Here is a 144,179-nt window from a genome sequence, read left to right on the forward strand (position 1 = left end):
ACATATGTCACGACATATGTATAGCGTCGCAATGGCAACTCCGAACATGGCCATGTAACATGTCTAAGATCATGGAATTGTCACCCCAATGCCATTCTGGCATTGGGGAGACAATTCCATGATCCCCTGAGTCTCTAGCTCAGACCGGGGTACTGCCAAACTACCTTTCCCGGGGTTCCACTGCAGCTGCTGCTTCTGCCAACCCCTCAGACAGGTTTCTGCCCTCCTGGGGTCCAGCCAGGCTTGGCCCAGGAAGGCAGAACAAAGGACTTCCTCAGAGAGAGGGTGTTCCACCCTCTCCCTTTGGAAAAAGGTGTTAGGGCTGGGGAGGAGTAGACTCCCCCAGCCTCTGGAAATGCTTTCATGGGCACAGATGGTGCCCATTTCTGCATAAGCCAGTCTACACCGGTTCAGGGATCCCCCAGCCCTTCTCTGGCGCGAAACTGGACAAAGGAAAGGGGAGTGACCACTCCCCTGACCTGCACCTCCCCTGGGAGGTGCCCAGAACTCCTCCAGTGTGCTCCAGACCTCTGCCATCTTGGAAACAGAGGTGCTGCTGGCACACTGGACTGCTCTGAGTGGCCAGTGCCGGCGGGTGATGTCAGAGATTCCTTCTGATAGGCTCCTCCAGGTGTTGCTAGCCCATCCTCTCTCCTAAGTAGCCAAACCTCCTTTTCTGGCTATTTAGGGTCTCTGCTTTGGGGAATTCCTTAGATAACGAATGCAAGAGCTCATTAGAGTTCCTCTGCATCTCTCTCTTCACCTTCTGCCAAGGAATCGACCGCTGACTGCTCTGGAAGCCTGCAAAACTGCAACAAAGTAGCAAAGACGACTACTGCGACCTTGTAACGCTGATCCGGCCGCCTTCTCGACTGTTTTCCTGGTGGTGCATGCTGTGGGGGTAGTCTGCCTACTCTCTGCACTAGAAGCTCCGAAGAAATCTCCTGTGGGTCGACGGAATCTTCCCCCTGCAACCGCAGGCACCAAAAGACTGCATCACCGGTCCTCTGGGTCTCCTCTCAGCACAACTAGTGAGGTCCCTTGAACTCAGCAACTCTGTCCAAGTGACTCCCACAGTCCAGTGACTCTTCAGTCCAAGTTTGGTGGAGGTAAGTCCTTGCCTCCCCACGCTAGTCTGCATTGCTGGGAACCACGTGTTTTGCAGCTGCTCCGGCTCCTGTGCACTCTTCCAGGATTTCCTTTGTGCACAGCCAAGCCTGGGTCCCCGGCACTCTAACCTGCAGTGCACGACCTCCTGAGTTGTCCTCCGGCGTCGTGGGACCTTCCTTTGTGACTTCGGGTGAGCTCCAGTTCACTCCACTTTGTAGTGCCTGTTCCGGCACTTCTGCGGGTGCTGCTGGCTTCTGAGTAGACTCTTTGTCTTGCTGGACGCCCCCTCTGTTTCCTCATGCAATTGGCGACATCCTGGTCTCTCCTGGGCCACAGCAGCATCCAAAAACCATAACCACAACCCTTGCAGCTAGCAAGGCTTGTTTGTGGTCTTTCTGCACGGAAACACCTCTGCAAGTCTCTTCACGACGTGGGACATCCATCCTCCAAAGGGCAAGTTTCTAGCCCTTGTCGTTCTTGCAGAATCCACAGCTTCTACCATCCACTGGCAGCTTCTTTGCACCCACAGCTGGTATTTCCTGGGCATCTGCCCACTCCCGACTTGATCGTGACTCTTGGACTTGGTCCCCTTGTTCCACAGGTACTCTCGTCAGGAAATCCATAGTTGTTGCATTGCTGGTGTTGGTCTTCCTTGCAGAATTCCCCTATCACTACTTCTGTGCTCTTTGGGGAACTTAGGTGCACTTTGCACCCACATTTCAGGGTCTTGGGGTGGGCTATTTTTCTAACCCTCACTGTTTTCTTACAGTCCCAGCGACCCTCTACAAGGTCACATAGGTTTGGGGTCCATTCGTGGTTCACATTCCACTTCTAGAGTATATGGTTTGTGTTGCCCCTATCCCTATGTGCCCCCATTGCATTCTATTGTGACTATACACTGTTTGCACTGTTTTCTATTGCTATTACTGCATATTTTGGTATTGTGTACATATATCTTGTGTATATTTGCTATCCTCATACTGAGGGTACTCACTGAGATACTTTGGCATATTGTCATAAAAATAAAGTACCTTTATTTTTAGTATATCTGTGTATTGTGTTTTCTTATGATATTGTGCATATGACACTAGTGGTACTGTAGGAGCTTCACTCGTCTCCTAGTTCAGCCTAAGCTGCTCTGCTAAGCTACCTTTTCTATCAGCCTAAGCTGCTAGACACCCCTCTACACTAATAAGGGATACCTGGGCCTAGTGCAAAGTGTAAGTACCCCTTGGTACCCACTACAAGCCATTCCAGCCTTCTACAGTTAGAAGGAAGGGGGCAGAGTGCTGCGTGCATGTAAGACGGTGAGTGCATGTGCCACATGGCAAGGGTAGGGATGGGGGCCACTCACTTTGACGGGGCAGTTGGTAATGACTTCTCTTCTTCCCCTGTACATTTCATGTAGGTCAGAGCCCACCAGAAAAAAGATATTTGGCGTGCCATCGCCAAGGACGTCTGGACCCTGGGGGTCTACCACAGACGGAGCACCCACTGCCGGAAAAGATGGGAGAACATTCGCCGCTGGAGCAAGAAGACGGAGGAGGCTCAGCTGGGGATGGCCTCCCAACGTGGGAGGGGTGCCTGTCGAACCATGACCCCCCTGATGTTCAGGATCCTGGCGGTGGCCTACCCGGAGTTGGATGGGCGCTTGAGGGCATCACAGCAGACACAAGGGGGTGAGTACACTCTCATTCAGCTGACTTTGCGCGCAGTGGAGTTGTCTGGGTGGGGGAGGAGGGCTGTGGGTTTCCCTAGGCCAGGGCGAGTTCCATCGGCTAGGCCCCTCCATAAGGCACGGCCCTGTGGCACCCCACCCCACCCCCTGTAGAGTGCCAAGTACAGCTATTCATGCCCCTGTGTCATCTATGTGTGCAGATGTTGTCCATAGCCTTGTAGGCCATTTCCCAGGAATTGCACTGTGGAGCCCAAGAGAGCGGCGTAGTGCAGGAGGCCTCTGTGTCTGTCTTGTCCGCCAACGGTAGCAGTAATCCATGCACTCAACATGTCTTTCTTCTGTCCCCCCCTTTTTTTGGTCTTCCTGTTCTTGTGTGCATTAGCATCATCAGGCAGAGGAGCGGTGGCACCGGAGCACGAAGGAGCTGCATCCCACATGGCCATGGAGGGCGACACTCCGGAGTCTGAATTCACCAGTGGGACGGAGAGTGAGGGGAGCTCCACGGCGGGGACAGGAGCTGACACCAGTGACACAGACTCGTCCTCTGATGGAAGCTCCCTTGTGGTGGCAGCAAAATCTGTGCCCCCGCATCTACAGGTACAGCCGGCACCCCCCCTACCAGCACCGCCCTCCCAGCAGCCCCTCAGCCTTCGCCCTGTGCCCGCTCACCCAGGAGGGTGGGCATCACCTTCGCCCCAGGCACCTCAGGCCCTGCCCCAGTCACCCCTGCTGCCCCCAGTGAGGGGGCCATTGACCTCCTCAGGTCCCTCACTGTTTGGCAGTCTACCATTTTGAATGCCATCCAGGGTGTAGAAAGTCAGTTGCAACAAACTAATGCATTCCTGGAGGGCATTCATTCTGGTCAGGCGGCCCTTCACCGATCTTTTCAAACTCTGGCCTCAGCACTGATGGCAGCCATTGTCCCCGTCTCTATCCTCCCCCCTCCAACCCAACTTCCTCCACCCAGACCCAATCCCCTGTACCTCTGCCTATCCCAAGCACACCATCAGACCAGCCTGCACCAACCTCACCACACAAGGGAAGCTCAGGCAAACATAAGCACCACACATCCCACAGGCACTCACGCAAGCAACACACACATGCAGACACACCAACATCCACTGCCTCCACTGTGTCCCCTCCTCGTCGTCTCCCTCCTACCTCCCAGTCTCGTCTACACTCACACCTGCATGCACTACCTCTACAGCCACTACGTCCCTCACCAGCACACCCACCAGCACACCCCGCTCATGTGCAGTCACCCCCCACTACCATTCACACATCCCGTGTCCTCTCCCAGTGTGTCTGTGACGCCCCCTCCCAAGATAAACAAACGCAGGCACACACCCACCCAACAGCCATCCACCTCACGACAGCCTCCAGCGCATGCACCTGCACCCAAAGTCACCAAAGTACACCTCCTACAACCACCACCTCTTCCTCCACTCCCAAACCCCCTCCAGCTACCCGTCCCAGTGTGTCCCAAAAACTTTTCCTGTCCAGCCTTGACCTTTTTCCCACACCTCCCCCACCCCGTCCATCTCATAGGTCCCGAAGTAGCACCTCAGCCACAACATCTACGGGACCAGTGGTGCCTGTTGTCACAGGTATGTGGAGTGCACCGTCCACCAGGACAGCCAGTGTTGCACGGAGCCACAGCACAGCCAGTCCCCCCCCCCGTGAAGCATCAGAAGTTGGCCAGTGCCCGGCGGGAGAGGTGGAAGACTCCAGCCACCAAAGCCGCACCCAGGGGTCCCGGTGGGAGTGTGGACTCAGCTGTAACACCTCCCAAAGTGGGGAAGGGCCACAAGAAACCCGGCAAGTCAGGGAAGAGCTGCACGGCAGAGAAGACCGCCATCATCCCCGCTGCCCAGGAGGGCCCTGCCAGCCCCAGCCCAGCTGCCCAGGAGGGCCCCGCCAGCCCCAGCCCAGCTGCCCAGGAGGGCCCCGCCAGCCCCAGCCCAGCTGCCCAGGAGGGCCCCACCAGCCCCAGCCCAGCTGCCCAGGAGGCCACCACCAGCACAAGCCCTGCTGGGCCATGAAGGACCGCCAGCACAAGCCCTGCTGGGCCATGAAGGACCGCCAGCACAAGCCCCGCTGGGCCATGAAGGACCGCCAGCACAAGCCCCGCTGGGCCATGAAGGACCGCCAACACAAGCACCGCTGAACAGGGCACCGCCAAATCAAGCACCGCTGAACAGGGCACCGCCAAATCAAGCATTGCTGAACAGGGCACCGCCAACTCAAGCACTGCTGAACAGGGCACCGCCAACTCAAGCACTGCTGAACAGGGCACCGCCAACTAGAGCACCGCTGAACAGGGCACCACCAACACAAGCACCGCTGAACAGGGCACTGCCAACTCAAGAACCGCTAGCCCATGAGCGGCAGGGGCACTGACGCAACTGGGTCCGTCACGGGGAGAATGATGCACTCTGGGCACCAGTCCCCCTCCAGAACCAGTGGAGACATGCATCCACTACCTCGGTCCTTCACAGGATGAAGCACTCTGGGCACCAGTCCCCCTCCAGAACCAGTGGAGCCATGCATCCACTACCTCTGTCCTTCACAGGATGAAGCACTCTGGGCACCATCCCCCCTCCAGAACCAGTGGAGACTGTTATCCACTTGAGAGACTGTGGCTTTGCACTCCCCAGGATTGCACAGTGGGCAAGCCACCCACTGTAGAGACTTGAGAGACTGTGGCTTTGCACTCCCCAGGATTGAACAGTGGGGAAGCCACCCACTGTAGAGACTTGAGAGACTGTGGCTTTGCACTCCCCAGGATTGTACAGTGGGCAAGCCACCCACTGTAGAGACTTGAGAGACTGTGGCTTTGCACTCCCCAGGATTGTACAGTGGGCAAGCCACCCACTGTAGAGACTTGAGAGACTGTGGCTTTGCACTCCCCAGGATGGAACAGTGGGCATGTGGCCCCCTAGTGGATTTGGCGTTGTGCACTCAAGCGGCTGAGGTGCCCCCTCTTTCCCTCCCCCTGAGGTGCCTGTTTTCTTGCTGTTTGTTGCCCCTGCAGTGTTCTCTCCATCATGGTTGGGGATCTTGTGTGGGCCTCGCCCATACCGTGTGGTCCCAGTGTTCCACGGACTTTCTTTGTGCAGTACCTGGACTACCATGCCTGGTATTTATTTTGTACATTGTGTATATATATATTTCTGCCTACTTGTTTTTAATATATTCCAATGGTTACACTCATTTTCTTTGGTCTTTGCATTCTTCCGGGGGGGTTTGGGGGGTGTAACTGTGATGTATTGCTATGCATTAGTGTGTGTGTTGTGGTGGGTGAGGGTGGGGGTGTTGCGTGTCTGTGTCCCTGTTTTTTGCCTCCCCCCTCCCCTGTGTCGTAGGTGCTGTACTCACCGTGGTCTTCGCCGCTGGCGTTCGTGCTCCTGGTAGAGGAGCAGGAAGACTATCGCAGGGAGAATTTGGAGTTCCGGTTCCATGGTGTCCTCGTTCCTCGTGGAGTGTGTAGAGGTGAGCGTTTTCCCATCAAAATTCCTGTTTCCACCGTGTTTTTATCCGTGGTGAATCCGCCCCGGAAAAGGTGGCGGATTGGCCTGTCATAATAGTATGGGCGGTACATTGTCTCCCGCCTGTCTGTTGGCGGTGACTGCCGCGCTGTTTGTTTGTACCGCGGTCGGAGTGTTAAAGTGGCTGTCTTTGTTGGCGGTTTCTGCCACGGTCGTAATTGCAATTTTTTTTACCGTCGGACTGTTGGCGGTCTTACCTCCACTTTAACACCGTCCGCCAGGGTTGTAATGACCACCTTGGTCTGCCCATGTCTCCATGAGAAAAGCTATCTGAGGAGAATATTTGTCCATATTGTCCCCAAGCTCATATTCATGCTTGGTTAAAGATCAAGTGTTAATCAGTACGCAAGACATTTGTAAAGGGCATGCTGTAATTTTATGACGGGGGTGAGCTGTTAAAATTCGGTTAGGTCCACCAAGTAAGAGAAAGGTGTCCATTTTACATGAAAATTGGCAAGTATCACAATGGAAACACTCCTTGCACTTATCGAATTCAAAAGTACTGCATAAGATGTTCTTACTTGGCCTGAAAATCAGAATCAGACAAAGCTGTTCTCTCAAGTACCTCTGAGAAGAAAATTGGCTAGGGCTCAGTCCGGGCATGGACGGGTGCAGATGGACTTGCCTTAAGTACTCCTTTGGTGCATCAGTAGCGTGCCGCTGCACACATCCGCTCCGCTGATGCACTTTGCAGGCCAACGTAAGGTGTGGCCAGGTGATATGACTAAAGAACAAATATGAGTGCATGCTACCAAATTTAAAACTTAACAAAGCTGGCCAGAGTAACACAAAGCATTGATATGCACTACTTTGCCTATTGGCCATTGCTGGGCAAAATAACACGAAGTACTGCTATGCGCTACTTTGCCTACTGGCCAAAGTAACACAAAGTACTGCTATGAGCTACTTTGCCTACTGGCCAAAGTATCACTAAGTACTGCTAGACGCTACTTTACAGGGATTTGTGCAAAAACCTTAGCCCTTCTCAAGGCAGATGTAATGCAGGAGAAATGTTTGAGTTTCTTCATACTTTTCAAACTTTGCACGTGTGCTTCATTGTACAGCAAAAATACAAAGTGAGACAGTTTTTAAAGCATAATTTTTGTAACTGAAGGGTCTTCTTCCAAACCTATGTTTGACAGAATGTACACACCACTGTACTATGGAGTGTGAGCTGGAGCATGGCACCCTCAAGTGCACCACTGCTGGGGAGAAAAACCTCTCGGTAAATAAGGTGCTCTTCTTCACTCGCCCCTTGACGCAACACAGCACAGGAATGTTGGTTACTTGTCACATTGTATCTTATTTTTGTAAATCCCACCTTGATCTTTAATGAAACACAATTTTGGGAGCAATTTTCATTTTCTACTGCCAAGAGAAAAGCTTGTTTTGTACCGTACAATGGCAAGTTTACTAAGCCAGCATGGTTCATTTCGACACTCTGCTGTTATGCTTTTTTTAAATTTTCTGGAGACTATTGTTTCCTGCTCATGTTCTGAACGATTTGCAGTGAAACTTTATGAATTACAGTGGCTTCCGATTAAGAAAAGAATTCCCTTTAAGGCTTTGTTTTTTTGTACATCTGGCTAAACATGGCCTTCACTATCTGACAAATAGGATACATCAGTAACATCCATCTTGCTGTCTTTGGTCCTCGTCACGCTCCAAGTGCCACTCTTGTCTTCCAGAGACCCAGATGCGAGGCCCTATTTCTGTGCTGTTTGTAAGCAGTGGAATGTCCTGCCTCATGCCTTGAAGAACTTCTTCCATGTATTTCCTTTTAGGAAGGCTCTTTAGCAGTGGCAGCTGCTGAACTTTAAATGTGGTGGGGTGTAATCCTTGGCTTGAATTCCAAAGAGCTTTTTCTTGAAGGGTTCTCTCACACTTTCTTGCATTAGGTTTATGTACTGTCTCACTCTGACTCACTTAGTCTCACTTGGCCTCACTAATTCACGCAGTCTCACTCGTCTGACCCACTCTGTCTCATTTAGTCCCACTCACTAGCACTCACACACGTGACACTCAGTTACACTCCCTGTCATTCACCATCACTCACTCGCATTCATTCTCACACATACTCGTCCATACTGTCACTCATTCTCAATCACCCTTACTCATTGCTTCACCGACTCTCTCACTTTAACTCACATACATAGTCATACAGACATGCTCACAAAGCTGGAATATCACCAGCACTGAACATCTCTGATAGCTAGTGCAGGCCCCTTCATGCACCTGTGTCCGCAATCAAACAATGTCACTAGCTGCCTCCGTTTGTTGCTGGAGCCGAAGTGGGTCTGCATTCTATTTTTATTATATCAAGAGAGAAAGATTATTCACTCTTTGTAGGAGGCTGGCCTGGCTTATAGTGGGTACTTGATGGTACTTACACCTTGTGCCAGGTCCAGTTATCCCTTATTAGTAGATTAGTAGTGTTCTAGCAGCTTAGGCTGATAGAGGTAGCTATAGCAGAGCAGCTTAGGCTGAACTAGGAGACATGCAAAGCTCCTACTATACCACTTATATCATATAGCACTATATCATAAGAAACCCAATACTCAGAGTTACTAAAAATAAAGGTACTTTATTTTAGTGACAATATGCTAAAAGTATCTCAAAGGATATACTCAGATAGGAGGTAAGTAAAATACACAAAATATGCACACAAACCAAAATCAGGTAAGTAAAACACTTAGAAAAGTAGTGCAAACACTGTAAAACACAATAGAATGCAATAGGAGACAATAGGCCTAGGGGCAATACAAACCATAAGTGGAATGCGAACCACGAATGGACCCCAGGCCTAGTGTAGTGTGTAGAGGGTCGCTGGGAGTGTAAGAAAACACTAAGGGTGTCCAAGATACCCCACCCCAAGACCCTGAAAAGTAGGAGTAAAGTTACCCTACTACCAACAGAAAGAAAGTAGAGATAGGGGATTCTGCAAAGACAACAACTGACTGCAAAGCACTGAAGACTGATTCCTGGACCTGAGGACCTGCAAACGAAGGGGACCAAGTCCAAGAGTGACGCAAGTGTCCAGGGGGGGCAGGAGCCCACTAAACCCTGGATGAAGGTGCAAAAGGGCTGCCTCTGGGTGGAAGAAGCCAAAGATTCTGCAGCAACGGAAGGTGCCAGGAACTTCTCCTTTGGTCAGAAGATGTCCCACGGCGTGCTGAATGATGGAGAGTTGTTTCCATGCAGAAAGACCGCAAACAAGCCTTGCTAGTAGCAAGAGTCACAATTAAAGATTATGGGTGCTGCCAGGGCCCAGGAAAGACCAGGAGGTCGCACCTTAGAGGAGGAGACAGAGGGGGAGCTCAGCAACACAGAGAGCCCATGGAGAAGCAGGCAGCCCCCGCAGAAGCACCTTAACAGGCGTTCAGGAAATCTGAGCACAGCAGTTATCTCAGCACAACAAAAGAGGGTCCCATGAAGTCGGAGGTCAACTCAGCAAGTTGGGCAATGCAGGACGAAGTGCTGGGGACATGGGCTGTGCTGTGCACAAAGGAAGTCTTGCAAAAGTGCACAGAAGCCATAGCAGCTGCAGATCATGCAGTACACAGGATTACTGTCTGGCGTGGGGAGGTAAGGACTTATCTCCACCAAATTTGGACAGAAGGACCACTGCACTGTCGAGGTCACTTGGATCCAGCTCCTGTGTTCCAGGGACCACGCTCGTCAAGATGAGAGGGGACCCAGAGGACCGGTGATGCAGAAGTTTGGTGCCTGTGTTAGCAGGGGGAAGATTCTGTCAACCCACAGGAGATTTCTTCTTGGCTTCCAGTGCAGGGTGAAAGTAGACAGTCCTCACAGCATGCACCACCAGGAAACAGTTGAGAAAGTCATCAGGATTAGGCGCTACAATGTTGCTGCCAGTCTTCTTGCTACTTTGTTGCAGTTTTTGCAGGCGTCCTGGAGCAGTCAGCGGTCGATACTTGGCAGAACTCGAAGAGAGAAGTGCAGAGGAACTCTGGTGAGCTCTTGCATTGGTTATCTGAAGAGAAACCCACAGGAGAGACCATAAATAGTCCTCAGAGGAGGATTGGCTACCTAACTAGTAAGAGCCTAACAGAAGGGGTCTCTGACGTCACCTTCTGGCACTGGTCACTCAGAGGTCTCCATTGTGCCCTCACACCTCTGCATTCAAGATGACAGAGGTCTGGGACACACTGGAGGAGCTCTGGGCACCACCCCTGGGGTGGTGATGGACAGGGGAGTGGTCACTCCCCTTTCCTTTGTCCAGTTTCATGCCAGAGCAGGGGTTGGGGGATCCCTGAACCGCTGTAGACTGGTCTGTGCCCTTCAAAGCATTTCCAGAGGCCAGGAGAAGCTACTCCTCTCAGGCCCTTAACACCTATTTCCAAAGGGAGAGGGTGTAACACCCTCTCTCAGAGGAAATCCTTTGTTCTGCCTTCCTGGGACTGGGCTGCCCAGGCCCCAGGAGGGCAGAAACCTGCCTGAGGGTTGGCAGCAGCGGTAACTGCAGAGAAAATCCCAGAGAGCTAGTTTGGCAGTACCCTTGGGTCCATGCTGGAGCCCCGGGGATGCATGGGATTGGCACCCCAATACCAGATTTGGCTTGGGGGTCAATTCCAGGATCTTAGACATGTTACATGGCCATGTTCGGAGTTACCATTGTGAAGCTACACATAGGTATTGACCTATATGTAGTTTATGCGTGTAATGGTGTCCCCACACTCACAACGTCCGGGGAAATTGCCCTGAACAATGTGGGGGCACCTTGGCTAGTGCCAGGGTGCCCTCACACTTAGTAACTTTGCACCTAACCTTCACTAAGTGAGGGTTGGACATATAGGTGACATATAAGTTACTTAAATGCAGTGTAAAATGGTTGTGAAATAACATGGACGTTATTTCATTCAGGCTGCAGTGGCAGTCCTGTGTAAGAATTGTCTGAGCTCCCTATGGGTGGCAAAAGAAATGCTGCAGCACATAGGGATCTCCTGGAACCCCAATACCCTGGGTACCTAGGTACCATATACTAGGGAATTATAAGGATGTTCCAGTGTGCCAATCAGAATTGGTAAAATGTGTCACTAGCCTGCAGTGACAATTCTAAAAGCAGAGAGAGCATAAACACTGAGGTTCTGGTTAGCAGAGCCTCAGCCGCTACTCTCTCCCTCTCAGATCCCGCATTTGCAAGCAAAATTTGACCCGCAAATTCTACTCTTGACTTGTCAATGGATTATTTTTCTAGTGCACTTTAGAACTCACCAAATCTCCATTGAAGTTTTCATTCACTCACCTTGGCTCAAACTCGACTCGCCAACTTCACTATCGACCTATTAAACCGCACAAATTACAACATAAACCAAGTGTCTCATACACACTATCACTAGAACGCAGAGAGCATACTCAAACTCCCTTCAGCAAGCTCCGAGATTCCGGGAAAGTCATTCAGACTTAGGGACACATCATCCCTCCAATTTGCATCATTGAAAATTATTCAAAACCCAATTTATTCGGTACACCTTGCTTACTATCAAACCCCTTAAACTCCACCAACGTGCCCTTTCGCACTGGGGCCCCACAGGGCCAAACCCCCTCAATATCTACCAAAACTGTTAATCTTTCGTACTGGGCCCAAAGGGCCAAAGCATCACCTCTGCTACCAAAACTGTTAGCGCGTTGGAGCCTTAATAAGTAAACTTACAAGGAGACACGTTTAGGTCAACAAACCTTTGGACCAGCTTGAGGACTTCCCAGTACGAGATATTTTCTTGGCATCACCAACCAATAAATCAGTGAACAACCAATAATGACAATCAATTTTTCAATAAACAATCAATAGGAATCAATAATTGAACACCCCATGACCTTTCGGCCATGAATAACCACACCAATTTAGTTAAGTGTTAAGATATTTATTTCCCTATTAGTTACAATCTAGTACCATGTCTGTAAACTTCAATGTAAAGAAACCACATCAGAAGCACTTCTAATTTGCAATCAGAGCACAATTTAATCAAGACATAGGCCCTAATTACAACCCTGGCGGACGGGGGAGAAGTAGCGGTAATACCGCCAACAGGCCGGCGGGAAAAAAAATTTAACTATGACCATGGCAGTTACTGCCATGGTCATCCCCCACTTCTCCACTCCGACCGCTGGGCTGGAGACTTCAGTCTCCAGCCCGGCGGCTGTCACATACCGCCGGCGGTACCAGGACCCTGCATACCACCATGGATTTCGGGTGGTTTGGAACCGCCACGAAATCCATGGCGGTAGGTACTATCAGTGTCAGGGAATTCCTTCCCTGGCACTAATAGGGGTCTCCCCCACCCCGAGTCCTCCCCCCACACCCCCCGCCTCCCTGCCACCCCCCAAAGGTGGTAGGACCTCCCTCCCCAGTCCTACCCCCAACATGCATAGACACACACCCCTACACGCACACATACACTGCAACAACACATACCTGCACACATCCATAAATGCACACAGACCGACCCGCACACATTTCCCATACACACATTGCACCCCTGCATGCATACACGCACTCACACACCCCCTCTTCATACCCAGACGCACACCCCTATGCACGCACACAACACACAACACCCCAACAACCCCCTCCCCTTAAGGGAAGATCAGCTTACCTTGTCCGTTGATCCTCCGGGAGGGGACGGGATCCATGGGGGCTGCTCCGCCGCCAGCTCCCCGTCACCAGAACACTGCCACACTGAATCATGGAACGTGATTCGGTGGGCGGTGTTCAGATGACGGGCGGTGGAGGTGGAGCAGCCTCCACTTCCCCGCCGACCGCCAGTATGGCTGCTGGCGGCTCTCCGACCGAAAAAGGAGAGAGGGCTGCCAGCAGTCATAATACACCGCACGGAAAACCGCCTGCACTGGCAGTCTTCAGCACAGCAGTTCCTCAGCGGTCTTTGAAAAAGACTGCCGAGGTAGAAATATGGGCCATAGACTATATTCATTCAGTATTTAGACACAACATTTAATATGAACCAACTTAGCAGAGTCTCATTAGTACATGGTTCAACAAAGCAACAACTCAGTCATTTGTCTATTTGCACACGGTATTAGTGAATGCCTTAACTAACCTCAAATTAGCATTAGCATGTTGGGCTTCATGCAAAACGTTTAGTGAACATGAATTTAGAAAACATCTATACTGAGACCTCTATCAAAATAGCAGTTGGTACCTAGAAAGAAAAGGCAAACAGACAATCACAATTTGCATCGGATAGTTACCAATCCAACAGATCAGCAAGCAGCGTCAGTCTTCGTCCTCAGGACACCAGCCGATTTACCATTGCCAGAGATAGGGCGGACATAGTCTCGGAATAGCATTGCTAAGGAACATATTACTTTCCTCAGATAGTGGAGAAAATAATATCAAGCAAAAGGTGGGCAGGGGATGGTTTGGATGATAGGACAACTAAAGTACGGGCTCGGAGTGTCCGGAGTGGAGAGTGGAAAAATGGGTTAAGTTCTTCTGGAGTCACGCCGTTAAATCAAAACTGTCTAACTATTCCTTCATTCCTCATTGGATAAAGTTTGGTGCATCATTATCTCTGTCCAATAATTTGGGAAGCACATTACTAGAATGTTCCACCGTTCACATTTCCCATGTCACGGTTTGGTCCATGTTATTGACGTCTTCACGGTTAGAATGTCAGGTAGAAATGTTACACTTTGCGCTCCAGTCAGTGTCTTCATTGTCTTTTCCTAGTACGGTTAACCTTGCACCTGTTATGAATTACACTATTGCATCTAGCAAGAACATCGCATTGAGGAAGTCGGTTCTCATGAGAAAGAATTTACTATGGCTACACACATAGGTGGTCATTCTGACCCTGGCGGTCTTTGACCGCCAGGGCGGAGGACCGCGGGAGCACCGCCGACAGGCCGGCGGTGCTCCAATGGGGATTCCGACGGCGGCGGTAAAGCCGCGGTCGGACCGGCACCACTGGCGGGGTCCCGCCAGTGTACCGCGGCCCCATTGAATCCTCCGCGGCGGCGCAGCTTGCTGCACCGCCGCGGGGATTCCGACCCCCCCTACCGCCATCCAGATCCCGGCGGTCGGACCGCCGAGATCCGGATGGCGGTAGGGGGGGTCGCGGGGCCCCTGGGGGCCCCTGCAGTGCCCATGCCACTGGCATGGGCATTGCAGGGGCCCCCGTAAGAGGGCCCCTACATGTATTTCACTGTCTGCTGTGCAGACAGTGAAATACGCGACGGGTGCAACTGCACCCGTCGCACAGCTTCCACTCCGCCGGCTCGATTCCGAGCCGGCTTCATCGTGGAAGCCTCTTTCCCGCTGGGCTGGCTGGCGGTCTGAAGGAGACCGCCCGCCAGCCCAGCGGGAAAGTCAGAATTACCGCCGCGGTCTTTCGACCGGGGAACGGTAACCTGACGGCGGGACTTTGGCGGGCGGCCTCCGCCGCCCGCCAAGGTCAGAATGAGGGCCATAGAGCCCTGGGAAAAATACAGCTTCATGTCCTTCAGGAAAACAGCACAATACACGTTAGAAAATACAATTCAATATGAGGTCAGGCAACTAGGCCCAAACCCCCGCTTAGCTAAAGCCCTCCGTGTTAAGTAAAGCAACTCTCAGCACATAACCCTAATTATAATTATATACTGATACAAATTCAAACATTATTGCATGAAATTCAGAATTTATAAGCCTTTTCCATTAGTCTCCGTATACATTGGTAACCAACCCCCGTGGGCACATTTGAAACGTGTGCATTATTTTCTATGTTAACACATTTTCTATGCAGCTTCATCACACAATGTATTGCAAGTTTTTCATATTAATATTGCTTTTAAAAGACACACTCCAACAAGAGTGAATGAGGAACCCGCTTAAAGCATCTGCAAGCCTGCAGACAAAAGGAAACGCCACAGTATTTGCAAAGGTGCTTTATGCCTCTGGCCAACTCTGAATTGCCATGGTTATCTCAGGATCACAGCCAGCCATACCCCTTTGCATTGAAGCAGCGGGCTACTAGCATGAAATGTGGCCTATGTTTCTCCACCCCAAATTTATAATTCCCTGATCTTGCCAATGTTTTTGGACCCTCCTAAATTCTTCAACTGAGGTTGTTTACATTCAATTATGGTGTTATTTGGTACGGAAAAGTGCTCATTTTTTATTCTAGAAACATCCCAAACATTAAGGTATTTCACACACACTGGTGTTATCTTGCGCACAATACCACTCAAAGCCAAATAATTAGTAAAGCCTGCTACCTCGCCAACATGCTCATATCAAATTCATATTCATGCTTAACACTGCAGCTGCCAAATACAGACACCAACCCTGACACCATCCTGTGCAGCCCATAGCACCAAATCAATGTTACTGGAAAGATGGAAAGAACTGGGAAGTCTTACCCCGTAAAGCTGAAAAGTGCTTCCTCGTCATACTAAAGGCATATTGTGTTCTGTACAAATGCTAATTAATAATAATAATTTAATGGATTGTTAAAGAGCGATACAAACCCCCTTTGATTTTGCTGTCAGAAGATATTGAAGGTTGTACTAAAGCACATTCTACACCCAATACCTTCTAGTCAAATATGAATGATTTCTTAAATAACTTGAGGATGCGAACCTTTAAAGAGGGGTCATACCAGGGCCACACATTTAGGCAGTAACCACAAAAAAAAATCCCCAGACAAAAGATCCCTTGTCAGCCTCTTTCAGCCCGTGGGGAGCCTAGACACAGAACATAGCTGTCTCCTTCATGCTTGGTAACGTCCGTCAATGTAAAACGTCTACAACGTTCACTGGGGCAGTCACTTGGAGGTAGTCTGCCTTGGGGCAATGGTGGCGAGCGCAATCAGAACAAGCAATGGCAACGGAAAAGAGACGGCCTGGTCATGACGTCAATGACGTCATCGCGCATGACGCGTGGTGGCCATTTTAAATTGGGGAATATACATGAAATATTGGAACGGTAGCGATTTTCTCTACGCCTCGGCAACGCGTACGAAAATCGATATAAACATAGTTGTGGTTAGGATTGGCTTTGCACTGCGGCAGCAGGGGGCGGAAACAGGTGCCCTCATCAAACAGCCTCTAACATTTGTACTCGGTCTTTGAATGCACAGCACATGTTACCAGACAAGATCATGATTTAGAGCCCTGTTAACAAACAAACTGGAGCCACTAAAAACATCCAGTGCTCAGGTCAAATGCTATTAGTCTTTGAAAGAAGGAGTCCCTAAGCACATGTTACATTGTCACAAGTGTAAGGGTACAAGTACTGGGGCCATGCTCCAGGGGAGTTTACAACTGTGGAAAAGGTTGGACAAAGAGCAAGGATTGACCACTAGTAAGCAAGGATTTTTTAAGGACACTGAAACAAATCAGTGAACAAGCAGAGAGCCAACAAAGAAGTATAGAAGTGTATACTAAAGTATATACAAGAGGTCTTGAATGCTCGACCTAAAAACGGGTGGGTGCTGTATCCATACTGCTTCATGCTCACTGGGTGGAGCTGAGTACGAGAGGCGATATAACTACATACATCTCCTGTAGAAAGAAAATACAGGTGGCCATCTTACTAGTGCATCAGCACTACCAAAGGGAGTTCTTGCACATATTTTTAGAATACGTATGCCACAGTGAAACTTGCACTGCATGCAGCACTTTTCGTTGCGTTTCAGGGTTCGAAGTGAGTGTACATTATTAATTGGTGACACGCTCAACTTAAAGAATAGTTTAACAAAGCGTGCCACAGAGTGTCAACAGTGATACGCTCACCTACAGCTTACTCAGAGACACATTCACGTTTCAGAGTATTACTGAAGTGTACCCACAGTGATACACCCGCATTGTTTTACATTTCCACAGCAAAATTTTCTATTTGGTAACAACTACAACTGGATTTAGTATGGAAATGGATGCAAATTTGCATTAGTTACCTTCTTGCATTATTTTGATTTTTTATTTAAGGTTATCAAGATTTGCATAATGACAATCATCATCCCATAAAGCTTACCTTATTTGTTTACATATTTTTCAGATACCTTAGTATGTCTAGCATTGCTTCGCCGCCTTTATTTTTGCAATGCAAGGAAGATCCTCCGTTAGAATGGGAATTATAGTTCACTATGGGCCTCATTAAAACAAAAGTTGTAACCGCCGTGCCCATTCTGACATCCCCGCTGGGCCGGCCGGCGGAAACAGAGTTTCTGCCCGCTGTCCCAGCGGGGATGTGGGCTGCAACATGGGAGCCAGCTCCAAATGGAGCCGGCGGTGTTGCGGCTGTGCGACGGGTGCTGCTGCACCAGTTGCGCTTTTCTGAAAAGCAGTGAGGGGCTGTGCCAAGTGCATGGGCAGTGCAGGGGCCCGCGACTCCCCTTCCTTCCCACCTGCCTTTCCATGGACAGATTACAACCGCTGGGACCACAGTGGCAGAAAACCACCGGTCCCGGCGGTGCGACTGTGGCACTTCCGTTGCAGTCGAAATAGGCAAGATTGCACCACCAGCCTGTTGGCGGTGCAATCGCCGAAACAGCCCTGGCGGTCTTTGACCACCAGGGTTGTAATGAGGGCCTATGTTTTTAGCTTATGTTGCTTTTTTAGAAAGGGAGAGATGCTCTCCTCAAATAAAACTAGCTTTGTTAAAACATATGTTAGGTGGAATGGGTCTTAAAGAATATAAAACACTACTATCTATAGAAGATCTTAGTGATTTAAATGTTTTTGATTATGCTGTTAAGCAATTATGAAATAGATATGGAAAGAAAATTAATACTGTAATGGAAAGGTTTAAGTTTTATTCAAGGGCACAAAAAGATGCTGAAACTATTGAGGAGTATATATCAACACTTAGAGCGTTAGCAGCGCCCTGTGAGTTCGAAACTATAATACATGACCAAGTTTTAATAGAGCAGGTCATGATGAAAACTAAGAGCAAAAAGGTGCAAGAAAGGCTCAGGGTGGGAACTGACATGTCATTGAATGACACCATTAGTATTGCTAGAGGCATTGAACGGTCTAAAAAATGTCTTCAAGAAATTAGAGGAGGTAACAACAATGGTAATGGAGATGGAACTAAATTAGAAATTAGTACAATGGTTACTGCTATCAAAGGTGAGAAAGAAAGAAAATGGGTGACTACAATTTTTTTTTATCTACGACCTATTACAGATGTGGCTGTAGCTTTCTCCTTGGTAATTTTAAAAACTGTCCAGCAGTTGGAAAATCCTGTAACCGTTGTAAAACAAAAAGAACACTTCGGAAGGGTGTGCAAAAGTAAGCCGGTAACAAATGCCAACTATTTGGCGAATGAGGACAAAGAGCAAGATTTTAATCCCAATTCTAGACTGTGTATTTGGGATTCTAATTAAAATAGTTTTCTGAAATGCATAGTTAATATAAATGGCAAGGATGTAAAGGTCATGGTGGATTCTTGTGCATGGTATAGCATCATTGGAAAGGTCTTATGGGAGTCAAATTGGAAACATAAAAAAATTGTTGGAGCCGGATGTTTGTACTGGCAGTTATAATAGTCACAGGATTGATTTGCTCTGTTATTTCTGGGCCAACATATGTTTTAATAACAGAAAGCCTCAAAGCCTCAAGAAAAAAACTACATAGCTGCCAAGGGTGACCCCATTTTGGGATGGCCTCATCAGTAAGAATTAAATATGAGGTTTGATCCTAATGTGGTGCCATCAGTTTATGTTGTGGAGGATGTAAAGAATGATCTGTCTATGGCTGATTTAAAGTTTGAATTTCCAGATGTTTTCTGTGATAAATTGGGAACGTTTCTAGGATTCAAATACAAAATAGTTTTGTTGGATAATGCTGTACCAGTAAGAAATAAGGTGTGCAATGTTCCTATTACTTACAGATTGAAATTAAAAGAAATGTTGCAAGATTTGTGTAAAAAAGGTGTATTTCAATGTGTATAGAATCTTCTCCTTGGGTGTCTCCTGTAGTTATTGTATGAAAACATTCTGATGACCTCAAACTATGCATGCACCTCAGAAGTCTCAACAACAAAATATGGGTTGACAGACATTCTCTACCAAACCTGCATGAATTAGTATCTATGCTAGCTAGGCCAATAGTTTTTTCAACTTTGGATCTAGCTAGCTCTTACCACCAAATAGATTTACAGGATGAATCATGTCATTTGACTGCATTTAGTGACCAAGAAGAATATTTCAGTTCTGCAGAATGCCTTTTGGTTTAGCAAGGTCAGCATCTGTGTTTCAATGATTAATGAAGGAAACATTTCAAGGTGCCCAAGGGGCTATAGCATTCCAAGATTACTTTTGGTGTATGGTAACAATGAGGAAGAGCATTTATCAAATCTAGGAAGAGTTCTTCAGCAGTTGCTTGAGAAGGGACTGATATTAAAAGAATCCAAATGAAAACTGAAATGTGACGAGGTAGAATATCTGGGTCATTGTATTTCTAAAAGGGGTATCAAACCTAAGAAAGATCATATTAAGGCAATAGAGGATGCCCCAGTTCCTAAAACAAAGGAAAAATAATATAATTTGTAGGTCTCACAAGATATTTATTCCAGGTTTATTGACAACTATGATGTATGGAGTGTCGAGCAAGAAAGAGCATTTGTGAATCTTAAAAAAGAGCTAGTCAATGCTCCCTTCCTTAGATCTTTTGAAATCTGAAGAGAATGCATTGCCTTAGTGGATGCCAGCAATTGTAGCTTGGGAGCCACGCTTATGCAGAGAGTGAAATCTAATGAGTATGTTGTGTCAAATGCATCCAGAGCTTTAAGAGAGTCTGAAAGAAACTATTCAGTAATAGAAAAAGAGCGATTACCATGCACATGGGCAGCAGATAATTACAGGTAAGTTCTGTGGGAGCACGCCTTGGATTAAGGGCAGATCACAAACTATTAGTAAATGTTCTCTCCCCAGGAGGAGGCAGAAATTTAACGGCCAGGCTGGCGCAGTTAGCTCCTAAATTACAATCATACCAATTTAAAATTGAGTATGTGCCAGGAAGCTTGAATGTTCATGCTGATTTTCTGTCACGATTACCACTAGATGTTAAGGCAGATGAGAAAGACACAAAAGGAGATTATGAAGTGGCATATACCTTAGAGGACATCCTTGGTTGTGATGAATCAAGTATTGAGATTGATATGATTTCAAAGGATACCTGGGAGGATCAAGTAAGAAAGGACATGACATGACTGTGGTATTTGAATACTTGAAAAAGGTTTGGCCTGAAGAGTGAAAGTTGAGTGGGGAAACAGTAATATTTTAATGTGTGGAATGCATGATGGATTCTGTGTATTTAATGAAGATACGATTATCCCACCATTTCAGGATGCACATGAAGGTCATATAGGTATGTCTGCTACTAAAAGATGAAACAAAGAATTCTATTGGTGGTCGGCAATTGATAGCATAATGGAGAAATGGTGAGAGAATACAGTTTGCGAGCCAATAGTGACAAAACGGTGAAACCATGTAATGCAGAATCTGTCCTTGTAGAACTAACCCCAGGACCTTAGAGGAAGTTGGGAGTAGACATATTAGGTACTTTTGTACTTTTTCTAGAAAGAAGCATTTGCCATAGTACTAATAGATTATTTCTTGAAATGGTCAGAGGTTAAAATGACTGAAAGGTTAACTTCATAATTTACATTTTTAGAAGATGCATTCTGTAGGGAAGGTCTACCAGAGGAGTTGGTCTTGGACAATGGACCTCAATTTGTCAGTAAAGTTTTTGAGGACTACTTGATAAGGTGTTTTGTGAAACACACAAAAAACAGCTCATTAGTATCTCCAATCTAATGGCCAGACTGAAAGATTCAACCGGGACACTAGGGAATCTATTCAGTTAGCATGGGAGGGAGGATTGCCATGAGAAAAGCTGTGCAGGCGACTTTATCACCATATCACACTATGCCGAATTCTGTTACAGGATGTTCTCAATTTGAATTACTGCATGACAGTAAACCAGGATCTAAGATTGTTCCATGGTGGTTAAAAAATGATTGTGGTGAATTGGATGTATGCATTGATTATAGTAAAATCAGGGAGGCTGTAAGAGGTTATCAAGAGAAGATGAAGAAAGTCATGTTGTCACGTTCTGCCCCTCTCTTACCGTCCTTGTCAGATGAAACAAAAGTGCGACTTCAGATCTTAATCTTTTTTGTCTAGATGAGGTAGGGGCGACCCTTTCTGGTAGCCATGGTGCTGCAGACAAGGTAGACGTCAAAGCAGATTGTGCCTTCCAGAAGGAGTCCCAGAGGAAAACCCCAAAGGGAAAAAACCTCTTGCTCAGGAACTCCTGAAGTACAGGGTAGTAACAGAGCTTCAGAATTCCAGGACTTCAAAGAATGGAACTGCTGAGGAACAACAGGAGTAATCAACAGGAATTACCCCACAGGAACAGCAAACAGGAGCGAGGATTCACCACCAAACAAGGAGTGTTACAACACAAGGAAAAAAGAACCCAGGCTTCTTTTATACTAATGAACAAGAAGTGACAAACAGGAGAAAGAAAAGATGCCATTTTGGATTGGGAATATATACTAAATATGATAGAGAGGGACACAAATTATGGGAACAAGGAGAAGAAAAAACATGGCCCCAGAACCCAGGAAGAAAAGAACAAACAAGACTAGGCCCCTTCAGGACCCCATAAAATGAAGGTAAGGCAGGGTAATTTGAAGCACCTGAGATGCCACACTGTGCTGCACTAGACTGCGGCGAGGCCAGCGAGCCGATTCCTGGCCACCCAACGCCATTGTAGGTCAGAAAAGAGACACCACAGTATAACAGACGGCCTGCCGCGGGTCCGATGGCCCAGAAAACTGGACCACAGACCCCGCAGCGGGTTGGAAAAGGGACACCACAGGTTTTGTGAACTGCCCATGGTGCAACACATATATAAAGTCAAAGCAAGACAATCTAGTGTCAGGATATCTATAGGTGATTGGGTTTGCATCAGGAAACCAGGAATGAGTGGTTGGATCCCATTTAGGTAAAACAAGTGTATGACAAGGCGGTGAAAAGTACAAGGATGAAAAATCTGGAATATGAGTTGAGTATCTCTACACAGAAGTGCAGTTTCTGATTAAATAAAGGATGAGGAGAAATGTTCTGAAAGAGTGGATGATGGTAATGTCTTCGTGGATGTGCAAATTGATGAAGGTGCGATTACGTCAAGTGAGAAAGAAACTATTTGCAACCTCATGATTACAATGAGGCCAGGAATGAATTGTACACCACTGGCACCCCCTGTCTTTGATATGTAAATTAGTGGAGGGTGAGCCCCTCTGGAGCTAATAGTGGCCCCACTGACCCATATTCAGGGGCCCATAACATAATAGGAGTAGGGGAGCATGTGACCTCCCTCCACCAGCCATACTATGGTCTCGGGACCCCATTCCTTGAGGCCAGCTTTATAATGGTATCTCAGGGACCCCAGTGTTCCTTCCCTGCCAGTGAGAGAATGGGAAGGGAAGTGTTATGTGGTCCCACCTAGGAGGACCATTTTTCTGCTAGGGCTGGATGGGAGCACTGAAATTTCCCTGCTCGCTTTCCTGTGTGCAGGGAAACTGCGAAATGCTCCTGCCCAGGAAGAGAAAAAAAAAACCTGCTTCTGTAGGGTGGAAGCAATGTCTACTCCCACTGCACGGGATTTATTAATATTGATTACTGTAAAATATTTTGCTGCATGGGATTTATTAATATTGATTACTGCAAAATGTTTTATAACCTTTTAATGCTAAACATACTTTAATGCTCAGAGACATAGGCCCTCATTATGACATTGGCGGGTGCAGACAGGGGAGCTGACGGGCTTGAAGTGGCCTTGCCCTCCTCCCCACAGTCCCCATTCTTAAATATGCTGTGAGGTATTCTGAGTGGGGACCACTGAAAAATTAAAATAAAGATGCCGAATCATGCAGTAGCATGGCTCTGGGATGCTGGCTTTAATATGTTTTGACTTATTGACATTTTAAAAAGGTGCCAAGATGGCCTTATTTTTGTAAGCAATTGTTTATTGATATGTAAGTTCAGATACAAGTATAAACCATGGCGGTTGCCATCTTCAGCCCAGAAGAACATCATTCATCGCCCACCATATTATGACATAGCAGACCACCAGGATTTCCGGGGCGGGACCACCGCCATGAAAAGCCTGGTGGAAACGACCCAAATAAAAGGAGACGCTCACCTCCTGGGACACAGAGGAGTCTACTGCCGACAGGGAACCTGAACTGGAAGTCCTGCTGATGCTGTACCACGCGATGGGAGTCCAGGAGCCGCAACTCCAACGAAGTGGATGACGGTGCGTACAGCTGCCTAGCACACAAGGGAGGGAGGGGAGAGTGACACACCCACACTTACAACACACACCATACACACATACCACACATGGAGAACAATCCACTGAAAAGTAAAACAACAATAGCAGCCAGGAGTAAAAAATGCCAGGACAAATACCCGTGATTCATCCACTGTATTCCGGTGGGAATAGCACCCACTACAAATGATGCAATTGTATACAAAGGGTCATTGGCCAGGTCAAAGTTATAAATTAACCCACAGGGCAATGGATAAGGCCCAACTTGACTCCTAACAGCCAAAGTGACTCCACTGGGCAGGGAGATCAATGATGGAGGCAGGCATCTGAGGGTGCCGAGGGTGGTGATGGGGGCTTCTCCTTTTGGAAGGAGGGTCCTTGGACTTGGGTTTGGGAGAGGGTGGGCTCTTGGGCCTCTGTTTAGGGGGCAGGGGAGTGGGTCTGGAGCAGGGGCTGGGACTGGCTGCCTTGTGTTCTGGTGTGGAAGCCTTCTTAGCGGGGTGGGACATTGTAAACACCAGGGGGGCCATGGGAGGACTGGGAGCTGGAGGTACTGGGCTGGGGGAGCGGGACCTTCCATTTTCGGACAACACAAGGTGAGGCAGGAGTAGGGAAGACGTCAAGGCTGGCAAGGAAAGGTTTTTCAGGTACAATGGGGCAGAGTGTTGGAGGAGGTTTGGGAGTAGAGCTAGAGGGAGAGGTTGTAGGAGGAGTAGGTGTGCTGGACTGGGTTGCAGGTGCATGTACAGTGTGTGTGTGTGAGGTGGATGTGTATGTGTTTTGGGAGGGGGTGGTCAGACAGGGTGGGAGAGGACAAACAGGTTGTGTGCATGTATGTTGTAGTAGTGTCTGCAAGTGAGGTGGGTGTGCTGCATTTGATTATGATGGTGGTGGCAGTGATAGCGCATGTGGTGAATGGGGTGCTAGTCTGCGTGTCTGCTTTTGCAGTGAATGTGTGCCCCTGCTCCTTCGCCAGATGATGCTAATGCACACAAGGACAGGAGAAAAAAAGGAGAGAGGTTGAGGGAGAAAGAAAGGGAGCACAGGGTCAATAACAGCAACAACAGCACATATGGCATACACATCACAAAGCCTCACTTGAACTAACACTGTGCAGTAACAACCACAAAACCAACCCATTGCCTGGGTACAACAGCAGAAATGAACTCAGACACTGCCATCTGCACACCTACTGGGACTCACTAAGCAATGAATGCCTGTTGACAAAGGCACAGCTATACAATTCTGACAAAGTAACTGCACAACGTGCAATTGCCAGGTCACACCACCTAGTCAGTGGACATCAGTGCATCACAACAACAGCAGTGAGTCAGGATGTAGGACTCAAATGAAGATGGAATACCAGCTAATTGCCAATACAAAATGTAACTACCACTCATCATTGCCAAGCAGGACTCTTCAAGATTAGCTACACGGGCAAATTGGGCCATACACTGACTAGTACCTTGCACACAAACACCCTGGCATGCATCTGGAACAAATTACACACAGTGTGTACTCATCCCCTTGTGGCTGCTGTGCTGCCCTTAAGCGCCCATCCAACTCCTGATTGGCCACCGCCAGTATGTGGGCCATTAGGGGGGGTCAAAGCCCGACGGGCACCCCTCACTCATTGGGGGGACGTCCCCAGCTGAGTCTCTGCGGTCTTCTGGGCCCAGTGTCGCAGGTTCTCCCACCTCTTTCTGCAGTGGGTGCTCCGCCGGGTATGTACCCCCAGAGTACGCACGTCCTTGGCGATGGCACCCCATAACCTTTTCTTCTGATGGGCGCTGACCTGCATAGAAAACACTGACAGATGGACACCAGTATTTACACACTAAATTCTGTTGCAGTAATGGCTCACAAACTGCATAGCTCCATATCAACCTCACACATTACTCGTACCTCTGCGTACACATTGCATGCAGCAAACATTTACTCCCCAAATGTCAAAGCCCAGCTCACCTGAGTTCTTGTTCAGTTCTGATGGAGGTTGAAGACAATCCGACCCCACCCTGAAACTGCTTGTTCCAGCACACTAGTTTTTAAAACAGTGCACTAAGAACAGAAGCTCAAGGGAAGGGGGGAAGTGGATAAAATAAAAAAGAGAGACAACACCGTTCTTGCGTTTCCACTGTTGAAGTGCTGCACAAATCTGCGGCCCTTTCTGACTTCTGTAGAAACTGGTGCCTAATGAAACATAAACAAAGAACAGATAAGTGCAACCTATTCCTAAATGGGTTCCTGACTATCCCTTTATTTATTAGAAATTCTCTTCTAAAAGTACCTCTTGGATCCTGGTCTCTAGTTTCCAGGTTTGGAATGTGTTACTGCTCTGGGATGTGTTTTCTATTACTGTAAAGCTTCTAAAACATTAAACAAATACCGTTATCAGAATTACCAATATCAAACTTTCATCATAATATAACTAAAGCCTAAATTCCCAATAGCAGACTCACTTTTCCCATATTTCCAGAATCTTTTATAAAACAAATACTGTACTTTTACATCAAAATACAGCATGTAATTTGTGCAAGTCCTTGATTTACTGTTTGCCTTGCTGTTAATGGTTTCCACTGTTCGATTCTTAAAAGTTCCATGAGAAAAAACAATGTTTGCTTCACAAAGTTCTGCAAAATATTCTTGTAACAAAGAGTTTGAATCACAATGTTCGTGGAAGGTATTTCGTTTCAAATTGTCTATACACGAATCCAGAAATTGTTGTCAAAGTTCTTTCAGGTAATAAAAGGTTTTGCACTTACTTGTTGCTGGCAAGAGATACTGATCAGTCTAACCTTGTCTTCTTTCTCTTTTGCAGGTTACTCATAGGAGAGAGGCTGAAGCAAGGAGGAACCGGAAACCGGAAGAAGGAAGAGCCAGAAGCTGCGCCCATTGAAGTCAATGAAAGTCTGTAAAGAGCAGGAGTGCCAGCGCCGAGGGATCTGTTCTCAGGTAAGCGGGAGGTAGACGAGCACTGGGTGAGGCTCGGGGGATGCCTTTTATAGACAGGGCTGGGTGTGGTTTGAAGGGCTGGGTGTGGTCCTCACATGCTGCACATGTTCTTGGAAGGTGTGCAGAGCTGGGTGTGGTTTGAAGAGCTGGGTGTGGTCCTCACATGCTGCACATGTTCTTGAAAGGTGTGCAGAGTTTCAGTTATTATACAAATGAGTTGGATTAACACATGGCCTAGGGAGGAGTATTTTAAAGAAGCCTTGGTAAAAGCAAGGCCCAATGTGTAAACAAAACAGCACATTAAACAAGATACACAGAAGCCTAGGGGGGGGGGGAAGGTGAGATACCAAGAAAGGCTTTCAATAGTAAGTTTAAAAGGGAGCTATTACAGAACCCACTAGTGCAGTGAGAGGGGACGTGCTCTTTGCTGTGTACAAACCCTAACAGTTGCCCCCCTCAAAGGCCCTCCTACAGGACGGGGTTTTCCTGGATTTTTTAAATAAAACCGTCTAATCAGCTGTGGGGCATGTACATATGATGCTGGTTCCCATGAATTCTCAGATTCATCATATCCTTTCCATTCTACTAAATAAAACAGACGTCCACTAATTCTTTTTGAGTCTTTTATGCTTTTCACTTCATATTCCAGATTTCCCTTAATTGGTATGGGTGGAGGTGGTGGTTCAGGTCGGGTTTTTGAGTTGTATGGCTTAAGCAAGGACACATGGAATGTAGTATGTACTGGATATTCTTTTGGTAAATCTAATTTTACTGTTACCGGGTTTACTATGGCGGTTATACTAAAGGGTCCAATGAAACGTGGTTGCAGCTTTCGGGATCCCTCTATGTTTAGGTTCTTTGTGGAGAGCCATACCTTGTCACCAATTTTATACATTGGGGCCTCAGACCTGTGTTTGTCTGCTTGTCTTTTCATGCTTTCCTTGTACTTTAATAAATGTTTCCTGGCTTTGTCTTGTATGTCACCTAACCTCGTTAGTCTATCCGTTACTGTAGGCAACAGGGAATCTTCTAACAAAATGGGTATAGCTCTTGGATGATACCCCTGCAAGAAATAGAATGGTGAGCAAAGTAGAGCTGAATGCTCAGTATTATTATAAACAAACTCTGCTACAGGGAGAGCTTCCAACCATTCACTAGAATAATCAGCCAATAAACAACGTAGCGTTTGAAGTAAGGTTTGGTTCAGTCGTTCAGTCTGTCCATCTGTCTCTGGGTGGAAAGCAGTGGATAAGGCCACATCTATTTTCAGTTTTTCACATAATTTTTTCCAAAATCTGGAGTTGAACTGGCTCCCTCGGTCTGACACCACTTTGCTTGGCAAACCATGTAAACGCACAATTTCCCTTATAAAAATATCGGCAAATTCTGCCGCCGTGGGTAATTTCCGTAATGGTACAAAATGTGCCATTTTAGATAAAAAATCCACTATAACCAACACTGTTGTGAAGGATTTTACAGGTGGTAAACCTACAATAAAGTCTACGCTCACAGTGTGCCAAGGTTGTTTGGGTGTTGGCATTGGTATTAACAAGCCGTCAGGAGCCTTATGAGAAGATTTATGTCTTGCACAAATTGGACAGGTAGTGACAAATTGCTTAATGTCCTTTCTTATAGTGTCCCACCAAAAGTGTTTTTGCACATTTTCCAGGGTTTTTACCCAACCAGGATGACCTGCCAACGGTGAGGCGTGATGCCAAATTATCACCTGTGTTTGTAATTCAGAGGTGGGCACTAACAGCATGTTGTCGTGATACAATAAACCTCGTTGTATTGTGTTATGGGAATCCTTTAACCAATACTGAGGTGCTATTTGCATGTGTGCATTATATAGATCTGTGATGAAATCCTTCTGTTGTACTGGTGCCAACAACTTTTGTGGAGGAATAATGGGTTCTCCTATTTTATCTTGTTTCATGTCTGAGGTATGTCCGTATCTAGATAACACATCAGATTGAATTTGTTGTGCACCTGGTCTATAGGTTATAACAAAGTCAAATGTGCTAAAAAAAATTAACCAGCGCATCTGACGTGGTGTTAGTGCTTTAAGTGATCCAAAAAACTGTAGGTTCTTATGGTCAGAAAAGATTGTAACTGGGTACTTGGCTCCCATTAAATGGTGCCTCCATTCTGAAAAGGCTACTTTGATAGCTAGTAGTTCCCTTTCAGCCACAGTGTAATTTTGTTCAGCTGGCAATAACTTTTTAGAATAGAAGGCTATAGGATGTAACTGGCCATCTACTGCATCTCGTTGAGAGAGAACTCCTCCTAAAGCTACTTGTGAAGCATCCGCTTCAACAAAAAAGGGCAAGTCAGGATCAGGATGTTTCAGAATTGGGGCTGAAGTGAACTTTTGTTTTAGGAGTTGAAAGGTGTGTGCCGCCTCATCAGTCCAAAGAAATCGTTGCCCTTTCCGCAACAAGGTAGTTATTGGGGCCGCAATGTCTGCAAAATGTGCAATAAACCTCCTATAAAAATTGGCGAAACCCAGAAATTTCTGAATATCTTTTACAGAGGATGGTTCTGGCCAATCAGCAATAGCACTGATTTTCTTTACATCCATATTTATTCCTTGAGGTGACAGGCAGTATCCTAAAAAGTCCACCTTGTTGACATTAAAAGTACACTTTTCTAACTTAGCAAAAAGATGATTTTCTTTTAACTTTGATAATACTGCACAAACATGTTGGGTATGTTCTTCTGAGTTCTTAGAGTAAATGAGGATGTCGTCTATGTATACTATGACACAAACGTCCAGGAATTTGTGTAGGACCTCATTTATAAAGAACTGAAAGGCCGCAGGGGCATTACATAACACAAAGGGCATTACTGTGTACTCAAATAAACCAAACTTTGTCTTGAAAGCTGTCTTCCACTCATCCCCCTCTTTTACTCGGACCAGGTGGTAAGCTCCCCGCAGATCTAGTTTAGTGTATACAGTAGAATGTCTTAATTGATCCAACAACACAGGTATTAGAGGAAGAGGATATTTATTCTTTATTGTAGCCTTATTTAGTCCTCTATAATCGATACACGCGCGCAGGGATTTATCCGGCTTCGGGATAAAAAAGAGTGGAGATGACACCGGAGATGTGGAATGACGGATGAACCCAGACTGTAGTAGGTCATCTAGGTAGGTTCTTAAGTATTTGGTTTCTTCGTCAGTCAAAGCATATACTCTGTTATTAGGTAAAGGGGCCCCTGGGATAAGATCTATACGGCAGTCATAAGACCGATGTGGGGGCAGCACACTAGCCTTTACTGGATCAAAGACGTCTTTAAAGTCAGAATATTCAGGAGGGAGACTTGGTTCATCTTGTGTAACACTAGCACAGTGTAATACTGTGCTCTGTTCTGTACCTGCTTCTTGATAGCAATTGGTTCTACAGAAAGAGGAATCCAAAGTAACAGTTCTATTCACCCAATCAATTTTTGGGTTATGAGTTGTTAACCAGGGTACCCCGAGAATCAAACCAAAATTAGGAGTATCTATCAGATCAAAGCTAATCACCTCTGTGTGCCCGTTCTGACAGACCATAACAAGTGGACTTGTTTGTTTTGTGATTAATCCAGAGGTCAATTCTGACCCATCCACTGCACATACTGCTTCTGGACAAGGCTTTAGGCACATAGGAAGTCCTAAGATTTCAGCTAACTTATTATCCACAAAATTTCCTGTCGCGCCTGAGTCCAGTAGGACAGGGAGAGAATGCCTCACTTGGGTAGTAACAATTAAAACGACCTGAATTATGAAATGTCTAGGTATGTGCGGTACCCTGAAGGCTGCAGCATTAGAGGTTTGATTAAGATGTTTTCCCAAACAAGTATCCTCTCCCCTTGTCGAGCTTAATCGTTTCCCGATTCAGTTGAGGAGGTGGAGGAAACAGCACCCTTTCGTGGAGTTTTAGGCTTTACTGGACATTCTCTGGCAAAGTGACCTGCCCTGCCACAATATAAACATAATTGAAATTTTATCCTTCTTTCTTTTTCCTCTGATGTGAGTGGACCTCTGAGTGTCCCTATTTGCATAGGCTCTGGTTCAGGGAGTTTATTATCTGTGTCTTTCTTCTCGTGTCTAATAAAAGTTAACCGTAATTCCAGTTTGTATTTATCTCCCTTTCTTTCTCCTAGTCTATGTTCTAATTTCACAACTAAATCTACAAAGTCCGAATAGTCTTTTGGCAAATCAACGATATGAGCCAGCGCGTCTTTTAACTCGTCTCTCAAACCTTTATAAAAAAGGGAGACACGCTTTTCTTCTGGCCACTGTGTCTCGGTGAGTAAACGATTAAAACTAGTGAGATAGGTCAATAAATCCTTGTTGCCTTGTTTAAGATTTAAAAGCTCATTATCACTTGCCTGCATGAAAGTGTGTTTTGCAAAAAGGCTGGTCATGGTACGTTTAAATTGATTCCAATTATGGAGGATGGGATCATCTCTATCCACGAAAGGAATTGACCAATTGGCTGCTGTGCCACCCAAATAAGACAAGACGAATGCCACTTTCGTATCATCAGTAGGGAACTGTTGTGGCTTACAAATGAAGTGTAATTGACATTGATTGATAAAAACATGGAATTTGTTACTATCTCCATGAAAACGTTCAGGTGCTGCTAAGGGCACAACATTAGGAACATTAACAGTAACCTCAACTGGGGAAGGCAAAGTTGTATGTTTTGATGGCGCCCCTGTCTCTGAGGAGGTTTTAAACAAAGGCGTAGAAGCTGTGTTCCACTGAGATCCCCTAAATTTATACCTGCTTAAATCCTGTTTTAAAGAGGTATTCTCCATCTTTAATCTCTCTATTTCCTCTTGCATATGTTGCAAGATGCCAGACACTGATTCATTATGAGCCAAGTCCTCATTTAGGGCCTGCGCCATATCCGTGACGTCAATGCCCTCTATTTCTTCCCCGGTATTCATCGTCCACCAGAACTGAAATTTTTTAAGGCTTGTGCTTCTGTCAAAGCCCAGCTCACCTGAGTTCTTGTTCAGTTCTGATGGAGGTTGAAGACAATCCGACCCCACCCTGAAACTGCTTGTTCCAGCACACTAGTTTTTAAAACAGTGCACTAAGAACAGAAGCTCAAGGGAAGGGGGGAAGTGGATAAAATAAAAAAGAGAGACAACACCGTTCTTGCGTTTCCACTGTTGAAGTGCTGCACAAATCTGCGGCCCTTTCTGACTTCTGTAGAAACTGGTGCCTAATGAAACATAAACAAAGAACAGATAAGTGCAACCTATTCCTAAATGGGTTCCTGACTATCCCTTTATGTATTAGAAATTCTCTTCTAAAAGTACCTCTTGGATCCTGGTCTCTAGTTTCCAGGTTTGGAATGTATTACTGCTCTGGGATGTGTTTTCTATTACTGTAAAGCTTCTAAAACATTAAGCAAATACCGTTATCAGAATTACCAATATCAAACATTCATCATAATATAACTAAAGCCTAAATTCCCAATAGCAGACTCACTTTTCCCATATTTCCAGAATCTTTTATAAAACAAATACTGTACTTTTACATCAAAATACAGCATGTAATTTGTGCAAGTCCTTGATTTACTGTTTGCCTTGCTGTTAATGGTTTCCACTGTTCGATTCTTAAAAGTTCCATGAGAAAAAACAATGTTTGCTTCACAAAGTTCTGCAAAATATTCTTGTAACAAAGAGTTTGAATCACAATGTTCGTGGAAGGTATTTCGTTTCAAATTGTCTATACACGAATCCAGAAATTGTTGTCAAAGTTCTTTCAGGTAATAAAAGGTTTTGCACTTACTTGTTGCTGGCAAGAGATACTGATCAGTCTAACCTTGTCTTCTTTCTCTTTTGCAGGTTACTCATAGGAGAGAGGCTGAAGCAAGGAGGAACCGGAAACCGGAAGAAGGAAGAGCCAGAAGCTGCGCCCATTGAAGTCAATGAAAGTCTGTAAAGAGCAGGAGTGCCAGCGCCGAGGGATCTGTTCTCAGGTAAGCGGGAGGTAGACGAGCACTGGGTGAGGCTCGGGGGATGCCTTTTATAGACAGGGCTGGGTGTGGTTTGAAGGGCTGGGTGTGGTCCTCACATGCTGCACATGTTCTTGGAAGGTGTGCAGAGCTGGGTGTGGTTTGAAGAGCTGGGTGTGGTCCTCACATGCTGCACATGTTCTTGAAAGGTGTGCATAGTTTCAGTTATTATACAAATGAGTTGGATTAACACATGGCCTAGGGAGGAGTATTTTAAAGAAGCCTTGGTAAAAGCAAGGCCCAATGTGTAAACAAAACAGCACATTAAACAAGATACACAGAAGCCTAGGGGGGGGGGAAGGTGAGATCACAAGAAAGGCTTTCAATAGTAAGTTTAAAAGGGAGCTATTACAGAACCCACTAGTGCAGTGAGAGGGGACATGCTCTTTGCTGTGTACAAACCCTAACACCAAATGACTGCCTTCACACACATACATCTACATACAGCCATGTCGCATCTAAAGAACCCAAAAGGTGCTCACCTGTTGATCTGGAGGCCCATACAACTGCCCATACAAGGGTAGGGCCCCATCCACAAGCTTCTCAGGTTCTTCAGATGTGAAGGCTGGGGCCGTATCCCCTGTAGCATTGTGGGTACCAGACACAGGACACAGCAGCACACGCAGTGGAAGTCTTGATTTGGTGAGATTCAGGAATCAAGTGAAGAAAATGGCGGTCACGTCCTCGCCGGTGAACACCATTACTGCCGGCGGCGATCATCATTGGCCCCTGTGCTCCATAGACTTCCATGTTAACCAATGAGGAGTTGCACAGCGGTGCAGACCGCCCTCCGCCATGACGCCAAACGCTAGCAGAGTGAGGTCAATTCCACCTACCCCTGCATGCAGGATAAGCGGTTGCCATTTCCTGATGTTGGTGTTCATGGCCGGTCAATTCAATGTGCGTCATAGGTACCGATGGTACACTCCAAGGCAATTCCAATCTGCTACATACTTTCGGTTTGGTTGTAGACTCTGGCACTCAAATTGGATTCTATACCAGTGCATTGCTTGCAGATGAGTAGTTGGCAGAATATGTAAAATGGGATGCTACAAATCACGACACACAACTCCGACTACATCTGTGAGACACAATGGCAAATGAACAATATGTATTGTCGAAAAAGTCCGTTTGCATGTAGAGGACACCAGTTCGACTTACAATCATTGGTTGTGAGACTTGGATGAGACTGCTCTGTGTACTGTAATGTTGTGTGTCCATTCTTCCTGTTGTCACACACTTCTGATGTTTGGTTTATTTAGATAGCAAGTACTGTGGAGGAGGAGGAGGCATGCACCTGTGTACAGACCCCTAGTAGACTTTGCTGCACTGGAGGAATGCCACATTATAATCACCTATCGTCTGGACAGGGCCACAATAACTGAACTGTGTCAACAAGTGGAGTCAGATCTCATTCCTGCTATTCGTAGTGCCACAGCAATACCCACTGCAGTACAGGTGCTGTCAGTGCTCCACCTCCTGGCCAGTGGTTCTTTCCAGGGCTTGGCTGAAGGTATGACACAGCCAATGTTTTCTATTGTGCTGAGTAGAGTATTGGCTGCCTTGCTGAAACACATGAGCAGCTACATCTAATTCCCCCACAGTGATGATTTACACACTGTGAAGGCTGTGTTCTACACAATGGGACACATTCCATATGTGACTGGGGCCATTGATAAGACCTATATTGCCTTGGTCCGTCCCTGAACAAATGAGCTGGTGTACAGAAATAAGAAGAATTACCATTCAATAAATGTGCACATGGTGTGCCTTGCTGATCAGTACATCTCCCATGTTACTGCCATGTTTCCTAGAGCTGTGCATGATGCCTATGTATTGAGGAACAGCAGCACCCCACAGATGATGGCACAACTACAGAGGGAGAGAGTGTGGCTCATAGGTGAGCTTAATGTTTCACACAATGTATGTCACTGTATGCTACATGGAGTTGTCCTCTGTGCTATTATACATGAGTAATGTGAGTCTCTCACTACTTCCAAGTGTCTCTGGCTACCCAAACCTATCCTGGCCGTTGACACCAGTGATGACTCCGAGGACAGGGGCAGAGAATTGTTACAATGAAGCATATGGTCAGACTAGAAGAATAATCAAACAGACTTTTGGGTTACTGAAAGCCAGATTCAGGTGCCTCCATATTTCTGGTGGATCACTAGTCTAAGCCCATGGGAAGGTGTGCCAGATAGTGGGGGCCTGCTGCATGCTGCATGCTGCACAATGTAGCCATCAGACTGCATGTGCCATTCCTGCAGGAGGAGGAGGGAGACAATGCACCTGTGGCAGCAGGGGACCCTGAAGTCAGTGATGAGGATAGGGAAGAGGAAGATATGGACAACAGGACCCATCTGATACACCAGTACTTCCAATGACTCCCAGGTAAGACTGTACTTCTGGTCATCCCTCCATTACCATTAAGTGGTGTGTGGCTGCTGTGTTATGCCAAAAACAAATGTGTGCATTATGTCACCTGACACTGTTCCATCTGTATTCAGTCATGCCAGTGTTATGGTGCTAGAGATCAAGCATGTTCTGCCCATGCAAAGTATCAGTAGATTAGCATTTTCAAATACATACCCACTGCAAACTGTGTCCTCTTTCCATACAGTACTTAGCATTTGTTGCTGGGAATGTTATGTGAGTTACATTGTGCTTCCACCACTGCTCTGTGACTTCAATTTCCCTGACAGTGTGGCCCAGACTAAGTGGTCCAGAGGAGGGATTGGCATACTGACAACATGGCATAGCTAATACTGTGCTAACTTGTGTGAGAGCCTGTAATACGTTGTTTCACCTCACTTATGGTGTTTGTAGTCGATTGCTGTGCAAATTTCTGAGTTGAAGTGACCAGCTGTTTGTAGGCTATGTTACAGGGGCTCATGTTACTCTACTTCCTTTCCTTCTCATTTGAATGTCACTAATGGTTTCCCTTTTTGCAGATGTTGGTGTGGCCACTACAGTGAACTTATGTTTTTCCTACAGATTGCTTTCACACAGTTTGGTGGATGGTGACTTGTGGCATGCTCTTACACTGGTAGTGTGTACCCCAAGCTGAGTGTACATTGGATGGATCCACACTTTCCATTACATTTGCACTGGATAATAAAGGTCACATCATTGCATGTTGATGACATAACAGCACAAATCCTCAGTAGTGTTTAAGTGTGTTTATTGAACTGACAAAAATGAAGGGATGGTGCAATAGAGTGGGGTGATGGTGGATGAAATCCTCAGTGTAGTGGCCCAGTTAGTTTGCATCACAGGTCCAGTATCGATGGGGCCATAGGAAAAGGAGCAGTGGCAGTCCAAAGTAAACAAGGTATCACAGTGGCACACAAGGGAGACATTTAGGAGGTGCTTACTTCCTGGCAGTGGTTTTGGTCTTGGCTAGAGAATCTGGTGGCTGTCTGGGTCGCAGGGAACGTTTGTGAGGCAGTTTTTCTGCTGCAGAGGGAGGGGTGCTGGCGGCCTGTGAGTCCAGTGGCAGGTCCTCCTGCCCACTTGTTGCAGCAGATGTGGAGGGATGGTCAGTACACTGGCTAGTGGAAAGGGTCCTCTTGTGTGTTGTGTACTAAGGCATTATGTTAGCCATGTCACTCAGCACCCCTGCAATGAAGGCCATGTTGACATTTAAGACCTGCAACTGTTGCATGACCTCCTGGTGGTGTTCCCCTTGCAGCCTCTGGTTCTCCTGTAAGATGGTAAGTACCTGGCCCATCCTGTCCTGGCATTTCTGGTACGCTGCCAGGACATGTGGGAGTGCCTCCTGGGCCATCAGTTCCCTGGTTTGGCCCACCCCTTGGCGCATAGCTATCCGCCCACTGGCCCTGGCCCCTGTGCCTGTGTCCGCTGAACTGTGTGCCCACTCCTACTGACACCAGGGCCTTCATCGTATTGCTTGTGTGGTGTCGACTCGGGTACCTGTAGAGGTGGGCACACTGTTGATTGACGTGTCCTGGGGAGAGAGGTTTGGGGATGTTGGGTGGCTGCTGTGGTATTGGTGTCCAATGTGGGGTGCCCTGTGGTGGACTGGGTGTTGCTGTGGTGTTCGACTAACCAGCGGTCCCAGATGGGCCAGGGAGATCATCCAGATCCTCCAGACATACAGAGTTGCTGTCATCACTGGAGCCTTCTTCTGGTGGAGGACTGGGTTGACGTGGCACATGCCGGCCACTGACATTGGCTGGGGTACCTGTGGATATATATGAGATTTGTTACAGTCATTGTGAGTTACATATTCAGCATTTCTGGGTTTCCCTATGGGATGGGTGTTGTTCTTCCTCCTTTGGTTTGTGTATGGTGATGGATTGTGGGACTGGTAGTGCTACATGCTGTCCATGCACTGCTGTTATGTGTGCATGTTGAGCTTGAAGGGGTGTGCTTGCAGTGGGCAGGGCATGCAGGGGTACACAGTAGAGGGTGGGTATGGGGGTAGTTTTCTGTTTGGGATGGAGTGAGGTGAAGGGAGCCAGGGTGACGGGGTGACATGCCATGCGGTTATCGGTAGTGGTGGGGTAGTAATGGTGACTTACTAGTGCCCAGCCCTCCAGTGATTCCAGTGAGACCCTCGGGATGCAGGATAGCCAAGACTTTCTCCTCCCATGTTGTCAACTGTTGGGGAGGAGGTGGGTGTCCACCTCCAGTCTTCATGACAGCAGTGTGGTGCTTGGATACTATTGTACTTAACTTCTCCAGTAGGTCGTTCCACCTCTTTCTTATGTCGTATCTTGTGTGTGGATGGGTTCCCCCAGAGTTCACCTTGTCCATGATCCTCCGCCATAGCGCCATCTTTCTGGCAATGTATATCTGCCAGACCTGTGCATCGAACAGCTGTGGCTCTACCCTTGCAATTTCATCTACCATGACCCACAACTTCTCATCAATGAACCGGGGGCTGTTCTGTGGGGACATGCCTATTGTGTATTGGGTGTAGTGTGTGTGTTGTGCAGAGGGAAGAATGTTTTGTCACGGTGCAGGGTGTCTGTGTATGTGGGATGCTGTAGACTGGTGATTGTGTCCAGTGTTCTTGTGTGTTTGGTGTTGAGGTATGGTGTGTGTTGTGTGATGCAAGATGGGTGTATAAGTGGTTGTGGTTTGTGTGTGCAAGTAAATGCTTGGCCTGGCAATGTCTACCTTGTTTTTTGTGTTTGCAAAGACTTGTGGGTGTGTGTGGGTGTTTTGTTTTGCTGTTGGTGGGTGTGTGCGGTGTGTGTATATCTGTCACGTGTGGGTTTTTCAACCTGGCCAATGTAGCCTTCTGTTGGTGTGGAGTGGCCAAATCGACCGTGGCGGTCCACACCGCCAATGGGTGAATGCCATTGAATGACTACTGTGGTGATTCGTGGGTCATTACTTGGAAGGTGGGGAGGGTGGTGGGACCGACTGTTTTTCTCTATCATTAGGTCTGGAGGGATTGTGGTTTTGGCTGCTTTCTGGCAGTTTTGTGTTTATGAATCAATATCTGGTGGGCTGATTGCCGCCTCCGCGGCGGTCTGTTGGCGGACGTTACCATGGCGGTCTTCTGAAGATACTGCCAATGTCATAATGAGGGACATAGTGTATTTTTAAAGAAAAAATCAAACCAATGTGCCCCCTTCTTGTTTTTCCACTAAATCTACACAAAAAAACTTATGTTTTTTGCAGTCACTGTTGTGATGTGTCTTGAAGGGTCTGGCAACCGGGTAGCCTGTGTCATCCTTTGTAATGGCTCTTCTATGTTTAAAGATTATTTCGTTCATGGGGAATATCTTACTCCTCAGTACCACTTTCCACATGGACATTCAAGAACATATACTGTGTAAGGTGTATTACAGTTAATGTGTTCTTTAGCTTAACAGACTTTAGGTTTTTGTTATTCTTGCATGCCTTACAATTTATTATCCAGAAATAATCTGGTTGTTTTGTTGTTCAACCATGTGTTCTCACTCTATGGTCACATAGGAGACTGTTTAACAACACATTATTTAAGGATTTAGCCTTTCTGTAAGTGATTGATAGGGTACATACTTGTACTGTTCACAGCTGAATGTGGTGATACATTTTATTGCATTGGGATAACTACAATAGGCTGGGAGGTATTCTCCCAGGCCACCTGGTAGGTTTGCGATGCTTTTATGGACTTTTGGAAGACAGTAAGTAATTGGTATTGTAGGATTTATGTTCGTGAGGAAATGTAATTTTTCTGGTTCAGTTAACCCTATGATTTCCATTCATCCCACACCACAGAATATTTGCAAACCATGAAATGATACAAACCTATGTCAACTTTTTTGTAGATTTATTTACTTTCAGACCTCATCTATAAACATCTATTTGCCCAAAATGACAATGTTTCTTCATTTATCGGACAACTTTTTTGTTATTCATTTGCCAATTATTGTACTGGTTCTTTATCCTGAATCTTCATACTGTTCCTACTATTCTCATTGAGATATCTCTTCTATAACTTTTTCAAATCTTTCATTATTTCATTCTCTAATGTGTCTATTGTACTCCCATGGGTAATGGGTGTGAAAGTGGATCTCATACAAAAAACACTTTCTGATTGAGAGTTCTAGCTGCAGATTCCTCGTGTATTGAATACTCCGTAGGTGTCAGACTGGATCTGGAACGTCTTCAGCAGTACCCCGATTGATGGATGGTGGCACAGGACGACCCTGCATTGACTCAGTTCCGCTTCAGACGCTATAAGCGGAGCCTATAAAGGCACTACTGTCGCACGCTAATGTCAAACACTTTTTTCCACGCCTCCAGATGCAGATCTAGAGCTCTCTTGGTGATTCTCTGAGAGTTTTTTTCAGTGTGCAAGGGATGTCATCCCCAAAACTATGTAGGGATTGTTGCAAACAAATGTTTGTGAAGGATCACCATCACATGTGCCTGTGGTGCCTTGGGTCAAGCACTGACAAGACCAAGTCCAATCACCTGATTCCAGGGTCCACGGGAGCAAAGAGCATAAAACCGTCATCCCTAAAGACTATTTTCTCGTATCTGAACTGAACAGGGAATGAGCGAATAGCCTTTGGGGGAAAGGGATAGGGAACAGGGATTTGAGAAGGGAAGAGAAACATAAACACTGGTTCACAAAGGAGTGTCACTGTTGTTCTAAGAAAGTTGCCTCAGGGTTTGGTGCAGGAATTTCTAAGACCAAAAACAAATCAAAAACAACAGAACTACAAATATCACAGAGTCTTTCAGCAACATAACAATAATTATTATAATTCGATTGAGCAATCACCAAGCCTTTTAGGAAAATCACAATAATTATTAGCACTTGAATGCTCAACTATTAAACACGCTTAAGACTTCTCATAACGAAATCATTATAAAATCAAACTTATAAATGTGTCTTTTGTTATTCGTTTTTACACAATAGACTTGCTCCAAAAATAATATGAATAAACATCTAATTTTGCATAGATATCGAGCAATGCTTTCACTTACACTTAACTCGAAAAGGTTGAAAACAGGAGAACGAGAGGGGGATCACTCATGAACCAACTTCTCCTGGAATGTTTTCGATTATTTGAAGAAGATGGAATACTGTTTGTAAATTCTCCAGCCGCTGCAAATGTAATCAGCTGTAGAGAGGGAAGCTCTGATGAAGCTCCGCACTGAAATGACAACTCCAGAAAGAATCACGTAAACTCCATCTGAACCAGGACAACCAGCGAGCGAAGGAAGACTCGAAGCTGAGCACAGGAAACACCTTGGCAGTTCTATTTATAGACTGGTGATAAGTCATCAGACACATGCCTGTGATGAATCATCAACCACTCCTTATGATTCATATGAAAGAATTCTGGTGATGCGTCGTCAGACACATGCTGGTGATGAGTCATCAAACACTTCTGATGATTCATATGAAGGAATTCAATGTCTCCATAAACCACTTGGCATGCAGTTAACAAATGGAACAACACTTGCTTTTATCAATGTAAACAAACATGCAATGTAGTATTCCTCACAAGTGACAGGGAAGTGCTGTGCTGTAAACACATTTATGACATGTTTCATTGTTCTTCATACATGCTGATTTATTTTGAGGGTGAAGGAAGAAGCGTGCGTGTGGGAGTGCGAGTCCTAAGAGTACCTCTACCCAAAGGCCTTTTCACTGGCCGTGGTTTGGACGGGTATTGTGCATGAAAGGAACGTACCAACTGTGGGGCGTGGGCATGGGCGGCTGGTTCCCACGATTATTCTTCAGGTGAGCAACCTTTCCAGTCTATTAGATAAAAGAGACATCGTTGTCATCTACAAGAATCAACAATGCGATGGACTTCAAATTCTTCACGATTATCTCCAAGTATTGAAGGTGGTGGGGGCGTAGGTTGCATGGTGGGGAGAAATGGTTTGAGCAACGAGACATGAAATACTGAATGCATTTTATGTTCACTGGGAAGGTTCAGTTTCATAGCTGCAGGGTTGATAACTTTGGCGATGGTGAAGGGACCTATGAACTGAGGCTGTAGTTCACGAACCCCTGGTATGGATAAATAACGGGTGTATAGCCATACTTGAAGTCCGATTGGGAGCACACTGCCTAACATTCCAGTGGAGTTCGCTCCTTGCATCCTGGTACATGCAGTTTGAACAATTAACGCTTGCTTGAAAAAATCTGTAGTATTTCACTAAAGTTAGTGCAGAGAGTACTGTTCATCTCTAGACATGTGTTTCTGGGTTAGTTAATCAATCAATCAATAGATTTATAAAGCACGCTATGTACCCGTTAGGGTTTCGAGGCGCTGGGGGGGGGGGGCTGCTATCGTTCGGAGAGCCATGTCTTGAGGAGTCTCCTGAAGGTGAGGAGGTCCTGGGTCTGGCGTAGTGAGGTGGGGAGAGAGTTCCAGGTCTTGGCGGCGAGGTAGGAGAAGGATCTGCCGCCAGAGGTCTTGCGCTGGATTCGGGGGACGATGGCGAGGGCAAGGTTGGCAGAGCGTAGTTGACGTGAGGGAGCGTAGAAGTTGAGTCTGGTGTTCAGGTAGGTGGGTCCGGTGTTGTGTAGTGCCTTGTGTGCGTGGGTGAGGAGTTTAAAGGTGATCCTCTTGTCCACGGGGAGCCAGTGGAGGTCCTTCAGGTGGGGGGAGATGTGACATCGGCGGGGTATGTCGAGGATAAGGCGGGCGGATGCGTTCTGGATGCGTTGGAGTCGTTTGATGTCTTTTGTTGGGATGCCTGTGTAGAGTGCGTTGCCGTAGTCGAGTCTGCTACTGACGAGGGCTTGGGTCACCGTCTTTCTGGTTCCTGTTGGAATCCACTTGAAGATCCTGCGGAGCATGCGGAGGGTGTTGAAACAGGAAGAGGAGACAGCGTTGACCTGTTTGGACATGGTGAGATCGGAGTCGAGGATGAAGCCGAGGTTCCGTGCGTGGCTGGCTGGGGTGGGTGGGGGGCCGAGGGTGGTGGGCCACCAAGAGTCGTTCCAGGCCGAGGGGGTGCGCCCGAGGATGAGGACTTCCTTCTTGTCGGAGTTAAGTTTCAGGCGGCTGTTGCTCATCCACTCGGCGATGGATTTCAGTCCCTCTTGGAGGTTGGTTTTGGCGGTGAGAGGATCTTTGGTCAGGGAGAGGACGAGCTGGGTGTCGTCGGCGTAGGAGATGATGCTGATGTTGTGTTGGCGGGCCAGTTGTGCGAGGGGGGCCATGTAGACGTTGAACAACATTGGGCTAAGTGAAGAGCCTTGGGGGACGCCACAGATGAGGTTGGTGGCTTTGGAGCGGAAGGGTGAGAGTCGGACTCTCTGGGTTCTGCCGGAGAGAAAGGATGAGATCCAGTTGAGGGCTTTGTCTTGGATGCCGGCTTCGTGGAGACGGGTTAGTAGGGTGCGGTGGCAGACTGTATCGAAAGCGGCTGATAGGTCCAAGAGGATCAGGGCTGAGGTTTTGCCGTTGTCCATTTGTTGTCTGATGTCATCTGTGGCGGCGAGGAGTGCGGTCTCAGTGCTGTGGTTTCGTCTGAAACCAGATTGAGAGGGGTCTAGGATGGAGTTGTCTTCTAGGAAGTGGGCGAGCTGTGCGTTGACGATCTTCTCGATGACTTTCGCTGGGAAAGGGAGGAGGGAGATTGGTCGGAAGTTTTTGAGATCGATGAGGTCAGCCTTAGGTTTCTTGAGGAGGGGTTGGATTTCTGCGTGCTTCCAGCTGTCCGGGAAGGTAGCGGTGTTGAAGGAGAGGTTGATGATCTTGCGGAGTTTGGGGGCGATGGTGGCGTCGGCTTTGTTGAATACGTGATGTGGGCAGGGGTCAGCGGGAGATCCTGAGTGAATGGAGTTCACTTTCGGGTTTCGGCGTCGTCTACTTGAGTCCAGGTGGTGGTGCGGTAGGCGTGGGAGGAGTTGTTGGGGGTGGGGTCTGGCGGAGGTGAGGAGTTGAAGCTGTCGTGGATGGCTGCGATTTTCTGGTAAAAGAAGGTGGAGAGATCGTCGCAGAGTTCCTGAGAAGGAGGGACGTCGTTGACGTTGGCGTTGGGGTTGGAGAGTTCCTTCACGATGCAGAAGAGTTCTTTGCAGTCGTGAGCGTTGTTGTTGAGGCATTCTGTGAAGTGGGAGCGCTTGGCGAGTCGGATCAGTTGGTGGTTTTCGCGGTTGGCTTCCTTGAGGGTAGCAAGGTTGTCGGGTGTGCGCTCGAGGATTAATTTTTTCTTGAGTTTCTGGCAGGTGCGTTTGGAGGTGGTCAGTTCGTCTGTGAACCAGGCTGGTTTTTTCTTTTCTTGGTTGGCGGTGGGTCTCTTGAGAGGAGCTAGGATGTTGGTGCAGTTGAGGATCCATTGATGGAGGTTGATGGCGGCGGAGTCCGGGTCGGTGGGGTCGGGTGGTGGGTTTTTGGCGAGGGTGCTGGCTAGTTGATCTTCGGTGACTTTTCCCCAGCGGCGGTGAGGCGGTAGAGGGGTGCGGTGGTGTTCGGTGTTTTTCTTGAAGGTGAAATGGACGCAGTGATGGTCGGTCCAGTGGAGTTCGGAGGTGTGGCTGAAAGAGATGTGGTTGCTTGAAGTGAAGAGTGGGTCAAGGGTGTGTCCGGCGATGTGGGTGGGAGTGTTGACCAGTTGACGGAGTCCGAGGTTGGAGAGGTTGGTGGTCAGCGATACGGTGTTGGCGTCATTGTTGTTCTCTAGGTGGAAGTTTAGATCTCCCAGGAGGATGTACTCTGGAGAGGCGAGGGTGTGGGTGCTTGCGAGGTCGGAGACGGTGTCGCTGAAGGGGGCTCTTGGTCCTGGAGGGCGTTACATGAGGGTTCCTCTGAGGGTAGTGTTGGGGTCCGTGTGAATCTGGAAGTGGAGGTGTTCGGCTGTCTTGAGGGTGTCGTCCGTGTGGGTGTGGATCTTGAGGGTAGATTTGTGGGCGATGACTATTCCTCCGCCGATTCCGTTGGTGCGATCTCTTCTGGTGATCTTGTATCCGTCAGGGATGGCGATGTCAGGGGCCGAGGAGTCGTTCCACCAGGTTTCGGTCAGGAAGGCCACGTCTGGGGAGGTGGTGTCGAGCAGGTCCCAGAGCTCGATGGCGTGTTTTCGTGCGGAGCGTGTGTTGAGGAGGATGCAGTGCAGGTGGTTTGTGTTGGTTGTTGCTGGCTTCGTTGTTCTGTTGCAGGTGAAGTTGCAGGTGCGGCAGGAAAAAGGTCCTTTGGTGTGCTTCGGGGTGGCCAGGAAGCACTCTGTGGAGGGGCCAGGGTTGAGGGCGAGGAGATCGCTGGCCAAGTAACGAAGGCATGGGGTGCGTGAGGACCGGGGGGGGGTGGCGCTGGGCGCGGTCCAGGCGCGGACGGGCGCAGACGGGCTTGCCTCTGGCGTGCCTCCGGCACGCCAGCGGCACCCCCGCTGCGCGGACAAGCAGCGCCAGCCATTAAGAAGGGAGGGGGGAGGGAGGAGCAGCTGGGAGGCGGGAGGCGGGAGGGAGCGGTGAATGGGGGCGCGAGGGGGGCGGGGCCGCAGGGAGGCAGCGGCAGGGAGAGGACTGCAAGGGGGAGTGCACAAGGGGCGAAAACAAGAAAAACAAGGCACAAAAAAATCGGGCACAATTTGAAAAACAGTCACAAAAATACACTAATGGCACAAAATACAATCGGGGTACAGCAATCAGAGGGGCACAACGGGGGCAGATGCGCAGGAGGCAAGGCGCGTGAAAAACAATAGAAAAGCACTTACAGGACGGCGAAAAGTGGCACAATCAGAATCGGCACGACGGGGGCAGAAGTGCAAGGAGGCAAGGCGCTGAAAATATAGAAAACACTTACAGGACGGCGGAAAGCGGCACACGGGTCAAGTAAAGCTTACTAGAGCCCACTAGACACCAGGGATGAGGCGCAGGAGGATGCCTGCGGGTGGAGGAGGGCCTCCAACACGCTAGCAGCAGCATGGGCGGGGGTCAGAGGCAGGAGACAGCAGGTTGGTGCTGCGGACATGGGGGGCGAGCTCTGGACCAAAAGCAGGTCAGAGGTCGCTCACTCGCGACGCGCAGCGCCAGCTATTAAGAAGGGAGGGGGGAGGGAGGAGCAGCTGGGAGGCGGGAGGCGGGAGGCGGGAGGGAGCGGCGAATGGGGGCGCGAGGGGGGCGGGGGCGCAGGGAGGCAGCGGCAGGGAGAGGACTGCAAAGGGGAGCGCACAAGGGGCGAAAACAAGAAAAACAAGGCACAAAAAAGTCGGGCATAATTTGAAAAACAGTCACAAAAATACACTAATGGCACAAAATACAATCGGGGTACAGCAATCAGAGGGGCACAACGGGGGCAGATGCGCAGGAGGCAAGGCGCTTGAAAAACAATAGAAAAGAACTTACAGGACGGCGAAAAGTGGCACAATCAGAAGGGGCACGACGGGGGCAGAAGCGCAAGGAGGCAAGGCGCTGAAAATATAGAAAACACTTACAGGACGGCGGAAAGCGGCACACGGGTCAAGTGAAGCTTACTAGAGCCCACTAGACACCAGGGATGAGGCGCAGGAGGATGCCTGCGGGTGGAGGAGGGCCTCGAACACGCTAGCAGCAGCGTGGGCGGGGGTCAGAGGCAGGAGACAGCAGGTTGGTGCTGCGGACGTGGAGGGCGAGCTCTGGACCAAAAACAGGTGAGAGGTCGCTCACTCGCGACGCGCAGCGCCAGCCATTAAGAAGGGAGGGGAGAGGGAGAAGCAGCTGGGAGGCGGGAGGCGGGAGGGAGCGGCGAATGGGGGCGCAAGGGGGGCGGGCCGCAGGGAGGCAGCGGCAGGGAGAGGACTGCAAGGGGGAGCGCACAAGGGGCGAAAACAAGAAAAGCAAGGCACAAAAAAGTCGGGCACAATTTGAAAAACAGTCACAAAAATACACTAATGGCACAAAATACAATTGAGGTACAGCAATCAGAGGAGCACAACGGGGGCAGATGCGCAGGAGGCAAGGCGCTTGAAAAACAATAGAAAAGCACTTACAGGACGGCGAAAAGTGGCACAATCAGAAGGGGCACAACGGGGCAGAAGCGCAAGGAGGCAAGGCGCTGAAAATATAGAAAACACTTACAGGACGGCGGAAAGCGGCACACGGGTCAAGTGAAGCTTACTAGAGCCCACTAGACACCAGGGATGAGGCGCGGGAGGATGCCTGCGGGTGGAGGAGGGCCTCGAACACGCTAGCAGCAGCGTGGGCGGGGGTCAGAGGCAGGAGACAGCAGGTTGGTGCTGCGGACGTGGGGGGCGAGCTCTGGACCAAAAGCAGGTCAGAGGTCGCTCACTCGTGACGCGCAGCACCAGCCATTAAGAAGGGAGGGGTTAGGGAGGAGCAGCTGGGAGGCGGTAGGGAGCGGCGAATGGGGGCGCGAGGGGGGCGGGGCCGCAGGGAGGCAGCGGCAGGGAGAGGACTGCAAGAGGGAGCGCACAAGGGGCGAAAACAAGAAAAACAAGGCACAAAAAAGTCGGGCACAATTTGAAAAACAGTCACAAAAATACACTAATGGCACAAAATACAATCGGGGTACAGCAATCAGAGGGGCACAACGGGGGCAGATGCGCAGGAGGCAAGGCGCTTGAAAAACAATAGAAAAGCACTTACAGGACGGCGAAAAGTGGCACAATCAGGAGGGGCACGACGGGGGCAGAAGTGCAAGGAGGCAAGGCGCTGAAAATATAGAAAACACTTACAGGACGGCGGAAAGCGGCACACGGGTCAAGTGAAGCTTACTAGAGCCCATTAGACACCAGGGATGAGGCGCAGGAGGATGCCTGCGGGTGGAGGAGGGCCTCGAACACGCTAGCAGCAGCGTGGGCGGGGGTCAGAGGCAGGAGACAGCAGGTTGGTGCTGCGGACGTGGGGGGCGAGCTCTGGACCAAAAACAGGTCAGAGGTCGCTCACTCGCGACGCGCAGCGCCAGCCATTAAGAAGGGAGGGGGGAGGGAGGAGCAGCTGGGAGGCGGGAGGCGGGAGGGAGCGGCAAATGGGGGCTTGAAGGGGCGGGGCCGCAGGGAGGCAGCGGCAGGGAGAGGACTGCAAGGGGGAGCGCACAAGGGGCGAAAACAGGAAAAGCAAGGCACAAAAAAGTCGGGCACAATTTGAAAAACAGTCACAAAAATACACTAATGGCACAAAATACAATCGGGGTACAGCAATCAGAGGGGCACAACGGGGGCAGATGCGCAGGAGGCAAGGCGCTTGAAAAACAATAGAAAAGCACTTACAGGACGGCGAAAAGTGGCACAATCAGAATCGGCACGACGGGGGCAGAAGTGCAAGGAGGCAAGGCGCTGAAAATATAGAAAACACTTATAGAACGGCGGAAAGCGGCACACGGGTCAAGTGAAGCTTACTAGAGCCCACTAGACACCAGGGATGAGGCGCAGGAGGATGCCTGCGGGTGGAGGAGGGCCTCGAACACGCTAGCAGCAGCGTGGGCGGGGTCAGAGGCAGGAGACAGCAGGTTGGTGCTGCGGACGTGGGGGGCGAGCTCTGGACCAAAAACAGGTCAGAGGTCGCTCACTCGCGACGCGCAGCGCCAGCCATTAAGAAGGGAGGGGGGAGGGAGGAGCAGCTGGGAGGCGGGAGGGAGCGGCGAATGGGGCGCGAGGGGGGCAGGGCCGCAGGGAGGCAGCGGCAGGGAGAGGACTGCAAGGGGGAGCGCAAAAGGGGCGAAAACAAGAAAAACAAGGCACAAAAAAGTCAGGCACAAAAATACACTAATGGCACAAAATACAATTGGGGTACAGCAATCAGAGGGGCACAACGGGGGCAGATGCGCAGGAGGCAAGGCGCTTGAAAAACAATAGAAAAGCACTTACAGGACGGCGAAAAGTGGCACAATCAGAAGGGGCACGACGGGGGCAGAAGCGCAAGGAGCAAGGCGCTGAAAATATAGAAAACACTTACAGGACGGCGGAAAGCGGCACACGGGTCAAGTGAAGCTTACTAGAGCCCACTAGACACCAGGGATGAGGCGCAGGAGGATGCCTGCGGGTGGAGGAGGGCCTCGAACACGCTAGCAGCAGCGTGGGCGGGGGTCAGAGGCAGGAGACAGCAGGTTGGTGCTGCGGACGTGGAGGGCGAGCTCTGGACCAAAAACAGGTCAGAGGTCGCTCACTCGCGACGCGCAACGCCAGCCATTAAGAAGGGAGGGGAGAGGGAGAAGCAGCTGGGAGGCGGGAGGCGGGAGGCGGGAGGCGGGAGGGAGCGGCAAATGGGGGCTTGAGGGGGGCGGGCCGCAGGGAGGCAGCGGCAGGGAGAGGACTGCAAGGGGGAGCGCACAAGGGGCGAAAACAAGAAAAGCAAGGCACAAAAAAGTCGGGCACAATTTGAAAAACAGTCACAAAAATACACTAATGGCACAAAATACAATCGGGGTACAGCAATCAGAGGGGCACAACGGGGGCAGATGCGCAGGAGGCAAGGCGCTTGAAAAACAATAGAAAAGCACTTACAGGACGGCGAAAAGTGGCACAATCAGAATCGGCACGACGGGGGCAGAAGTGCAAGGAGGCAAGGCGCTGAAAATATAGAAAACACTTATAGGACGGCGGAAAGCGGCACACGGGTCAAGTGAAGCTTACTAGAGCCCACTAGACACCAGGGATGAGGCGCAGGAGGATGCCTGCGGGTGGAGGAGGGCCTCGAACACGCTAGCAGCAGCGTGGGCGGGGGTCAGAGGCAGGAGACAGCAGGTTGGTGCTGCGGACGTGGGGGGCGAGCTCTGGACCAAAAACAGGTCAGAGGTCGCTCACTCGCGACGCGCAGCGCCAGCCATTAAGAAGGGAGGGGGGAGGGAGGAGCAGCTGGGAGGCGGGAGGGAGCGGCGAATGGGGCGCGAGGGGGGCAGGGCCGCAGGGAGGCAGCGGCAGGGAGAGGACTGCAAGGGGGAGCGCAAAAGGGGCGAAAACAAGAAAAACAAGGCACAAAAAAGTCAGGCACAAAAATACACTAATGGCACAAAATACAATCGGGGTACAGCAATCAGAGGGGCACAACGGGGGCAGATGCGCAGGAGGCAAGGCGCTTGAAAAACAATAGAAAAGAACTTACAGGACGGCGAAAAGTGGCACAATCAGAAGGGGCACGACGGGGGCAGAAGCGCAAGGAGGCAAGGCGCTGAAAATATAGAAAACACTTATAGAACGGCGGAAAGCGGCACACGGGTCAAGTGAAGCTTACTAGAGCCCACTAGACACCAGGGATGAGGCGCAGGAGGATGCCTGCGGGTGGAGGAGGGCCTCGAACACGCTAGCAGCAGCGTGGGCGGGGTCAGAGGCAGGAGACAGCAGGTTGGTGCTGCGGACGTGGGGGGCGAGCTCTGGACCAAAAACAGGTCAGAGGTCGCTCACTCGCGACGCGCAGCGCCAGCCATTAAGAAGGGAGGGGGAGGGAGGAGCAGCTGGGAGGCGGGAGGGAGCGGCGAATGGGGCGCAAGGGGGGCAGGGCCACAGGGAGGCAGCGGCAGGGAGAGGACTGCAAGGGGGAGCGCAAAAGGGGCGAAAACAAGAAAAACAAGGCACAAAAAAGTCAGGCACAAAAATACACTAATGGCACAAAATACAATTGGGGTACAGCAATCAGAGGGGCACAACGGGGGCAGATGCGCAGGAGGCAAGGCGCTTGAAAAACAATAGAAAAGCACTTACAGGACGGCGAAAAGTGGCACAATCAGAAGGGGCACGACGGGGGCAGAAGCGCAAGGAGGCAAGGCGCTGAAAATATAGAAAACACTTACAGGACGGCGGAAAGCGGCACACGGGTCAAGTGAAGCTTACTAGAGCCCACTAGACACCAGGGATGAGGCGCAGGAGGATGCCTGCGGGTGGAGGAGGGCCTCGAACACGCTAGCAGCAGCGTGGGCGGGGGTCAGAGGCAGGAGACAGCAGGTTGGTGCTGCGGACGTGGAGGGCGAGCTCTGGACCAAAAACAGGTCAGAGGTCGCTCACTCGCGACGCGCAACGCCAGCCATTAAGAAGGGAGGGGAGAGGGAGAAGCAGCTGGGAGGCGGGAGGCGGGAGGCGGGAGGGAGCGGCAAATGGGGGCTTGAGGGGGGCGGGGCCGCAGGGAGGCAGCGGCAGGGAGAGGACTGCAAGGGGGAGCGCACAAGGGGCGAAAACAAGAAAAGCAAGGCACAAAAAAGTCGGGCACAATTTGAAAAACAGTCACAAAAATACACTAATGGCACAAAATACAATCGGGGTACAGCAATCAAAGGGGCACAACGGGGGCAGATGCGCAGGAGGCAAGGCGCTTGAAAAACAATATAAAAGCACTTACAGGACGGCGAAAAGTGGCACAATCAGAATCGGCACGACAGGGGCAGAAGTGCAAGGAGGCAAGGCGCTGAAAATATAGAAAACACTTATAGGACGGCGGAAAGCGGCACACGGGTCAAGTGAAGCTTACTAGAGCCCACTAGACACCAGGGATGAGGCGCAGGAGGATGCCTGCGGGTGGAGGAGGGCCTCGAACACGCTAGCAGCAGCGTGGGCGGGGGTCAGAGGCAGGAGACAGCAGGTTGGTGCTGCGGACGTGGGGGGCGAGCTCTGGACCAAAAACAGGTCAGAGGTCGCTCACTCGCGACGCGCAGCGCCAGCCATTAAGAAGGGAGGGGGAGGGAGGAGCAGCTGGGAGGCGGGAGGGAGCGGCGAATGGGGCGCGAGGGGGGCAGGGCCGCAGGGAGGCAGCGGCAGGGAGAGGACTGCAAGGGGGAGCGCAAAAGGGGCGAAAACAAGAAAAACAAGGCACAAAAAAGTCAGGCACAAAAATACACTAATGGCACAAAATACAATTGGGGTACAGCAATCAGAGGGGCACAACGGGGGCAGATGCACAGGAGGCAAGGCGCTTGAAAAACAATAGAAAAGCACTTACAGGACGGCGAAAAGAGGCACAATCAGAAGGGGCACGACGGGGGCAGAAGCGCAAGGAGGCAAGGCGCTGAAAATATAGAAAACACTTACAGGACGGCGGAAAGCGGCACACGGGTCAAGTGAAGCTTACTAGAGCCCACTAGACACCAGGGATGAGGCGCAGGAGGATGCCTGCGGGTGGAGGAGGGCCTCGAACACGCTAGCAGCAGCGTGGGCGGGGGTCAGAGGCAGGAGACAGCAGGTTGGTGCTGCGGACGTGGAGGGCGAGCTCTGGACCAAAAACAGGTCAGAGGTCGCTCACTCGCGACGCGCAGCGCCAGCCATTAAGAAGGGAGGGGAGAGGGAGAAGCAGCTGGGAGGCGGGAGGCGGGAGGGAGCGGCGAATGGGGGCGCAAGGGGGGCGGGCCGCAGGGAGGCAGCGGCAGGGAGAGGACTGCAAGGGGGAGCGCACAAGGGGCGAAAACAAGAAAAGCAAGGCACAAAAAAGTCGGGCACAATTTGAAAAACAGTCACAAAAATACACTAATGGCACAAAATACAATTGAGGTACAGCAATCAGAGGGGCACAACGGGGGCAGATGCGCAGGAGGCAAGGCGCTTGAAAAACAATAGAAAAGCACTTACAGGACGGCGAAAAGTGGCACAATCAGAAGGGGCACGACGGGGCAGAAGCGCAAGGAGGCAAGGCGCTGAAAATATAGAAAACACTTACAGGACGGCGGAAAGCGGCACACGGGTCAAGTGAAGCTTACTAGAGCCCACTAGACACCAGGGATGAGGCGCAGGAGGATGCCTGCGGGTGGAGGAGGGCCTCGAACGCGCTAGCAGCAGCGTGGGCGGGGGTCAGAGGCAGGAGACAGCAGGTTGGTGCTGCGGACGTGGGGGGCGAGCTCTGGACCAAAAGCAGGTCAGAGGTCGCTCACTCGCGACGCGCAGCACCAGCCATTAAGAAGGGAGGGGGGAGGGAGGAGCAGCTGGGAGGCGGGAGGGAGCGGCGAATGGGGGCGCGAGGGGGGCGGGGCCACAGGGAGGCAGCGGCAGGGAGAGGACTGCAAGGGGGAGCGCACAAGGGGCGAAAACAAGAAAAACAAGGCACAAAAAAGTCGGGCACAATTTGAAAAACAGTCACAAAAATACACTAATGGCACAAAATACAATCGGGGTACAGCAATCAGAGGGGCACAACGGGGGCAGATGCGCAGGAGGCAAGGCGCTTGAAAAACAATAGAAAAGCACTTACAGGACGGCGAAAAGTGGCACAATCAGGAGGGGCACGACGGGGGCAGAAGTGCAAGGAGGCAAGGCGCTGAAAATATAGAAAACACTTACAGGACGGCGGAAAGCGGCACACGGGTCAAGTGAAGCTTACTAGAGCCCACTAGACACCAGGGATGAGGCGCAGGAGGATGCCTGCGGGTGGAGGAGGGCCTCGAACACGCTAGCAGCAGTGTGGGCGGGGGTCAGAGGCAGGAGACAGCAGGCTGGTGCTGCGGACGTGGGGGGCGAGCTCTGGACCAAAAACAGGTCAGAGGTCGCTCACTCGCGACGCGCAGCGCCAGCCATTAAGAAGGGAGGGGGGAGGGAGGAGCAGCTGGCAGGCGGGAGGGAGCGGCGAATGGGGATGCGAGGGGGGCGGAGCCGCAGGGAGGCAGCCGCAGGGAGAGGACCGCAAGGGGGAGCACACAAGGGGCGAAAACAAGAAAAACAAGGCACAAAAAAGTCGGGCACAATTTGAAAAACAGTCATAAAAATACACTAATGGCACAAAATACAATCGGGGTACAGCAATCAGAGGGGCACAACGGGGGCAGATGCGGAGGAGGCAAGGAGCTTGAAAAACAATAGAAAAGCACTTACAGGACGGCGAAAAGTGGCACAATCAGAAGGGGCACGACGGGGGCAGAAGCGCAAGGAGGCAAGGCGCTGAAAATATAGAAAACACTTACAGGACGGCGGAAAGCGGCACACGGGTCAAGTGAAGCTTACTAGAGCCCACTAGACACCAGGGATGAGGCGCAGGAGGATGCCTGCGGGTGGAGGAGGGCCTCGAACACGCTAGCAGCAGCGTGGGCGGGGGTCAGAGGCAGGAGACAGCAGGTTGGTGCTGCGGACGTGGGGGGTGAGCTCTGGACCAAAAACAGGTCAGAGGTCGCTCACTCGCGATGCGCAGCGCCAGCCATTAAGAAGGGAGGGGGGAGGGAGGAGCAGCTGGGAGGCGGGAGGCGGGAGGGAGCGGCAAATGGGGGCTTGAGGGGGGCGGGGCCGTAGGGAGGCAGCGGCAGGGAGAGGACTGCAAGGGGGAGCGCACAAGGGGCGAAAACAAGAAAAGCAAGGCACAAAAAAGTCGGGCACAATTTGAAAAACAGTCACAAAAATACACTAATGGCACAAAATACAATCGGGGTACAGCAATCAGAGGGGCACAACGGGGGCAGATGCGCAGGAGGCAAGGCGCTTGAAAAACAATAGAAAAGCACTTACAGGACGGCGAAAAGTGGCACAATCAGAATCGGCACGACGGGGGCAGAAGTGCAAGGAGGCAAGGCGCTGAAAATATAGAAAACACTTATAGGACGGCGGAAAGCGGCACACGGGTCAAGTGAAGCTTACTAGAGCCCACTAGACACCAGGGATGAGGCGCAGGAGGATGCCTGCGGGTGGAGGAGGGCCTCGAACACGCTAGCAGCAGCGTGGGCGGGGGTCAGAGGCAGGAGACAGCAGGTTGGTGCTGCGGACGTGGGGGGCGAGCTCTGGACCAAAAACAGGTCAGAGGTCGCTCACTCGCGACGCGCAGCGCCAGCCATTAAGAAGGGAGGGGGGAGGGAGGAGCAGCTGGGAGGCGGGAGGGAGTGGCGAATGGGGCGCGAGGGGGGCAGGGCCGCAGGGAGGCAGCGGCAGGGAGAGGACTGCAAGGGGGAGCGCAAAAGGGGCGAAAACAAGAAAAACAAGGCACAAAAAAGTCAGGCACAAAAATACACTAATGGCACAAAATACAATTGGGGTACAGCAATCAGAGGGGCACAACGGGGGCAGATGCGCAGGAGGCAAGGCGCTTGAAAAACAATAGAAAAGCACTTACAGGACGGCGAAAAGTGGCACAATCAGAAGGGGCACGACGGGGGCAGAAGCGCAAGGAGGCAAGGCGCTGAAAATATAGAAAACACTTACAGGACGGCGGAAAGCGGCACACGGGTCAAGTGAAGCTTACTAGAGCCCACTAGACACCAGGGATGAGCCGCAGGAGGATGCCTGCGGGTGGAGGAGGGCCTCGAACACGCTAGCAGCAGCGTGGGCGGGGGTCAGAGGCAGGAGACAGCAGGTTGGTGCTGCGGACGTGGGGGGCGAGCTCTGGACCAAAAACAGGTCAGGGGTCGCTCACTCGCGACGCGCAGCGCCAGCCATTAAGAAGGGAGGGGGGAGGGAGGAGCAGCTGGGAGGCGGGAGGTGGGAGGGAGCGGCGAATGGGGGCGCGAGGGGGGCGGGCCGCATTGTGGCAGCGGCAGGGAGAGGACTGCAAGGGGGAGCGCACAAGGGGCAAAAACAAGAAAAACAAGGCATAAAAAAGTCGGGCACAATTTGAAAAACAGTCACAAAAATACACTAATGGCACAAAATACAATCGGGGTACAGCAATCAGAGGGGCACAACGGGGGCAGATGCGCAGGAGGCAAGGCGCTTGAAAAACTATAGAAAAGCACTTACAGGACGGCGAAAAGTGGCACAATCAGAAGGGGCACGACGGGGGCAGAAGTGCAAGGAGGCAAGGCGCTGAAAATATAGAAAACACTTACAGGACGGCGGAAAGCGGCACACTGGTCAAGTTAAGCTTACTAGAGCGCACTAGACACCAGGGATGAGGCGCAGGAGGATGCCTGCGGGTGGAGGAGGGCCTCGAACACGCTAGCAGCAGCGTGGGCGGGGGTCAGAGGCAGGAGACAGCAGGTTGGTGCTGCGGACGTGGGGGGAGAACTCTGGACCAAAAACAGTGTGCTTCATCAGTAGAGACCAAAAAACAACAAAATTATCTGGGTTGCTGGAAATGCCACCGATATCGTCTCAGGTTTAGTACCACTCCCCGGCTCACAGGTGCATCTACAGAGCTCGTCAGCTCAATGGCTCGAGGGAGCCTTTTAAACATGAAGTCAGATTGCGAGCACACTACCTAACATTCCAGTCGAGTTCGCCCCTTGCATCCTGGTACATGCAGATTTAACAATTAACACTTGCTTGAAAAAATCTGTAGTATTTTACTAAAGTTAGTGCAGACAGTACTGTTCATCTCTAGACACATGTTTCTGGGTTAGTGCCCCTTCATCAGTAGAGACCAAAAAACGAAAAAAATATCTGGGGTTGCTGGAAATGCTGCCGATATCGTCTATAGCCATACTTGATCACCTTCTGCATATGTTGGTGCAGATGTACGGTGTTTTTCTGCTTGTTCGTTCATCTTTTCCTTGGTGTTAATTAGGGTTTTTTGGGTCTTATTCCACATGTTTTGTAATTCAGATAAATGTGCATGTACTGCAGGTACCTTTTGGGATGGCAGGAACGGTATGCACCTGGGATGATAGCCTAGATTACAATAAAAAGGTGGCATGTTGTAAGCCGAATGAATGCTGTTGGTATATGCAAATTCAGCTAAGGGAAGTGCTTGCAATCAACTGCTAGTTAAGGTGGTAATTAAACAACGTAGGAAATGTTCAATGGTTTGGTTAGTTCTCTCTGTTTGACCATCAGTTTGTGGATGATGTGCAGAGGATAACCGATAGTCAATACGAAAAGAAGAACATAGTTCCTGCCAAAATCTAGACACAAATTCTGTTCCTTGATCAGAGATAATTACAGTTGGCGGGCCAGGAATCAGGATAATATGCATTACAAAAGTTCAACTAGTTCTTTAGCAATTGGGATTTTAGTGAGAGGAATGAAATGGGACATTTTTTAGAACAAATCCACTACCACTAGTATACATGTAGTCCCCTTATCCTTTGGTAAATCGGTTACAAAATCCATATAATAGTATGCCATGGAGCTGGCGGCACTGGTAGAGAAATGAGATTTCCTATGAGGGTGGTGTGGGAGGATTTGTTACAAGCACATACGGGACATATTTGTATAAACTCATTTCCATCTGCATCTAGGGAATCCCACCAGAACCGTTGTATGCACAAGTCCTTAGTCCTACGCTCCCCTGGATGTCCACTCAAGGAGGACAAATGACACCTTCTCAGATTCTTAGGGATAAACAGATCTTGATCATGATAAAACAGATTTCAGAAATTGATTGGATTGGATGTGCTAACCATTGTTCCATATTTTCCTTCTGCAATTCTTGTTTTCATTTGTCCAGAAATGGGAGCTCGTCTGAACAAATACCTATCATTTTTTCTGGGTGAATCATTGGAATCAGTGTTGTTTATCTTGTATCTGATTTGTTGTGGAGTTTTGGAGATGCGACAGGGCATTAGCCTTAAATTGTTGTGTACCGGATCTATAAGTAAGAAAGAAACCCATCTCATTTGTCGTGGGATAAGAGCTTTTGCAGATCTAAAAAAACGTAAGTTCACATGAAATGAATAAATAGTGATGGGAAAACATGCTCCCCACAAATGATGTCTCCATTTTCGAAAGGCCAATTTAATTGCTAGAAGTTGTAACGATTTCAGGCGGGTCTGATTAGGACTCTGGTTGTGGCACCCCTTGAGGTCACAGAATATCCCAAAGAGGTAGTGCACTGGGGCAGAAGAGCAGCTAAAGGCATACACGATAAATGACAGCTATGGACAGGCACAGGAAACAGGAAAGTAAAAGCAGAGCAACCTCAGTGTGAACAAACAGGAAACTGATTGCTAATGGACAAACACACTGAATAGAATGGAGGCAGCAGGAATGATTCTGTTTCTGGACGCTTAGAGCACAAACAAGGATTGTACTTACATACACAAAACACGCCCTTGTGGGTCCAGCTGGAAACACAGTGGCAATTCATGGAAAAACAGCAATAGCACACTGTCACTGTTAGGCACAAAAGACTACATATAACACTAGACAAAGGATGGGGGCTGTAATTGCCTCCTGGAAAGCGGGAGCCAACCCCAGTACAAAGGAAAACACTTATGCACAGGTGAAGACTGATGGTGCACTTACCAGACACAAATACCCAAGAGGAAACAGAAACAGAAGGAATAAACTAGGAGGCAGAGACAGGAACTGGAAACAGGCTCTGGCTAAAGTAAAAGCAAGAATAGGACTGGAAAACTGAGCACAAGCTCTAGCTGGGACAAGCAGAAACAGGAATGGGAAACAGAGAGCAGGCTCTGGCTGGAACAAGTAAGAACAGGACTAGAATACAGGGAGTAGGAACAAGCAGCAATCAGGACTGGGGAACTGAGAGCAGGTTCAGGCTGAAACAAGGCAGGAACAGGACTGAAAAATAGGGAGCAGGCTCTGGAAGAAACAAACAGGAACAAGGCTAAGAGACAGGGAGCAGACTCTGGCTGGAAAAAGCAGGAACACGGTAGGGAACCGGAAAGCAGGTTCAAGCTGAAACAAAACAGGAACAAGACCGGAACACCATCTGATAAAGGGTCTGGAACACAAAGGAATCATACTCCAATGCAGGACGAGGATCCTGAGGAAATGGTTGCTTATAAGAAGTTCCAGGCTGCAGCAGAAAACCCAAGGTGAAGTCACATGACTGGGCTGCACAGGAGAGGTCTCAGATGTGTGTAGTTTCAGACACTCACAAGTCCTGGAGGAGAGAATCCAGGAAAAAGGAGCAACTGGACTTCTCCGATAGAAAACAATGTTAGCAGAATCCAGGCTTTCCTGACTACCAGGCTGTGCATTATGGGATTTGCAGTCCCAAGAAGCAAATGTAATTCGACAAAAGTATACCATAGTGAAAAGGGAAATAAAGGGGAGTCAGAAAAGGACTCTAGATAAGTGTTCAAGGTGATTCCCCGGCTACAGACAGTCCCTTTACAGTGCCCCCTAGAGATGGGACGACAGAGTTGTAACAGCATACCCCCCATAAGTCTGCTCAAGAAGAGAAGGCAATCCTTTGGCTGAAGAAAGTCGTTGAGGAAAAGCACAGCAAGAAAATCCAACACCAACCTTGGTTGATAAGTTTACAGTCCTGCCACAGGTGAATCATCCAATGAGCAAAGCATGTATTAATACCCACATCGGCTCCAATGTCTTTCCTCTTTATTGTTCAATTGATATGGCAGGAGTGCATGGAGTTGGTTTCAGGTGAAGTGGATTCAGGAGCAAGTAGATCTGGAATGTTATTATTGGCGGTCCTCTTTAGATCATCAGTTTCCTGTTCAGTACTTTCTTCTTTGGAAGAGATAATAGGCATATTAGTAACCGCCAGGTCTGTAACACCTTCCGACAAGCAGGATATGTCTGTTTCTGCAGCAGTATTTGCATTGATTGTGGTCTGAGGCTTGCAAAGCATAGAGACTTTTGGGAGACATGGGTAACTGGTGTTCTCAAGGTAAACATGAACAATTCAGTATTTTCTTTAGTTTTGGATGACTTCGGAGTATTAATTACAGGATCAACAAGAGTTTTTAAGTTTTTTGAATCTAGATTAACAACTGAAAATGTAGAAGTCCCACAAGCTAACTCTTTAGGGTGATCTTCAGACAAGACTGAGATTTCTGCATGGCAACTACTCTGTGGTATATTTGTGGTATTAGAAATGGTTTCTTTGCAAAGCATTTCTACCACAGGTAGTTGATCTTCAACTCTGTTAACACTGAAAGGTTGTTCTTTGGAAACACATAGAACTGGAGTCTCTTCAGAAATCGCCTTTACATTGTTAACTACATTTTGAGCTCTAGCCTTTGAACTGATGATGGTTTCTTGTTATAAAACACTAAGGGCCAGATGTAGCAAAGTCCCAAATTGCGACTTGCAATTTGCGAGTCCCTGCGACTCTCAAATTGCAAGTCACAATTTGGGATGCAGAAAGGTGTCTCAGACACCTTCTGCGAGTCTCTATGGGGTCGCAAAGACCCACCTCATTAATATTAATGAGGTGGGTCGCAATTTGCGACCCCATAGCGATTCAGGGCACTCACGGGGATGGAGGCCTGCTGGGAACAGCAGACCTCCATGTCCGTGACTGCTTTTAAATAAAGCAGTTTTTTTTTTTCAAAGTGCAACCCATTTTCCTTAAAGGAAAACGAGCTGCACTTTGAAAAATAAACCGAAACCTTTTGTTTCGGTATTTTTCAGGGCAGGTAGGGTCCATTGGACCACTGCCTGCTCTGCAAAATTATTTTTTAGGCCAGACACAAAGGGGAAGGGGTCCCATGGGGACCCCTTCCCGTTTGCGACTGGGTTACCATCCACTTCAAGTGGATGGTAACTGCGAGTCCATTTGCGACCGCTTTCGCGGTCGCAAATGGAATTGCATACCAGTGCGACTCGCAAATAGGAAGGGAACACCCCTTCCTATTTGCGACTCGGAAATGCATTTGGCGAGTCGGTTCCGACTCGCAAAATGCATTTCTACATACCAGATGGGTTTTAGCGACTCACAAACTGTGTTTTTCTCCGTTTGCGAGTCGCTAAAGCTTTCCTACATCTGGCCCTGAGTACAGTACGTATCATCAGATCTTCGAATACAAGATTCAAGTTCATGTCTTTAATTTTGGTGGGAGACATTACTTTCTTCAATACTTCTGTTTCAGAGTGCTGGTTTTCAGGAATCTTTAATTTCAGAGACACAGCAAGTGGCATTGGTGTGGCTGGTTTTACATCAAGATCAGATACTGGTAGATTAAAGATCTGTTCTTTACTAACCTTTGAGCTGGTAACAGGAAACACAGTGGCAGGGAACAGCAAGTCAGGATCAGTGGGTGAGGCTGCAACTGTGCCCAGTTCTAAGCGAAGGCTATCATTCCTATGACATGCTGTTCAGTTTCAGATTGCTGGCTTTTTTCCTTGTCTGAAATCTCCACAGTTTGCTTTGACACAGAAGAGATTTTTAGACTTTCTAAGAAGTCCATTACATTTTTAGGAACTGCAGGTATTTCTTCACGGTCCGAAAAATCCATTGATTCACTGGAAACAGGAACTGTCTCTTCATTATCTGAAAATTCTATGATATCGTTTGAAAGGGCAGGAGTATCCCCACAATCTGAAAATTCTGGTGTGTGCGTCATTTGAACAGCACTATCTGCAGGTTTGTTCACCACAGGGCAGAAACCACTGTAATCACTAGATTCAGATTCTTCAACACTGTTGCACAACTTGCCCTTAATTTTCAGTAAAGTCATATCTTGGTTCCTTATGGTGCAGCTATTGGAGTCTGCATCAGAACTCTCTTCTTCCTTTGGCTTTGTTCCGATAGAGGGGCTGAGACATTTCATTCTGAAGACTCTGATTCATCCTTTGAATCAAAAGGTGTCAAATCTCTCAGAGATGTCAGAGATTCAGTCAACTGTACAGGGATATTCTCTGGAGATCTACAAGCTAAGAGCGAGTCTGCAGAAGAGGCTGATATATTTATCACTGGAGCTGTCTTTTGACTGCCATTAATAGAAGGGACAATCTGTTCTATAGTAGTCTGTGGAGAGGCACATGAAGTAGCATACTGTTCTTTGAGCCTAATCTGGTTATCATTTTCTTTTTTCAGGTTTTCAAATTGCCTTGCAGCAGTTTCCATCAGCTGCTCTTTTACTTCTTCTACCTTACAGATAAACAGAATGTCTGACTCTGGCAACAGTGAAATATGAATCGATGAAAAGAGCCCACGTGCAAGATTTCTAGTGTATGTTACAACATATTCATCATAGAAGTCCAATATCTGCCTTTTAATCTGCCAGATCTGCTCTTTTAGTCTGTATGTCCATGTCGTTATTAAACCCACTCAGAATAGAAAAGGGATTAGCAGAGCTTTTAGGGATTGAGATGGGTGTAGTATCAACTACTTTGGGAAGAGCATAAGCCTTTTGAGTGGATCTAAGGAATCCCACAGTCTTTACTGATCCCTTAGATACAGGGTCTAGCATGCTGATTTGAAAGCTCTGAATGACTGGTAGGTCTTTATAAGAGTCAGCACTGCACTTTGAATTCCGAGAAACTGACCTAGATGCGCTAAAGCACGCATCAGAAAACAATGGGACCCCTGGGGTGGCTTCTTGGACAGTGTCAGAGTTCTTTGTTATAGCAGAGTCCTGGAAATGAACTTGGGATGCACTAACATGAGGCAAGGAATTAACCAGTTTTTCTTGAGAGTAAGGGGGTCATTCCAACCCTGGCGGTCGGTGATAAAGCAGCGGCCAACCCGCCAACAGGCAGGCGGTAAAAAAAATGGAATTCTGACCCTGGCGGGGACCGCCAACCCAGACCGCCACCTTAACACTCCGACCGCCACGGCGGGACAAACAAACAGCGCGGCCGTCACCGCCAACAGGCAGGCGGCAAACAATGTACCGCCCACCCTATCACAACTCACCAATCCGCCACCTTTTCCGGGGCGGGAGCCCCGCCGATAAAAACACGGCGGAAATAGACTACAAACGGGAAAACGCTCACCTCTATACACTCCACGAGGACGGAGGACAGCATGGAACCCGAATTGAACATCCTACCTGCACTCGTCTACCTGCTCATCTACCACGAGTACGAACTCCGGCGCAGACGACAACGGTGAGTACCGCACCTACGACACAGGGGAGGGGGGAGGAGGAAGGGTTACGGGCACACACATACGCAATACACCCACCCCCCAACTATCTACACACCAATGCAGAGCACCAAGTCAAAGTGACACCACCCAAACCCCCCGGAATAATGAAAAGATATCATTAAAGTGAGAAACTAAATTTATGTATAAAATAGGTTCATTGAAGTCATGGTAAAATAGGAAAATGAATTAAAAAATATCAAGTTAAAACATTGCGTAACCGATAAATAGAGGCAATAAGTCCTGCACAGTCACTGAAATTTCAACTGTCCGTGGGCCAAAGTGTAGCAACAGATGGGCAAAGCCCACACAGGAGACCTGAGTCCGTTGGAGAGAACACTGCAGGGGCATCAGATGATAAAACTACAGGCACCTCAGGGGGAAGGGAAGGGAGGGCACCACAGCCACATGAGTCCACGACGCCAGATCCACGAAGGGGCCACCATGCCCGCTGTGCCATCCTGGGGAGTGCAAAGCCACAGTCTCTTAAGTCTCTACAGTGGGTGGCTTGCCCACTGCCATATCCTGGGCAGTGCAAAGCCACAGTCTCTCAAGTCTCTACAGTGGGTGGCTTGCCCAATGTTCAATCCTGGGGAGTGCAAAGCCACAGTCTATCAAGTGGATAACAGTCTCCACAGGCAATGGAGGAGGCAGGGTGGCCCGAGTGCAGCGTGAACAGTAGCTCGACACAGAACCGGCACTGTCATTCGACCAGCGGTGCTTGAGACGGCGGGGCCCAACGGAGCGGTGCTTGAGACGGCGGGGCCCAGCGGAGCGGTGCTTGAGATGAAGGGCCCAGCGGAGCGATGCGTGAGACGGCGGGGCCCAGCGGAGCGGTGCTTGACAGGAAGGGCCCAGCGGAGCGGTGCTTGAGACGGCGGGGCCCAGCGGAGTGGTGCTTGAGATGAAGGGCCCAGCGGAGCGGTGCTTGACAGGAAGGGCCCAGCGGAGCGGTGCTTGAGACGGCGGGGCCCAGCGGAGCGGTGCTTGAGATGAAGGGCCCAGCGGAGCGGTGCTTGAGACGGCGGGGCCCAGCGGAGCGGTGCTTGAGATGAAGGGCCCAGCGGAGTGGTGCTTGACAGGAAGGGCCCAGCGGAGCGGTGCTTGACAGGAAGGGCCCAGCGGAGCGGTGCTTGAGACGGCGGGGCCCAGCGGAGCGGTGCTTGAGATGAAGGGCCCAGCGGAGCGGTGCTTGACAGGAAGGGCCCAGCGGAGCGGTGCTTGACAGGAAGGGGCCAGCGGAGCGGTGCTTGAGACGGCGGGGCCCAGCGGAGCGGTGCATGAGATGAAGGGCCCAGCGGAGCGGTGCTTGACAGGAAGGGCCCGGCGGAGCGGTGCCTGTCTTGGCGGGGCCCTGTTCAGCGGTGCCTTTCTGGACGGCGGGGCCCTGTTCAGCGGTGCCTTTCTGCACGGCGGGGCCCTGTTCAGCGGTGCCTTTCTGCACGGCGGGGCCCTGTTCAGCGGTGCCTTTCTGCACGGCGGGGCCCTGTTCAGCGGTGCCTTTCTGCACGGCGGGGCCCTGTTCAGCGGTGCCTTTCTGCACGGCGGGGCCCTGTTCAGCGGTGCCTTTCTGGATGGCGGGGCCCTGTTCAGCGGTGCCTTTCTGGACGGCGGGGCCCTGTTCAGCGGTGCCTTTCTGGACGGCGGGGCCCTGTTCAGTGGTGCCTTTCTGCACGGCGGGGCCCTCTTCAGCGGTGCTTGTTCTGTAAGTCAAGGGAGTCAGACCTGGCCAGGACTCCCTGCTCAGTCGTCCTCCGACCGTGCAGTTGCTGGACCCTTCGGTGACGGTGTCCTGGGCCCTTGGGTGTCCTCCCTCACACCCGGGATGGGGCTTGTGGGGCCCTCCTGGTCCGCGCTCCTGCTGGCTGGCTTCTCCACCCTGCTGCCCTTGCCCTCCTTCGATGTGGCTCTCTGGGCCTTGCCTCCCCTGGATGTTGTGGCAGGTGAAGTGGCAGAACTTTGGTCCTTGGGGGCAGCCGTGTCAGGCTTCTCGCGGCGGCCCCTTACTTTACGGGTCCTCTTTCCAGGGGGGGGGGCTGGCTGTCCCCTTGCTGCTGACCGATGTATCACTGCTGGCAAAGGGGGGACTCCAAAATCCATGCACTACGGTGACCCTTGAAGCCGGGCTGGTGGTGGCTGAGGCGCTCTTGGGACTCTTAGCAGATGGAGGGGGTGGGTCAGGTGAGGGAAAGAGGTCAAGAGTGGAGAGGTAAACTTTTTTAGGACCAAGGTAAAGGGTAGGTGTAGTGGTTATGGAGTGGAGGAAGAGGAGGTGGTTGTAGGAGAGTCAGGTGTGCTGTCCTTGGGTGAAGGTGCATGGGCTGGAGGCTGTGGTGAGGTGGTTGGCTGTTGGGTGGGTGGCTGCCTGCGTTTGTGTGTCTTGGAAGAGGGGGTGACAGACACAGTGGGAGAGGACACAGGGGATGTGTAAATGGCAGTGGGGGTGGTGACTGCACCTGTGCGGACTGTACTGGAGGGTGTGCTGGTGATGGAAGTACTGGCTGTTGGTGGTGTGCATGCAGGTGTGAGTGGAGACGTCACAGGGAGGGAGGAGGAGGAGGACACAGAGGTGGTAGTGGCTGTTGGCATGTCTGCATCTGGGTGTTGCTTGGGTGAATGTTTGTGTGATCTGTGGTGCTTATGTCTGGATGAGCTGCCCTTGGGTGTTGAGGTGTGTGCAGGCTGGTCTGATGGTGTGGATGGGATAGGCTGAGGAACAGGAGACAGAGACAGGGTGGAGGCAGTTAGAAGAGGGAGGCTGGAAACAGGGACAATGGCTGCCGTCAGTGCTGAGGCCAGAGAATTGAACGATCGTTGATGGGCAGCCTGACCCGAATGAATGCCCTCCAGGTATGCATTGCTACGATGCACCTCCCTCTCTACCCCCTGGATGGCATTCAAAAGGGTTGACTGCCCAACAATGATGGTCTGTAGGAGGTCAATGACCTCCTCACTGAGGGCAGCAGGGGTAACAGGGGCAGGGCCTGAGGTGCCTGGGGCGAAGGAGATGCCCGCCTTCTTGGGCGAGTGGGCACGGAGCGAAGGCTGAGTGGCTGCTGGGAGGGCGGAGCTGGTGCGCTGGGTGGCGGCTGTACCTGTAGAGGCGGGGGGCACGGATTTTGCCGCCACCGCTAGGGAGCTCCCATCCGAGGACGTGTCGGTGTCGCTGGTGTCACCACGGGTCCCCGTTGTGAAGCTCCCCTCGCCCTCCGTATCACTGGTGGCCTCGGTGTCTGTGCCATGGCCCACCGGGGCCTTGTGAGTTGCAGCTCCCTCATGCTCCGGTGCCAATTCTCCTCCGCCTGATGATGCTAATGCACACATGCACAAGAAGATAAAGAAAAAGGGTGGGGGGAGAAATAAAAACAGGTTGAGTGCATGCATTGTCAACACCGTTGGCGGAGAGGACAGACACAGGAGCCTCATGCACTAAGCCGCGCAATCGGGGTACACTACTCAGTACTTGTGACTAGGCCAACAGGTCTAGGGACAACAAACGCGCACATGGGTGATGCAGGACCATGGATAGCTGTACTTGTCACCCTACAGAGGTGGGGGGCGGGGGCACAGGGACATGGCTAAAGGAGAGGACTACACTACAGGAAGCGCCCTGGCCTAATGTCACCCACAGCCCTCCTCCCCCACCCAGGCACCTCCACTGCACGTAAAGATAGCTGAATGTGCTGGTACTCACCCCCTTGTGTCTGCTGTGATGTCCTCACGCGCCCATCCAAATCGGGGTAGGCCACCGCCAGGATCCGGGACATCAGGGGGGTCAGGGTACGACTGGCACCCCTCCTAGGTTGGGAGGCCATCCCCAGCAGTGACTCGGCGGTCTTCCTGGTCCCGCGGCGGATGTCCTCCCACCTCTTGTGGCAGTGGGTACCCCGTCTGTTGTGGACCCCCAGAGTCCGGACTTCCTTGGCGATGGCACGCCAAATGTCGACTTTCTGATGGGCGCTGACCTATTTGACATGTACAGGGTGGAAAAGTAAATATCATTAATTCTCTGCATGTTAGATGTGATTCCCCCCCCTCCCCAACCTTGCCATGTGGCACATGCTCTCATCTGTCGTGCCTTGCACTCGTCATTCTCTCCCCACCCCACCATCTTATATCCACCCCACTCAACACAGGCATAGCCCATTCAACGTGCACCCAGTGTACTTACCTGTTGGTCTGGAGGACCGTAGAGTAGCGCATACTGGGGCAGGACCCCATTCACAAGTTTCTCCAACTCTTCTGTAGTGAAAGCAGGGGCCCTTTCCCCAGTCGCAGCAGCCATTGTCTCTTCCAGACCGAGTTCACAGCAGCACTTGCAGTATAGGTCCTCTCCTGTGGATGATCAGGTCTCGAGTGATTGATCAGATAGAAAATGGTGGTCACGCCCGCGGCGGTGCGTACCGCCGCGGTGCGTACCGCGACCGCCGGCGCACCTAGTCATTGGCTCGTGAAACCCATAGGGTTCAATGTTAACCAATGCGGCTTGGCGCCGCGGTCTTCGACCGCCTACCGCCACGGTGTGTCACGCCAGCTCATTGACCTCACATCCCACTGTCACACTTCTCATGTCAGGCAGCCGCCATTTCAAGGGCCCACATGGCTTAATTTCTACTGCGTCACACAGGCCTAGGCCTTGCATTGCCACTCATACAAGCCATTCAATGCATAGCGATTTGTGTACTGTGCAAGCTGTAGTTACGTACCTGTGGGTTGCTTGACTCTGTACTCCATGTTCTCCTTCCTAGGCACCGTCCGCTGGGACTTGCGAGGAGAAGGAGGAATCCTCCCGTGTACCGACCGCTGGTGGACCTGTCGACAATGGAGGAACGTCATATAATACTTCGATACCGACTTGACCGAGCCACTATACATGAACTGTGTGCCCAGCTGGAGCCAGCACTGATGTCCCCCATCCGCCAACCACAGGAATTCCCCCTCTGGTGCAGGTTCTGTCAGTCCTCCATTTTTTGGCAAGTGGGTCTTTTCAGACAACAGTGGCCATGTCATCAGGGATGTCTCAGCCTATGTTTTCTAAGATTTTGTCCAGAGTGTTGTCTGCCCTGACGAAATACATGCGGAGCTACATTGTTTTCCCTGAGGAGGGTGATTTGGCCACTGTGAAGGGTGACTTCTATGCCCTTGGACATATCCCAAACATCATTGGTGCCATTGATGGGACCCATGTGGCCTTAGTACCCCCAAAAGACGATGAGCAGGTGTACAGAAACAGTAAAAATTACCATTCTATGAATGTGCAGGTGGTCTGTTTGGCTGACCAGTACATCTCCCATGTAAATGCCAAGTTCCCTGGGTCAGTGCATGACGCGTATGTTATGCGAAATAGCAGCATCCCCTATGTGATGGAACAGCTACAGAGACAACGTGTGTGGCTAATAGGTGACTCTGGTTACCCCAACCTGCCGTGGCTACTGACCCCAGTGAGGAATCCCCGGACCAGGGCAGAGGAACGGTACAATGAGGCCCATGGGCGATCTAGGAGGATCATAGAAAGGACCTTCGGGGTCCTGAAGGCCAGGTTTAGGTGCCTGCATATGACAGGTGGATCCCTAATGTACTCACCAAAGAAGGTGTGCCAGATCATCGTGGCCTGCTGTATGCTTCACAATCTTGCATTGCGACGCCAGGTGCCTTTCCTGCAGGAGGATGGTCCAGATGGTGGTGTTGTAGCAGCTGTGGAGCCTGTGGAGAGTGAAGAGGAGGAAGACGACGGGGACGACACGGACAACAGGGACACAGTTATACAACAGTATTTTCAGTAGCACACAGGTAAGAATCCCCCACGCCATTTTACATTTACTTCAGGCCTCCTGCATCTCTACTTTCTGTGTTTCCCCCCAGTTCCTTTCAACTGAATTGTGACTTTCTCTTCCCTTTTCAGAGCTGTATGACCCACTGCGTGACTTCTGCTTTGTTTGCCCATGGAGTAAAGCACATTGACATTGGTATGTTGTCATCATAATGTAACTGAACATTTTTGAACCGTTATGTGTAATACATTTGTTAAGAATACAAGCAGACTCCTGATTTTTTAAGTGCAATTAGTGATTTATTTTAAGTGCTACATATAGGTCCATGATAGTAAAACGGTGATGGGTGGGGTGGAGTAATGTCCATGGCAGAGTCCAGTTCGCAGTCGCACAGGTGCATTGTCCATATGCCTGTGGAAGGATGGAGCAGGGGCAGTTCAAGGTTGGACAGGGTGACAATGTGGGACAGTGGAATTACATCAGGGGGTATCTTATGCTGGCGGGGGTCTTGGCATCCTACTCTGTCTTCCTGTGGGATCTCAAGTTCCTCTTGCGGGGTGGTTGATCTTCAGCAGAAGGTGGGGTTCTGGTGGCCTGTCGTTGTGTGGGGGCCTCCTGTCCACTAGCGCCGGCGGAGGTGGTAGGCTGTTCCTGGTCCAGGCTGGTGACAGGGGCCCTTTGGGGTGCCACATGGTCCCGCAATGTGGTAACTATTTGGTTGAGGGCCAGGACGATGTTCCTGAGCTCCTCTCTGTACCCCATGTACCGTTCCTCCTGCTGTGCCTGGATCTCCTGGAACCTGGCCAGTACCGTCGCCATCGTCTCCTGGGAGTGGTGATATGCTCCCTTGATGGTGGTGAGGGCCTCTTGGAGAGTCGGTTCCCTGGGCCTGTCCTCCTCCCCCTGTCGTACTGCAGCCCTCCCAGTTGCCCTGTTTCCCCGGGCCTCTGTCCCCTGGACGGTGTGCCCACTACCACTGCCCCCAGGTCCCTGTTGTTGTTGGGGTGTTGGGTCAGCCTGGGTGCCCTGTAGTGGCGGACACACCACTGATTGACCTGTCCTGGAGACAGAGGCATGGGCCCGCTGGGTGGGAGCTGTGCTGATATTCCCAGAGGGGGTTAGGTCTGCTGTGGCCTGTGTCTGTGTGTGGGGAACCGACTGTCCAGAGGTCCCCGATGGTCCGGGCTGGTCATCAGGTTCTAGGTCGACAGAGCTGCTGTCCTCACTGGGGGCCTGTTCTGGGGGTGGGATGGACAACTCTGGACCCTCCTGGCCGGTGTGTTGGCGTTCGGGCCCTGCAGGGGTAAAAGAGTATGGTTATTGCTTCTGTGTGTTCCATGGCGTGCGATTTGAGGGTGCCCTTGTCCCCCAGTGCTGGCATTCCCTTGTGGGAGGAGTTGTGAGGGTGGTGTGTGGGGGGGGATGGGTATGTGCAGTGGTCATGCATAGGTGAGGGGTGTCCATGGTTTGTGTTGCCATTCAGGGTTTGGTTTTGGGTTGGGTGGGTTGTGCTGGTGAGACATTGGCAGGGAGGATGTGTGCTGGGGGGTTGGGGGTGAGGGTGGGGGTGTGGGTTGGCATGCTGGTGGTTGGGGGGGGGAGTAGTTGAGATGAGACTTACCAGAGTCCATTCCTCCGCCTACTCCAGCGAGGCCCGCAGGATGCAGGATGTTCAAGACCTCTTGCTCCCATGCAGTGAATTCGGGAGGAGTGGGTGGTGGTCCGCCGCCAGTCTTCTGCACAGCGATGTTGTGTCTTGAGACCATCGACCGTACCTTCCCCCGTAGGTCGTTCCAGCGCTTTCGGATGTCTTCCCGGTTTCTGGGATGCTGTCCCACAGCGTTGACCCTGTCGACGATCCTTTGCCATAGCTCCGCCTTCCTGGCTATTGTGGTGTGTTGCCCCTGTGTGCCGAAGAGCTGGGGCTCTACCCTTATTATTTCCTCCACCATGACCCTGAGTTCTTGGTCCGAAAACCTGGGGTGTCTTTGGGGTGCCATGGGGTGGTGTGGATGAGGTGTGGGGTGGTGTTTGTGGTGATGTGAGTGGTGGTGTGTGGTGATGTGTGCGTAGATGTGGTGTGGTTGATGATGTTGGGTTCCTGTGTGTGTTGGGTTTTTCAATAGCTGTGCTCTCTCTCTCTCTCTCTCTCGCCTTCTCTCCGAATTTCTAGTAGTGGGGGTTTGTGGGTGATGTGGGTGTGTGTTTTATAGTTGCTTGGATGTGTGGGAGTGGTGCATGTATGTGTATCAGGTGTGTGTATTTCAAAATGTCCAATGTGGCTGTGTTTTGGAGCTGGGTGTGTATTTTGACCGCTGCGGTGTGTACCGCCAATGGAATACCGTGGTTGAATGACCGCCACGTGGATTCGTGGGTCGTAATGGCATGGGCGTGTTTGTGTTGGCGTGGCGGTGGAGGTTTGGTCATCTCCAGTTTTCCGCTGCCCGCTGAGGAGGCGGCCTTCCGTGGATGTCGGGTTTTCGGCAGTTTGGCAGTTGGAGGTCAGAATGACCGTGGCGGTTTACCGCGGCCGCAGCGGTATGATGGCGGACTTCTGACCGGCGGTAAGGGCCTTTTACCGCCGAGGTCAGAATGACCCCCTAAGTGTCTTGTACAGAGGTAGAAAAACATTTTCATTATTAGGAACATTCTCCCCTGTTTGAGGTAATAGAATCTCCAAAAACTCATTATTTCTTTGTAATTCTTCTACAGACAGGGATTGGTGGTCATACTCACATATATGATAATAGTTGAACATGGATGTATCAGCAAGCCACGCAATGTAGTACTGAATTTGAAATCTTTGATTTTCTTTAATAAGTCTATCCTTTAAACTAAGGCCTTTTTTAGAGGTCTTCAGAGAATGTATAGGTTTAGAAAAGGGTGTCTTAACATGATAGTTAAACATTATAGGTCTGTGTGTGCCTTTACTGCCTAGGGAGCATGACTTTTTTGGTTTGTGCATTCTGTCACGGTTTAGGGTGGGTCTGATCTGGACTCTGGTTGGGGCACCCCTTGATGGCACAGAATATCCCAAAGAGATAGTGTACTGGGGCAGAAGAGCAGCTAAAGGCATACACGGGAAAGGACAGCTATGGACAGGCACAGGAAACAGGAAAGTAAAAGCAGAACAACCTTAGTGTGAACAAACAGGAAACGGATTTCTAATGGACAAAAATACTGGGGTTACCACTAAGGTTGTACACAGGGTAGGGCTCAGAACTTCCCACAGCAACAGGGAAAGTCAATGCCTCTGTGCAGATTGCTCTTACAGATAGTCACCCCGCAAGCCCCTTAGAAAGGAGGCAGCAAAAGTGAATCTGTTTCTGGACCCTTAGAGCACAAACAAGGATTATACATACACAAGACACGCCCTTGTAGGTCCAGCTGGAAACACAGTGGCAATGCCTGGAAAAACAGCAATAGCACACTGTCACTGTTAGGCACAAAAGACTACATATAACATTAGACAAAGGATGGGGGCTGTAATTGCCTCCTGGAAATCAAGAGCCAACCCCAGTACAAAGGAAAACACTTATACACAGGTGAAGACTGATAGTACACTTACCAGACACAAATATCCAAGAGGAAACGGAAACAGAAGGAACAAACTAGGAGGCAGAGGCAGGAACTGGGAACAGGCTCAGGCTGAAGTAAAGGCAGGAATAGGACTGGAAAACAGAGCACAAGCTCTGGCTGGAACAAGCTGAAACAGGAATGTGAAACAGAGAGCAGGCTCAGGCTGGAACAAGTAAGAACAGGACTAGAATATAGGGAGTAGGAACAAGCAGGAATCAGGACTGGGGAACTAAGAGAAGGTTCAGGTTGAAACAAGGCAGGAACAGGACTAAAAACAGGGAGCAGGCTCTGGAAGAAAGAAACAAGAACAAGGCTATGAGACAGGGAGCAGACTCTGGCTTGAACAAGCAGGAACAAGGCAGGGAAACAGAAAGCAGGTTCCAGCTGAAACAGAATAGGAACAAGACTGGAACACCATCTGATAAAGTGTCTGGAACACAAAGGAATCGAACTCCAATGCAGGACGAGGATCCTGAGGAAATGGCTGCTTATAAGAAGTTCCAAGCTGCAGCAGAGAACCCAAGGTGAAGTCTGCACAGGAAAGGTCTCAGGTGTGTGTAGTTTCAGACACTCACAAGTCCTGGAGGAGAGAATCCAGGAAAAAGGAGCAACTGGACTTCTCCCATAGAAAACAATGTACAGCAGAATCCAGGCTTTCCTGAATACCAGGATGTGCATTATGGGATTTGCAGTCCCAAGAAGCAAACGTAATTCCACAAAAGCATACCAAAACAAAAAGGGAAACAAACGGGAGTCAGACAGGGACTCTTGATGAGTGTTCAAGGTAATTCTCAGGCTACAGGCAGTCCCTTTACAGCACCCCCTAGAGATGGGACGACAAAGTCGTAACAGAAGGTCTCTTTCAGCTACTGTATAGTTTTGTTCTACCGGTAAAAGTTTTTTAGAGAAGAAGGGTATTGGATGTATATTCCCAGTTTCAGAATCTTGCCGAAAAAGGATTCCACCTACTGCCGCTTGTGAAGCATCTGCTTCTACATAGTAAGGTGGAGAGGGGTCAGGATGCCTTAATATGGGTGCACTAGTAAAACTCCCTTTCAATTAGTCAAAAACTTGTTGCGCTTCAAGAGTCCACTTAAAAGATACTACTTTTCGTAACAATTGAGTAAGTGGGGCCACAGTGTTTGAAATGTGGGAGATAAACCTTCGATCGAAGTTAACAAAGCCAAGTATAATCTGGATTTATTTTACGTTTGTGGGTTGTGGACATTGTAAAATAGCATCAATCTTTTTTTAATCCATTTGGACCCTTTGTTTTGATTAAAAAAAAACTAGAAATTCCACTTGAGGAACATGAAATTGACATTTTTCTAACTTGGCATACAAATTATGTTCATGTAATTTGCGTAACACAACCAAAATATGATTCTCATGTTCTTTTTCTTTGTGTGAGTAGATTAAAATATCGTCTCTAAAGACTATGACAAAGCGATCCTAGAATTCACTAAGAACATTGTTTATAAAGAATTGAAATGCAGCGGGGCGCTACACAAACCAAATTGTCATCACACAATACTCAAAAAGACCATATTTTGTGCGACTGTGGCTTTGTGAAGTTGGTTAAGAAGGATCAGAATCAAGGGAAGCGGGTACTTGTTTTTTATGGTCACCTTATTAAGGGCTCTATAATCAATACAGACACTAAGATCCCATTTTTCTTTTGAACAAAAAACAAAGAAGATAAAACAGGGGAAGTAGAATGGTGAATGAAGCCAATTGCCAAGAGTTCGTCTAGATAGTCTTTTAGATACTTTGTTTTTGGCTCCGATAGAGCGTATATCCTACCACAAGGTAATGTGGCACCTGGAACCAAATCAATTTTACAATCAAAACTACAATGAGCTGGTAAACTGGTTGCTTGAACCTTATCGAACACATCTGCAAACTCCTGATATTGTTCTGGAAGTGAACTGTCACTAGTGGATGATGAGACGGAACATAACAAGGGAGAATCCCAGCTTGTTGCCTCTTGGTAACAATTCTGAAGACACAATGGAGAATTTAGTGTTACAGTTCAAATATCCCAATCTATCCTTGGGTTATGTCTTTGAAGCCAGGGTACTCCTAAGATAACTCAAAAAGTAGGAGTGTCAATTAAATCAAAGCTAATAGATTCAGAGTCACCATTGTTACAGACTATTGTTATAGGTTCAGAATAATAAGTTAGTAATCCTGAGGATAATTCTGAACCATCGACGGCCTGAACGGCCTTAGGTTCTTGTTTGAGGAGAAAAGTGATCCCTAATCTTTTGGCTAGTGAAAATATCCAAGAATTTACCGGTTGCCCCAGAATCAAGAAAAATAGATTGGACTTTTTTTAATTGGGTTTGGAAAATCTTGTTCACTGTTATTAGGAAATGACGGGGAGGTCTAAGAAGAGTATATCTGAAACCCTTTGAGGGCTTTTGTCTTTCGCCCAAAGGATAGACCTCACTTTTCCTTGGGTTATCTAGTTTTTCAAAATTTTCACTAGAAAGGTTTACTGAAGCTACTGTCTCTTTGGGTATTGGTGCCTTGATCTTGGGTCTCACAGGACATTCTCCTGCAAAGTGACGTGCTCTGCCACAATGGAGACATAATTTCAAAGAACGTCTACCATCTTTTTCTTCTTTGGATAACAGAGAACTACTTTCCTGGTTCTTAGTCTCTTCTTTTTTCTCAGCACAAACAACAATAAGAAGTGTATTATCTCCTCTACCTTTTTGCCTTTGTGTTAATTTAATCGATGATCAATTTTTACAATGAATTGATAAATTCATCAAATCGCCGGGCGGTTCTACTATCTGCAACAAAACGTCTTTCAACTCATCTCAGAGTCCCTGATAAAATAATGAGGTTCTTTTACTAGATGGCCAGTGGGTTTCTGATACTAATCTATTAAAAGTGGTTATGTATGTTAAGAGGTCTTTATTCCCTTGTTTCAAATTCACTAACTCAGTATCGCTGGATTGCATAAAGGTGTGTTGAGAAAAAAGTTTCTTCATTAGGGCTTGAAACTCTGGGAAATTATACAAAAGAGGGTTATTTTTTGCGACTAAGTGGATAGATCAATTAGCAGCATTCCCTGCAAGGTACGAAAGGACAAAAGCAACTTTTGCGGCATCATCCGAAAAAGCTGTGGGCCTGCACAAAAACTGCAAGTGACATTGATTCATGAATATATCAAATTCACTACCAACGCCAGTTAATCTTTCTGGAAGATCCAATGGAACTGGTGAAGGGGTCACTACAGTGTTGCTTCTTCAGGTCTAGTAGGTTTATTAGGAACAAAGGTTGATGGTTTGAGAATTGGTTTGTCTGTTCTAGGAATTGCACCTAACCATGGTTCCCCTCTAATCTTGCATCTCTCAAGTTGTTCTCTAAGGGAATAATTTTCCTCCCTCAATTGCACTACCTCAGCCTGAACCTGCGTAAGAGCCCACGCAAGATCCTCCATGTTGACCTCTGTCTGAGACATCTTTGCTCAGGCGGACTTAATTTTCGTGGGCTTGGCTTTCTGACAAGACCATGTCCACTCACCTGAATTCCAGGTTCCGCAGGAGCGAAGAGAATAAAACCCTCACCCCTAAACACTATTCTCTCATATCTGAACTGAACAGGGAGTGAGCGAATAATCTCTGGGGGAAAGGGATACGGAACAGGGATTTGGGAAGGGAAGAGAAACAAAAACACTGGTTCACAAAGGAGCGTCACTGTTGTTCTAAGAAAGTTGCCACAGGGTTTGGGGTAGGAATTTCTAAGACCAAAAAAAATCAAAAGCAACAGAACTACAAATATCACAGAGTCTTTTAGCAAAATAACAATAATTATTATCATTCAATTGAGCAATCACCCAGCCTTTCAGGAAAATCATAATAATTATTAGCACTTGAATGCTCAACTATTAAACACGCTTTTATAACTCACAACAAAATCGTTATAAAATCAAACTTATGAATTTGTCTTTTGTTATTCGATTTCACACAATAGACTCGCTCCGAAAATAATCAGAATAAATGTCAAATTTTGCATAGATATCGAGTGATGCTTTCACAAGTTCACAACACTTAACTTGAGAATGCTGAAAACAGGGGAACAAGAGGGGGATTACTCACGAACCAATCTCTCCTGGAATGTTTTCAATTATTTGAGGGATATGGAATACTGTTCGTGAATTCTCCAGCCGCTGCAAATGTAATCCACTCAGAGAAGGAAGATCCGATGAAGCCTCACACTGAAATTACGACTCCTGAAAGAATCATGGAAACTCCACCGGAACCAGGAATACCAGCGAGTGAAGGAAGACTTGAAGTCAAGCACAGGAAACACCTTGGCAGTTCTATTTATAGACTGGTGATGAGTCATCAGACACATGCTGGTGATGAGTCATCAACCACTTCTGATGATTCATATGAAGGAATTCTGGTGATGAGTCATCAAACACATGCTGGTGATGAGTCATCAAACACTTCTGATGATTCATATGAAGGAATTCAATGTCTCCATAAACCACTTGGCAGACAGTTCACAAATGGAACAACACTTTCTTTTATCAATATAAACAAACATGCAATGTAGTGTTCCTCATAACTTATAGGGAAGTGCTGTGCTGTAAACACATTCATGACATGTTTCATTGTTCTTCATGCATGCTGATTTATTTTGTGAGGGTGCAGCAAGAAGCGTGCGTGTGTGAGTGCGAGTCCTAACAGGCACGGCACCAAGGCCTGAAGTCAAGAAATCCAAAAGTCACCAGGGACAACCAGGCAAAGTTTTATGTCGTCAAGCTTAAAATACTTCCAACTGGGGCTGTGCCAAGTCATACTTCACGTCCTAGGTTCAATCTCAGCCCCGCTCCCAGAGTCGACAGACAAGCTCCAGAGGCCAGACTTCATCATGCTCTAAATCATCAGGTAAGAGTAAGAAACACAAGAAGATGAGGCACGATTGTGCTCCCTTGCGTCACTCACATTTGTCTGAGCAGGTGTGGGGACGGCATCAAACTACTCAATCTTGCTCCTGAAGTTGTATGTCTTCGAAGGTGATCTCACAGCACCTGAGTTTCCGGGGCCTTCATCCATGCCACATCAAATCGAAGAGTTCCATGCAGCCATGCTCCGCTTTTTTAGATCCCTCCCAACTTTCTCTGGTGCGCCTCCAGGCACCAAGGAGAAGAGAGGCCTTCCAACTGGCATACATCCCAAGGGTTCGCCTTCAGCACCAATTGAACTCTCTAAGCCTGTTTTGACTCTAGGTTCCTTTTCCAACCTCTCTGCAAGCACCACAACCTATGCTGGCCCTGGGCACATTGGTCATAATCTACACTCCATTGATGCCTGAAGAGGTGGTTCCGATAGTTCCCCCACTTGATTTGCCAGCTCCACAGGAAAGACAAGGGGCCACATGTAGCAAAGTTCAGATTTGCGACTCGCAAATTGCGAGTCAGAGCGTCTCGCAATTTGCGAGCTGCAAATCCAAAAGTAGGGCAGTGTCCTTGACACTAATTGCGATTCGCAATGGGGTCACAAATGCCCACCTCATGAATATTCATGAGGTAGGTCGCAATTTGCGATCCCCTTGGGAATGGCGGCCCTCACAGGGATTGGTGCCTGCTGGAGACAGCAGAACACCATGTCTGTGACTGCTTTTCAATAAAGTAGTTTCCGTAAAGGAAAACGAGATGCATTACAAAAACAAAAAATGAAACGTTTTTGTTTCAATTTTTCAGAGCAGGCAGTGGTCCTTAAGACCACTGCCTGCTCTGAATTTTTTTTTCGGTGACATTCACAAAAGGGAAGGGGTCCTAGGGGATCCCTTCCCATTTGCGAACGTGTTACCACCAGTGTGACAATGGTGGTAACTTTGATTGCTTTGCGACCGTGTTTGCAGTCACAAAGCAATCCTACATCGCACTGCGAGTCGCAATTAGGAAGGGAACACCCCTTTCCTAATTGTGAGTCGCAACCCCTTTTTGCGATTTGGTAACAATGTTACAGAATCGCAAAACTGGGTTTGTGCATCGGGAAGTGCTTTTTGCACGTCGCAAATAGCCACATTCGCTGTTTGCAAGGTGCAAAAATCTACCTACATGGGGCCCAAGGTTCTTTAAATTCCCTTTTTGGATCTGATTCAGATGATAAGTGGTGAGTTCTCTCAGCCCTGTCAAAATGATGACTGGTACAAGGACTTGCAAGAGGGTAGCATCCTTCAACCTCCCCAGAACCAGGTCTCCTCTCACCCCCACTAGTTCAGCCAAAGAGACATTTTCTTCCTGTGCCATGGTGATGTGTAGGGTGGACGAAATGCATAACCTTGAGCTCCCCACCTTGGTTGGAGATTTAGTCAGACGTTTTGATGGAGGTCCTTCAACTGGGACAGAGATCTTTGGAGCCCCTCATTCCATTTAACAGAGCATTGACAGATACCTTATTGGGGGTTTGGCAGCCCACTGGTCAATTGTTAGGCGCCATCAACCTGCTCCAGGAGGCCCTGCTTTTCATTCAGAGCACCCCTCACCCGAAAGCCTTGTGGTACATGCCTCCACTAGCCGATCAAATCCCCACACATTTCCTACCACTTCCACTGACTGGGAATCTAAGCAGGTATACACTTTCAACTAGCATTTTGTTTACTCTACCAGCTTGGTCTTCCGCTCTGTTAAGACCAGCTGTTTGTTGGGATGCTACTCCCTCACATTTTTTGGGGTTCCGTGGCACACGACTTTCCTGGTGTGCCTGAAGACCTTCACCTTGTGTCCTCTCAGGCAATTCAAGATGATTGAGATGTGGCTACCTTCATGATTTGTGGTGACTCGGACGCCACCACTTCCATTGGGTGTGCTATAGGCACCAGTGTTGCCATTCGCCACCTTGCGAGGCTGTGTTCGTCTGCGTTCTCCAACGACGTCCAGTCCTCCCTGATGGACATGCCCTTCAATGGGACTTGCCTATTTAAGGACAAGGTTTTTAGTGAGCAGAGCTACCGCTCGCCTACTGGGTCTCTTTGCTCGAGCTTGCAAATCTCAACAGTTCCACTGTTCCTTTTGCTTTTTTAGCTTAGGCTTTACCGTCAGCCTGTCAAGCCTCCATATGGGACCCAGAAATTTTCTGGTTGAGGCTGAAGTGCCCACCACCCCACAGCCAAGAACAATGTGCAGCCCAATCTAGCGCTTGTCTGTGGCCCCCCACCTGTAAAACACCTTTAGCATGCCTTTACAGGTACACACCCACCTGGTGGGATCCAGAATCCACCAATTCTTTCTGCGTTGCAGGCAATAACATCAGATAGGTGAGTCCTACAGATCATCTGCAAGAGTTGCGCCTTACCCTTTTTTTGTTCTTCCCCGCACCTTCCACCATCACCACAGCGACTGATGGAGGGCAATTCTTCCATTGTGCATCAGGAAGTGCAAGCCCTTTTGGCGAAAGGGGATATCAAGAGAGCGCCAGGGCCAGAAGCTGGACATGGTTATTATTACAACAACATCCAGAAGGACGGAAACCTTTGGCCCATTCTAGACCTGAACACTGTCAATTAAGGAGAAATTCAGGATGCTCACTCTCTCCCAGGTCTTGTTTGTCCTAGACCCTGGAGCAGTGGTTGCTGGTGAATTTTGAAAGTGGTGGGGCGCAAATTCTTTCCTTAATATGGAACAAGTAAGCTAGAGGAGTAAGTGAGCCTGATGCCCTTGTAGAATGCTTGGAAGTGAGCGTAGTTCTTACCTGATGTTTTCTATAAAAGTAGGTTACAGCAATGTTCATTCCAGGCAGTAAAGAAAAACAGTGTAAGGAAAGTCACCCTGGCCTATCAATTTTCAAAAGGATCTTTCTTCATTACATTTTCCCATCCAATCCCTTTGAAGCAGGTTATATTATGGCGGAGATTCTACTCCTCCTGTCACTTCCACTCCTGCCCTCTATCTCAGTCATTCTCATTTCTGTCTTTCCCAGTTTTCCTTGGAAGCGGGTAGGGTGACCAAGTCAAAAGTAATTCAAATCTCATGATGAAAGTACACAGGTAAATCAGCTACACAAAGGAATTCCATGATCAGACAGCAAAACTATTACATAACTCTTACAGGCTCGTGACTCAGATAGTGCTGCTGATAAAATTAAAAAAAAAAACTTTATCAATAAAGATAGTAAAATGCTTCTACCCAAAATGTCATGAATAGGCCACAAAGGTGAGTCCACTTACCAGTGATCAAATACATACATACAAGTGCACATACAATAACACCTAGGAATTTCAAACTGAGATTCACATCCACTCAAGTTTGAGCAGCATTATCATAAGGCTGATCAATAAAATTACCTGGGTCCAGGATGAAACAGAGGTTTCTATTACTCTACTCAGTGATAGACAGTCACCTCAGAAAGATGAAAAGGTTGAGTAGTCTGCTGGCATTCTAAGCTATGGACTGCACATAGTTCTGTGTAGCAAACACATTATTCCATTGAGCTACCTTTTTGTTATCAGGTCCATGGACTAATTTCACTGCTTTGGTTTAGGTTGGCTGCACCTACAATGGAATTGTTATAGGGTTAAAATATCACACTCAAATTGTTTATCAAGCAGCTAGCCATAAACTAAGCTCTAATTCAGGAGAAATCTGAAATCCGCCAAAGCTATTTCATGTGGAGATGCAAATCTGAAGTCTGGAGTGAGTCTGTTAGGAATGTCATTGTAACTTTAAGCTGTGTGCTTCCACGCTTTGCACTCTCACACTTTAACTTTTTCATATGAAGCACACACATTATGAAGAGTTAGGAATGTATACATATTGGAACAGTAACATGTATTTATAAAGGCCAAATGTAATTCTTAAACCTTTTTGCAACACAGTGTGCTTATTCTTCTCAAACACAGTGACAGACAATGTAGGCAATTGGGTATTTATGCGACCACAATACAGTGAGCTCAACAATAGCTGTCTAAGGCCACTATCAGCAAGTGCAATATTTCATCTATGCCTTCAGTCACAAAAGACATTAGGTTTACTGCTTGAAAAGGAGGGAGAGAGAGAGAAAGAGAGAGAGAGGGAGAGAGAGAGATAGGGTGTGTGTGTGTATTTTTTGACGATGCAGGCCACAGAAAATCCCTTTAAAACGTTCTCATTCACAACTTTCAGATCTGAGGAGAGATGGTGACTGCCCCTTCAGTTAATTTTAATTAATTAAAAATCTAGTTTTGCTGCTATTATTTAAAGGCATGCAATTCTGAAACTAAATAGCGACATAGGAGCAAGCACCAAGAGCTAAACAAGCATTTACAATGCAACGGGTCTCGCGTTTGCTCATGTTAGAGCTGATAGCATTGTAAACTCCTAACCCGACTTTTCACCTATTGGCAAAAGTGCATTTATGTACGTGACCCAAAAAAGTGCAATTAACTATGTAAAGCGCTCGACTTCTGCCAAGCGAAATCGTGCTAGTAAATTAGAGAAAAAGTAGTCCACGAGCAGGACAGAAAACAGCGAGCCTTGCATGTTTTCTGTACTTGGTCTATGCGCTCGAGGAGGGCTAGCCACCGAAAAAGGCATGACGTATGCATGCCTTCAACTAATGAAAGCAAGCAGATTTTATTAGGCAAGCCCACGAACCAATAAAAAACACTGACGTGACGTCGACAGGGCTCTGAGCCCTCTTCTAAACCCTAACGCGTCTCGCTGCGATACGCATGCGCGAGCGCATGCAACGCAGGCTCGACCCTAAAAAAGCACTATTTAATTGCAGTGGCTTTGGCTCTTTGGAAACCAGATCTATTTCGTTCAGGCGCTGTATCTTGCAATACATCACTTCCTGCCGCCAAAAGTCTTACCTGGAACAGCTCTGTTGGTGTACCTTCTGTCATCAAGGTAGATTTGTCCGAAGTGGCACATTTAAGTACACAGTCACACTCATCGGGCTCTGTTGTTCTGAGCTAGGCCTTTCTGGTGCAGAGCAATAAAAAACAATCACGGTGGCAGGCAGTTTGTTTCATAAAAAAAACAATGAAGGCAGATTGCCGTGAAGGAAGACTGCCGTAAACAATGGGGGGCCAATGTGACATTCTGGTCTAGCCAGTGGAGTGACTGCCCATGCATGAAATGATTTATAGCGCGCATGGCTTCAGATTGCAGCGCCCGCTCATTCTTACGTTTTGTCGGCACTGAAGAATAGGAAAGATCCAGGTCTCCTCATGGGAAGCACGGGCTGTCAAGAGGTCAGCCCTGTGTCATGATGTCACTCAGGAAACGAGATTTGAAGCATGCACAAATGTACGACTGACATGCCATTGGCTGGTGGTCTCACCATGAACCTCGACCCATCCAGCTTGGTAGTAACATATGTAATTCAAAAGCAAATGTTTAAGAAAGATGAATATTCAGTTTCAAGCAACAAACATTCTTGCACTTTAGAGGGGCTGCGCTCTGGTGCCCTGAGGTAGAAGCCGCTACAGCCCTGGAGCTGGATGGTGACATTAGACCTGCAAGACACCCATTTCCATATACCCGTCCTAATGGCTCATCTGCATTACTTGTGGTTGGTGGTGGGACAGGGGCATTTTTTAGCACGCTGTGCTCCCCTTGGTCTCACCAGCAGCCCTTGGGCATTCATGGACATAATGGTCTGATGGCAGCACACCGTAGGAGATCAGGAGTACCAGTCTTCTCCTACCTTGACAACTGGCTGATGAAGTCAGGAAGGCCCCATACAGTAGTCAACCACCTCCAGACTACGGTGTACCTCCTGTCTTCGTTGGGGTTCACTATCAACTTCCTGAAGTCACATCTGACTCCTTCTGAGGCGTTCCCTTTCATTGGAGAAAATCTGGACATGATTTGATTTTGTGCCTTTCGCCCATTAAAAGAAAGTCCAGGACACTCAGACTTTGATCCAGATCTTTCAGCCTCGGTCCTGGACTTCAGTGAGGTCAAATCTGAGGCTGCTGGGGCTGATGACCTCCTGCATCCTGCTGGTTGAGCATGCCTGGTGGCATATGCAGGCTCTACAGTGGGGTCTGTAGTCCCAGTTGACCCATCATCGAGGGGATTTCTCCGACCACGTTCAGATTTCAGAGAAGGCTGCTAAAGATCTGTAGTGGTGGTTGCTGGACCGCAATTTGGTGAGCTGCAGAATCCTCTCCCTTCCCCACCCTCACAGTGGTGACTGATGCATCATGTTTAGCCTGGCCTTCTCTGCAACGTTACTCCCAAACATTTTGCCTGTTTCCCTTCATTTTTTTGCTAAATGTGTTTTTGTTGGCCTTAGGAGTCTGAGCACTTTACTAGTGCAAACCACTGCTAAAGTGCTTGTGCTCACTTATCTAAACATGGTTAAATTAGTATACACCTGATTGGCATTTTTTAGTTATTTATATGTCACTTGTAGAGTGGTACAACATATGCCCAGGGTTTGTAAACTAAATGCTACTAGTGGGCTTGCAGCACTGATTGTGACACCCACACGAGTAGCATCTTATAAGATGTCCCAGGCTTGCCACTACAGCCTGGAATGCAGTTTTAAACTGCCATGTCAACTTGGCATTTAAGCCCCCCTGCAAAGGTCTAAACCTCCCTTTTATTACATAACCATCACCCCTAAGGTAGGCCCTAGGTGGCCCATAGGGTAGGGTGCTGTGTAATTAAAAGGATAGACATGTACGTTTAAGTTTTACATGTCCTTGTAGAGAAAACTGTCATGATCTAGCTAGTTCAGGACAAACTGTCAGGGAGACTAGCTGATTTCAGGACAAGGTAACACAACTGTGCTCATGCTCTACACAGAGACAAAAGGTTTCTAGAAAAAGAGTTAAGCAGAAACGATAGAGTACCTGAAGAATTGGAGAGAAACAGGACAGAAGAAGGTTGGAACAGGCAGTGAACTGAAAATCGGCAGGGTAAACTGGTAAGATGATACAAGTACAAACAATAGGATGGAAAAAGCAGAGAAATGATAGACAAACCATCAGAAATAATAGTCTGGCTGCTCTTTGGAAGATATCTCTCTGAGGCGAAAAAGATCTTACAAGGCGAGAGTACATGAGACACCCAGAAGCTCCTATGGAGAAGAAATACTAGGTTGTTCTCTGTGCCAAAAGCAGAAGCCTTGATGTATAACTGGCACCCTTGGAATCACTGAAAATCAGAATATAATATAAATACACAATATGAGAAAGGTGAACAGAGGAAGGTACACAGAAACAGGAACTGGGCTCTGGGACAATCTGGACTGGAATAATGATCTGGAACAGCATTGAAATGCCACAAACTAGATATACTTGAAATCTTCACATTATCTAGGACAGGAATATGTAGTCATACACGAACCAAGGAATAAAAGACAAGGATTCTGCAAATACATGACAAGTCCGGGTGTGTGCCGTCAAGACTAGGGTCAAGTCAAACAGGAAACCAAAGAAGCAGAATAAACCAGAGCCATACAACAGAGACCAAATAAGTAATCAGAACAGGAACAGAGAATCAACAAGGAAAACTGAAGTCAAAGGAACTATCGCTGCAGGATCCAAAAGAGAGCAAGGAGACACAGCAGCAAGGTCAGTTGTGATCCACTGCACTCTGCACTCACAAAGCTGAAATAGCTGGAGGCTGAAGGGAGGGGCACATGTACAGGGAGAGAGCCAGGTGCAACCATTCAACTAGGTGCTAGGAATCAGGGAACCACCAATGAAGGGATGGAAGAACTGAGACTTGGAAAGGGGAATACCAGGGAAACCAGCAGGTACAGTATATGCTACAGGAAAGCCAGGAACAGAGCACAGGTAAGAACGTGGGGCCAGATGTAGCAAACGTTTGCGACTCGCAAACGGGCAGAATCGCAATTTGCGACAGTGCAAATTCGGAAATGGGATGCAAAAAGCCCATTTCCGACTCGCAAAAAGCGATGGGACCCGTTTGCGAGTCGCATCTGTTGCGACCCCATTGTGCGACCCGCAAATTGCGAGTCGCAATTTGCGAGTCGCAACCCATATGCAATTGCAACTCGCAAATTGCGACTAGTCGCAAAAAGCCCAGTTTGCATGTCCCATTTACCACTAACTCAGAGCAGGTGGTAACCATTACCAAAGTATAAAAGGAGACCCAGAAGCCATCTGGGTTACTCAAGATGGCGGAGATATACCTGATAGCAGTGAGGAGGAGAGTCTACGCAGCCCAGCAGAGGAGGAGGAGGGGCCACAGACAGGAGAAGATATATAGAACAAGGCAGACCCTTTTCCAGCAAACTGAAGAGGAGATCTATGATAAATACCGCCTTAGCAGCGCAGCCATTCTAGAATTAATAGATTTACTAAAGCCACAGCTAGAACACAAGACCCTGCGTGGCTGCGCCATCCCTACGCATGTGCAAGTACTATGCGCACTGCACCTCTTGGCCTCAGGGAGCTATCAGGGGGTCATTGCCGTGGCAGGTGGGGTATCCCAAAGTGCAGTGTCAAGGTTCCTCAGGGCATACCTAGATGCCTTAGTCACGCACAGGTCTCACTTCATATACTTACCAAGGAATGAGGCAGAAATTAACAGCACCAAGCTGGACTTTTACCGCATTGCCCACTTTCCCCATGTCATTGGATGTGTAGATGGGACACACATTCAAATATGCCCCCCTGCTAATCTGGAACACATTTTCCGCAACAGAAAGTTGTGATGCCCATTACGTCATCACGGACATCGTAGCTAAGTTTCCAGGCAGTACCCATGACTCATACATTTTTAGGCATAGTGGGATACATCAACGCCTGGAACGTGGGGAATTTGGAGACGGATACCTCCTAGGTAGAGCCACAGACACTTGCAGACATACACACAGGTCACTGTGCACGACTATCTGGACTTCCTAACAGTGTACTTTTGTGCCCAACAGGTGACAGTGCATATGCTCTAAGGCCATGGATCATGACTCAGTTTTTAACACCAAGAAATGAATCTGAGAGGCAATACAACAGTGCGCATAAGAGGACCAGGAACCTGATCGAGCGCACCTTCGGACTCCTGAAGGCAAGATTCAGATGCCTCCACCGCAGTGGAGGCGCCCTCCAATACACCCCCCTTACCGCATTCAAAATTGTGGTCGCATGCGCCATCCTCCACAACATAGCCACCCGACGGGGGCTACCTCTCACCCCTGCAGACCCAGATCCTGATGATGAAGAGCAAGAACAACCACATCGCCATCATGGGGATAGGAGTCTAGCTAATCAAGGCAGACTGAGACGGGACCACAGTGCAACGCAATATTTTGGACGGTACGTGTAAACTCCCACCATACTCACCCATTAACCAAACACTCCTTTTGTTAAGTGGAAGTAAAATAACTGTTTTAATAATGTAATGAATGAACTATATACAAGATGAAATTGTCCATGGGCAGGGAAATGCCAACCAGTCATGTGGCACATTAACGGCATGTGCCACATTTATTTCTCCTGGCTGTTCTCTAAGATCTCCTGCCCCTCCTGCCAGCCTGGCTGGTCCCTGCTGCGCCCATGGTGCTCTGCCTACCACTCCTTAGCACCCTACTGTCAGTGGCAGATACACTGCTCACTGTGGAGCCCTCTTCACTGTCTTGGGGTGTTTCCCCGGTGGCCCTCGACATCTCCCGTGTCTCCATTAGTTCTATTATGTGTGTGAGACGTCCCAGGCCCCTGGCAACATCCCCAGCAAAATGGCCCATCTCTATTTGCAGGCCAACTGTCCTCCTCGACAGGCCTGTTGTGTTGATGGCTAGCCTGCCGATCGATGTGGCCATCCTGTCCAGTCTTAGCATTATCTGGCGATCTCTGCGCCGCCCAGCCTCTGCCTGGCCCAGCAGTCCGCCCGCCAGTTCCCTGATGGCAAAGGCAATGTCCCCAGTGTTCTGGCACATCAGGTCCATGCGTCTGTTGAGGTGCTGCATGCGTGCATGGTTGTGTCTTACAAAGCGGTGCAGCACCCCACTAATCCTGCCCAATATTCTGTTCTGCAGGCGCTGACCCCGCAGCAGATGTGCCTCACTGCTGGTTGGAGGAAGTATCCGGGATCCAGATGCTCTTGCCCTGCGACGCCTGCGCAGTGGTGGCTGCCCTGTGCTCCCACCTGTATCCTCCCTGGCTGTTGCTGGGGCAGCTCCTGGCGTTGTTGTTGCAGCAGGCGTTACCACTGCAGGAATGCTGCTGACTGTGCAGGTGGGGGTGCTGGAGGGTCCTGGGGTGTCCTCCTGGGCCTGGGTGCTTGGGGTGTTGGGGGTGTCTTGCTGGAGACCTGTGGGACATGGGGAACACACTGTCAGTGTCTAGTATCTATTGCACAATTCCTAATAAACATTTGCCTATGAACTGCCTATTTGACTACATTTCCCATAATGCATCATTCTGGCTTTTTCTACCCTGAAATGGAGCTAATTTGGTTGTGCATGCACCTGTGTACATGGTGGGTGGGGTATGACATTGATAGGGGTACAGGCTTATCACATGGTACTCACCGGTTGATGTGCTGGGCTCTGAGGTGTCCAGGTCCCCAAATCCACACACTGCCTCCGGCTCAAATGTTTCCTCAATCCTTTCTTCAAGGGGTGTGGGTGGTGGCACAGATGATGGTCCCCCTCCAGTGCCTCTCATCTCCCGGAGCCTTTCTGCCACCCTCTCCTTGGTCCGGGAGCGGAGGTCATACCACCTCTTCCTTATGTCCTCAATTGTCCTGTGGCTCACACCCAGGGAATTAATTTTTTCTTGCATTTCCTGCCAGATTTTCTTTTTGGTGGCCTCAGGAACAGTGAGGGCTGCTCTCCCAAAGAGCTCATCATGGTGCTGACAACATTCCTCGGTCAGCACCTCAAGCTCCCTCTCAGAAAATTAGATTTTCCTTTTTCGTGGGGTTCCCTCCATGGCTGCTGCTGCTTGTTCAGTGTGAAGACTGGCAGTTATAAAAGGGTGTGGTCCAGCCTCCTCCCAGGTGTATTAGTAAACTTCCTGGCTGTGATGTCATCATCATGTGCCAGGAAGTGTTTCCAGAGTGTTCTGGTGTGCTTTCTGGAGTGTTCTGCTGCACCTGCAAGCAATTTTGAAGGTACTCGCAATTTGCGACACCCACTCGCTAATTGCAAGTTCGTTTTTTGCACACTCGCAAACAGCGACCTCGCAATCTGCAGACTCGCACACAGCGTTGCGAGTCCGGCTGCGAGTCGCTAAATCGGACCGGTTTATTTCCTGGCATACCAAATTGCGACTCGCATTTCGCGACTCGCATCGACTCGCAAAATGCGAGTCGCAATTTTTATTTTTGCTACATCTGGCCCTAAGAAAATGTAAAGGTTAGAATGTAGATATAAAGAGGCCAGAAAGGCTGTGGGATCCAGGAATCATGATATGGAATAGACTACCACCACCAGGTCATGATCGGGGCAGGGTTTGGAGATAGGAAAGACTACAGGGACAGTAATGCATTAGGACAGTAGTGTTCAAACCTGGACTGGAACAGAGGTTTATAATATCATATTGAGGGATAAAAGCAGGACTCCAGAGGGCCTTCATGAGTGCCGCCTAGTGGCAAGATGGCAGAATCCTAACACGAACTCCTAAATAATTTTTTCATTACTATGAGCCCTTTCTGTCCCACAGGACAACATTTAGTTGCCTTATTGCATTCAATAAGTGCTAACGTTTGATTCAGGTCAGATAAGTACTTAGGCCCTCATTATGACATTGGTGGTAAATCCCACTTACCATTGCGGTGACGGCCGCCAGCATACCGTTGCGGAGGTGAACATCTGTTCGCCATATTATGACACACACACACCAAACCGACAGAATACTGCCACAAACACAAATCCACCAGACCAAAGGTCAGTGTTGAACTGTCGGTACGGACACCGATACCGTTGCGCCAACAAAACAACGCCCTCCACAAATCACCACAGTAGACATTCAACGGCGGTAAACCATTGGCAGTACACACCGGCGCAGTCAGAATAGCCACCCAAATACAAAACAACACAACATATGCCAATACCAAAAACACACACCTGACACTAATACACAAACCACACACACCACCCAACAGCACTATAAAACACACACCCACATTACCCACAACCCTTTGCTAACACGAAAAGACCCCAATAGCCAGCACGCATAACACAGAAACATCTACACACACACCACAAACATCCATACATCCGTCATGCACCCCACACCCCACCACATTACTCAACACCTTCTGCACAACACACACCACACAACACCCATGTCCCCACAAAGGCACCCCCGTTTCACTGATGTGGAGTTGCGGGTCATGGTGGAAGAAATAGTCAGGGTAGAGCCACAGCTGTTTGGAGCACAGGTACAGCAAATCTCCAATGCCAGGAAGATGGAGCTATGGCAGAGAATTGTGGACCGGGTGAACGCCATGGGACAGCATCCACAAATAAGGGACGACATCAGGAAGAGGTGGAAAGACCTACGGGGGAAGGTACGTTCCACAGCAGGAAGGCACCAGCTCGCTATCCAGAGGACTGGTGGTGGACCCCCACCTCCTCCCCCACAGCTGACAGCATGGGAGGAGCAAGTCTTGGCAATACTGCATCCTGAGGGACTCACTGGAGTTGCAGGAGGACTGGACCCTGGTGAGTCAATATTTACTACCTATCCCCCCATACCCGCATGCCACCACCACCTCTCACCCTGACACCCATCACTCCACTCCATCCCACACAGTGCACCACCACAATTAACTAACCTGAATGCCAAGCCCTGCATGCCAAACCACTGCATGCACATCCCTCCCAGCCCTGCATCTACACCCACCACCAATGCATGCACAGCATTGAGAACTAACAATCCCACAATAAATCACCATACACAAACAAAGGTGGCAGGGAAACAGCAACAATATAGGGGAAACTAGGGATGCAGAATATGTCATGGACATGTAGCATAATACACCACTTACATCCCCACAGGTTCCCAGACAATCTCAGTGGAGAGGAGGTGCCATGGCTACCCAGTCCCCCACCAGAAGATGCACCCAGTGATGACAGCAACTCTGGACTTCTGGATCTGGATGAACTCCCTGTCCCATCAGGGACCACTGGTCAGTCGGATACCCCAGCCCACACCCACTCCACCACAGAGCCTCTCCCCTCAGTATCCAACACCACAGCAGCCACCCAACGTCCCCAGACCTCTGTCCCCAGGATACATCAATCATCAGTGTGCCCACCTCTACAGGGACCCCAGTCCACACCTCACAGGCAAGACAATCAGGGTCCTGGGGTCAGTGGCAGTGGGCACACCGTTCAGGGGACACAAGCACAGTGTGCCAGGGACACACAGAGGACAGCTGTGCGCCAGGGGGAGGGCAGGCCCAGGGAACCGACTGTCCAGGAGGCACTCACTAATGTCCAGGGGGCTTACCATCATGGGTTAGGTGATAGACATCATGCAGGAGAACCAGCGGTTGCAGGAGGAACACCACTAGGAGATCAGGAAAGAATTGCAGGCCCTCAACACCAACATGGTCTCCATAGCAGGGGTGCTGGGTAATATGGCCAACATCATGAGTTGCTATACATCACACCAGGAGGGCCCCTTCCACCAGCCACTAAACTGACCATCCCTCCACATCTGCTGCAGGTCATAGACAGGAGGCCCTGTCACAGGACCCACAGGCCAAGAGCACTCCGCCCCATGCAGAAGATGAACCACCCTGCAAATGTTCCCTGTGACCCAGACAGACACCAGAGACACTTGCCAAGACCAAGACCACCGCCAGGAAATGAGACCCTCCTGAATGTCCCCCTTGTGTTCCACTGTCTCACCTTGTCCACTTTGAACTGCCATTGCTCCACTTCCTATTGCCCCTTGGACACTGGACCTGTGCTACAAACAGACTGGACCACTATACCTGACTTTCCTCTACCATCACCCCATACAATTGCATTATTCCTTCTTCATTTTCACTTCAATGAACACCCTTGGACACAACTGGAGTAATAGTGTTTTATCTGACAGAAATGTGCAATGTATTGAACTGTATCATCTTGTGCAATTGTTCAGAACTTTGTGATTTCATCCAAAAAATGGCCTGTAGTAGTTTCTAGTCATCACATCAGTACACAGTTGTAACCACACCAACATCTGCAAAATGAGAAGGCATAGGTGACAGTCAGTTGGGATGATAAAGAGGTGACTGCCATCATGCTACAGCCACACAGTAAAATAATTAATTAGAGGAATGGTCAGTTCTACTGTCTTAACTGTGTGTCATTGGAAGTACTGCTGTATAACTGATGTCCTGTTGTCCACATCCTTATCCTCTTCCTCCTCATCCTTATTGTCCTGGAGGGTCCACTGCTGCCACAAGAGCATTTTCACCCTCCTTCTGCAGATAGGGCACATGTTGTTTGATGGCCAAGTTGTGCAACATGCAGCATACAACAAGTATGTGGCAGACTTTCTCGGGGGAGTAGCAGAGGGATCCACCTGTCAGATGGAGGCACCTGAACCTGGCTTTCAGGAGATCGAAGGACCTTTCAATAATCCTCCTGGTCCGCCCATGAGCATCATTATACCTATTCTCAGCCCCTGTCCTCGGATTTCTTACAGTGGTCAAGAGCCAGGCCAGGTTTGGGTAGCCAGAGTCACATGCAAGAAGTGAGGGACAAACATCAGCCTTGCAACAATGGCATGGGGGATGACTCCTGAAGGCATACACTGACATACATCGGGTGGGGACTCAGGCTCACCTATAAGCCACACTCTTTGCCTCTGTAGTTGTGCCATCACTTGTGGGACGCTGCTATTCCTCAGGATGAAGGTGTCATGCACCGACCGAGGATACTTGGCAGTGACGTGGGAGATGTACTGGTCAGCAAGGCACACCATCTAGACACTGAGTGAGTAGAAACTCTTACTATTCCTGTACACCTGTTCATTGGCCCGGGGGGGGCAAATGCTATATGTGTTCCGTCAATGGCTCCAATAACATTTGGAATATGTCCCATTGCATAGAATCCAGCCTTCACACTGGCCAAATCTTCTACTTGGAGGAAGGCGATGTAACTGCACATGTGTTTAAGCAAGGCAGGCAAAACCCTTGCCAGTACTATTGAGAACATTGGCTGTGACATCCCTCCAGCCAAGCCCACTGTCATCTGGAAAGAGCCTGTTGCCAGGAAATGGAGTACTGATAGGACCTGCACAAGAGGGGGGATCCCAGTGGAATGACGGATATCAGATATCAGATCAGGTTCCAATTGAGCACACAGCTCTGTGATTCTGGCCCTGTCCAGTCTATAGGTGAGTATTATGTGCCTGTCCTCCAGTGTAGCCAAGTCCACAAGGGGTCTGTACACAGGCCTTGCCTCCTATACCTCTGCAGTGGTAGGTACCTAAGGGCTAGAAGAGTGAGAAGGGAGTGACAACATGAAAAATGGATCCACCACTTCAGTGTTTATAGAGAATGTATGTAACTGGACACTGTAAATGGCATTGTATGTACAATCAACACAAGTGATGTAGTTTTAATTCTAAAATTAAGTACCAGAACTATAACATGGTGACCACCTGTCCTGTATGTAGGGACAGGTGGAAGTGATGTCATTCCGCCTGCGTTGGGTGTCATGGCAGAAGGCGGTCTGCACCGCAGTGCAATTCCTCATTGGCTAAAATGGGGCTCTATGGAGTACAGTATCCAATGAGGATCACCGGTGGCAGTGACAGTGTACACCGCCGCAAACGTGACCGCCATTTTTCTGACTATAACCTCACTTGATTCCTGACTTTCCACAGGACACCTTCACTACATGTGCTGCTGTGACCTGTGTCTGGAACCTGCCATGGCCCGTGCAACAGAGGAAAGGGCCCCTGCCTTCACTTCGAAGGAGTTACCAGACCTCCCTGGTGATGGCATGCCACAAGCCCTTCTTCTAATGGGCGCTGACCTGCAGGGATCCCCCTCCACCACCTGAGGGCAAGGATCCCCCTCCACAACCTGAGGGCAAGGATCCCCATCCTCCACCTGAGTACAAGGATCCCCTTCCACCACCAGAGGCCATGTATCCCACCCTGCTGGGACTGTGGCCTTAAACTCCCCTCTAGGGACAGTGGGCAAGGAGCCCTCTCCAGAACCAGTGGGTAAGGAGCCCCCTCCAGGGACAGTGGGTAAGGAGCCCCCTCCAGAACCAGTGGGCAAGTTATCCACTCCAGAGACTGTGGCCTAAGACTCCCCTCCAGGGACAGTGGGCAAAAAGCCCCCTCCAGAACCAGTGGGCATGATACCCACTCTACCTGAGGTTCCCACACCCCACCACCTTCCCCCTGAGGTGCCCGCTAATTTCCAACATGAGGCCCCTGAACAGTGGAGTCCGGGTGATGTCAGGAGTCAAGTTGGGGCCAGGGCGATGCCCTGTGGCCATGTGGCCCTTTTATACTTTGGACTTGTCATTGGCCGATCTGTACATTGACGTGTACACTGTTATTTCTTTATTCATAATGGTGGCTGTTGGCAGCAAATTACAGTGTTTGTACTACAGGTATGTGTCCTTGCATTCTTTGCTCCTGGGTCCTGTTACAGTTGATTTATTCTGCAGCTGGTTATGTGAGTGTGGTGTGTGTGTGGTGTGTGTTGTGTGTGTGTGTGTCACTCTCCTTTTCCTCCCTCCTTCCCTTGTGTGCTAGGCAGCTGTACTCACCATTGACATCTTCATTGGCGTTGGTGCTCCAGGATGGCCATGGCATGGTACAGCATCAGGAAGACTTGGAGTTCAGGTTCCCTGGCAGCTGCGGAGTCCTCTGTGTCCCTGAAGGTGAGTCTTTCCTTTTCTGTGATGTGTTTCCGCCAGGCTTTTGATGGTGTTGCTACCGCCCTGGGAATCCTGGAAAGTTGCTTTGTCATAATATGGTGGGTGGTACCTTGACTTCCGCCTGGCTGTAGGTGGCTACCGCTGTGGTCAGTGATGTTAATGCCCTGGCGGTTGGTGTGGTACATAGGCTGTCTATGGGAGGTCTCACCGCCATGGTCATAATTTGGTGGTAATTACTGCGAGCTCGTTGGCGGTATTACCACTGCCATTGTCATAATGACCACCAATATGTTTGGGATCTAGGAAACTGTCATTAAAAATTCTCTTTAATAGTGAAGTTGTATTTTAAATTACAATTTTCGAAATGCTACTTTTAGAAAGTTGGCATTTATCTGCCCTTATACATTTGGAGCCTGCAGCTTCCCCTGATTCACAGGAATAGGTGTAACTGACAGTAACACTCTGTGAATTCCACCCAGACAGTCACACAGTGGACTGGAATTAAGTGTGCTTCAATGGGCCATCTGCTGGCAGGATGGGGGGTACAGCCCCACTTGCAAACTGAAGAGGCTGTGCTCTGCCTTCACACAAAGGGCTTGCCACCTCCACATTGTCTCTGCAGCCAGCTTGAAGCCAGGGGAGGAGAACCAGTAAATTTCAAGCACTTCAAAGAGAAACCTCTAGAAATGTCTCCCATCTTCAAAGAAGGCACCGGATATAAAGACAGGACCCTCAGACACACTCTTCAGATCAATTTCTGGACCTGAGGAAGGACTCTCAGAGGACTGCCTGCTGCTCTGGCCTGATATGTACTCCAATAGGCTGCTTTTCTGCACCTGGAAGGACTGTTTTGCTGCCTGGAGCCTGGCTTAAACCCTTAGAGTTCAGACCTGCTGTTTGAGTCCTACATCTTTACCTGAACTCAGGACTACGTAAATGACTCCAAGAGCTAGTTTGCTGGCGCCTGTTCAGAGCTACAGGGACATAAAAGGTTCTTGAACCTGCACGTGGACCCACCCTGAGTGAGTCCTGAACCCCACCAGTCATGGATCCTTGGTTGTGATGTTAAAGGTGCCCAGATAGCTAAAATCCAAAACTTGGGATTTAAAAAAGAATTGGCTAAAAACTGCTTTGGGAACACAGGGAAGACCGGGACCAACCTGCATGTCGATCTGCTCAAGGTGCATTGCCGGTCGACCTGACTTTGCAGCTGCTCCAGCTATTTATTTCTCTGCAGCAGCAAATCCTGTTCATCGGTCCTTCACCAAAGGGATATCTGATCTCATGGAAATGTCTTTGGCTACAGCCACCTGCCTCATCCCGCTGGAGATTTTTGACTTCAATAAAAAGTGACTAAGGCCCTCACTATGACATTGGTGGTAAATGCTGCTTATGTGATGGCTGCCAACATACCGCCACGGTGGCGAATATCCCTTTGCCATATTATGACACACACACAACAATCCGACAGAATACAGCCACATACACAAATCCGCCAGCTCAAAGGTCAGTGCTAAAGTGGCGGTCCTAACACCCATACCGTTACATCAAAAAAACAGTGCCCATCACATTATGACCCACAAATCACCACGGCGGACATTCAATGGCAGTAAACCATTGGTGTACATACCGCCACACTCAGAATGGACACCAACATACAAAGCAACACTACATTGGCCAATATGAAAAATACACACCTCACACTCATACACATACCACACCCACAGCACTATAAAACACACACCCTATTACCCACAACCCTTTACGACTACAAATTATTGCCACCAGACTGACACCAAGACCACTGCGACAGCTAGACATCCACCACTTGCACCCATACATCCCTCACTCACCCCACATCACACACCCCACCACATTACTCAAAACACTCTCACCAACACACAACACCCAGGTCCCCACAAAGGTCCACCTTTTTCACAGATGAGAAGTTAAGGGTCATGGTGGAGGATATTGTCAGGGTAGAGCCACAGCTGTTTGGAGCACAGGTACAGCAGATATCCATTGCAAGGAAGATGGAGATATGGCGGAGAATCGTGGACCGGGTGAACGTTGTGGGACAGCACCCAAGAACAAGGGGCAACATCAGGAAGAGGTAGAACGACCTACGAGAAGGTACGTTCCATTGCAGCAAGGCACCAGCTCACCATACAGAGGACTGGCGTTGGACCCCTACCTCCTCCCCCACAGCTCACAGCATGGGAGGAGCAAGTCTTGGTAATCCTGCATCCTGAGGGACTCACTGAAGTAGCCGGAGGACTGGATACTGGTAAGTCAATATTTACTACTTATCACCCCCCATACCTCACACCCTCACCTTCAATCACATTACTCCACCCCATCCCACATACTGCACCTACACATATGACTAACCCCAATGCATGGCTAGCCCTCCCAGCCCTGCATGAACACCCATCACAAAAGCATGCACAGCATAGGGAGCTAACAATCCCACAATACATCGCCATACACAAGCAAAAGGTGGCAGGGCAACACCAACGATAGAGGGGAAGCCAGGGATGTACAATATGTCACACACATGAAACATAATACTTCACTTACATCAGCCAATGTCAGTGGAGAGGAGGCGCCACAACTAGCCAACCCCACCAGATGATGCCCCCAGTGAAGACAGTAACTCTGGACTTCTGGATCTGGATGACCTACGTGGCCCATCCGGGACCACTGGACAGCAGGTCACCCAAGCCCACTCACAGGCCACTACAGAGCCTTCCCTTTCAGTATCCAACACCACAGCACCCACCAAGCGTACCCACACCTCTGTTTCCAGGACACGTCAATCAGCAGTGTGCCCACCTGTAAAGGGACCCCAGGCCTCACCTCGCCCCCAAGATAATCAGGGACCTGGGGTCAGTGGGCACACTGTTCAGGGGACAGAGGCACAGGTCAACAGGAACACTGGGAGGACTGCTGTGCACCAGGGGTAGGACAGGACCAGGGAACCGACTCTCCAAGAGGCACTCTCCAAGATCCTTGATCCTTGGAGCATACAAACATTCCCAGGACACAATGGGCCAGATCCTTGACAACGTGCAGGAGAACAGGCAGCTGCAGGAGGGACAGTATCAGGGGATCAGGGAGGACTTGCTGGTCATTGACACCACCCTAATGTCCATAGCAGGGGTGCAGGCAGACATGGCCAACATCATGAGGGAGGCAACAGCACACCAGCGGGCACCTACCACTAGCCAGTCCATTGGCCAGCCCTCCACTTTCGCTGCCGCCAGTGGGCAGGAGGCCATGCCACAGAGCCCACAGGCCACCAGCATCCCTCCCCCTGCAGAAGGTGAACCACCCCGCAAACGTTCCCTGTGACCCAGACAGAAGCCTGAGACACTTGCCAAGACCCCGCCAGGAAATTAGACTCTCCTTATTGTCCCCCTTGTATCCCACTCAGTCACCTTGTCCACTTTGAACTGCCATAAAATGACAAACCATAGGTGACAGTAAGTTGAGATAAAAGGAAGTTAATGCCATCATGCTACAGCCACACAGAATACACCAATAGTCATAGAAATGTTCAGTTGCGCTGTTTCACCTGTGTGTCATTGGAAGTACTGACTGATAACTGATGTTCTGTTGTCGTCATCCTCAGCCTCTTCATCCTCACTGTCCTCAGGGTCTACTGCTGCCACAGAGGCATCTCCAGTGTACTCCTCCCGTAGAAAAGGTACATGGCATCTGAGGGCCAGGTTGTGCAACATGCAGCATGCCACTACTGTTCTCGGGTGAGTAGCACAGGGATCCACCTGTCAGGTGGAGGCACCTGAACCTGGCCTTCAGGAGTCTGAAGATCCTTTCGATGGTCCGTCTGGTTCGCCCATGTACCTCATTATAACGTTCCTCAGCACCTGTCCTGGCATTCCTCACTGGGGTTAGCAGCCACAATAGGTTTGGATAGCCAGAGTCTCCTGCAAGTATTGAGGGAGCACATTTAGCCTCACACAATCCTATGGGGTTAACACCAGAAGGCATACACTACCATAGAGTGGGTGGGGACCAAGGCTCACCTATTAGCCACACCCTGTGCCTCTGTAGTTGGGCCATCACATTTGGGATGCTGCTATTCCTCAGAATAAAGGCATCATCCACCGACCCAGGATACTTAGCATTGACATGGGAGATGTGCTGGTCCGCAAGGCACACCATCTGCACATTCAGAGAGTGGAAACTCTAACGATTCCTGAACACCTGTTCATTCTGGCTAGGGGGACAAACGAAATATGTGTCCCGTCAATCACCACAGTAATATTGGGGATATGTCCCATTGCATAGAATCCAATCTTCACTGTGACCAAATCTTCCACCTGGGGGAAAGGAATGTAGCTGCACATGTGTTTTACCAGGGCAGACAAGAGTCTTTCCAGCACGATTGAGAACATTGTCTGTGACATTCCTGATTCCACGCCTACTGTTACTTGGAAGAAACCAATTGCCAAGAAATGGAGCACTGATAGCACTTGCACAAGAGGGGGGATCCCAGTTGGATGACGGATAGATGAGATCAGGTCTGGCTCCAAGTGGGCATACACCTCTGTGTTTGTGGCCCTGTCCAGTCTACAGGTGAGGATAATGTGCCTGTCCTCCAGTGTAGCTAAGTCCACCAGGGTTCTGTACACGGGGGTATGTCTCCACCTCCTATTCATCCGCAGCAGTAGGAATCCAAGGGACACAAGAGTGAGTAGGTTGTCACATTTGGAACAATAAAACCACAACTGCAGTCTACAAGGCGCACTTATGTAATGGGACTGTGTTAATGGCGAGGTATGTGGCAATCTAATCTGTGATGCAGTTATTGTCAATATTACTGCCCACCCCTGAAATGGCATCTGCCTGTCCTGCATGTAGGGACAGATGAAACTGGGTAATTCTGCCGACATTCGGCATCGTGGCGGAAGACGGTCTTGCACCGCCATGCAATTCCTCATTGGCTAATATGGGGCTCTACACCACCGCGGACGTGACTGACATTTTCTATCTGATTTCTCACTTGTTTCCTGACCTTCAACAGGAGAACACCTACACTGCATGTGCTCCTGTGTCTGGAACCTACCATGTCCAGTGTGACCGTGGAAAGGGCCCCTGCATTCACTTCGGAGCGACTGGTGGATGAGATCCTACCCCAGTACGGACAGCTGTATGGGCCTCCAGACCAACAGGTGAGTACATTTTGGGCACGATGCATGTGTGAAGGATGCATGGAGATGTGTGTGCGAGTAATGTGTAAGGGGGGAGAAGGGAGAATGTGTTGTGGCGTTTTACATGGTGTGTGCTGGGCGATGTGTCTGTCAATGGTAATGGAAACGGGTATGGTGGGCCATTTGTGTGACAGGCTGGACTGTTTGTTTAATGATGTTCTCCTGTCTGTATTGCCTCTGCAGGTCAGCACCCTTCAAAAGAAGGGACTATGGGGTGCCATCGCAAAGGACGTGCGGACCCTGGGGGTCTATGGCAGGCGGAGCACCCATTGTCAGAAACGGTGGGAGGAACTGATACGCTGGGCACGGAAGACCGCCGAGGTCCAGCTCGGGATGACCTCCCAACGAGGAAGGGGTGCCTGACGGACCCTGACCCCCCTGATGGCCTGCATACTGGCGGTGGCCTACCCTTAGCTGGATGGGTGCTTGAGGGAATCACACACGCCACAACGGGGTGAGTACTGTGGGTATCATTATTTTTTTGGGAAGGTGGGGTGGAATGCGGGTGGTGGATGTGTGTTAGTGGGTGCCCCTAAGGCCGTGCATGGCAAATACAGGTAACCTAGCTTGTTAGCAGTCCATTTCAGGCAGGGCATAGTGGGTCCCAGGAGTGCTGCAGTTGGTGGTGTGTAGCCCTCATCTTACCTTATTAACTAGCCATATCACTGGTAGTGCAAGTATAGTGCTTAAGCCTGTTCCCTGTGTGTGACGGTGATGTGTATGCCAATAGAGGTGATGGTGCAGTCATTGACCCAGTGTATTCTTTGTCTCTCTCCCCCCTTTCTTGATTTGTCATCCTGTCCTGGTGTGCATTAGCATCATCTGGAGAAAGAGCAGGGGCATTGGCGACAGAGGGAGCAGCATCCCACAGGAACCAGGAGGCAGAGTGCACCGACGCCGAGGGAACCAGTGGGACGGAGGGTGAGGGGAGCACCACGGCGGAGACTGGGGGTGACAACACAGACTCAGATACCTCCTCCGATGGGAGCTCCCTAATGGTGGTGGACACCTCTGTGACCACTACAGCTGCAGGTCCAGCTGCCACCCCCTGTACCAGCACCACCCTCCTAGTAGCCCCTCAGTGAGTTGCCCGTGCCTGCTCACCCAGGAGTGTGGGCATCTCCTTCGGCCCTGGCACCTCAGGCCCTGCCCCAGGGAGCCCTGCTGCCCTGAGTGAGGAGGCTATTGACCTCCTGAGATCCATCCCTGTAGGGCAATCAACCATTGTGAATGCCATCCAGGGGCTGGCATCTCAGATGCAGCAATGCATTTCTGGAGGGCATTCACAGTGGATTGGTGGCCCAACAGAGATCGATTCAGGCTCTGGCCTCCTCTCTGATGGCAGCCATTGTCCCTGTTTCTACCGTCCCCCCTCCAACTACCACTTCCCAGTCCCATTCTCCTCAAACCCAACCCATCCCAGGCACACATACAGACGAGCATGCACACAAGACAACACACATGAGTGGCACAGCAAACACAAGCACCACACTTCATCACACAAGCACTCACGCAAACACCATACAGTTGCACTGTCTCCCCCTCCTCCTCCTCCTCCACCTCCCTCCCAGTCATGTCCACACTCACACCTGCATGCACTGCATCAACATCCACCACCAGTATCACCACACCAAGCAGCACACACACCTCACTAGCAGACACATCCACAACAGCCATGCACATGTCCCCTCTGTCCTCTCCCACCCTGTCAGAACTCCCCCTCCTAAAGGACACAAACGCAAGCACTTACACACCCAACAGCCATCCACCTCACATCAGCATACAGCCCATGCACCTTCACCCAAATCCAGCAGACATACACCTCCTACAACCACTCCTTCAACCTCCAATCCCATCACTCCTCCCTCCTCTCGCCCCACTGTCCCTAAAAAACCTTTCCTTGCCCAACTTGACCTCTTCCCTCCCCCCCACCTGTCCTGCCCATCAGAGCAGGGTACCAAAGACCCAGCCCAGCACTTCAGCCAGTCCACGGGGATAGTTGTGGCATCACCTACTCCAGGCATGAAGGGGAAGGAACCTGCACCTCCAGGCAAGAAGGAAGGAGCTTTCACCTCCATCCAAGAAGGGGAAAGAGCCTGCACCTCTATCCAAGAAGGGGAAAGAGCCATCCACCCCTGCCAGAAAGGGTAAGGAATTCACGTCCCATGTAATGGAGGAGACAAAGCCCTCTACTCCAGTGGAGGCTGTCAGGGTGACACCTCCACCACCACCAGTGGTCACGGGGCCCCCACTGCCAGTTGAGGAAGTGCAGCCATCCCCACCTGCAGAGGCTGCCCAGGAGGCACCTCCATCCAATACCACACTGCAGCCATCACCACCTACAGAGGCTGCCCAGGAGGCACCTCCATCCACCACTACACTGCAGCCATCACCACAAGTGGATGCCATGTAGGCCACCCTCCAGGGGCTGCTGTATGAGGGGCCCCCTCCAGAACCAGTGGGGAAGGCACCCACCTGAGAGACTGTGGCCTTGCACTCCCCAGGACAGAGTAATGGGCATGTTGCCCCCTCCAGAACCAGTGGGCAAATCACCCACCTGAGAGATTGTGGCCTTGCACTCCCCAGGGCAGAACAATGGGCATGTTGCCCCCTCCAGAACCAGTAGGCAAGTCACCCACCTGAGAGACTGTGGCCTTGCACTCCCCAGGACAGAGCAATGGGCATGGAGCCCCCTCCAGAACCAGTAAACTTGTTCCTGCATCCGGCGGAGGTCACCCCCTCCCCCCATGAGGTGCCTGCCCACTTGCAAACTGATGCCCCTAAAGACTTCTATCTGAATGAAGTCAGGATTCGAGTTGGGCCTTAGACTGTGCCCTGTGGCCATATGGACCCTTTGAACATTGGACTGGGCAGTGTCCCTTTGTGTACATGTGTACATATCTGTTTCATTGAAAAATCTATAATTTTTTAGATGTTGATTTGAATACAATCACTTTCGTGCATTCCTGTTGTCCTTGCATTATTCTGCCATGTGTCAGGTGCAAATTGTTTTTCGTGCACAGCTGGTTGTGTGTATGGTGTGTGTGTGTCGGGTGTGTGTCGTGCCTCTGTGTGCCAATCTGGTTTTCCTCCCTCCCTCCCTTGTGTGCTAGGCGGCTGTACTCACCGTCGTCGTCTCCGTTGGCGTTGGTGTTCCAGGTGGAGCATAACGTAGAAGATGATCGGGAAAACTTGCAGTTCAGGTTCCATGGCAGCATTCTTCTTCCTTGTGTCTCAGATGGTGAGTCTTTTCTCTTCAGTGATGTGTTGTCAACCCCAGGACAGTGTGCGCTCTACGGGCAGCTTAATGCAGAATGACAAACCTTATGCAATGTAATAATTCATGCATTGTGTGCTGATACTGCATACTAACATTTTGCTTTACAGGTATTAATCTTGAAATGTCTTTATCTTGAAATGCCTTTAATATTGTTTTCAATGTATTGTTCATGTTCAAGCCTTTCCTGCAGCCTGGCTGGGTGTGGCTGGGTGTGGCAGGTGGGCAGGGCTTGGGTCTATTTAAGGAACCCAGCCCAGCTCCACGTACTGACTTTTCAGAGGTCCCGGTGCCGAGCAGCAGCATTTTCCAGAGCTCCTGTTCCAGAGGCCTACTTAGACATTTCCCGGCCCTGTCCTCATTATCTTGCTGATATTCAAACAGGGTGGTAAGGCGGAGTTCGGAATAGACCTTGACTCCGTTTTCTAGAAACATTTGAGTTTTTGGCTTTGTGATTTTACTGTGTGTGCGGTTTACTCTTGGCACTTAACCCTTGCAGTTCAGATCGGCAGAGTGCGCGATCATTTTTAGGCATTTGAATCTTGATGGTTGAATAAGCAACCGTGTGCGCAATTCATTCTTGGCAATTAACCCTTGCAGTTCAGATCGGCAGAGTGCGCAATCATTTCCAGGCATTTGAATCTTGATGGTTGAATCGGCAACAGTGCGCGCAATTCATTCTTGGCAATTAACCCTTGCAGTTCAGATCAGCAGAGTGCGCGATCATTTCCAGGCATTTGAATCTAGATGGTTGAATCGGCAACAGTGTGCGCGATTCATTCTTGGCAATTAACCCTTGCAGTTCAGATCGGCAGAGTGCGCGATCATTTCCAGACATTTGAATCTTGATTGTTGAATCGGCATCAGTGTACGCGATTCATTCTTGGCAATTAACCCTTGCAGTTCAGATCAGCAGAGTGCGCGATCATTTCCAGGCATTTGAATCTTGATGGTTGAATCAACAACAGTGTGCACTATTCATTCTTGGCAATTAACACTTGCAGTTCAGATCGGCAGAGCGCGCAATCATTCCAGGTACTTAAGTCTTGATGAGCAGTCTGGCAATAAGGTGCGCAGTTACTTCTGGGCAATTTAATCTTGTAATGTAGATTAAACAAAGTGTGATCTTTCTAGACAGAACAAGTTGAGTCAGTTTGCCAATGCAACAGTATCATTCATGAATCATATAGCAGTTAATTCTTTGGGAACGAATGTACTCATTGACTCTTGTTGTGATGTAATTGCTATTTTAAGGATTACCTTGAGAAAGTTCAATGTTCAAAGTATATTATTGTAAAAAGGTCAGGGTATTGAAAAGTTCTTGATCTCTCATGTTATTGGAGCATAAAGAGTTAAACTAAAGTTCATGAAGATCAATGTGAATGACATTGCTATTGTGTTCTTAACTCTTGCTTCCACAGGTCTCCTTCCCCGCTGTTCCCAACCTAAACCCCATCCCCCACTTGGCCATTCTTTAACTCTGTGCTATAACGGCTAGCAGAGTTTGGAGCTGCCAAGAGGTGGACATATTGGGAACAGGCGCAAACCCCGAGGATCCGGTCTCACTGGCATGTGTTTCCGCCAGGCTTTTGATGGCATTGGTACCACCCCGGAAAAGGTGGCAGTTTGCAGTGTCTTTATATGATGGGCGGTTCTTTGTCTCCCGCCTGGCTGTTGGCGGCTACTCCCGTGGTGAGTGTTTCCGCCCTGGCGGTTGGTGTGGTAAATTGGCAGTCTATGGGAGTTATCACCGCCATGGTCATAATTTGGCGGTAATTACTGACAGCCTGTTGGCGGTATTACAGCCACTTTATCACTCACCGCCAGGGTCATAATGAGGGCCTAAGTCTGAACGTACAAACCTACACCACAACCACATCAAGCGGCTCCTCAATGATGATATCATTCCTTGAACAACACTGGCAGCCTTGCCCTGCAGAACCCAGCTGAAATGTGCCTTCTTAGAATATTTTTTCTTGACAATTCTTCTTAGTCGGAACTTAAGCACTGACTGTGCCCAATCCACTTCTTTATATGACCCACGCTCCATAGCGGTCGGACATATTTTTTTTAATTTGACCCGGTCTAGCACGACTAGATGTCTGCTATTGAAGCATTGATTATTTAGCCACTAGTGTTTACTAAAAACTCTACTGACTGAAGTATTGTAGTTTAGGGTCAAATAATTCATTAAAACTTAATCTATTTTTCTAAATTGGTTTGGTTTTTTTTTGTGTTTTGTTTTCATTTTATTACTGTTTTTGTGCTGCATAAATACTTAACACAGTGCATCTAAGTTAAGGGTGACTGCTTTTCGTGCCAAGCTACCCAGGGTTAAGCACAGAGTAATTTATTGACTTTTTGTGATTCACCCTGCCAGGGACTGTGACTGTTGCTTGACCAGGACTAACACCCCAGGCAATCTACAACCAAATTTCTCACATATCGCTTCTGATTTGGGGTGCCTATCTGGGAAAGGAGGAGACCAGAGGCCTCCATATCAACCTTCTAGAACTGAAGGCCATCTGCAGGATGTTGAAAACCTTCCTTATGTCCATCAAGGGGAGGCTGGTACAGGTGCTCACAGACAAAGCCACTGCCATGTGGTAATGCAATAAGTAGGGTGGGGTGGGGTAATGGACCCTGTGTCAGGAGGCCTTGGGCCCCTGGACACGGCTGGACCACCAAAGATTTTTCCTGGTGGTGAACCAGCTGGTAGGATCATTGAATGTGAGTTTGAACAAGCTCAGCTGCCAGCGCCTATTGGATCACGAATGGCAGGTACACTAGTAGGTAGTAGAAGGTCCCTTCCGTAAATGGGTAGAACCTTGGCTCGACCTATTTGCCAGTTTTGTAAACACAAAATATCTGCACTTCTGTGCTCTGGAGTGTCCAAGGCGTCTTGCTCGGAGACATATTCTGCCTCAAGAGGACTCGGGACTCCTCTATACATTTCTGCCAATACCACTTTTGCCCCAAGTTCTCAAGAAGATCATGACCGACCAGGCCCAAGTGATCCTAGTGGCTCTAGATTGGGAACAGAGCATATGGTATCCAGAGCTCCTGGGCTAGCGCATATGTTGCAGCAACAGGGCAGGGTTCTGCACCCAAGCCTTCACAATCTCTCCCTTTATACTTTGAGATTGTGCAGCAACAGCTGAACACATTTGACCTTCCACCGAAGATGGTTGATGTCACCTGGAAAGACAGGCATCCCTCAACGAAAACTGTATATACCTGCTGTTGGGACTAGTTTGTAGTTTGGTGCAGCACACCAGATTGAGTCCCTCCAGCCCAAGTTGTCTGATGTCCCATTGTTTGTTATTAATCTTGCCCAGCGAGGTTTTGCTCTGGGCACAGTTAAGGGTTATCTTTTGGCCTTCTTAGGGTTTTTAGATCAGCCCTCCTTGTTTAAGTCACAAGCTGTGATTTGATTTTTGAAAGGGCTACAACACCTGTTTCCCCCTTCCCCTTTTGTAATGCACCAATGTGAACTTAATCTGGCCCTTACTTATCTGATGTGCTGCTTCACAGCTGTTTCTTTTTTCTCCTTACTATTAAGACTGTGTTCCTCATCGCCATCACCTCTGCACAGCTGTGAATGAGTTTAAAACTCTTTGTGTCAATCCACAGTACACTACTTTCTTCCCAGACAAACTGAATCTGTGGACTCAGGCATCTTTCCTGCCGAAAGTTGTGATGCCGTTCCTTGTGGGTCAAATAATCACCCTGGCATATTCTATGTTTCACCTCATGCTTCTAACGACGAGGAGAGAATCCCTCGCATGGACCCCAAGAAAGTGCCTGAGCTTCTACATAGATCATACCAAAGATCTCTGGGTGGATAATCAGCTCTTTGTGGGGTTCTCTGAAGAGATAAAAGGCAAGGCAGTGCAATAGAGAACCATCTCCTGCTGGTTCGGTTCTGCATTAAGATCTTCTATGCATTGGGCAAAAAGCAGCCTCCAGAGGGACTGCATGCTCATTGTACCAGGGCCAAAGATGCAACCACTGCATCAGCATGTGGGATCTCTGTCCTAGTCACCGTCTGGGAGAAATACACAAAGCCCAACAGCACAGCCATTCACAGTCATGTGACTAGGGCACTGGCAAAAGGTACAAATGGTTAGGACAAGAAGATGCCAACTTCCTAACTTTCTAGCCTGGCTGATGAGGGGTGATACCCTGAAACCAGTCCTTGGATGCTTGCTTCCTGTCCAGGGAGGACCTGGCCTGACAGTTTTGGCTGGACTGTTCCCATGGGATGCAGGGTCAGGACTGATTTGCATATGGCTGGGTCCACATAGGAATGGCACGGCTGGCTAAAACAATAGATTTAACCAAGATCTGTGCCTCAGGGTAATTGTTTGATTCGCTCATCATTCCATCTAACAACAGTTCATTTTGCATTTGTCGCTCTAAGTGGGAAGGATATGCCCAGACGTGGTCCTGTGCTTGCTTTGCCACTGGATTGAAGCAAGCCTACCTGATCGGGGTAATACCGGGGGACCCTCCCAGGATGTTTGTTCCCGGTCCAGGGAGAATCTGGCCTGTCAGTTCAAGCTGGATCGTTCCCATGGGGAGCAGGGTTAGGACGGATTTGCTTATAGCTTAGTCCAAACTGGAATGGCACGGCTGGCAAAAAAATGATGGATTTAACCCTGATCTGTGACTGGGGGAGAATGTTCGATTTGCTTAGCATTCCGTCCATCATCTGTTCTTTTTGCACTTTCTAAAAGTGGCATTTGTGGAATTGTGACTTTTAAAATTAGACGTACTGGTAAAGTCAGATTTAAAGTCACAATTCATTTGAGTCCAAACAGCATATTTCTACCTCCTCCGAATCCAAAGAAAGCACTTATTAAATGTAGTAAGGTAACCTAGTGATAGTCTATGGGTAGATAGTCCTTATTGCACTGAAAAATTAAATTAGGAGTTTTTCACTACCAGGGTGTGTAGAATCTAAACCCATATGTCCTACTTTTTAATTAAGATGCACCTTGTCCTCTGAACTTTTAGGTCCTACCATTTAGTGACTTATAAGTACTAGAAAGGAAGGATTAGGTTTATTTTGCCAGGTCGAAATGACAGTTTACAACTGCACTACATGCTGCACTGGCAGGACTGAGACATTTTTAATGTAGTTTTAAGGCTATCTTAGTGAGTGGCGCATTGAGTGCTGCAGACACTAGTAACATTTAGGCCCTCATTACAACCCTGTCGGTAAATGCCGCCTACTGCTGTGCTGACGGCCGTCAAAATACCGTGACCGCGGTGGTAATCCACCACAGGTATTATGACCCACACATAGAATACCGCCACAATACAGACACCCACACAAGTCAGCCAGACCAAAGGTCAGTGATAAACTGGCGATAGCAAAACCCACACCGTTACGCCAACAGGAATACACCCACAGTATCACGACCCACAAATCAACGCGGTAAACCATTGGCGGTACACACTGCTGCGCTCAAAATACACACACAGATACAAAACTACACCCCATTGGACAACTCAAACACACTTGACACACATCACACCCACATACCCACACCACTATAAAACACCCACCCACAATACCCACAAACCCTTACAGCAAAAAAAAAGATAGCAAGCAGAGAGAGACGAGCCAGGAGCACCCACTCAATCAGAGGCACAATACATCATCACCCATACACCATCCATGCACCCCACAACACAACACCCCACACATCATCCTACACATCCTCACACATACCACTCACACCACATCCATGGCACCCCAAAGACACCCCAGGTTTTCAGAGGAGGAGCTAGGGGCCATGGTGGAGGAAATCATCCGGATAGAGCCACAGCTATTCAGGTCACAGGTGCAGCACACGTCCATTGCAAGGAAGATGGAGCTATGGCAGAGGATCGTGGGCAGGGTCAACGCAGTGGGACAGCACCCCCGAACTAGGGATGACATCAGGAAGAGGTGGAACGATCTAAGGGGGAAGGTACATTCTGTGGTTGCAAGACACCAGGTAACCGTACAGAGGACTGGCATTGGACCCCCACCTTCTCCCCCACAACTAACAACATGGGAGGAGCAAGTCTTGGCAATAATGCATCCTGAGGGCCTCGCAGGAGTAACAGGAGGACTGGATTCTGGTAAATCACATTTTTACTACTTTAGGCCCCCCACCCTACCTGCATGCCATCACAAACTCCTACGCCTACCCTCACCCCCATCACTCCACCACCTCACACATACCCCACTATCACAACCCACCCATCCCAATACCAAGCCCTGCATTTAACACCAATGCATGGACACCCATCACAAACCTGCATGGACACCCATCACCCCAACATGCCCAGTAGAGAGACTCACACAGCCCACAAAATCACCACGCACATAAGGCAAAGCTGACAGGGAAATCACAATCATACAGGGAAACACACCCATGCACAAGATGGCACACGCAGATACACTAACACTGCATTTGCATCCCCACAGGATCCCTACTCAACGTCACCGGAGAGGAGGTGCCAGCTACATCCAGTACCCCCCCCAGAAGAGGCCCACAGTGACAACAGCAGCTCCGCACACCTGGATCAGGATGACCAACCTGGCCCATCAGGGACCCCTGGACAGTCAGTTACACTGCCATAGTCCCAACCCAGCACAGAGCCTCCCCCTCGGAAAACACCACCACAGCACCCACCCAGCGGGCCCATCCCTCTGTCCCCAGGATGCATCAATCAGAAGTGTGTCCACCACTACAGGGACCCCAGGCAACCCCACAAACCCAGGACGATTAGGGACCTGGGGTCCGTGGCAGTGGGCACAAGGTTCAGGGGACAGAGGCACAGGACAACAGGGAAGCTGGGAGGACTGCTGTGTGACGGGGGAGGACAGGCCCAGGGAACTCACTCTCCAGGAGGCACTCACCAACATCCTGGGAGCATACCACCATTCCCAGGAGACCATGGGCCAGATACTGGCCAAGCTGCAGGAGACCCAGTGGCTGCAGGAGGGACAGTACCTGGGGATCAGGGAGGACCTTAAACACATCTACACCATATGGGTCACCATTGCAGGGGTGCTGGGTGACATGGCCAACACCATGAGGGAGGCAGTGGCACACCAAAGGGTCCCTGACACTAGCCACACCGAAGAAAAGCCCTCCAGCTCTGCCGGCACTAGTGGACAGAAGGCCCCACCATAGGAACAGCAGGCCACCAGCACCCCAACCCCTGCAGAAGGATAACCACCCTGCAAAAGGTCCCTGCAATTCAGGTAGAAGCCAGAGAACATTGCCAAGACCCCGCCAGGAAATAAGACTCTCCTGATTGTCACCCTTCTGTCCCACTCTGTCACCCTGTCCACCTTGAACTGCCTTTACTCCCCTTTCTATGCCCCATTGAACAATGCACCTGTGATACCAAGAGACTGGACTCTACCCTGGACTTTCCTCCACCATCACCCCAGCCCATTGCACATCCCCCTCTACTTATGAGCACTTTAAATAAAAACCCTTGGAACAAATACAAACCTGGAATCTGTCAAATGATTGAAATATGTATTAGTTCAACATTGTCAAAGCATTGCAAGTCATATGTACAGTTAAATATACTTTGGAATTACCTTTGGTGGGCAGCAGTACACATAGCAGGAGCCAGAGTGGGACACAGAGATCCGAAAATAGAGATGCCAAAGGGTACAGTAAGTGGCCATAGACATAGGGTAATCAGGCTGCCATGTACAATGTCCAACAGAAAACTAAAAAGTTAAGTGAAGTTACAGTGTCTTACCTGTGTGTCACTGGAAGTAGTGCTGTATTATATTAGTCACCGGCAAATATTGAGGGACAACTGTTAGCCACACACTAACCATTAGGGACAACCCCATACCCAGACACCTACTTATACTGTGTGGGGACCTTGGGCTCACCTACTAGCCACACCCGGTGTCTCTGGAGTTGGCCCATCACATATGGGATGCTGCTATTCCTCAAGATAAAGGCATCATGAACAGAGCCAGGATACTTGGGCCCGTATTTATACTTTTTTTGCGCCGCATTTGCGTCGTTTTTTGATGCAAAAACGGTGCAAACTTGCAAAATACCTTTGTATTTTGTAGGTTTGCACCGTTTTGCGTCAAAAAGCGGCGCAAATGCGGCGCTAAAAAAAGTATAAATACGGGGCCTTGGCATTCACATGGGAGATGTACTGGTCTTCCAAACACACCATCTGCACATTGATAAAGTGATAGCTTTTTCTATTACTTGAAACTTGTTCATTTCTCGGGGGAGACAAATGCCACATGTGTACCATCAATGGCACCAATGATGTTGGGGATATCTCCCAGGGCATAAAAGTCAGCTTTCACTGTGGCCAAATCCTCCACCTGGGGGAATACGATGTAGCTGCGCATGTGTTTCAGCAGGGCTGACAACACTCTGGTCAACACGTTGGAGAACATAGGCTGAGACATCTCTGATGCCATGGCCACTGTTGTTTGGAAGGAATACTTGTCAGGAAATGGAGCACTGACAGGACCTGCACTAGAGGGGGGATACCTGTGGGCTGGCGGATAGCTGACATCACGTCTGGCTCCAATTGGGCACACAGTTCTTGGATTGTGGCCCGATCAAGTCTGTAGGTTAGGATAATGTGTCTGTCCTCCATTGTCGCAAGGTCCACCAGGGGTCTGTACACCGGAGGATGCCGCCATCTCATATTCAGTCTCAGCGGTTGAAGCCTATGGAAGAAAACGGTGAGCAGAGGGTCATATTCACACATCTATTGCACTAATGAAGATTTTTTTCCTTTACAGAACCAGTATGTGAATACAACAGTCAGTTTCTGTGCTAGTGTCTGCTGTGACGCAGTTAGGTGCCATGCTTTGTGACCCCATGAAATGGCAGCTGCCTGACCTGTGAGTAGGGACAAATGGAAATGAGGTAATTCCCGCTGCGTTGTGTGCTGTCGCGGTAGGCAGTCGAACACCGCCGCGCAACTTCGCATCTGTTATCATTGGGCCCTATGGGTTCCAGGAGCCAATGGCGATGTACGCCGGTGGTGACGGTACGCACCACCATGGATATTACTGTCATTTTCTATCTGTTCACTCACTTGCTACCTGACCTTCAACAGGAGAGGACCTACACTGCAAGTGCTGCTGTGACCTGTGTCTGGAAGCGACAGTGGCTCATGTGTCTGGGTAAAGGGCTCCTGCCTTCCCTGCGGAGGGGTTGGAGAAACTGGTGGATGGGGTCCTACCCCAGTACATGTTACTCTACGCTCCTCCAGACAAACAGGTGAGTACACTGTGAGTATGATGCGTGGGCCATGAATGTATGGAGTGCTGTGTATAAGCCACACGTGGGGGGGGGGGCAGATGGGTCCTATGGGCAGAGTGCTGCATGTATGGTGGTCAATGTATGTGCGTAAGGGGATGGGAAGGTTATGGTGGGCCATGAGTATGACAGTCCGGACGGTATGACTAATCCTTTTTCTGCTGTCTTTTCCCTGCAGGTCAGCGCCCACCAGAAAAAGGGTATTTGGCGTGCCAAGGAGGTGCGGACCCTGGGGGTCTTTGACAGACGGAGCACCCACTGCCGCAAAAGGTGGGAGGACTTGCGCCGCTGGGCAAATCAGACGGTGGATGCCCAGCTGGGGCTGGCCTCCCAACGAGGAAGAGGTGCCCATCGCACCATGACCCCCCCTGATGTTCCACATCCTGGCGGTGGCCTATCCAGAGTTGGATGGGCGCTTGAAGGCATCACAGCAGCCACAAGGGGTTGAGTGCTGATTCTGAATCCTGACTTTGCACGCTTAAAGAGTTACCTGCATGGGGGATGTGGGCTATGGGTGCCCCTAGGCCAAGGCGAAGATGGCAGGGTAGGTCCCTTGTTTGACAGGCTCAGTAGCATTCCTACCCAAATAGTGTTAGTGGGCATCTACTACTGGACAGGGTCCTGTGGGTTTCAGGTGTGCAGCTAATGGCGGTAGGCATTGTACCCCATGGGCTGGTGACTATCTTAGTAACTGGTAGTGCATGGCCTAATGCATACGGCTGCTCCCTGTCTGTTGTGTACGCCAACGGTAGTGGTGCTTCTGGCATTGACCACGTTTATCCTCTATCTCTCCCCCACTTTTTGTTTTGTCATCCTGTCCTTGTGTGCATTAGCATCATCTGGCGGAGGAGCAGAGGCACCGGCGACGGAGGGAGCTGCATCCCACATGGGCCTGGAGGCCCAATCCACCGAGAGTGAGGGCACCAGTGGGACGGAGGGCGAGGGGAGCACCATGACGGGGACAGGAGGAGAGACCACAGACAGTGACTCCTCCTCCGATGGAAGCTCCCTGGCGGTGGCGGACACGTCTGTGCCCACCCCAACAACAGGTACATCCACCACCCCCCATACCAGCACCGCCCTCCCAGCAGCCCCTCAGCGTGTTTCCCGTGCCCGCTCACCCAGAAGGGTGGGTATCTCTTTCGCCCCAGGCACCTCAGGCCCTGCCCCGGTCAGTCCTGCTGCCCTCAGTGAAGAGGCTATTGACCTCCTGAGATCCCTCATTTTTGTGCAGTCAACTATACTGAATGCCATCCAGGGTGTTGAGAGACATCAGCAACAAACTAATGCATACCTGGAGGGCATTCACTCTGGCGTGGCGGCCCAACAGAGAGCATTTCAGGCTCTGGCCTCAGCACTGCTGACAGCCCTTGTACCTGTCTCTAGCCTCCCATCTCCAACTTCCTCTACCCAGACCCAATCCACTCAACCCCAGCCAATCCCAAGCACACCTTCAGACCAGCATTCAACAAAATCAACACCCAGAAGTAGCTCAGGCAAACACAAGCACCACACTTCATCTCACAGGCACTCACACAAGCACCATCCCCATGCAGACAGACCAACATCCACTTCCTTCACTGTGTCCCCCTCCTCCTCATCATCCACCTCCCTCCCAGTAGCATCTCCACTCACACATGCATGCACTACATCCTCATCCACTACCTCCATCACCAGCACGCCCATTACAACACACCCCTCACGGGCAGTCACGACCCCCACATCCATGCACACGTCCCCTGTGTCCTCTCCCAGTGTGTCTGTGACCCCTCCTCCCAAAGTACACAAACGCAAGCACCCACCCACCCAACAGCCATCCACCTCACAAGAGCATCCAGCCCATGCACCTGCACCCAAACATAGCAGACAGACACCTCCTACAACCACTCCCTCTTCCTCCACTCCCAAGCCCTCTCCCTCTTCCTGCCCCAGTGCCTGTAAGAAGCTCTACCTGGCAAACATTGACCTCTTCCCTACCCCTCCCCCCATCCTTCCCCTCGGGCCAGGGTGTCCAGAACCCAGGCCAGCACCTCAGCCACCGAGTCGACATCCGCTGTGGTACCTGCAACTCACAGAGGCTCTAAGGGGGCACCCGTCAGCCCAGCCAGTGTGCCACCAACCCCTGCAAAGGACAAAACCATTCCACCACCTGCCAAGGTGAAGATGGTGACAGCATGCAGCAAGGGCAAGGAGCATGAACCACCTAGCAAGGCCTCCTCAAAAACTCCAGCTGCCAGAGCCAAGGTCACACCACCATCTGCCAAGGTGAGGAAGGGGCAGAAAACACCAGGCAAGGCACTTCAGCCGTCGGAAGCTGCAGGTGAAGGCCTGGTGGCTACCAGCACAATCGCCAGCCCTCCACCTGTACCGCGGCCAGCACCGCCAGCAGCCCCACTGCTAGGACCGCCACCTGTACCACCACCGCCGCTAGTACCTCTACTGTCAGCAGCAGCAGCCCCAGTGGGCAGCCATCAAAGGCTGCAGGAGAAGGTCTGGAGCCTCCCTCCACTACTGGCAGCACCGGCACCTGCACCACGGCCAGCACCGCCACCTGCACCACCGCTAGCACTGCCACAGGCCCGCCGCAAGCACGGCCACCTGCACCGCTGACAGTAGGGCCACTACCAGCAGAAGCAGCCCCACTGGGCAGCCGTCCGAGGCTGCAGGAGAAGGGCTGGAGCCTCCCACCACCACTTGCAGAACCCCACCAGCACCGGCACTACCACCAGTTTACAGCCTTAGCCTCCGCAGGATGGAGTCTAGCCCTGCCTCCATGAACTATCATGCAACCTGTTCTCTGCAAATCTCGTGCCTCAGACACCCAGGTGAGGGACTGTGAACTGCCACACCCCAAATGTTGCATCACTGGGCACAAGGCCCCCTCCAGAACCAGTGGAGATATGCATCCACTCACCCTATCCTTGGCAGGATGAAGCACACTGGGTACAAGGCCCCCTCCAGAACCAGTGGAGAAAGGCATCCACTTGAGAGACTGTGGCTTTGCACTCCCCAGGACCAAGCGGTTGGCAAACCACCCACTTGAGAGACTTGTGAGACTGTGGCTTTGCACGCCCCAGAACCAAGAAGTGTGCAAACCACCTACTTGAGAGACTGTGGCCTTGCACTCCCCAGGACCAAGCAGTGGGCAAACCACCCACTTGAGAGACTGTGGCCTTGCACTCCCCAGGACCAAGCAGTGGGCATGGAGCCCCCTCGAGGAGCAGTGGCGTTCTTCCTTCTTCTGGCTGAGGTGCCCCTCAATCCCCATCCCCCTGAGGTGCCTTTGTGTTTTCGACCTGATGCCCCTGCAGTGTTCTTTCCATATTGAGGCAGGAGTCAAGTGTGAGCTTGGCCCATGATTTTTGGCCCAGTGGCCTACGGACATTTTGTGTGGACAATGTTCCGCCTTATGTACATATTGTATATTTCTGAAAATACTGTTTTTAAAATTCTTACATATATCTATTTCTAAAATATCACTGAATTAACTCAATTCCTTTTGTCCTTGCGTTCTTCCAGGGGGTTACGGGATGTAAATGTAATGTTGATGCATGTGTTTGTGTGTATGGTGTTGTGGGTGAGGGTGGGGGTGGGGGTGTTGCGTGTTGCGTGTGTGTGTCAATCTCTTTATCCTCCCCCCATCCCCTTTGTACTAGGTGCAGTACTCACTGTGGACGTCGCCGCCGCCTTTCGTATTCCTGGTAGATGAGGAGGTAGACCAGCATGGGCAGAACCTGCAGCTTGGGCTCCATGGCGTCCTGGTTCTTCGTTGAGTGTCGAGAGGTGAGTGGTTTCCCTTCCAAGTCCTGTTTCCGCCGTGCTTTTGATGGTGTTGGTACCACCCTGGATTGGTGAGCTGGTGGATTGGCGGGTTGTGATGGGGTGGGCCGTACATTGTCTTCCGCCTGTCTGTTGGCGGTTACCGCCACAGTGTTTGTTGCTACCGCCATGGCGGTCGGAGTGTTAAAGTATTACCGCCGCTTTAACACCGACTACCAGGGTTGTAATGAGGGCCATAGTTTTGTTGTGTAGCCATTTTAGTTATAGCTCCATACATGTTATTTTAGCACACTAGGCCTGCCGCTGTGCACTTTAACGTAGATAGATTTTATTCAGCTTAGTTTATTATTTTAACATTATCCACATTTGCGGTCTTTTTTTATCTTTCTCTATCTAGCTGTTCCTTGCCTAGATCAGCACTGCATTCTTAAACAAGACATTTCTTTCACTTTGTGCTTTTCTCAAGGCTGCAGTAAGATAGGTTGCCAGCAAACATGGTAACGCTTTGTCTCTAGTGTTCATAGAAACATACACATCCTTACGTAGGGACATTTTCTCTTAACATCAGCTGTTTTATTATAAAAACACTTCTCTGTCCCATACACGTTAGAGGGAGATTACAGCCAGATGACCACGACTGTATGCTGATTGCTGAGTGCTTCACTAAAGCTGTTTATGTAGACTACAGGCCTCTTGCTCGGGTATGAGGGAAGATGTCTTCTCAGGAGAACCTGAAAGGTAGACCTAGAGGTTAATATGCTGTGCTCTAACATAGTTTAGGTAGGAATTATTGTAATGATCCTAGTTACAATATGGTAGCATTGTTTCTATGCTTTACTCTCCTCATCACAATTTTAATCCTGTCATGCTTTATCGTCCTGGTTATTGCAGTACATGCTTTATTATCTAAGATGCAGTTGCTTCATTAAAATCTTATTGAAATATATACTGCCTCTGATTGTCCTTGTATATGTGAGACTAATGTAAGTGAGAGAAACGGATGTGATCTGAGTGACCACGATTTCTCTGAGGAGTCAATGGTGTCATGCGTTCGGCTGCCCAATCATCCCTGCTCTTGGGTAGAGATGAGGCACTGCTAATTAGCAAGAGCAAAACCCGGATTGGGCCGACAGTTGTCTCCTGTAGTGGGTTAAGAATCAGTCTACCCACACCACAGGTGATTCTGCCACTCAAATCCAGTAGTCTCATTAGAATAATGGGAGCCTATGCAACAGTTTTGGGGCATGAATTGTCAGTAGTCAGCGTGGCTGTAATTGCTGTTGAAATTTGTAGATAGGCAGTGGAGTTTAAAACAATCAGTCCTTGCAATAGACGGTGTTTTGCAAGTGTTTGAAGCCTAGTTATGACATTTGTCAGGGTTTGGTTCTAAGAAAAAAAACTTGATCTTAAAAAAATAATTAGCCTTATTATAAAACTCAACAGAATGTGCTTTAAAGCAAAAAAAAAAGATCTTAACAGAAAACAAATACTTCTTGTTGCACAGCTGCACATGATTTGCTCTAAAGAAATTAAAAAGATTGGATGATGGAAAAGGCAAATATTATTACACAAGATTTCCTGAAAATGTTTCAAACATTAAGATTCTTGAAAAACCACTTCTACTAAAAAAAGTTTGTATACGTATGCAGAGATCTCTGCAGTTGGGACAGACATGTTCTCATAGAAAAGAAGAAGCTAAAAAAGCAGCGGAGGCGGAGACCTCCCCACATAGGTTTGTGAATGGCATTTTCCTATATGTGAGTAGAACTATAGTAGTACTTCTAAATGTACTACAAAGGGCAATTCACGAATAGGCCCCTATGTGTGTCTGTCCTAAAAGTAATTAAGCAAAGATGCCATGGGTCCTAATACAAGCACAGAAAATGGGCCCCTATTCCCATGCTGATTAGTAAAAACACCCACATTTGAGGTGCTGAGAGCCCCCCTCAAATACCTTGAGCCCTAATGCCACTGAACCTGCTTCTCCATTGATATGTACGCCCCTGAATCCTGTTATTTGCTGAGGTATGCTTTAACACATATTCCCCTTCTTTGGAGGCTCTTTTGCATAGAAAAATACCATCATTAAGTCTGAGGTAATATTAGCTAACAGTCTGACAAGCTCAAGACTATGGGCCTGATTTAGAGTTTGGCAGATGGAGTTACTCCATCACAAACGCGACGGATATCATGTCTGCTGTATTATGATTCCATTATATCTAATGGAAATCATAATACGGAGGACCGGATGTCCAGCACGTTTGTGACAGAGTAACCCATTCGCCAGACTCTAAATCAGGCCCTATGTCTGCACCCACACCACCGGAGGATCCAGCATCACATATAGCAGATTGGCATGCAATGAACTGGGAAAAATAACTTGAGAATATCTGTGTTAAGTCCTTTATTCTTTGACACTGTCTATCTCCTTTTTTTCAGAACAGGCGGTAGAAAAGACCTTTTGTTCTTACTATAAATGTATTTATATATATTTATATATAAATCACCAAAAGTATTCACTGCACTCCATCATCTCTGGGTGTGTTTGAAAATATATCTAAATATGTTGACCGTTACATTGCTCCATTAGTCTCTTCTCTCAGTTCGTATATCAAAGATACGTGGAGACTTCTTACGAACAATAGACAACATTCAATGGCAATCAGGATATAAGTTAGTGACAGTGGATGCAGTGTCATTATATACATCAATCAGACATGAAGTTGGATTAAATGCATTAAAATTCTTTTTACGACAAAGAAAAGTCGAAGAAAAAAGTCACTCGGAGATGTTAGTGGAGATGGTGGAGCTATGTTTAAACAACAATATTTTTTTATTTAATAAAAACATCTATAAACAAGTGCGCGGAACTGCCATTGGTATTTTTCTCTCTCCAAGGTATGCCAACCTAACCTTGGGGTGGTGGGAGAGGGAAATAGCATGGTAGGATGGATACTCCGAACATCTGGATAAAGTAGTATTATGGCTACGCTATATAGACGATCCATTTCTGATTTGGAATGGTACTAAGGAGGAGTTTGCAATGTATTTTAAAATCTTGAATGAAAACGAATATGGTTTGAGCTTCACTTATGACATCAATGAAAAACAAATTGACTTTTTGGATATCAGAGTATACGTAGACAATGATCAAATCAACACAACTGTATTCAGGAAAGCAACTTCTACTAACAGTGTCCTACATGGAAGTAGCTTTCATCCAAACCCTTTGATAAAGAGCATCCCATTTGGTGAATTCCTAAGAATGAGACAGAACTGTTCTAATGACAAAGAAATGGTGAATCAATTGAATGTGGTACGAAAACGCTTCTTGCGCCGTGGATATTCAAGAACAAACACTGAACTGAGTGACAAGAGGGCTAAGAGGATGCCTCGACAGGAAACACTGATAGACAAGGGTGCAAAGAGAGGAAGTGATAAGGAGGAAATATGTCCTCCCCTAATTCTCACTTTCAGCAAAGAAAGTAAGGAAATAGAATCAATATTTAGAAAACATTGGAAGATATTGAGGAGTGATCGAGATCTGGCAAAAAGAATAGGTGGAATTCCACAAATATCATATAGGAAATCACGCTCATTAAAGGACATATTGGCGAAAAGCCATTATGAAGCACCAACTATAAGGAACTGGCTGAAGAAGGAAACAACTGGCTTTTATAACTGCAATAAATGCAAAGTGTGTCAAATTGCAAGAAATACAAAAACTTATATGGATTACAATGGTAAGGCTATACGTAGCTTACAAAGAATCACTTGCGACAGCCAATATGTAGTTTACATGCTTGAATGTGAGTGTGGGTTGAGATATATTGGTGGCACAATCTGTCCATTGAAGAAAAGGATTTTGGAACACACTAGAGCTATTACCAACAAAGATATGAGCTACACAATGGCAAAACACTTTGCCAACTCGCATACTAATGATTGGAGATCATTACGATTCATAGGTATAGCAGAAATGAAAAGAAGCGAGAGAGGAGGAGATAGAACTCGGAAGCTAAGACAAATGGAGAGTAAATGTATTATTCAGCTCTGCACGAAGATGCCTTATGGATTGAATATGGACGAAGAATTACATGTACATTTGTGATTCCGTAAAATGGTCAAATATATGATAATAATGGCATCTATGCGGGGAGGCCACTGATAAAATACTATGAAAAAAATATAGAACATCCTAGTCGAACAATGATAGGTATCACATTGGAGAGAACTGACATGTGTTTACCTAGGATCGAGGGAGTAGAATTTAACAAGTAAAAAAGAAAAAGATAATGATCATAATAATGAATTAATTTATCAAATCTTTCAAGGTCATTAATGACATAGGAATGTTTTAGTTAGAAATGCTGGAATACTAGAGTGATACTATCTCTTAAAACATATATGAAAAATGGAATAGATGTTATAGGGTAAAATTGGGTCACATGTGTACAGCATTTTTGATAATTATAATGCAGCAATTAATCAGTGGCCAATGTAAATAGTATGAAGTTATGAATTAAAAATTGAATGAAATGGCACAATATAGGAGAGCACACGTAACAAGTACTATATCATGAGAAAGGTTTCTTTATAAGCACTATTTTATTTAATTTTAATTTTATTTTTTTTGTTAGTATTTGTATTTACATTTAGAAAAATATATAAATGTTCTTTAATTGGAAACTACACTATCCAGAATGCATTGTAAATAATGAAGCACTATGGGGTATATATAGCAAAAGGGAAAAGGGACTCATTCTCTGTGAACAAGACTCCTTGGGGAGTTGAAACACGTTGGTGGTTGTTACTTTGGAATAAATATGTACTATTGAAGCTTCATGGAGTGCAGTGAATACTTTCGGTGATTTGTATTCTTCGAGATTGATCCTCTCCGTCACTGGCACCGGCAGTGGAGTGCACCACCCAGCAACCTTTCAACCATCTTTGTTTGAAGATATATATATATATATATATATATATGTATATATATATATATATATATCAAACCAAGGCCCTTTCAGGGTTAAAGTGACGCATAAATTATGCAAAAAACAAAGGAGAACTCTGGGAAGTTCCCAATTTTAGGTGGAGAGCTGCTCTAGTAAGGAGCACCCTGCAACACCAGCGACACTCTAAATTTGCTCACCTCAAATGTCTGCTTATCTAGCAAAGTATTTAAGCATAGGATTAGCACAGTGCTATCCTCGCCGAGGTAGATAGTGACAAAGTCTTTTGCCATTTGTACAGCAAAATCTTTAAGCATAGGATTGACATAGTGTCATCCTCGCCGAGCTGTAAAATGACAAAAGCCATTTACCACTCCAGGCACAGTATTACAGCTTTGGACCGGTCAAATACCGTCCAAGCCAACCTGGAATGAGTAAAGCAACCCCTGACACGTGTTTCGCTCTCATTAGAGCTCTTCAGAGGGGTATAGCTTTGTCCAGACACAAGGGAGCACCCAGTATCAGTCAAACCAAGGCCCTTTCAGGGTTAGAGTGATGCATAAATTATGCAAAAAACAAAGGAGAACTCTGGGAAGTTCCCAATTTTAGGTGGACAGCTGCTCTAGTAAGGAGCACCCTGCAACACCAGCGACACTCTAAATTTTCTCACCTCAAATGTCTGCTTATCTAGCAAAGTATTTAAGTATAGGATTAGCACAGTGCTATCCTAGTCGAGCTAGATAGTGACAAAGGGGGTCATTCTGACCTCGGCGGTAAAAGGCGCTTACCGCCGGTCAGAAGACCGCCATAACACCGCCGCGGTAAACCGCCATGGTCATTCTGACACGCAACTGGCAAACCGCCAAAAACCCGACATCCACAAAATTCCGCCACACCAACGGGCAGCGAAAAACTGGCGATGACCAAACCTCCACCGTCACGCCAACAGAAATACGCCCATGCCATTCTGACCCACGAATCCACGCAGCGGTCTTTCAACCGCGGTATTCCATTGGCGGTACACACCGCCGCAGTCAAAATACACACACCTTTACAAAACACAACCACATTGGACAATTCAAAATACACACACCTGATACACATACACACAACACTCCCACACACCCAATACAATATAAAACACACACCCACATCACCCACAAACCCCTACGACCAAAAAATCCGACAGAAGGCCAGAGAGAGACAGCACAGAATAGAGAACACCATCACACAGAGGCACACTACACCATCACCCACACAATATCCACACACAAAACACCACACACCACCACAGTCACCACACTCATCAACACATACACCACCCCACACCTCATCCACACCACCCCATGGCACCCCAAAGACACCCCAGGTTTTCAGACGCTGAACGCAGGGTCATTGTGGAGGAAATAGTTCGGGTAGAGCCCCAGCTCTTCGGGACACAGGTGCAGCACACCAGCATTGCCAGGAAGATGGAGCTATGGCAAAGAATAGTGGACAGGGTCAACGCTGTGGGACAGCATCCATGAAATCGGGATGACATCAGGAAGCGGTGGAACGATCTACGGGGGAAGGTGCGTTCCATGGTATAAAGGCACAACATCGCGGTGCAGAAGACTGGCGGCGGACCCCCACCTACTCCCCCAGAATTTACAGCATGGGAGGAGCAAGTCTTGAACATCCTGCATCCTGAGGGCCTCGCAGGAGTAGCTGGAGGAATGGACTCTGGTAAGTCTCATCTTCACTACATCCCCCCCACCCCACCTGCATGCCAAATCATACCCCCACCCTCACCCCCACCCCCATCACACCAACTCCTTGCAAATAGCTCACCATCACAACCCACCCATCCCAACACCAAGCCCTGCATGCGTCCACAAAGCATGGACACCCATCACCTAAGCATGCCCACTGCACATACCCATCTCCCCCACAAGCCACCGTCACAACAGCCCCCACAAGGGAATGCCAGCACTGGGGTACACGGGCACCCACCCACTGCACGATATGGCACACACAGAAGCAATAACCATACTCTTATACCCCTGCAGGACCCGAACGCCACCACACCACCCAGGAGGGTCCAGAAATGTCCATCCCACCCCCAGAAGAGGCCCCCAGTGATGACAGCAGCTCTGTCTCCCTGGACCCAGATGACCAGCCCGGCCCATCGGGGACCTCAGGACAGTCGGTTCCCCTCACACAGCCACAGGCCACAGCAGACCTAACCCCCTCTGGGAACACCAGCACAGCTCCCACCCAGCGGGCCCATGCCTCTGTCTCCAGGACATGTCAATCAGCGGTGTGTCCACCACTACAGGGCACCCAGGTTAACCCACCACCCCAACAACAACAGGGAACTGGGGGCAGTGGTAGTGGGCACACGGTCCAGGGGACGGAGGCACAGGAACACAGGGGAACTGGGAGGGCTGCTGTGCGACAGGTGGGGGACAGGCCTAGGGAACCCACTCTCCACGAGGCCCTCTCCTCCATCACGGGAGCATACCACCACTCCCAGGAAACGATGGCTACGGTACTGGCCAGGTTCCAGGAGATCCAGGTACTACAGGAGGAACAGTTTATGGGGTTCAGGGAAGAACTCTGAAGCATTAGTTCCGCAATGGGGACCATCGTCGTGGCTCTCAACCAGATTGTCACCACATTGCGGGACCATGTGGCACCACAAAGGGCCCCTGTCACTAGCATGGACCAAGAACAGGCTACCACCTCTGCCGGCGCTAGTGGACAGGAGGCCCCGACACAACAACAGGCCACCAGAACCCCACCCCCTGCAGAAGGAGAACCAACCCGCAAGCGAACCCTGAGATCTAGGAAGAAGACAGAGTAGGATGCCAAGACCCTCACCAGCAAAGGATACCCCCTGATGTCATCCCACTGTCCCACATTGTCACCCTGTCCAACCTTAAACTGCCCCTGCTCCATCCTTCCACAGGCATATGGACAATGCACCTGTGAGACTGAAAATCTGGACTCTGCCATGGACATTCCTCCACCATCACCCATCACCGATTTTCAACCATTTCCCTAAATTGAGCACTTTAATAAAATCACTTATTGCACAAAAATAATCTGGAGTCTGCCTGTATTTTGAACAAATGTATTAGACATAACCGTGCCAAAATGTCCTGTTACATTGTGATGACAACATACCACTGTCACACAGCTGTAGTCCATGGGGAAACAAAGCAGAGGTCACGCAGTGGGGCCCACATCTCTGAAACTGGAAGGGAAAGTCACAACTCAGTTAACATACACTGGGGGGAAACTCAGACAGTAGAGAGGCAGGAGACTGTAAGTAAATGTAAAATGCCGGTGTTGATTCTTACCTGTGTGTTATTGAAAATACTGTTGTATCACTGTGTCCCTGTTGTCTGTGTCGTCCTCGTCGTCTTCCTCCTCTTCACTCTCCACAGGCTCCACATCTGCCACAACACCACCATCTGGACCATCCTTCTGCAGGAAAGTCACCTGGTGTCGCAAAGCCAGGTTGTGAAGCATACAGCAGGCCACGATGATCTGGCACACCTTCTTTGGTGAGTACATTAGGGACCCACCTGTCATATGCAGGCACCTAAACCTAGCCTTCAGGAGGCCGAAGGTCCGCTCGATCACCCTCCTAGTACGCCCATGGGCCTCATTGTAGCGTTCCTCTGCCCTGGTCCTGGGATTCCTCACTGGGGTCAGTAGCCATGACAGGTTGGGGTCACCAGAGTCACCAATTAGCCACACACGGTGTCTCTGTAGTTGTTCCATCACATAAGGGATGCTGCTATTTCGCATGATGTACGCGTCATGCACTGACCCAGGGAACTTGGCATTTACATGGGAGATGTACTGGTCAGCCAAACAGACCACCTGGACATTCATCGAATTATAACTTTTTCTGTTCCTGTACACCTGTTCACTTTCTCTGGGGGGTACCAAAGCCACATGGGTCCCATCAATGGCACCAATGATGTTGGGAATATGTCCAAGGGCATAGAAATCACCCTTCACTGTAGCCAAATCCCCCACCTCAGGGAAAACAATGTAGCTCCGCATGTATTTCATCAGGACAGACAACACTCTGGACAACACTTTTGAAAACATAGGCTGAGACATCCCTGATGACATGGCCACTGTTGATTGAAATGACCCACTTGCCAAAAAATGGAGTACTGACAGAACCTGCACTAGATGGGGAATCCCTGTGGGTTGGCGGATGGGTGACATCAGGTCTGGCTCCAGCTGGGCACACAGTTCCTGTATAGTGGCTCGGTCAAGCCTGTATGTCAATATGACATGTCTTTCTTCCATTGTCGACAGGTCCACCAGCGGTCTGTACACGGGAACATTCCTCCATCTCCTCGCAAGTCCCAGCGGACGGTGCCTAGGAAGGACAACAGCGAGCACAGAGTCAATGATTACAATCAACCCACAGGTACGTTCCCACAGCTTGCACAGTACACGATTTGCTATGCATTGAATGGCTTGTATGAGTGGCGACGCAAGGCCTAGGCATTTGTGACGCAGTAGAATTTAAGCCATGTGGGCCCTTGAAATGGCGGCTGCCTGACCTGTGAAGTGCGACAATGGGATGTGAGGTCAATGCGCTGGCGTGGCACACCGTGGCGGTAGGCGGTCGAAGACCGCGGTGCAAAGCCGCATTGGTTAACATTGAACCCTATGGGTTTCAGGAGCCAATGACGAAGTGCGCCAGCGGTCGCTGTACGCACCGCCGCGGGCTTGACCGCCATTTTCTATCAGCGTAATCACTCGAGACCTGATCATCCACAGGAGAGGACCTATACTGCAAGTGCTGCTGTGACCTCGGTCTGGAAGAGACAATGGCTGCTGCGACTGGAGAAAGGGCCCCTGCCTTCACTTCTGAAGAATTGGAGAAACTCGTGGATGAGGTCCTCCCCCAGTATGCGCTACTCTACGGTCCTCCAGACCAACAGGTAAGTACACTGGGACCATGCTTTATGGCCAATGCCTGGGTTGAGTGGGGTGAATGAACGATGGTGGGGAGGGGAGAGATTGAGGCATGCATCAAACGACAGATGAGAGCATGTGCCACATGGCAAGGGTGGGGATGGGGGGCCACTCACATCGAGCATGCAGAAGGTGATGATATTTTATTTTCTCCCCCTGTACATGTCACATAGGTCAGCGCCCATCAGAAAATCGACATTTGGCGTGCCATCGCCAAGGACGTCCGGACCCTGGGGGTCCACAACAGATGGGGCACCCACTGCCGCAAGAGGTGGGAGGACATCCGCCGCGGGAGCAGGAAGACCGCGGAGGCTCTGCTGGGGATGGCCTCCCAACGTAGGAGGGGTGCCACTCGTCAATTGACCCCCCTGATGTCTCGGATCCTGGCGGTGGCCTACCCAGATTTGGATGGGCGCGTGAGGACATCACAGCAGACACAAGGGGGTGAGTACCAGCACATTCTGCTATCTTAGCGTGCAGTGGAGGTGTCTGGGTGGGGGAGAAGGGCTGTGGGTATCCCTAGGCCAGGGTGATTTCTGTAGGCTAGGCCCCTCCGTAAGGCATGGCCCTGTGCCCCCACCCCCCACCTCTTTAGGGTGGCAAGTACAGCTATCCATGGCCCTGTGTCACCTATGTGTGCAGTTGTCGTCCATAGGCTTGTAGGCCAAGTCCCAAGGATTGAGTAGTGTACCCCAAGTGCGCAGCGTAGTGCAGGGGGCTTCTGTGTCTGTCCTCTCCGCCAACTGTGTTGCCAATGCATGCACTCAACATGTCTTTATTTCCCCACCCCCTTTTTTGCTGCTCTTCCTGTTCATGTGTGCATTAGCATCATCAGGCGGAGGAGAAGTGGCATCGGAGCACTCGGAGTTCACCAGTGAGACGGAGGCCGAGGGGAGCTCCACAACGGGGACACGTGGAGACATCAGCGACACAGACACGTCCTCGGAAGGGAGCTCCCTTGTGGTGGCGGCAACATTCGTGCCCAACGCAACAACAGGTACAGCCGCCACCCAGCGCACCAGCTCCGCCCTCCAAGCAGCCCCTCAGCGTTCGCCCCGTGCCCGCTCGCACACGAAGGCGGGCATCTCCTTCGCCCCAGGCACCTCAGGCCCTGCCCCAGTTACCCCTGCTGCCCTCAGTGAGGAGGTCATTGACCTCCTCAGGACCCTCATTGTTGGGCAGTCTACCCTTTTGAATGCCATCCAGGGGGTGGAAAGGGAGGTGCACCGGAGCAATGCATACCTGGAGGGCATTCATTCGGGTCAGGCTGCCCATCAGCGATCGTTCAACGCTCCGGCCTCAGCACTGACGGCAGCCATTGTCCCTGTCTCCTGCCTCCCTCCTCCAACTTCCTCCACCCAGTCCCACTCCCCTGTTCCTCTGCCTATCCCAGACACACCTACAGACCAGCCTGCACACACCTCAACACCCAAGGGCAGCTCATCCAGACATAAGCACCACACATCACACAAGCATTTACACAAGCAACAGCCACATGCAGACATACCAACAGCCACTGCCTCCTCTGTGTCCCCCTCCTCCTCGTCTCCCTCCTCCCTCCCTGTGATGTCTCCACTCACACTTGCATGCACAACATCATCAGCCACTACGTCCATCACCAGCACACCCACCAGAACACTCCGCACACGTGCAGTCACCACCCCCACTGCCATTTACACGTCCCCTGTGTCCTCTCCCAGTGTCTGTCACCCCCTCTTCCAAACCACACAAACGCAGGCAATAACCCACCCACCCAACAGCCATCCACCTCACGACATCCTCCGTCACAAGCACCTGCACCCAAAGACAGCACACTTGACTCTCCTACAACCACATCCTCTTCCTCCACTCCCATACCCACTGCACCTACCCTTCCCACTGCTCCTAAAAAGTTTTTCCTGTCCAAAATTAACCTCTTTCCATCACCTGACCCACTCCCTCCATCTCGTAAGAGTCCAATCAGCACCTCAGCCACCACAACCCCTGGACCTACAAGGACCATAGTACAAGGATATTGGAGTCCACCACCTTCAAGGGCAGCTACATCGGCCAGCAGTAAAGGGACAGCCAGCCCACCCCCTGGGAAAAAAAGCAAGAAAGGCAAGGCCAGCGCGAGAGGCCAGAGACGGCAGCCTCCAAAGGCACTACCCTGGCACCGCCAAGAAGTGGGGTGCCACCTGGCACATCTACAAAGGGGGGCAAGGGCCACAGAGAATCACGGAAGGATGGCAAGGGCAGCACGGCCGACAAGTCCGGCAGCAGGCGAGCTGCCCAGGAGGGCCTCACCAGCCCCATGCCGGGTGTGAAGGAGGACACCCACGGGCCCGGGACTCCAGCACAGGAGGGCCCCGCAAGCGAGAAGTCGGATGGCGAGTGAACTCCATATATTGGCCGGATATGGTGCCCTGGAGACACATGTCAAGAACCGCTGAACAGGGCCCTTCAAGACAAGCACCGCTGAACAGAGCCCTTCAAGACAAGCACCGGTTAACAGGGCCCTTCAAGACAAGCACCGGTGAACAGGGCCCTTCAAGACAAGCACCGCTGAACAGGGCCCTTCAAGACAAGCACCGCTGAACAGGGCACCGCCGTCTCAAGCACCGCTGAACAGGGCCCTTCAAGACAAGCACCGCTGAACAGGGCCCTTCAAGACAAGCACCGCTCCGCTGGGCCCTTCAAGACAAGCACCGCTGAACAGGGCACCGCCGTCTCAAGGACCGCTGAACAGGGCCCTTCAAGACAAGCACCGCTGAACAGGGCCCTTCAAGACAAGCACCGCTGAACAGGGCCCTTCAAGACAAGCACCGCTCCCCTGGGCCCTTCATCTCAAGCACCGCTCCACTGGGCCCTTCATCTCAAGCACCGCTCCGCTGGGCCCTTCATCTCTGCACCGCTCCGCTGGGCCCTTCATCTCAAGCACCGCTCCGCTGGGCCCTTCATCTCAAGCACCGCTCCCCTGGGCCCTTCATCTCAAGCACCGCTCTGCTGGGCCCTTCATCTCAAGCACCGCTCCGCTGGGCCCTTCATCTCAAGCAACGCTCCGCTGGGCCCTTCATCTCTGCACCGCTCCGCTGGGCCCTTCATCTCAAGCACTGCTCCGCTGGGCACTGCCGTCTCTGCACCACTCCGCTGGGCCCTTCATCTCAAGCACTGCTCCGCTGGGCCCTTCATCTCAAGCACCGCTCTGCTGGGCCCTTCATCTCTGCACCGCTCCGCTGGGCCCTTCATCTCAAGCACCGCTCCGCTGGGCCCTTCATCTCAAGCACCGCTCCGCTGGGCCCTTCATCTCAAGCACCGCTCCGCTGGGCCCTTCATCTCAAGCACCGCTCCGCTGGGCCCTTCATCTCTGCACCGCTCCGCTGGGCCCTTCATCTCAAGCACCGCTGGCCCATTGGCAGAAGGGGCAGGCCCGGATCTGTGTCGGGCAGGGCTGCACAATGCACTCTGGGCACCATGCCTCCTCCAGTACCAGTGGAGTCTGTAATCCACTTGAGAGACTGTGGCTTTGCACTCCCCAGGATGGTACAGTGGGCAACCCACCCACTGTAGAGACTTGAGAGACTGTGGCTTTGCACTCCCCAGGATGGCACAGTGGGCAACCCACCCACTGTAGAGACTTGAGAGACTGTGGCTTTGCACTCCCCAGGATGGGACAGTGGCCATGGAGGCCCCTCGTGGATCTGGCGTCGTGGACTCATGTGGCTGAGGTGCCTCCCCTTCCCTTCCCCCTGAGGTGCCTGTAGTTTTTCTATCTGATGCCCCTGCAGTGTTCTCTCCAATGGATTCGGGTCTCCTGTGTGGGCTTTGCCCATGTGTTGAGGCCCATTGGCCCACGTACAATGACTGAAACCCAATTTGGACAGGACAATTTACATATGTGTATATAGTTATAGATGTTGGAAATAATTTTTTACTTAGCCTTACAATATATTTAAATTTCATGATCATTTTATTTTGTCTTGGCATTCTTCCGGGGGGTTTGGGGTTGTCACTCTGAGTTGTTGCTCTGCATTGATGTGTAGGTAGTTGTGGGTGAGGGTGGGTGTGTCGCGTATGTGTGTGCCCGTAATCTTTTCTCCTCCCCCCTCCCCTGTGTCGTAGGTGCAGTACTCACCGGTGTCTTCTGCGCCGGCGTTAGTGCTCCTGGTAGAGGAGCAGGTAGACAATAGCTGGTAGGATGTGTAGTTCTGGTTCCATGCTGTCCAGATTTCTCGTGGAGTGTGTAGAGGTGAGCGTTTTCCCGTTCGTAGTCTGTTTCCGCCGTGTTTTTATCGGCCGGGTTCCCGCCCCGGAAAAGGTGGCGGATTGGTGAGTTGTGATAGGGTGGGTGGTACATTGTCTCCCGTCTGTCTGTTGGCGGTGACCGCCGTGCTGTTTGTTTGTCCCGCCGTGGCGGTCGGAGTGTTAAAGTGGCGGTCTGTGTTGGCGGTTTCCGCCAGGGTCAGAATTCCATTTTTTTGACCGCCTGCCTGTTGGCGGGTTGGCCGCTCCTTTAAAACCGACCGCCAGGGTTGGAATGACCCCCAAAGTCTTTTGCCATTTGTACAGCAAAATCTTTAAGCATAGGATTGACATAGTGTCATCCTCGCCGAGCTGTAAAATGACAAAAGCCATTTACCACTCCAGGCACAGTATTACAGCTTTGGACTGGTCAAATTGAGCAGACATTTGAGGTGAGCAACTTTAGAGTGTCGCTGGTGTTGCAGGGTGCTCCTTACTAGAGCAGCTCTCCACCTAAAATTGGGAACTTCCCAGAGTTCTCCTTTGTTTTTTGCATATATATATATATATATATATATATATATATATATATGTGTGTGTGTGCATACGTTACCTAGTGGTGGTTGCCATAGGTAGTTATAGTTAGGACCATGTTTCCACAGAAAAAGCGTTTTTTTTGACTTGCCTATATCTTTGGCACCGTTTGACGAATCTTAACAAAATGGTTTTTTTTAAAATGGCCCTTGGTAAGCATGGAAAGTCTAAGGGAGATTCGTCAAGTGGGGGACGAGAAAAAGGGGGCTCAAAAAATGTTCTGTTCCCCATGTTAATTTCCATAGGATCTGTCAAAACGTCTACAGCCCGAATCACTGGACGGAATTACACAAAATTTGGCAGAAAGCTAGCTGTCGGTACGCAGATTGTGCTTTTTGTTAATTAGTGTAAACCCGTTCCGTAGTTTTTTTTAGCTCAACTGTCAATCTGACCCAGATGTGGATTCCACAGATAGGCAGAGGCACAGAATGATTAAGCAAGAAAATGCCCACTCTCTAAAAGTTGCATTTTTAAACTGACAATCTAACAATCAATTACAAATCAACTTTACCAAAAGGTATATTTTTAAATTGTGAGTTCAGAGCAGTATTTCACTGTCGGGACATGTGAAATACATCCGTACATGTCCTACCCAGTGCTTGCTGTTTCTGGTGCTGAGCACCGGCACTTATTTCTGAGGGCCGGCGCTTATTCTTTTGCCTCACTCATTTACTGTGAGCAAAAGAAACATATGGGAAATGCGGAGGAAGCGAAAAATGAAAAAGCGTCACAGAGAGAGAAAGTAGAAAGCTGCAAGAGTGCGCTGAAGGGGAAGGGAGTGGCTAAAAAATGGATTGAAGAGGCCCAAGATGGCTTCAGGATTATGCTGCCTCAGTATTCAGTGTTGGCGCATTTAATTGCAGCGTCCGCATGTTTAAGAGGAGGGCTTTGGGCACCGGCACCTTTGTATTTACAAATTAAGCACCGGTCCTACCTTTAACATACACTGCACTCTGCCTATGGGGCTACCTGAGGTCTAGTAAAAGGGAAGGCTTGGGCCTGGCAAGTGGGTACTCTTGCCTGATCGAACTGGCATTTTAATACTGCACACACTGACACTGCAATGTCAGTTCTGACCCATGTTTATAGGGCTACACATGTGGGTGGCACAATCAGTGCTTCAGGTCAATCATGGGAAAGCCAATCACCAATACAATTTACACAGAGAGCATATGTACTTTAGCAATGGTTAGAAGTGTTAAAGTGCCCAGAGTCCTGAAGCCAACAAACACTGATCAGAAACAAATAGGAGGAAGGAGTTAAAAAGTTTGGGAATTACCCTAAAAAAGGACCAGGTCCAACAGCTGCAATCTAGAAAACCCTGAGTCCTCATGGATTACCAGTGAAAGTTTTTCACCATATGGGTGAGAAGGTAGTACCTCCCCTCTACAAGCTGTACATTATAGCTTATGAAAACGGGGAACGAGCTGGGGATATACAGATGGCGACAGTAGTTCCCATGCTGAAGCCAGGGAAACTAGCAGATAGATAGGACTCCTATAGGTCAATATCATTATTGAATGTAAAGGCTAAGATATTGGCAAAGGCACTGAAAAATAGACTGAAGGGAATAATAGTAGACCTGATCAAAATGGCTTTATGCCACATTGCTCTACACGTTAATCTTAGAAGATTATGTAATAACATGGTAGCAGGGTTGCAGGTGCCATTGGCAGTGGCCTCCCTAGACGGTCATAAAGCATTTGATTCAGTGGGATGGCCCTGTGTATTTGCAGTATTAGCAAAAATGGGCTTTGAACCAAACTTTCTAGAATGGATCCAATTACTATACACTGCACCTCAAGCAAAAGTGAAAATAAGAGGCGTTCTCCCAAACACATTCCCAATAGAGAGGGGAACACACCAGAAATGCCCCCTGTCGCCGTTATTGTTTGCATTATCAATAGAACCGCTAGTAAAATGCATGAGACAAGATGCGCAAATTCAAGGTTGGAGATGGGATTCATCATGGGAAAAGCGTATTATCTTGTACACCGATGAAATGGTGCATTTTAAAACAAACTTGAGAAAGCAAGAAGGTTAATATAGCAATTGCATATTTATTTTAAGATTGGAAAAGGACTCAGAACACCTAGCTATGCACATAAAAGATAAAACAGTGTGATGATAGTAAGCTCTCAATAAAACAAAGCAGGATAGAAACATCCTCTCTCCGAGAATCACCTTCTCCTTGGCACATGGAAACAATATTTTTTGATGAGTCTCTAAGCTGAAAGTAAACCTCTTGGTGGGACCACAGTGCCACATTTTGTAATCACATTGTTAAACTATATCCCACAGGCCACACCAATAGTTAAGCACTATTCCACCACAGCCTTTAACTCATTATTTTAGCCTCCTATACTTATTAATGCTTTTTACACTGTCTCCAAGAACCGCTGCCTTTCGGTCGGGATATGCAAGTTGAAAACACCTGGCAGTGATAGCTGTGTGAGGAAGTAATATGCTTAGCTCAGCTGAGCTCAGAAGAAACATCCAATCTCTTTACCATTTTTTAGGGTTTTAACCACACCCACCGCATGCCCATCAGTTTCATTGGTTTGTGGGCTTGCCTTTTAAAAATTGCTTGATTTCATTAGTGAAAGGCATGCATGCGTCATGCTTTTTCTGGTGTTTAGCCCTCCTCAAGCGCACCGGTAAACTACTGAAAACTACTGAAAACATAGAGGCTTAATGTTCTCAGCATGGTTTCTGGACTACTTTTTCTTTTTATTTCTTACTCAGGGTGATCCTGCTGGGCAGTAGTCGAGCGCTTTGCATGACATCAAACCTGCTACATGGATAATTGTACTTTTGGTGGTTACATGGATAATTGCACATTTGCCGTTACATGGATAATTGCACTTTTGCTGACACATTTCACTGCAAATGAACTTCTGTTTCCTTTTGTGTGCCTGCTTCGCGCTCATGGCGTCCGTCGGCTCGCTTATGTAAAACTGTTTTACTTTTCATTTTCAGCTTATGTGGCAAGAAAAGTCCGGTTAGGAGTTCACAAAGTTAATAGCTCTAACTTTTCCTCGTGGGCGCTGTTGTCAAAAGATGTTCATTAACTTGTTTGCACTGTGCGAAACCTATTGCATTGTAGAAGCTTGTCTTCCTAATTATCTGTGCATTTCGCTAATTGTGTGGAGCAGATATTTCAAAATGTGTCAGGCTTGTGAGACTACCGTCTCAGTGTCTTTTCATTTGATTGTAATGGCCTCACAAGCCACGGTCTTAAAACAATCCCATTCTTTAATTTAAGCAGCCCGTGTGAAAATTATGGCATGGCACATAGATTTTCAGCAAGAGAAGAAAGGAGCCACACCAATTTATTTCAGGTGTTCAATCATAGGGCTGTCCAGGGACTCTCTTCTGTGTATAACTCAAAGTATTAAGTACACCTCTCATTACAATATTTAAACATCCATATTTTGGCCAATTTTAGCAATTTACACACTTGACCTCCACACATCACTTGGACCATGGATAATTATGAATTTGAAGCACGGGCACACTTGCTGCCTTGAGTGGCTGGGAGACAAAAGACACGTGTCTCCTTCATGTTTTGTTTTCCTGCCATTAGTGCCCTTGTTTTGCTTTAATGCCATGGCCTCTGTACTGCTCACTTCCGGTGTGTAACATCTGCCAAAACATGCAGAGAACAGTAACTGCTGTCTGTCAGCCCCTTCAGCAGCAAGCTCCTACCTCTTGCAAATTTTAGCCCAGATGTATCAAGCTCCCGGTTTCATTTTAAGAAATCACTATTTTAGAAATGCAAAATGGGATGTATCAAAATTGCGATTCGGAAATAGCGATTTCTTAAAATTCACAATTTGCGAGTAGCAAATACCGAATCGAAAATAAATAGCGATTCGCTACTTCAAAATCGCAGATTTCAAAAACGGCAAACCGGACCACCCTGATGACATCACAACCAGGAAGTGAGTCATCCCACAGGAGCAGGCAGAGAGACACAGTCCAGCCCCAGGGAGCCATCTTTGTGAGCCAGCCAGGACCAAACTGCAATATGGTCAATGATGGGAATGTGAAGGAGAAAGGAGACAGGAAGCCCAAGCTCAAATTCAGTGAGCAAGAATTGGCGGTACTCACCGAGGAGGTGGTCAGGAACCATGAACAACTGTTTGGAAGAACTAACTCCAGGTACCTGAAAGTGAAAAGAGGAAACTGTGGTCAGAAATCCACAATATGCGCAGTGAGTGTTGCGCAGTGCTCTTTTGAGGAGATATGCAAGCGATGGTATGGCTTGCGTTCCCGTGCCACAGAAAGGGTAGCCAGCAGGCTAAAGGAGGCAAGGAGCACTGGAGGAGGACCATCCACCCAGACACCGTCAACACCAATGGAAGACATGATGGAGTCCACACTGCTTCCTGAAGCTGTCAGTGGTGTCACTGATATTGACACCTCAGGCACACCCAGCACCAGCAAAGGTAAAGCCAGCAATGTTGTGTATACCCATATGTGCATGTACAAATTCCCCTTTGAAGATAGCTATTAGATGCATTGTGATATGTAGTCCATGCCACATCATACATACAACCCGACTATGCCTTATGGGAGAAGTAGTTCACAACCCTAAAGTCAAAATACCACATAAATAGCAAGTTAGTGTGCAGCCACATAGAGAAACAACACAACTGACTCATAGTGATATGATGTCACTGTACATTTTATACTCTTGTGCAACATCTTGTGATATAAATATATATATATATATATATATATATATATGTATATATACATACATAAATGACATGCTGCACATTGTCATTGCAGATGTCCTGGGGCCTGCTGAAGCAGAAGGTGGAAATGTGGGGGAAATCGAAACACAGCCACAGTCTGACTCCAACACAAGTGAGTCTTTCAGTATTGCACCAACTAGACACAGGGCAAGGGTGTTACCTCTCCCAGAGTAAAACCAGGACTCAGATGAAATGCCTGATGAAGTCCCCACACCACCCCAGAGGCTAGATCCACAGGAAGACTGCAGTCCCTGCCCCAGCATCAGTCAACTCCCCTCAGGAGGCGTCATGAAGCAGGCATACAGTGCACAGATGAAGGAGAGGCCCCATCAATCTTTGGTGGCCTTGAAGCTTCCATGCTGAAAGTGCAGCGCCTGCAATGCAAACACATGAGGTCAATGCACAGGCAGTTGGTGTTAATCGATCACAACATGGGCGCAATGCACAGGCAGTTTGAGTCTCACAATGACAATATGGGAGTACTGAACAAGCAGATGGAGTCTCTGAATGAGGGACAGCAAACAGCAGCAGAAAACACAAAGGAGTTGACAAAAGCCATTAGGGACCTCTGCACTGAGATTCAGCAGGAGTGTGTCAGCCATCGTAGGAGCCATCACCAATTCATGGGATGGTTGTAGGAGGCTGGACTGGCTTCTAGTGGGTACCAAGGGGTACTTACACCTTGCACCAGGCCCAGGTATGCCTTATTAGTGTAGAGGGGTGTCTAGCAGCTTAGGCTGATAGATAAGGTAGCTTAGCAGAGCAGCTTAGGCTGAACTAGGAGACGAGTGAAGCTCCTACAGTACCACTAGTGTCATATGCACAATATCATAGGAAAACACAATACACAGATATACTAAAAATAAAGGTACTTTATTTTTATGACAATATGCCAAAGTATCTCAGTGAGTACCCTCAGTATGAGGATAGCAAATATACACAAGATATATGTACACAATACCAAAATATGCAGTAATAGCAATAGAAAACAGTGCAAACAATGTATAGTCGCAATAGAATGCAATGGGGGCACATAGGGATAGGGGCAACACAAACCATATACTCTAGAAGTGGAATGCGAACCACGAATGGACCCCAAACCTATGTGACCTTGTAAAGGGTCGCTGGGACTGTAAGAAAACAGTGAGGGTTAGAAAAATAGCCCACCCCAAGACCCTGAAAAGTGGGTGCAAAGTGCACCTAAGTTCCCCAAAGAGCACAGAAGTCGTGATAGGAGAATTCTGCAAGGAAGACCAACACCAGCAATGCAACAACGATGGATTTCCTGACGAGAGTACCTGTGGAACAAGGGGACCAAGTCCAAGAGTCACGATCAAGTCGGGAGTGGGCAGATGCCCAGGAAATGCCAGCTGTGGGTGCAAAGAAGCTGCCACTGGATGGTAGAAGCTGTGGATTCTGCAAGAAGGACAAGGGCTAGAAACTTCCCCTTGGGAGGATGGATGTCCCACGTCGTGAAGAGTCGTGTAGAGGTGCTTCCGTGCAGAAAGACCGCAAACAAGCCTTGCTAGCTGCAAGGGTCGCAGTTAGGGTTTTTGGATGCTGCTGTGGCCCAGGAGGGACCAGGATGTTGCCAATTGCGTGAGGAGATAGAGGGGGCGCCCAGCAAGACAAGGAGCCCTCTCAGAAGCAAGCAGCACCCACAGAAGTGCCGGAACAGGCACTATGAAGTGGAGTGAACTGGAGCTCACCCGAAGTCACAAAAGAGGGTCCCACGACGCCGGAGGACAACTCAGGAGGTCGTGCACTGCAGGTTAGAGTGCCGGGGACCCAGGCTTGGCTGTACACAAAGGAAATCCTGGAAGAGTGCACAGGAGCCGGAGTAGCTGCAAAACATGCGGTTCCCAGCAATGCAGTCTAGCGTGGGGAGGCAAGGACTTACCTCCACCAAACTTGGACTGAAGAGTCACTGGACTGTGGGAGTCACTTGGACAGAGTTGCTGAGTTCAAGGGACCTCACTCGTCGTGCTGAGAGGAGACCAGTGATGCAGTTCTTTGGTGCCTGCAGTTGCAGGGGGAAGATTCCGTCGACCCACGGGAGATTTCTTCGGAGCTTCTAGTGCAGAAAAGAGGCAGACTACCCCCACAGCATGCACCACCAGGAAAATAGTCGAGAAGGCGGCAGGATCAGCGTTACAAGGTCGCAGTAGTCGTCTTTGCTACTTTGTTGCAGTTTTGCAGGCTTTCAGCGTGGTCAACAGTCGATTCCTTGGCAGAAGGTGAAGAGAGAGATGCAGAGGAACTCTGATGAGCTCTTGCATTCGTTATCTAAAGAATTCTCCAAAGCAGAGACCCTAAATAGCCAGAAAAGGAGGTTTGGCTACCTAGGAGAGAGGATAGGCTAGCAACACCTGAAGGAGCCTATCAGAAGGAGTCTCTGACGTCACCTGCTGTCACTGGCCATTCAGAGCAGTCCAGTGTGCCAGCAGCACCTCTGTTTCCAAGATGGCAGAGGTCTGGAGCGCACTGGAGGAGCTCTGGGCACCTCCCAGGGGAGATGGAGGTCAGGGGAGTGGTCACTCCCCTTTCCTTTGTCTAGTTTCGCGCCAGAGCAGGGCTGGGGGGTCCCTGAACCGGTGCAGACTGGCTTATGCAGAAATGGGCACCATCTGTGCCCATGAAAGCATTTCCAGAGGCTGGGGGAGGCTACTCCTCCCCAGCCCTAACACCTTTTTCCAAAGGGAGAGGGTGTAACACCCTCTCTCTGAGGAAGTCCTTTGTTCTCCCTTCCTGGGCCAAGCCTGGCTGGACCCCAGAAGGGCAGAAACCTGTCTGAGGGGTTGGCAGCAGCAGCAGCTGCAGTGAAACCCCGGGAAAGGTAGTTTGGCAGTACCCGGGTCTGAGCTAGAGACTCGGGGATCATGGAATTGTCTCCCCAATGCCAGAATGGCATTGGGGTGACAATTCCATGATCTTAGACATGTTACATGGCCATGTTCGGAGTTACCATTGTGACGCTATACATATGTCGTGACATATGTATAGTGCCCGCGTGTAATGGTGTCCCCGCACTCACAAAGTCCGGGGAATTTGCCCTGAACAATGTGGGAGCACCTTGGCTAGTGCCAGGGTGCCCACACACTAAGTAACTTAGCACCCAACCTTTACCAGGTAAAGGTTAGACATATAGGTGACTTATAAGTTACTTAAGTGCAGTGGTAAATGGCTGTGAAATAACGTGGACGTTATTTCACTCAGGCTGCACTGGCAGGCCTGTGTAAGAATTGTCAGATCTCCCTATGGGTGGCACAAGAAATGCTGCAGCCCATAGGGATGTCCTGGAACCCCAATACCCTCGGTGCCTCAGTACCATATACTAGGGAATTATAAGGGTGTTCCAGTATGCCAATGTAAATTGGTGAAATTGGTCACTAGCCTGTTAGTGACAATTTGGAAAGAAATGAGAGAGCATAACCACTGAGGTTCTGGATAGCAGAGCCTCAGTGAGACAGTTAGTCATAACACAGGTAACACATACAGGGCACACTTATGAGCACTGGGGCCCTGGCTGGCAGGGTCCCAGTGACACATACAACTAAAACAACATATATACAGTGAAATATGGGGGTAACATGCCAGGCAAGATGGTACTTTCCTACAATGGTTTGATGGGTTCTGCAGATCGGTCAATCTGCACGCTAGCTCAAATACCTTGATTTCATGACGTACTGTGGGCATACAGGTGGAGATGGCACATTACAGTCAGGACGTTGCACAGGGATTGGTGGAATTAACCAATGTCCTGGATGCAATGTAGACAGCATGCAGTACTTCAAATAGCGAACTGGGTGGTGGGGATAGTGAGGAGTTTTCGAGCCTCAGCAGTCTTACAGCCCATGTGATGGATCCTGGGCGTCGTAGTGCTAGACACAGTACTGCCTGTGAACCCGCTACAAGAGGTGCCAGTGAGGCCATTGAGCACTCAAGTGGAGTGCGTGGATGTAGGAAGTAATGTTGAGGGCTACAGGGGACTATTGTAATATGTAGCTATACAGTTATACTATAATGCTAATAGTGTGACACTGTTAATCGCAAATGTTTGCCTATAGTGCATGGCTATGTCCTATTGACACATATGTTGCCTGAAGTCAAGGTAATAAAGTTGCTAACTACAGAAATACATAATATTGAAGTGGTGGTGTCATTTCTTACATGGTTGTGCAAGGTGTCAACTGGTATGCCCCTTCTTGCTGCAATGTTGTGCAACATAGCACATGTAACCACAATTTTGCAGGTTGTCTCTGGGCTGTACTGTAGTGCACCTCGACTCTTATGGATGCACCTGAAGCAGCTCTTCAGCAGTCCGAAGGTCCGCTCCATCACAATGCAGGTTGCCCTGTGTGCAGCATTGTGCCTCCTCTCTGCTGGCGTTGCAGGGCTCAGGTAGGGCGTCAGTATATAGGTTCGCACTGCGTAGGCACTGTCTCCTGGAATGAACAGAGAGTGAAATGAGTACTGTTGATATCTGACGTCACAATAACATCAATGCAACATAGTTAACTATTACATTACCCAGTAGATATCCTTCGCCAAACTCTCCAGCTAGCAGTCGTGTGAATCCCACTGTGGCGAAAGATGTATGAGTCATGTGTGCTACCTGGGTATCTGGCTACGAGATCAGTAATGATGTTGAAGGCATTGCTAATCACCTGTATGATCATGGAATGATGGTTCTTACGTTTGCGATACACATACTCGGTGGCCGATGGTGGACAGATAGCTACATGTGTCCCATCGATGGCACCTATGACATGTGGGAACTGTGCAATCTGGTCGAAATTTATTTTTGTAAGTTGTAATTCCTGTGCGGTGTTGGGGAAACTTATGTGCTCTTGTATTTTGCTCAGCATGACGTTGAGAAATACATTGAAGAAGCATGAGTGACCACTCTGTGAGACCCCTCCTGCTGCTGCTATAACCCCTTGATAGCTCCCTGAGGTTAATAGGTGCAGGGACCATAATACCTGCACATGGGTGGGTATACTATTGGTCCTGGGTGTGGTGCGCTGCAGTATGGGCTGTAGATCTGCTATCAGGTCAAGTATCATGGCTGAGCTTAACCTGTACTTCTCATAAATCTCATCATCTGTCTGGTCAAATAGGGTTATGCGCACTCTGAAAATGCTCTCCTGTCTCCTCCTCCATCTCCTCAAACCTGCCAAGATCCTCATTCTCCTCACCATCACGTAGAGTGCAGCCATTGTGGAAAAGAGCCTGAGTCATTCTGGGCCTCTTTATATAGGTTGCACCTGGTTACCACCTGATTTTAATTAGTGGTAAATTGCATGTGCAAAAGGCCATACTGCGAATAATCGCAATTTGCGAATTTTTGATGCATCACACTGCGACATGGTTTTGCGTGTCCCAATCAGCATATTGCAATTTGCATCAGGATTTTGTGAATCGCTATCTGCAAATCGAAATTCTTTGCTGCAGTTTGCGTCACGCAAATAGCGTTTCAGTAAATCATGTTGCTATTGTGATACGCTCTTTGCGACACGCAAAGCCATATCAAATTCGCCAAAATTCGCAATTTTAGCAATTCCTGATTTTAACACTGCAAATGCCTTTCATACATCATAAAAGGCATTTTTGCATTCGGAAATGGTCGATTTTTATGATTGGCACCGTTTGCGAATGCAAAAAAGTTTGATACATTTGGCCCTTTGTCACGTAGGTTTTTTTAACAGTGATCTTTAAATTAATACATTTACGCACAATACATCTAATTCATTCAGTTATAGTTTAAAACATGTCATCTGTGTTAATTTATTATAGTTCAAATTATTACCACTAATCATAGGATTTGCTTTTTTTTAAATCTTACTCCATGTCCATAATATGTGACAGTAGAGCCTAATTTGTAAATAATCACAAGCCGGTGTCTAAAGCTTTCCTTTGCAATGCACGGCTGTTGCAGTTCAATTTCAATACTGAGGCACCATTATTCTAAAGGCATCTCTGGCATTTTAAATATATATGTACAGCCATTTTGAACCTCATTAGCGGAGTGCTTAATTTGTAAATATTCACATGCCGGTGCCTAAAGCTTTCCTTTCCTTTACAATGTGTGGTTTTTGCAATTCAATGTGAATACTGAGACACCATTATTCTAAAGCCATCTTGGACATTTTTACTATCTGTACAGCCACTTTTAACCCTTTTAGCTTGCAGTGCTTAATTTGTAAACAATCACATGCCAGTGCCTACAACATGTGGCAGTTGCAGTTCAATGTGAAAACTTAGGCACCATTATTTTAAAGGCATCTAGGGCCACTTTTAACCCCTTTAGAGCAGTGCTTAATTTGTAAATAATCATGTGCAGGTGCCTAAAGCTTTCCTTTGCAACGTGCGGCTGTTGCAATTCAATGTGAATACCGAGGCACCATTATTCTAAAGCCATCCCAGGATTTTTAGTATATGTACAGCCACTTTTAAGACCTTTAGCGGAGTGATTAATTTGTAAATGTAGGAAAGTACCATCTTGCCTGGCATGTTACCCCCATTTGTACATGTATGTCCGTTTGTTTTTGCCTGTCTCACTGGGATCCTGCTAGCCAGGACCCCAGTGCTCATAGTTTGTGGCCTGAATGTGTGTACCTGTGTAGTGAATAACTGTGTCACTGAGGCTCTGCTAACCAGAACCTCAGTGTTTATGTTCTCCCTGCCCTTAAAATTGTCACTATAGGCTAGTGACCATTTTCACCAATTCTAATTGGCACACTGGAACGCCCTTATAATTCCCTAGTATATGGTACCTAGGTACCCAGGATATTGGGGTTCCAGGAGATCCCTATGGGCTGCAGCATTTCTTTTGCCGCCCATAGGGAGCTCAGACAAATCTTACACAGGACTGCCACTTCAGCCTGAGTGAAATAACGCACACGTTATTTCACAGCCATTTTCACTGCACTTAAGTAACTTATCAGTCACATATATGTCTAGCCTTCACTTTCTGAAGGTTAGGTGCAAAGTTACTAAGTGTGAGGGCACCCTTGCACTAGCAAGGGTGCCCACACATAGTTCAGGGCCATTTCCCTGGACTTTGTGAGTGCGGGGACACCATTACACCCGTGCACGAAATATAGGTCAATACCTATATGTAGCTTCACAATGGTAACTCCGAATATGGCCATGTAACATGTCTAAGATCATGGAACTGTCCCCCCATGCCAAATCTGGTACTGTGGTGCCAATCCCATGCATCCCCGGGGCTTCACTATGGACCCCGGGTACTGCTGAACCAGCTCTCAGGGTTTTTCTCTGCAGTTACCGCTGCTCCTAACCCACAGACAGGGTTCTGCCCTCCTGGGGTCTGGGCAGCCCAGTCCCAGGAAGGCAGGACAAAGAATTTCCTCTGAGAGAGGGTGTTATACCCTCTCCCTTTGGAAATAGGTATTAAGGGCTGGGGAGGAGTAGCCTCCCCCAGCCTCTGGAAATGCTCTGAAGAGGGACAGATGGTGCCCTCATTGCATAAGCCAGTCTACACCAGTTCAGAAAACCCCCAGTCCCTGCTCTGGCGCGAAACTGGACAAAGGAAAGGGGAGTGACCACTCCCCTTTCAATCACCACCCCAGGGGTGGTGCCCAGAGCTCCTCCAGTGTGTCCCAGATCTCTGCCATCTTGGATCCAGAGGTGTGAGGGCTCTCTGGAGGCCTCTGAGTGGCCAGTGCCAGCAGGTGACATCAGAGACCCCTCCTGATAGGTGCTTACCTGACTAGGTGGCCAATCCTCCTCTGAGGGCTATTTATGGTCTCTCCTGTGGGCTTTTCCTCAGATAACGACTTTCAAGAATTCACCAGAGTTCCTCTGCACCTCTCTCTTCGACTTCTGCCAAGGATCGACCGCTGACTGCTCCAGGACGCCTGCAAAACTGCAACAAAGTAGCAAGAAGACGACCAGCGACATTGTGGCGCCTAATCCTGCCGGCTTTCTGGACTGTTTCCTGGTGGTGCATGCTTTGGGGGCTGCCTGCCTTCATCCTGCGCTGGAAGCCACAAAGAAATCTCCTGTGGGTCGACGGAATCTTCCCCCTGTTCCAGCAGGCACCAAACTTCAGCGTCACCGGTACTCTGGGACCCCTCTCGTCCTGACGAGAGCGGCCCCTGGAACACAGATGGTGGACCCAATTGATCCAGACTGTCCAGTTGTCCAACTGTCCAAATTTGGAAGAGGTAAGTCATTGCCTCCCTTCTCCAGACAGTAATCCTGTGCACCGCGTAAACTGCAGCTGCTAGGGCTCCTGTGCACATTTCCAAGGAATCCTTCATGCACAGCCAAGCCCAGGTCCCCAGCACTCCGTCCTGCATTGCTCAACTCTCTGAGTTGACCTCCGGCTTTGTGGGACCCTCTTTTGTAGTGTTGAGACGACCGCCATGCTCAGTCTTCTGGATCCTATGTTCAAGGACTTCTGCAGGTGCTGCCTTCTTGTGCATGGGCTCTCTACATTGCTGAGGGCCCCCTCTGTCTCCTCTCCCAAGTGGCGACATCCTGGTCCATCCTGGGCCCGAGGGGCACCCTTTTTCTTCAACCGCGACCTTTGCACCTAGCAAGGTTTGTTTACTGTCTTTTGCCACAGAAACAACTCTGCATCCTCCAGCACTCCGTAGGACATCTTCTGCACCTTTCGTTGTTGCAGAATCTTCAGCTTCTTCCATCTGGAGGCAGCCATTTTGCACCTTCATCCGGGGTCTAGTGGGCTTCTGCCCCCCTGGACACTTTCACGACTCTTGGACTTGGTCCCCTTCCTTTGCAGGTCCTCGGGTCCAGGAATCCGTTTTCGGTGCGTTGCAGTCTGTTGTGGTCTTTGAAAAATCCTCTATCACGAGTTTAGTGTGTTTCTGGGGAAATAGTACTTTCCTCCTACTTTCCAGGGTCTTGGGAATGGGTATCTTGGACACCGTTAGTGTTTTCTTACACTCCCAGCGACCCTCTACACACTACCCTAGCCTAGGGGTCCATTCGTGGTTCGCATTCCACTTTCAGAGTATATGGTTTGTGTTGCCCCTAGGCCTATTGCATCCTGGTGTATTCTACAGTGTTTGCACTATTTGTCTAACTGTTTACCTATCTGATTTTGGTTTGTGTGTATATTTTGTGTATGTTACTTACCTCCTAAAGGAGTATATCCTCTGAGATATTTTTGGCACATTGTCACTAAAATAAAGTACCTTAATTTTTAGTAACCCTGAGTATTGTGTTTCTTATGATATAGTACCTATATGATATAAGTGGTATAGTAGGAGTTTTGCATGTCTCCTAGTTCAGCCTAAGCTGCTCTGCTATAGCTACCACTATCAGCCTAAGCTGCTAGAACACTACTAATCTACTTATAAGGGATAACTGGACCTGGCACAAGGTGTAAGTACCATCAGGTACCCTATATAAGCCAGGCCAGCCTCCTACAGTAAATAATCATGAGCCAGTGCCTAAAGCTTCCCTTTGCAACGCACAGCATTTGCAGTTCAATGTGAATACTAAGGCACCATTATTCTAAAGTCAACTTGGGCATTTTTAATAAATGTACGGTCAGTTTTAACCCCTTTAGCCCGCAGTGTTTAGTTTGTAAACAACCAAGTGTTGGTGCCTAAAGCTTTCATTTGCAACTCGTGGTTGCAACAGTTCGATGTGAACACTAAGGCAGCGTTATTCTAACACCATCTCTACATTTTTAATATATGTACAGCCACTTTTAACCCCTTTAGTGCAGTGCTTAATTTGTAAATAATGACGTGTCGCGCCTAAAGCTGTCCTTCGCAACTTGCAGCTCTCGCAGTTCAATGTGAATACTAAGGCACCAATATTCTAAAACCATCTCTAGCATTTTTTATATATGTACAGCTACTTTTAAGCCATTTAGCAGAGTGCTTAATTTTTTTAATAATCATGTGCCGGATGCATACATTTTTTTTTTGCAACATGTGACTGTTGCAGTTCAATGTGAGTACTTAGGCACCAATATTCTAACGCTGTCTCAACCATTTTAAATATATGTACAGCCACTTTTAACCCCTTCACCTCGCAGTGCTTAATTTGTAAATAATCACGTGCAGGTGCCTAAAGCTTTCCTTTCCAACACGCTGCTGTTGCAGTTCAATGTGAAAACTGAGGCACCATTATTCTAAAGCCATCTCAGGTATTTTTAATATATGTACAATCACTTTTCACCCCTTTAGCTTGCAGTGCTTAATTTATAATTGCAGTCTAATGCCAAAGGTTTATTTCTGAAAAAAAGGTTTTTATTGGGTTTATATGATAATTGTATATGTTTTATTAA

This window comes from Pleurodeles waltl, chromosome 7 (assembly GCF_031143425.1).
Source record: "Pleurodeles waltl isolate 20211129_DDA chromosome 7, aPleWal1.hap1.20221129, whole genome shotgun sequence".
NCBI lineage: Eukaryota > Metazoa > Chordata > Amphibia > Caudata > Salamandridae > Pleurodeles > Pleurodeles waltl.